This window comes from Chenopodium quinoa, unplaced genomic scaffold (genome assembly GCF_001683475.1).
Source record: "Chenopodium quinoa cultivar QQ74 unplaced genomic scaffold, ASM168347v1, whole genome shotgun sequence".
Lineage (NCBI taxonomy): Eukaryota > Viridiplantae > Streptophyta > Magnoliopsida > Caryophyllales > Amaranthaceae > Chenopodium > Chenopodium quinoa.
Genome location: NW_018743021.1, coordinates 100,669 through 222,391, shown reverse-complemented (window position 1 = coordinate 222,391; position 121,723 = coordinate 100,669). Strand labels below are relative to the sequence as shown.

Genomic DNA, 121,723 nt, shown 5'->3' with positions numbered 1-121,723 from the left:
TTTAGTATATAGTTATTGATGATTGATTATTAACTAGTTTTAATTAGGATAAACTTTTTGACTTGATGTTCATTAATACGGTCATGTGATCCCTTTTGATAATGCATGATATCTAGACATACTACATCTTATCACTTATTTATAGAATAACTAGCCTTCTATCCCGTGCAATGCACGGTATGTATATAGGTATATAAATTTTTATTTTATGGTATACTACATATTTTAATTGGAAAATGAATATTTTATATAAAAGAAGAAAGAGTGACAATTGGATGTTGTTGTATAAGATATTAAGTTAGAAGAAAGTGAATCAAATACTTGTCATACATATATTCAATTCAAGCTAATGTTTTTTTTTATTATTTTTTTTAAGAAAAAGGAGATTAATTAATGAAAAGGAGATGCAGCATGTAGCATTGGTCAAAAATAAAGTTTACATGTGACATTGGTTTGTGTTTTTAAATACCAAGTATAGATATAGAATTACTTTTTGTAGTTTTGTTTGTAAATAAATAAATAATATATCTCTTATTATTGATATATTGATATTGAACTTAAATTATTTAATTTGTACAAAATTAATTACCAAAACTTATTTTTACTAATTCTCTATTATTTTGTTAACAAAATTAGATATATTATAAACTAGGTTAAGTCCCGTGCCATACACGGTCATAATTAAATTTTACAACAAAAACTATAAAGAATGGTGTTAATTCATTTATCCAAAAAATATATTTGTATAACAAAATAACTTGAATTTTAATTTATACCAATACCAAATACATAATGGTTAATGAATTGATTTTTAATAGAATTTTAGAAGATATAAGTGTTTATATAAGAAAATGAAAACATTAGCTTAGGTTAGTTCATATATAAACTGATATATGTTTGTCCTTAAACTTTGTTGACACGCATTGACCGGCGCAATATGAAAATCTAGTTGATTTTATATTACTTTAGGATAGTTAGTATTCTGTAATCAACTTCTTTAAAATATAATTTAATTTTAGTGAGTAGTAGGGGTTTTTATGTTAATTTTAATAACCACATTGCATAAATGGTGTAGAGTAATTAGATTTATATTTTTCAATATATGATATGTACTCTTTTTGTTTTTTATAAGCAAGAGTTGAAATTTTACACTATTCATATGTTATTATTGACTTAATTTTATTTTTTTTTGTTTACCAATAAACAATATTAAAATATGAGTATATTATATGTTGTTGGATAATTGTCATAATCAGTTTGGGTTGAGCCAGGTCGGTTTGAAAATAGGTTTCGCCAATTTAAAGCAGGTTTCGGTTCAAAATAGTTTGGGTCCTAATCAGGTCGGGTTGTAATTGGATCGGACCATAATCAGTTTGAGTTAAGTTTTAAAATGGGTTTCGATTCAAAATAGATCGGGTGAAATTTGGTTCGGTCTTCCATGTACGCAAAAACTCCATAACATTTTAAACCCTTTGGCAGAATTTAGCAGAAAACAGAGAGGAATAATCAAAGGAGTAATTCGAAATTGATCAACAATTGTATTAGTTCAAAAGTAATGAAATTGGGAATTTAAGAAAAGGGTTATAAAAAAAATACCTTTGGCAGAAAACAAAGAGGAGAGATTGATGAATCCTTTAGGGTTCTACAAAACAACGAATTAATAATTCAGAATTGAAAACTTACAAACACGAAATAATAATTCAGAATTGAAAACTGAATTAGGGGGTTTAGATTAAATACAATTTATTCCAAATGCAGATTAAAGAAGGACTAATTAAAGGATCAATTTGAAACTGATCAACATTTGTATTGATAAATAAAAGTAATGAAATTGAGGATTTAAGAAATGGGAAATTTCCAAAAATAAAAAATAAATACCTGGGTGGTTGAAATGCAGAAAACAGAGAGAAGATTGTTGAAACTTTTCGATTGATTACTATAAGTTAGAGAGATTGGGATAAATTATGCCAAAAAATATGGGGGTTTAGGGTTCTACCAAACAACACCTCCAAAAACTCACTTTTATTTTATAATAAAAAATAATATCTTTTTTATGTCCATTACAATATCATGTCAATTACTACGTATTATATAAATATTTTTACACAAAATCCACTGTGTTTAGAATATTTACCAAATCATGATATGATTTTTATTTTTTGGTGAACGATATGATATTTTCAATGTCAATTACTCAATTACTATATAAAGATTATTACACCTGATTCATTGTATATAGAGTATTTACCAAATCATGATATGATTTAGAAAATTTAAATTTACCAAAGTATGGAAAGAATATTGAGCATTTTTTTGAATAAATACTATTGAATAAGTTTCATTTTGTAAAAAAAAATAAAAGTTGTGATTCAAACATTGTAATACATTGTAATGGCTACAAAATTGTTATAAATATCAATTATCATACATATATATTTATAGAAATCCAAGGCTGGTACTTGCCTTGGCCCCCCTCTATATCCAGATTTTGATATCATATGAATAAAAAATCTTGTACACAAATTAAAGTTTTATAGTAAATATAGTTGGTTAGTTATTTGTTGCATATATATTTAGAATGTCAAGGGTTCAATTCCCCTTGTATACATGCACATTTTATATATCCAGACAATTAAATTTTTTGAATTGCAACGGGTATTTTGTAACAGACATTTGTTGAACTCTCCAAACTTCAATACCTTTTGAGTACTATTATTGTGTCAGCAATTTTATTTTCCTTGTTTTTTTTTGGCAAATCTTTACCGATTGTAGAAGGTTAAAACTTGTTTCAGTTTTCTACTTGCTTCACTTAGATTTGTCAGTTTCTGACCCAAATTGTTAAACCCGATTGTTTCAAACCGATCTAAAAAGGAACTAAATCGTTAAAATTTCATATCGACCCAACCTAATTTTTTCCAACCGAAACTAAATTGAACTAAATTCATGCGAACTGTTACTAACCCAACCCATTATCAAGCCAAATCGTTACAACCCGAAACTAAAAACAACCCACACTGATTACGTCTGAACCCGATAGCTAGTAACCGACCCATTTTAAACCGAAAATTGTTTACACCCGGAAAAAATCCGATAAACCTGAGCTGTCCCAACCTATAACTCGTTGTGATCGAACCGTTTATAACACGTAACCTGTTGTGACCGAACCGTTTTCAACCCATAACCCGTTGAAACCAAACTGTTTACGACCCGTAACCCATTGAGACCGAACCGTTTACGACCCTAACTCGTTATGGCTGAATCTTTTACAACCCATAACTCAATAAGTTTATGATGTTATTAGTTTCAACCCATTACTCAATAAACCCAACTTATTTATGACTTAACTGTACTTGATTATAACATGACCCGTTCGTCTGTTCCTACCCATTATCTGATCAAGTTCAATCCTAACCGATTATAACCTGTACCGATAATGACCGAACCAAATTTCACCCGATCTATTTTGAATCGAAACCCATTTTAAAACTTAACTCAAACTGATTATGGTCCGATCCAATTACAACCCGACCTGATTAGGACCCAAACTATTTTGAACCGAAACCTGCTTTAAATTGGCTAAACCTATTTTCAAACCGACCTGGCTCAACCCAAACTGATTATGAACTGAACCGACTACAACCTGACCAGATTAGACCCAACCCGAATTGAAACCGCAATAAAAAAAGAAACCAAATCGTAGTAATCCGATAATTTTCAAAATTGACTCGCTAATCATTTCAACTCGGTAAAAATCAACCCGCTAATCATTTCAACCCGGTATAAATCAACCCGCTAATCATTTCAACCTGGTATAAACTAACTCTTTATAACCTGAATTGAAATTGATAAACCCAAGCCAAACCCGAATTGTTTATCCGAATCAACACCCATGCCTTCACTCCAAACAACACTACGTCATTTGCAACAAAATCCAAAGTTTGGTACGAGTATTTTTTATTTTACTTCACTCTAAAAGCATGCTAATACTTTACAAAAGAAAGTTAAAAAAAAAAAAAAAAAAAAAAAAAAAACTACAAAAGAATTCTTTGAGTTTTCATACTTTAAAAGCATGCTAATACATTACTACTTCAATAAATCTACTGTATAATTCTATTGCAAAAAATCAATATTACACATAAAACAGGCAAAAAAAATCAATATTACACATAAAACAAATATCCCAAAAGAAAAAATAAGGGTGGCAGGAATCGAATAAAGACCTACCAAAGTGCTAGACTTTCATATTTGATTATTTGCCTCACAAATCTTTTTTTTTTTTTTTTTAATTAAAAACCCTACGAGTACCAATTTCCTCAAAAAAAAAAAAAAAAAAAAATCCCATCAAAATTTGCCAAATTTTAACTCCGCAAGTAAGCTATGTCTATGTCGAAATTAGAGGAAATCAAAATTGCAGCAGATTCATCCAACCCCGTGAATGTTCCAGAACATCTCATTTTAGATCAAATTCTCCCAAGACTTCCGGTAAAAACCCTAATTCGCTTCAAATCAGTTTCCAAATTATGGCTTTCTACAATTTCTAATCGTCAATTTGCTAAATCCCATCTCAATTTATCTTCATCGTCTTCCTCCGGTCAATTCCTATTATTGATTGCAAATGAAATTAATCATGAATTATTGTTATTGCCTTATGATGAGCTCAACAATCTTAAAACCCCTTTAGATTTAGGTTATTCTCTATATTTTGATCGAAATGTGGAGGCAGTACAAATTGTGGGTAGTTCTAATGGTCTGGTTTGCTTGCATATACTTATGAGCGATGAATGCATTAAGTTTCGTTCCTTTTTCTGTGTGTGTAATCCTGCTACAAAAGAGTGTTGTGAGATTAAAAATCCTGGTAGGCAACAAGTCATGTCGCTTAGTTATTGGTTTGGCTACATACCGTCTATAGACGACTACAGTATTGTTTTCGCTTCATGTAGGCCTAATGGTCAAGGGTTTCTTTTCCATCGTTTTTATTTGTATTCTTTGAGGAATGGGAAGTGGAAAATTATTAATGATCTTGAAGGGAATTGTAATTGGTTGTATGATTGGTTGTTTGACTCGACAACGATCTTTGATGATGTTTTGTATTGGTCTCCTACAAAACCTCACTCTTTGGGGAGACCCAAGCGTATTATTGGGTTTGATTTAGTTAATGAGAAAGTGAAAGAAGTTCCATTCATGGATTGGTTGATACAGTATGATGCTGCAAACTTTTTTGTAATGAATGGGTGTTTGTCATTGCTTTGCTGTTCTTCTTGTCAAAAGCGTGATGTTTGGACGATGAGGAAACATGACGATTGGAGTTCTTGGGAGAAATCGTTTTCTTTTCCTGCTGAAGACGAGTTTATTAATACTGTCACCCCCACCGGAAAGTTCTTGTTGGTACGTCGTCATAGCCAGCAGTATAAGATAATTGGCTTTAATAAGGATACTCAAGAACTATCCCAGGGAGATGCTTACATTCCTAAGGAAAAAAAGTTACTTGCAAGTGCAGCATGTTATGTTGAGAGTCTCATTTCGCCTTTTGGAACAATGGAGTCAAACGAGGAGGAAGATCATAAGGTTTGATCGTGTGATATCAAGCATTTTGGGTGGAGATTTTTGCACAATGGTGTTCCTGTCAGAAGCAATCTTAAACGTCGTGGGATTGTTTCACTATCTTTTTCTTTTCCCTCATGCTAATGCAGTTTAGTATGCTTATCCCCTTCGATTGGTGCCGGAAATCCGGAATGTGGTAATCAACTGTCTTCTTTTGCCTTGGATTTTATCCCTTCACAGTTCCTATGATAATAATATTTTGTGGGATACTTTTTGGGCCCTCCTTTGGGGAATTTGGATTAGTAGAAATGCTTGGTTCTTTGATTAGAAAAGTGTGCCTGTGGAAGCCACTATTCAGAGGGCAGTCAGCATTGTTGGGGTATTTGAGAAAGCTAATGCTCTTTTCCCTTCTGTGCTGCTGGATAGACAGGTTACAATCCATAAGTGGGATGCTCCCCCTTCAGGCTTCTACAAGCTAAACTCGGATGCTTCTTGCTGTGGTGATGGTGTTACAGGTTTGGCCGTTTGGGTGGAGTTGTTCGTGACTGTGTGGACGTGCATGACTGTGCAAGGTGAGATGCGTGCTGATGTTGCAGAAGCTATGTCTGCTAGACATGCTTTGTCTATTGCTATCTAGTCGGGTATAACAAAAATCATCCTTGAGTCTGATTGTTTGAAGCTGATCCACTCATAAGTGTAAGAAAAGATAAAACTCTGATTTTGGCCGCATAACCAATGATATTCTCAATCTGTCTAATAGATGCACCTCCATTGATTATGCTCATGTTGGTAGAAAGGGCATTGGTGTCGCCCATAGGCTTGCTTTTATTAGCAGGAACTATAGTGAGATTTGGGGTGACCCATGGGTTCCGACTCTGCCTAACTTTAGGCCTCATCCTTTACAGCAGAGACCGGACAGCCACCCGGCTGTGGTCAGCGAGCTTATCAGCAATGAAGCGTGGGATATGGAGGCCCTTGTCACTCATTTTAGCAGTTGGGAAATTGAGGAAATCACCAAAATTCTCCTTGGCAGGTTCTGCACTTCTGATTTTTGGTCCTGGCACCACTTGAAGAATGGCCTTTTTTCTGTTAGAAGTGTGTATAATGTGGAATTAAATGCTATAAAATCTGATCATCCTTCTTCTATGAACTCTTGTTCTTCACATTGGGGCAGGTTGTGGAATGCGAAAATGTTGAGACTATTATGCATGCTCTTTTCCTGTGCTCAGATGCTAAATGTGTGTGGTGTGCTTACCCGCTCCGTTTTGATTCATCGTGTGGGGAGGCTATGGCTCTTTTTGGTGTATTTTGTGGGGGATATGGCTGAAACGCAACGCTTGGTTGTTTGAGAAAAAAAAAAAGCACTCTTGTTGAAGAGGTGTAACTGAAGGCGGTATCGATTGTGGGTGAGTACGCTAAAGCAAATGATCCTTCCCCTTCTGAGCTGAATACTACGGAGGCAAGCACTGCTGTTTGGACTCCCCCGCTTTCTGGTTTTGTCAAAATTAACTCAGATGCTGCCTGTTTCAATGATGGTGTGGTTGGTTGTGGTGGTTTTATGCGTGGCTAGGAAGGTGATTTATTGGCTGCAACTTGCTGTACTTTCAAGGGGCCTGTTGACGTCATTATTGCTGAGGCAATGGCAGCTAGACATGCTGTTACAATGGTCATGGAGGCAGGCTTCGCATTTGATACTTGAGGTGGACAACCTGAACCTCTATCATAAATTGAAGAAAGGCAAACGTGACAACTCGAGGCTCGGAATCATCGTGAATGACATTCTTTTTCTAGCTAATTTATGCTTGTCTTTTGATTTTGCTTTTGTGGGGAGAAGAGGGAATGGGATGGCTCATAAACTAGCCAACATTAGTAGAGAGTATGATGGTTTAAGGGTGTGGACCGAAGAGGTTCCCCCTAGCATTGTAGCTGCTGTTATTTTTGACACTCCCTAACTTTCTCTTAATATAGTTTGGTTCCTTTTTCTCGTTAAAAAAAAAAAAAAAAAAAAAAAGCAAATGTTTATTCAAAAAAGTTTGTTTTCTTTTTCAAATATCGTTGTTGATAAAATGTGGAACCACTCGAAAAGATTAGCAAATATACGCCATTTTTGGCGATGATGAGGAGCACTTTTGGACTTCTTTTTTAAAAAGATGATAATGAAAATGTTCTTGACAAAGTTGGTGGACCACATCGCTAATTCATTGCCCACTATAGCAATTTCAGTTTTTATTTTGAAAAACATTAGTAAAATATTGAATTTTTTGAAAGTATATTGAAGGCCAAAGATGTTGATATTGATCCACTTTTATGATTTTTATCAAATACTCCTTAAAATATTTTATGAGATGCAATTTTTTTTTATAGTTTTTTTTTAGAGTGTCATAAGAGCGAGTGATAAAAATCTATCCTTGAGTCAGTTGAATTCGAGAGAAAAGCTTTAACCACTTTAACTATCCCTTGGTCTCGGAAAAAAATAAACATAATAAAACAAAATAATTATCACTTTATCGGTACTTAAATGGGGATATTAGGCTATTGTGACACCCCAATCAGAAAAATATCAGAAAAATGGGTAATTAATTACTGTATTAAATAAATTGAAACATGATAAATGGTTACTCTCTTTGCAATCTAAAATTAATTCATCATTTCCCATTAATCCCTAGTTAAGTGAAAAAAAAAATGGAACAAATAATTATACCGTACTTGCCTACTTGGTATATGTTATTAAATTATTGGTTCATTATGAAATTAACAATGAGTAAAACAGGGTCTCTGATTGCTGTATAGCATGTGAGGGGCAATTAACCGAATTTTTTTGCAAGTGCACGTCAATTATGACAGTGAAAGAAAAGAACAACAAACAAATTGTGAAACAAAATGTAAAAATATTATGAATTGAAATTGGAATCCTAAAGAATCCCTTCCTTTTAGTACTTCCCCTTAATTACGCGTCCTTCTTTTTCTCTTCCTATTTTATCCTTCTTTGTAATATTTTATGGTAGTAATAGTCGTTTTGGACAATTTGGATCCCCCATTTTTGTCCTAGAAATAGTCGAAGTAAAAGACCGATAGTAAATGATGGTAATATTGAAAAAGACTTACAATTACTATCCGATCGATCGTGATTAATTATTCTATATGGATTAGAACTCCCACAAAAGATTATAATGTTTAGAAAATGAGCAGTTGATGTTTAGAAAATGTGACAACTTTTTTTTATTGCGAGCACATTCCATTTGTTTATTTATGTGGCTATACTGAACTTGAATTGCTCTATGGAGTAGAATATCATAGCATGTGATGAACAGGAAAGACACCAAGGACTAGGTAAGAAAGAGTGCAGTAAACATCTACAAAAAGGATGGGAATGTAAAATTGGATAATATATTCCCTCTTGTTTCTTCTGCCCATAATCTTGTCGCTTCTTTTGTCTTCCTTCTATGATGGTATTGGGATCCTCCAATTACGTCTTGCAAAGGACTAATAAGACCCCCTTTTAATTAGCTTCAAAAGTACCCCTTAAATGTTATTTTATGTTACATTTTTTTTTTAATTGCATTCACCTATATAGTATATACACTTATTTAGTAATACTAGCAAAATTGAGCCGTGTTTAATTAATTGGTCCAAATTATTGAGTCTCAAGCTAGTTCTCATTTATACTTTGAAAGTGACTAAGTTTTGAATAAAATATACGAAGTAAAATTTAGTCAAGTTCATTAGTTTACTCTTAATCTCCGTTGATACAAGGAATATATGTGTCAATTTGAGTGTCCAGATTAGGTTTGATGAAGTCAAATGGGGTGGAATTTGACACCTGGGGGCTGGAGTGTGGCCATTTGGATCATCTTTGGGTTGTTAAAAATAACCACCATACACAAAATTGAATTAGTTAGGGTTGAAATTGGATTCACAATCAACCGTAAAAAGTGTCCGTGCAACCTAGTATGAACAACCAATTTCATTATGCCCTTGATCTCTTGGTCACCCCAAGATAAAAGTTTACCTCTTTAATTCTTTATCGAATAAATAGTCACATTTTTTGTTAATCAAAATCAAACAACAATTTCATACAACCTCCATATATTATTAGTTGCAACTTTAAAAAATTTACTTCGAATATAGTAATACTAGTACAACGAAATACACATACGAGTAATATATAACACACTTATTTAGTCTCAGGGTCTGTTCTCATACATTGAAATTCAGTTCAGTTCAGTTCAGTTCAGCTCTTAATTCGTTTTCCTTATAAAATATTTATTTCATTTCAGTTCAATTCAGCTTTCAGTTCAGTTCAATTCAATTCAATTTAATTGAGTTCAATATATGAGAACAAACCCTCAGACATACTCCATAAGTCCGTAACTACATCCCTCTCACACGAGGTCTATCTATCAATCCTTCACGGGTTTCAATAGTGTTTTTGTCAATGGAAGGAGTAATAATGACTCCTCATCATATAAAAAATTGACAAAAAAAACCATATTCTTTCCCTTCTGTATCTGTTATACTCCCTCAACAGCTTGTCTCCATCTTTCCAAATTCCTGCGACTTCCAAAAAAAACACACCCAAAAATTAAAAGAAGCCTTCTTTTTTCACTTTCCTTTTCTCCAAATCTCTCTATCACTTTTCTTTCCTCTTTTTCAATCTCTTCTTCTTGTTCTGAAGCTTAATACAAACAACAATGGCTACACTTTCAGACATTTCAGTTTCAGCATTCATAAACATAATCACTGCTTTTGCTTTCTTGCTTGCATTTGCACTTCTCAGAATTCAACCCATAAATGACAGGGTTTACTTCCCTAAATGGTATTTTAAAGGCCAAAGAAAAGACCCTGCTTCTACTAATTTTGTGGGTAAATTTGTTAATCTTAATTTCAAAACTTATTTTACTTTTCTCAATTGGATGCCTGAGGCTCTCAGATTGTCTGAAACTGCGCTTATTCAACATGCTGGCCTTGATTCTGCTGTTTTTCTCCGGATTTATACTCTTGGGTACTATTTAATTTCTCTATTTTTGCACAATTTTACTTATTTATTTAATTATGATTTTATTTTATTTTATTTATTATTTAATTTTTTTTTTTTTTTGACTTAACTTAAGATTTATAGTAGTGGGTGTGATTCAATTTTGCTCAAAAAATTGGAATTTGACTACAGTGATTCATGGGTGTGTAATTTTCCCGAAATTGAATAATTGATGCTTGTTTCTGGGTTTTAATGTAATTCCAGTAGCAAGATTGAATTTTGTTTTTGCAATTAGTACTCGACTAATTTTCTGCTTGATAAATTTTGTATTTTTTTTTAAATTTTTGGTGGGGTGCGGTTTTTTTTTTTTTACTTGTTTATTAATGTTTATTTTATTTTTGTGGGATTGTAATTGACTACTGAGAAAGGGATTACATTTTTGATGAAATAAAGATTGATTACTGTATTGTTTTACCAAGAGTGACTTAAATATCCACCCAAAATAAAAAGTTAGATTAATTCAGACATTTTTTCCTGGTGTTTGGGCTTAAGTGTTAGTTTAGACTTTTGGGTATGTATAGCTTCAATTTGTTGCTTGTTTTGCATTGGAAAAGTGACAATGGCTGAATTTTGGATTGACTGGCATTTTATACTGTTGACTTGTTGAGAACTTTGGAAGTATGAAATTTGGTGTTTAGAGTATAATGTGTAAATTTCTGGTTTTGTTGGGATTGTAATGTTAGTTTTAGACCTTTTCAAATATCTAGGGAGTAAATGGTTATGTCTCCGAATAAAATATGATTTGTGTCAAACCAAGTAAATTAATTTATATTACAATGATCAACTCAGTTTTTAAATCCTTTGATTAGACTTTTTTCACGGTGCTGCCAACTATTCTGTGTTATAACGATTAACCAAGATTGTGTTTATCAAGCTAATATTGTTCCTGTTCTTTCCTCCGCAGCTTGAAAATTTTTCTGCCTATGATGATTTTAGCACTTGTGGTACTTGTACCAGTCAATGTATCGGGAGGAACATTGTTTTTTCTGCGGAAAGAATTGGTCACGAGTGATATTGACAAGCTTTCAATATCAAATGTGCCTCCTAGATCATATAGGTGAGTGTTCATTACTGTCAATTTGTTGCCTGATGTGAATCTTAGCCTTGCCCAAAATCAATTTAGTGGACTAACGACCTGTAAATCATGATTATAACTAAAAGATGATAATATGCTTCTGTTGATGCAATTGTTTAATACTTTAATGAGTAAAGTGAGCTGATCTACTGAAATGACGAGCTGTAATTTTGTAAATTCCAGGTTCTTTGTGCATATTGCAATGCAATATCTGTTTACATTTTGGACTTGCTTCATGCTTTACAAGGAATATGATACAGTTGCATCCATGAGATTACAATTTTTGGCTTCCCAGCAAAGGCGTGCAGAGCAATATACGGTATTATTTGCCTCATCCTTTGCTAGCATTTTAGTGACAAACACATCTTTTGTAACCCATTACTATGTGCTGCTTCCACTAAGTGTCTTTTTTAGATTCCTCTTGACTAAAGCTGCAATAGTTTGGATTTTTAAGTATTATTGTATACTGGTGATATATCTTCATTATTCATTATTTATGTATTCTGGTTAGCCCACCATTTTTCTCCTCCGAAAGAGAGAAAATTTATGAAATCATGCCAATACCTTGCATTATGCCGGTAAAATTCTTTGTATTATTGAATTGATGTCAATATCTCGCATTATGCCAATCTTATGAAATTTTGAGGCCTTGAGCAATATGTCACAAGTTTAGATTGTTAACATGTGAAAAAGATAGAAAAGTTGCTTGTTAATTTGTTTTAGGTTCATTGTGTAATTTACCAACCTAAATGGCTTATTATTTTTTATTAATTGAGTTTATGTAGGTAGTTGCTATGGAATTGAAGCAGTCTGTAAACTTTGCAGACACTTTATCTCCCTGCATGCAGCAAGTCAAATCACTTATTGCTAATTCTATTTTTGGATTTTTGTTTTTTGCATTATACTTCTATTTGGTCTGGACCTTTATTCTTTGATGAGTACTACTATTTTGTTCGTCAGTGTTGTATATTCTTTGTGTGGGTTACATCTTTTTTTCTTTTTTCTTTTAAAAAAAATAAATAAAAAAATAAAAAAAATTGAACAAACCCTGTATACCAAGCAGTTCTAGTATTAGTTCTTTTGATCGTTGCTTATGAAAAAGCTTGTTGAGAAACATAATTCAATTCAGTGGTCTTATGGTTACAATCTAATTGAATTGGTTTATTGTGTTCGTTCAGGTATTAGTCAGAAATGTGCCACGTGCTTCAGACCGTTCAATCTCAGATTCTGTTGATAGTTTTTTCAAGAAAAATCACCGAAATACCTACCTCTGCCACCAGGTTGAACTTATTGCCTTGCTCATTTGATGCTTCTCAATGAGTAACACACCTTTTCTTTGCTATATGACATATTGATGTATCACATATTTAAATTAACTTTTTTTTTTTTGCTGATTTGTGAAAAAATGCTATCAGTGCACTCTTATTTAACGGTTTCCATTGTTGTTAGGCTGTATACAATGCAAACAAATTTGCCAAACTTGTGAGGCAACGGGATAAACTCAAAAATTGGCTGGATTACAACCAGCTTAAGTTTGAAAGAAAGCCAGAAAAAAGGCCAACAACCAAGGTAAAAAGCGATTATGCCATATTAATTAAGAGTTGATATGCTGCCTGCATTACACATGTTTATGCCTTGAACCTAATAAAGTTGATTGTGCCTATACATTCAGACAGGATTTCTTGGTCTTTGGGGAGAAAAAGTTGATTACATTGACTATTACAAAGAGAAATTGAAGCAGTTAGAGAAAAAAGTGAGTCATTGCAACATTCATTGTGATTTACCTAACTCTTCTAATGCATGTATGGGAATGGCGATAGTTTTTTTAAAAATTTACGTTCGCAATGTGTCCTGACAAGTATGAAGTTGGAATATATATATGTGCCAGTTATTGACATATGTATAGGACCCTTGTAATGTTTAAAATTGATCTAAATGGCTATGAAATGCTTGAAATATATTCATATTTGTTCTAATAATTTTGTAGATGACAATGGAGCGTCAGAGAATTCTCGATCATCAAAAGTCTGTCTTGCCAGTTGCTTTTGTTTCTTTCAATTCACGGTGGGGTGCAGCTGTATGTGCACAGACAGAACAGAGTAAAAATCCTACATTGTGGTTGACTAGCTGGGCTCCTGAACCTCGTGATGTTTATTGGCGCAACCTAGCCATACCGTTTGTTTCTCTCACAATTCGTAAACTTGTGATTGGGATAGTTGTTTTTGCCTTGGTTTTTTTCTACATGATACCCATTGCTTTTGTGCAATCTCTTGCAAATCTTGAAGCTCTGGAAAGAGTTGTTCCTTTCCTGAAGCCTGTCATAGAAATGTAAGTATATGATATTGAGGTTTTTTTTTTAGCAACAAGTCTTGACATATACTTACCTCGTTCTGTATCTACGCATATCTATTTTTTGACAAGGTCATTCATATTCTTGTTCCATGAATCTATGCTTTCTGTCCCTAGTTCCCTACCCCTTTGAGAGCTTACTATATTAATTGTTTTTATTGTTTACTTGTTTGTAACCTTAGTCATTTTCATCAAATGCAGGAAAATCATAAAGTCTTTTCTACAGGGTTTCGTTCCTGGTCTAGCACTTAAGATCTTCTTGTACATTCTTCCAGCTCTTTTGATGCTTATGTCAAAGATAGAAGGACACGTGGCTTACTCTAAACTAGAGCGTAGAGCTGCAGCAAAGTACTACTATTTCATGTTGGTGAATGTATTTTTGGGAAGTATAGTGACTGGAACAGCTTTCGGGCAACTTGATGCTTTCATCCACCAACCACCTAGCCAGTAATACTTTCCTTCTCTGAATCCCCTTGGTTCATTCATTTTCTATTAGTCATTGTAGAGTTGACTGCTCACTTTCATCTATGCCTAGCAACATGACAAAAAAGATGTATATACATTTCGTATTTTGATGCTAAATATTTACACTTAGGTTGTTCACACCATATGTGTCTCATTCTTCAGGATTCCAAGAAATATTGGCGTATCAATACCAATGAAGGCTACCTTTTTCATTACATATATAATGGTGGATGGTTGGGCTGGCATTGCCAGTGAGATTCTCCGATTGAAGCCACTTGTCATTTTCCATTTGAAAAACATGTTTATAGTTAAAACTGAGCGAGATAAAGATAGGGCCATGGATCCTGGTAGTATCGATATTCCAGAGACTCTTCCGACCCTGCAGCTTTACTTCCTTCTTGGTGTTGTCTACGCTGTGGTTACTCCTATACTACTGCCATTTATAATCGTGTTCTTTCTCTTTGCTTTCCTCGTGTACCGTCATCAGGTAAATACACTTCCCTCTTTTTATGATATAATTCTCACAGATGGTTATTTTTGTCCATTAGTTGTGGGTTTAACATATCATTTATCATGTCTAATCTATTAAATTGTTATGACTAGTTGCACATATAATATCTAATGTTATGTCATTGTCCAGATAATCAATGTGTATAATCAACGATACGAAAGTGCTGGTGCATTTTGGCCACATGTTCACACCCGCATTATTGCTAGCCTTTTGATATCACAGTTGCTTTTGATGGGTCTTCTCAGCACAAAAAAGGCTGCGAATTCAACTCCATTTCTTATCATTCTACCTATAATGACCTTTGCATTCCACAGATATTGCAAGAGTCGTTTTGAGCCCGCATTTAACAAATACCCTCTTGAGGTAAGGTTATTTGATTGAGTTAAAGACGACAATTTACATAACTTTTTCGGACTGATTTACTATTCAGTGTTAGAGTAGCAGGGCCAATCCTTCATCTTTCTAAGGAAATTCGAAAATGGATTCATGTGTATAAAGGATGTAGACCAATTCCCGAAAATGATTAATTAATACTTCATTTTATTATGATTTACTGGGATAACTTGGTGTCTATAAAACTCTCTTTTGAGTTGATTGTCCTGTTTTAGTTTGATTATTAAGCATCCATTATCATTTACTCCACTCCATAAGAGTGTACTCATTATTTACTGTGCTTGATTTTGTGGGTTCCTTTGATTGATGATTAAAATGCCGACATGAATGATTTTTTTTTTTAATTTTTTTTTAATTAAATGTCTGTACAGGAAGCGACAGAAAAGGACGAGCAAGAGCACACTGAAGGAGCTGAACAAGCCCTAAAGCCCTACCTCGCCGATGCCTATTTGCATCCAATCTTCCATACCTTTGAGGAAGTTGAGTTTGATGAGGTCAAAGTTGATGAAGTTCGAGTTGACAAGCACCAAGCACACGTCTCAAGCCCCCCGACTCAAGTAGAAGAAATCTCTGCTTCCTCTCCTCCACAACCGCCTCAATATTACAGTTACGATCATGATTTTCATTCTTACAATTATTACCATCATCATGAGGTGCAGTCTTCCCAGTACGAGTATCACTATCAGGGTTAATCCCAGAAAGCTGCTTAACCAAGAGAGCACTGACAATTCAATTTTAGCTCTTAGTTTCAACTAAGGTTTTATTAATGTATTTTCGCCTTCCTCACTCGGCGTAGCTTTGTAGATTCTGATCTAGTTACCAACAGTGTACATACTTTTTAGTAATGGTCATTCACTAAGGCTTGAACCCTTTATGTATGACTTCAACCATTAATACGAGTGCTTATTTAGCAAGGTTTCAAATTTCCTATGCGGCTTTATTTGGTGTAAATTTGTTTCGAGTGAAAAGATGTGGTGGATCTAACTAATGACTTCTTCCGTCACTTTTTAATCGTTACATTTGATATATTCTATGATTTGAACTGCTGTAATGTAATACTTCGTATATGGGTATTGGGTAGGGACTAGCTCAAGCACAAGCTCAATAATTTGAATCCTCTTAAAATCAATCAAACGATTTTTCTGTTTTGTGGGCTCAGAAATTAATTACATTTCGTGGCTAATTGGAGTTATCAAATGTTAAAATATATCTTTTCATATCTGACAAATCTCATAAATTATGAGGTTGGTTAGATATGGAAAGCATTTTCCAATAAATTGCTCCATTATTCAAATACAAATAAATAAATAAATAAATTAATAAAAATATAGAGGTGTTTCTTATTAATTTAAAATCTTGACATGAGGCCTTAAAAACAAGAAACTTAAATGCATCAATAATGCAATACCATTATGGTATACATTTATAAATGTTGCTGAAGTAGGATTACTATTATGACAATTTTTTATTTTACAAAAACAATTGTGCATGTGTGTGAATTTCTAAATGAAGATGGGAGAGAGATAGATCCACCAATTGACCAAGGGAAGGAGGGAATTAAATGGTGGGTCCAATTTACGTTAGTGTCATTTAAATACAATTTTGACTATGTTTTATTATTCTCTTCATTTGAACTTAACTTATTAGATCTAAATAATCTCAATTTTCAACTCATACTGACACTTAATTAAACACATACTTCGTATTAGGGCTGACCCTTATCATGTGCAGCCTAAACATTGGTTATAAATGATTATATTCTTTTTAGTCTGCTAAAATTATTCATAAGATTGGTTAGCTCATTGGTTATGGACTTATCATTGTTGCTAAATATTGTAATTGTGTGATAAAGTATATTTAGTTAAAGTATTAAGGATAGAGATGTGGTATATAAGACGTGGGATGTTTTTTTTTTTTTTTTACGAGAAGAAAAATGATTTCATTAATGAAAGATAGCCAAACGGCACTTACAAACAATTCCAAGGAAATCTAAAATTCCAATACATTTGCATTATATATCATATTCTCTCGTAAATTTCCTACACCAACATTATCTATCTTTAATATTTTCATTTTAAAACAACGAATAAAAAGGAAGAACTAATGATATTTTAATTGCACAGGGCCTTTGTAATGATTGGAATGGCCCTGCTCCATATTAGACTAAGTCGTCTTCATACTATCATAATTGGGGTACGTTGGTGATATACTCCATACTAATTAGACTGACTCGTCTATCATAATATCATAATTGCAGCGTAAGTTGATGATCTTAATAAGGAGTAATCTGCTAGGCAACTATAAACTCGAGTTGCACGGGAGAATACTATATACAAGCTAACTAGCTAAGCATCACACAAGTACTAGTCTACTACTCGTAGTATCTAAAGACTTTAAAGAATGAACAAATTATATAATAGTGAGGTTTAGATCCTTGAATTTGGGGTTAGTGATTCATGTTGTTAGAAAAGTTTATTGCGCAATAGTTTTGACTTTTAAAGGGTCAACAACGTAACATATATATCATGGCATCATCATTCTTATTGAGTTCTTCACATGCCGCAAAGCCAGCTAAATTATGCACTTTAATTTATTAGTTTTTCTTTGCAAGACTTGGAGATGATGCTTCCACCTTCCGTCAACCTAAATTAATCCCATTTATTTCAGATTTTTAGATGCTTGAAGTGCGGTGCACTATTTCATTCTTGTTTCCAACCACCTATGCTTTGATACTCACTAGCTAGTTAGTTTGCACACCTTACTGTTTCCGATTAATTGCAATATTTATCTTTCTAATTATTTATGACTGTTTTTGTCCTTGATTTTTATACAAATCAAGTATGGAATTGTACGTGTGATGTTAGGATATACTAGTATGATATGTGATTTACAAAAAAAAAAAGAAAAAATAATAATAATGATTGTTGTTTTCTGCCAATATTTTGATGTAAGACAAATTTTCTTGTCAAACATGAGAAATTCTTGCAACGTAGACATACAGTAAAACAGAAATTGAGTGAGGATTTTGTCCTGTATTGTAATTCATCACCTGAATGTGATCGAACACACAAAAATTTTGACCCGTGCAAACCTTATAATAAAAACTATCCCAACTAACTCTATTCAATTTGGCCGAAAAAAATGATTAAGATTTTGGCTTATATGACACAATAATTTAACATGACTCAATATTGAAATAAATCCTACTGACATTACCAAATGCGACCTAAATATCCGAATAGACACCCATGAGGCGACTACTTGTACAATTGAAAGTTGGACGTATAAATTTATACAGTGACATGAATCACGTTTAATATGGCATAGCAGTCATACCCATCAATTTATTAGGAGTGCTTCCCAGAGTTCCAACATATTGAGAAGCTAGACTGGCAACACCCCATTTACACTTTATATTCCACTCTGATTTTACACAAATTTAATGCATTACTAGTACCATAAAAATAATTACATGAGTATGAATTATGGTGACCTTGCAAAAAATTCTCATTCTTAAATTATGGAGTATAACATTAGACATCTATGATTTAAATTTTTCAGTAATCGAATTTCGTTTGATGGTAGAACATCAAGATTTTTTTTTTTTTTTTTTTTTTTTTTTTTTAAAAAAAAAGCGATAAGTATTTATGATTCAAAATAGTAAATTGTTTGATGAAGCATTCCATATTAATCCCTTAAAATATTTTTTACCTGAAGATGCGAAATAATTATTGCTATAGATAATGATGTCGTATGACAATCTATTAACAATTAAAGATTAATCATTATCTCTCACCGATAAAAATTGCATAGGTATAATTAAGGACCTGTTCTCATACATTGAAATTCAGTTCAGTTCAGTTCAAAACCGTTCCTAATTTCCTTCTCTTATAAAAGTATTCAGTTCAGTTCAACTCAGCTGAGTTCAATCAATGAGAACAGGCCCTAAGTACTCCGTATTTTATATAAACTCGTTAAATGTATTCGTTGATATTGAAATAAATCGTGTCATTTTCTCACTATACACCAAAATCCAACAAAAATGTTTCAAAAAATAGTCATAAAAGTAATAAATTTTGCCGTTGAATTCAAAGGCAACATAGGCAGGGTTGAATCCCTCGCAACCTTGTTACTCATTTTAGTCAATAGTCAATACATCCACTTGGTACTAATTGTGCACCCCTCACATTCTTCAAGAAGGATTACAATTAACGTGAGTCTGCCAAATTATAAATGTGATGAGTATAAATGTCAACTGAACAAACATTTTTGGCTACTGAGTACTTTTTTTTTGTTTAATATCTCAAGGGTAATCACTAATAGTAGTTAATTAAAAATTAATCAGAGCCTATTAGACTAAACCTGATTCAACTAATCCGAATTCGATCCAAGTCAGGCTAAAATCGCGGGGGCGAAGGCATTTATTAGGCCTCACAACTCTTTAAAAACACTCAAAACATCCCACATTCCAAACATTGCATCCTCCCAACAAAATTTTAGTTTTTTTATTTTTCTGACAACAGAAAAAAAAAAAAAAAAAATGGCAGAAACCATCAGCACTCATCATCAAACCATCAAAAACCCAGAAATTCAATACTACAGTTCTTGGTTTTCCCCAGAAACAGGAATTTACAGCAGTAAACACCCCAAAATTAATCTCCCAAAAACCCCATTTCTTGACATTGCTTCTCACATTTTCTCTTACCATAAAAATGGCAGCAGCAACTCTGTTCTTGCTGATTCTTCATCTGGGTATTCAATCCCATATTCTCAACTTTTTCCTCTTGTTAAATCCATGGCATGTGGGCTCCACCAAATGGGGATTTCTAAGGGTGATGTTGTATTAATTTTCTTACCAAATTCAATTTATTTTCCAATAATTTTTCTGGGTATTGTTTATCTGGGTGCCATTGTTACACCCATGAATCCTCTGTCTTCTTTCTCTGAGGCAAAAAAACAAACACTTAGCAGTCATGCAAAATTAGCCTTTACTCTACCTGGAAATGCAGAAAAGTTATCATCTTTAGGCCTTAAAATCATTCAAGTTCCTACAAATATCCTTATTAGAGAAGAAACCCAGAATTTTCCTGAGTTTTCTAACCTCATTTTTGGTAAAAATCATGAAAAGACTCCATTTTTACCCCCTAAAATCAACCAAGATGATACAGCAGCAATACTGTATTCTTCCGGTACAAGTGGTGCAAGCAAAGGTGTTATGCTTACACACAGAAATCTGATTGCAACAGTGGAGTTATTTGTAAGATTTGAAGCATCACAATATAACGAAAATATGGATCATGAAAAAAATGTATATTTGGCTGTTATGCCAATGTTTCATATATATGGGCTTGCATTATTTGGAGTTGGTTTGATTTCTTTGGGAACTAATATAGTAGTGATGACACATTTTCCTCTTGTTCCACCAATTTTGGGAGCATTGACAGCAAAAGCTAAGAGTTTAGGTGGTGTTTTTGGGGTTAGTCAGTTGTGCAGTTTGAAGCAGGTTTCTTGTGGTGCTGCCCCTTTAACTACTAAAATTCTTGCTGATTTCTTGCACACTTTCCCTACTGTTGATTTTTATTCAGGTAAGTAAACTTTATTACTAGTACATATTTGATTCATATGGGCCACTATCACATTTATTTATACTACTAGTAGTATTCAACTATTGATTGTTCTACTCACTTTTCATTGCGTATTTTATTTCTTCTAGTTTTGTATGATGTGATGATAAAGCTATCTCTCTAGGACATGGCAATGAGAATTTTACTCCAAAGGGTACTTTTTTTTAAATAAAAAATATTGGTGCCATATATGAGGGCATTTTGGGGATTTTGTGATGTAATGAGGGTAACATTAGGTGTTCGTCTCTTATGGCTTGTTCTCATACGATTATTTTCGGTTCAGTTCAGCTCAGCTCAGCTCAGCTCTAATAAGTTCAGTTTAGTTCAGTTCAGCTCTTAATTTCATTCTCTTATAAAATACTCCGTATTTATTTCAATTTAGTTCAGTCAATGAGAACATGCCCTTAGATATGATTGGGGGTTGAGTAGGGGTGCTCTTGGATCATGAAAAGAAAAGTCCTCTTAATTCAAATTAGCTATAGCTAAAAGTACTTTAACTGTCATTTTTATAATCTACGACATTATCAAAAACAAACAAAGCATCTGAATTATAACGTATCTGCGCCTGATCCAGTGTTGCTGATGACAAAGCTGGGGAGATACCGGTGGCGTTTGTCGTGAAGAAGCCCGGGAGCTTACTGTCTAGGAACGACATTGTCAAATACGTTCCAGACATGGTTACACTCTTACCTGAAAAATCAATTTTGACGAATATATATAGGGGAACATTAAGGTGATGCTAATTGTGTTACATCGTTGCAGGTAGCGCCACACAAGAAAGTGAGGGAAGTGGTGTTTGTGAAGTCGATACCGAAATCAGTAGCAGGGAAAGTACTAAGGAGAAATTTGAAGAACTTGCTGCCTTCCAATAGTTCCAAACTCTAGCATTTCGATCTTAATTTATGTAAATTAGAATGATATGAAAGATACTGTGATCATTTTTGGTTTTGTGTCATATTGCTTGATTTAGCTCAAGTGTAATTTGATCCTCATTTTTCACAAAACAGTGCCTTGTATGATGTTCATATACAGAGTGTAATCAACATTTGATTACCAAATTGCGCTAAAAGTTGTACTCTCTCTGATTTTTTTAAGCCTACCAAGCCAACCGACACAATTGCTGATGCAAAATTTTGGTATGATATTTATACTCTGTATTATTCCCTCCATCCCTTAATACAATGCCTCTTTCTCTTTATTATGTGAGGAATAAATAATCAAAAGAGGCATTGTATTAAGGGAAGGAGGGAGTATTTCATAACCCCCATATTTGTAGGTGCGAAATTTCAACATAGGCATATTTCATTTTGTAAAAGTTGATATTAGAAAAAAAAATTATTAGGACTATTTTTATAAGTATTCAAATGACTATATTTTAATCTTTTATATAAATCGCAATCCCTTATCAAAGTAGTGTAGGACTAAGTTGGAGCATAGCTGAAAAAAAAAGGGCACTTAGCAAAAAAAAAAACATAAAATGAGTAGATAATTAAAGCTTTGTTAAGATATAATTGTGTTTTACCAAAACCATTATAATGTCAAAATACAATTTGTCTAATTTATTTTAATTCGCAAAAATTGAAGTAATTAAAAATACTTAATGGTGTAAGACAACCGACGTTGTTGATTACATTTCTCACAAGTCACAAGACTAAAAATTGGGGGTTAAATTTGTTGGGCAACCTTCCCAAAACATAGCAAAATTGTTTGCATACCTACACTGGGCCATCATGCATTGGGCCAGCCAGTCACATCTTAGTCACTTGCTTTTCTTACAACACTTCATAGTTCAGACACATGCAAATGAATCTTGTTTTGTCAGTATCTTGCATGTACTGTTACTTGCAAACTTACATTCCAATAATGGTCCCACAATCAATACTGCCGAGTAAAACGATCGAGAGCCTATTTTGTACATCCCAATCCAGAGTCATTTACTTATTTAATTAATAAATAAGTAAAAAATATTATGAATATTTGCTTATTTGTTAATTAAATGAGCAAATGATCTCGATGTATCCAGATGTATATATCCAGATATACGATATATGCATATAACATATTCTACTCTTTGTCTCTCATTTAGTTTCTCTATCTCACATTATAGTTCATGTTTATGATTGATTATGAGATGGTGAACTGGGGACTTGGGGCGAGACAGCTCCAAATTAAAGCAGATCCGAGAATTGCTGCATGGGCCTAAAATCACATCTTACATAGTAGCCTTACTGACCCAATAAGGCCCTTCTTGGATTAGCATAAGGTCCATTGGATCTCTAGTGGTCCAATGGGCTGACTTCATAGTAATAGAATAAAATTAGCTTGGGAGCAAAATAAAATTAGCTTAACAATCTTTCTCGACTATCTAATCTAATAGCCGCGTAAAATTTTGACTGCAAAGTAATACTCGATTCTACTCGTATGAAGTATGTTATCAGAGTAACATTCAATTAAATTATTTATTTTATATAAAATCCGGCTTTTTTCCATTATGTATTCATAGATATATAATATTCCGTAAGATAAGAGTAACACATTTTCTATAAGTGCTATACCTACTTCGTACGAGTATTTGATTACAAAGGATTTGCCATAAACCTAAAATGGTAGATATTATTTTATTACAAAGATTTTGCATTGATATACTTTTCTAAATCACTCTCATAAAGATCTATTCCTAAGAAAGTGGATATGACCACTTTTCTAGTTAAAATTCTATTTTGTCTAAGCTATAGGCAGAAATGTAGAATTCAAAGATAATTATAATTATAAATAAATTAAAAATTGTATATTTTCACACTAAAATTTCAAAGTTGTTGGAGTTTCATTATTTTTCAGCAATGCACTACTCTCCAGTCCTTTCTATCAATTTTTTGAGGTTGATGTTACATAGAGTAGCATGTCAAGCACAAATGAAGACAATGATTCCAAGATTCTTAATTGATAAGGTACAATTCTATACTTCTATTTATAATTTCTCAATTTTGATTTACCAATAATTGAATCATCATTCATATAATTTTCCAATAGGCAATATGTTTATGGGTGGCAATCTATATATTCCTAATAATATTCTCTTTATAGGGTTCATTATAATCTCTATTGATATAGAAAAGCCACTTAACCAAATCCCAAAAGTTTGTTTATATGTCCTCTTGTGGATGTACAATTAAGGCTCCTTTTATAAAGGCTAATAAGTTTAAAAAATATAATATAAAGGCTAATAAGTTTAGCTAAGATAATTCAGTATTGTTAAGTTTTAGAAAATGATAAAGATAATGTAAAGATTGATAATAACTAGTTAGGGTCTGTTCTCATTGACTGAACTGAACTGAGCTGAATTGAACTGAACTGAATTTCAACGTAAGAGAACAAACCCTTCGATTAAAGAAAAAAAAAGTTTACTAAACACTACCTTGCTTGCTTAATGTGACTATGTGAGTATGACGATAATAAGTTAGATCATTAGGATTTGGCCTCAGGTTGGTCACACAATGACGCAACACACAAGTAAAGTTTAGTTTTAATCAACTTTTATTTAATCCGAAACTATTAATATCCGATCAACATTTTATTACTGCCGAGAGTGACACCAAGGGGGAGTAGGGGACCCTTGCCCTTTATTCCCAAGATAAAAACAAGTGAGATAACCTCTTGAATGATCATCATTCACACATTCAACTAATCAAAGCCACACTCAGAAATTTCTCCGGGAGATTACCCCTTCTTAGCTCTTTGATAAGAACGGCCATTTTGTATCCATACAAACAGTTTAAAGGCCCCCACAAAACCAAAATAATTTGAGAATTTCAGCCAAAAAATATGCCACAAAAACCCCACCAAAATCACAATTTTCGTTACCCTCAAACTAACTCTCTCAATACTATCATCCTATACTACCATGGCTACTGCCATGGCAGTTGCAACAACTAATCTGTCTTTTAGCCCTTTGACTAATCGCAAAATGATGAACACAAAACTTGTTAGGGGAAAATCCCAGGTTTCCTTTAATGTAGGTGTTAATCCCATTAAATGTCAATCAAATAATGAAAAATCAGGGGCACCCATTAAATTTGTTGGTTCTGGGTATCGATTTTTGCAACTGGGTCCTCATAAAACTCATTCAAATCGATCAATTTTGGCAAAATCACTTGGTTCTAGTTCTAAAGATGGTGTTACTTCCTCAATCTTTCAAACTGTGAGTATCAACTTTCTTTTACCAATGTATTCATAATATCATAGTTGCATTGTGACAATTTAGCTATTGGGTGGATTATTGTTTACCAATGTATTCATAATATCGTGTTGTTTACAATACACCTGTTGTATACAAGTATATACGAGTTAGAACTATTGATCTGCTATACATATTATTGTTTATGTATTGATTTGATTGAAATTGAGGAGGGTTATTGTAAAAGCCCAAATTTTGATTGCCATTATGTGTTTTGTTGATGTAATTAGGTATTTTGTATAATTTTCATGTTGATTGAATGTTAGTTTTTGGCGGGTTGTTGTTAGAATGGCTTACTAGCTTAGAAAATGATGGTGATTTTGTGTTCATTGATATAATCAGGTGGTGGGTGTACTGCATTTGGTTGTTTCACTGGGGATTATATTGGCGATGGATAAGTTGCTGAAGCAGGCTTTTGTAGCTGCATCAATTCAATTCCCAAGTGCATTATTTGGAATGTTTTGTACATTTTCAGTTCTAACAATCCTTGATACTATAGTTCCGGCTGCTGCAGCGGGTTTGATGAGCTTTTTTGAGCCAGCCCTTTTGTTCATTCAAAGATGGCTTCCATTGTTCTATGTTCCTTCACTGGTAATTTTGCCTCTTGCTGTAAGAGATATACCCGCGGCTTCTGGATTGAAGATCGTTGGCATTCTAGGTATTCACGCTTATTGCACCCTTATATACGTATATATGGTATAACTGGGTTGCCAATACATGTCTTTGTTCCTTTGTTAAAGATAATTTATCTCACCAGAATTACTACTGAAGATATAGAAGATCATGTGACATAGATCATGTCAACTGTAATATATAGGTTCCCGCAGTATGGACTTAAAACCAGTACATAATAACCAAGTGTCATCAGCTATAATTAGAGGCATTGGACTTTCGTAAATAGTTAAATGGTTTTTTTGAGTGCAATGTACTTGGTGAAAACATCCCCAACACCATCACTACTAACCATATTGTTAAATAATTCATTCAAGTTGGATTGTGTGACATATCTTCTTTACTACATACAGGACACAATTATTTTTCCTGTAGCAAGTAGGCATATGGCTCTCATGCCTTATTAGAGCACTAATTTAATGTCTGTATTCCTATCATGTGTTCCTTGTAGCTGGTGGGTGGCTAGCTTCTCTTTGTGTTGCTGCATATACAGCTATAGCTGTGAGGAACCTCGTCAAGACAGAAATGATGCCTGCTGAGCCTATGGCAAAACCACCTCCCTTTTCTGCTACTGAAGTGTGGGCTTGGAGTGGCATTTTCATTGCATCATTTGCTGGCGCATACCTATACCCAACAATACTGGGAACTGCTGCTCGCACCTGCCTTCCATTCTTGCTTTCAGCGACAGTACTAGGCTACATGATTGGCTCTGGGTATGCTTTTGCTTTCACAGCTCTGAATTCTCTTTCTGAAAAATGACTAGAACCTTGTTAATTTTTTAAAAACTTATCCTTCTTTTCTTTTGCATTTAGGTTACCTTCTGCTCTAAAGATGCTGTTTCATCCAATTATCTGTTGTGCACTTTCAGCGGATTTGGCAGCCTTTGCCTTTGGGTACATCTCAAAATCTGGAATGGATCCTGTTTTAGGTTTGCAACTAACTTTGCTCAGAGTCTATAGTAATATAATGCTTTGGCTTTATTCATGCCAGGTGAAAAATCGGAGTGTATCTTTGTAACGGTGACTCAATGTGTGTTTATTTTGTAATTTTTTCTATCTAGGGTCTTCTTGGTTTAATCACATCTTCCCCCTTAAGCCTCTTTCGCATACATGAGGTTGTTAGAGTACAAGGAAATCTAATTGATAGCTCTTTTTGCAAAATAAGCAGGATAGGCTTTGCTTATCTCTTCCTAGGCTAAGGCTAATACACTATGACTGTGGTGTCTGTGAAGGATATTATTTAACCAAGGTGTCAACAAACCCTGGAGCTGGTGACATTTTGATGGGATTCTTGGGATCAGTTATCATTTCATTTGCCTTTTCGATGTTCAAACAGAGAAAGGTAATGAAATAAATTCCTCTCCCACCAGTTTTTATCATTGCTGCCAAAATTATTGTCTTAATATTAAGCTCTTGACCTGTAACCTCTGGTGTTTAATACTTCTCAGCTCGTGAAGAGGCATGCAGCAGAGATCTTCACTTCTATCATTGTCGCAACACTATTCTCTTTGTATTCAACTGCTCTTGTAGGGCGTCTTGTTGGGCTTGAACGATCTTTGACTATCTCGATTTTACCACGGTGTATCACTGTGGCTTTGGCCCTCAGCATTGTCTCTTTATTTGAAGGTAAAAACTCTATGCATTGTACTGTAAGCTTGACAAATAGGAACTAGTCTTTTTTGTTCCAAGCATTCCTTTAACTGGTGCTGGAAGTTGAAAGCTTGATAAACCTCTGCTTATTTAGGTACAAATTCGTCCCTTACTGCTGCTGTGGTGGTGCTGACTGGTCTTGTTGGGGCCAACTTTGTGCAATTTGTGCTTGATAAGCTACAGTTCCGTGATCCCATAGCTCGAGGAATAGCTACGGCATCTAGGTGAGAAACTTATACAAAACTCCCTTTGTTCCATATATTAGTCATTCTTGCTAATTTCTTTTGGTCAAATTATAAGCCTTACACTAAGCTTATGCATTATCAAATGTTGTTTTACAATACCAGAATAACTTGAAGCCTTATTTGCAATATCATTACAATAATAAATGTTATTTTACCAATACATATTAACGAACTTAACAAACTTCTTAATGTATGTGGTTCAAGGCCTTTACATGGTCAAGATTTATTGATTTCAGTGGTTCAGTTTTGCTTTTATTCTCTCAATATGGCTCATCCGAAGATCTAACACCACTGCGCTTTTGCTCATTTTACTAATTCTAAAAGTACATTTTTGGTGTTCAATATAGTGCTCATGGGTTAGGAACAGCAGCTTTGTCAGCAAAGGAACCGGAGGCACTCCCTTTCTGTGCAATTGCGTATGCACTCACTGGAATCTTTGGCTCCCTTCTATGCTCAGTTCCTGCTGTCCGCCAAAGTCTGCTTGCTGTGGTTGGTTGATTTTTTATTGCTTCATTCGTTGTAAATTTTTTCCAGATATTACGAAGTAACATAAACTTCCTATGTACATTGACGCATTGTACATATTGTGGCAAAGTATTTTCTTTTTCTTTGTAGATAATAAGAGTTTCAACCTATTTTTTGCACATTGTCTATTTTAAGTTGTCCTCAAATGTTTATCAAAGACTATCTTTGATGGACTCTTTCACAACCAGGCGACGAAATTGAAGGGAGAATGTAAACATTTGCTGAATGCCTGATATATACTTGTAACTCTCATTTGCATCAATAATGCATTGGTGGTCAGATACCGAGTCGGTTAACTTATTTTAAACCCGTCTATGCTGCCCTTTGATGCTGTAAGACCATCGTTCTGTACAATCATATACCTGATTGGATGTGATCAGAGAGATATGAGGAACTCAAGTAACCTTTTGTAAGATTGATAGTTCAACTGATTTTAGGTGAGATCAGGTTATGGCTTTACCTGATTTATCAGAGGGAGGGATAGCTGAAGTGGTTAGAGCTTCCCTTCCAAGAGATCTTGGGATCGATTCTCATCATCCGTCCTTGTGGCTCTCTAAATACCAAAATAAGAAAATTTTGCTATCACCCGTAGATCATGTTTATCTAGGAGATAAACTTAAATTTTCTTTAATAGTAAGGGGACTGATTGAGTGGATCGACAAATGAAGACACAGTGCATAGCCGCCATAGCATGATGTTGTACTTCTAGTGCACAAATTTTATTGGATAACCAATAATTGATATGATTACCATTACGGAGTGCTTGTAAAAACAAAAGGTCCTGACTTCAAAGGGAAAGATGTAATTTGGTATCCCATAAAACTAGTGCAATCAACCTTTTTTTTTTTTTTTTTTTTGGTAACTTAACATTTCAAAATTCAAACTATAAATAGTGGCTACTCTAGAAAAAGAAAAATTACTATTCACATTTACTTTATCTTAATCAATACTGTATTTAGGTTAACATTTAAAAATGAATAAAAATTGACCTTTTAGTATTATACTGGAAAGTAAGATGGATTACATTACATAACATAATGGAGTGTATCAAGTTACAACATACTACATTGCTACCCTTCTCGATCCTTTTTCTTCTTCCTGTTGGTGATTTAATGGAAGGTTTAAAAAGTCATTCCCAATTGAAATCTTGTAAATAAATTTACCTCAAATTTTATTTTGTGAATGTGCCAAATTTATGACCATTCTTTCATCTTTTATACTACGATCTTTCACTAATTGAATTTCTCAATGCGCGATTTCAATTTTTAAGTATCAACTTAATCTATCACTAATTAAATTAGGAGTTTCAATTGCTTCACTCTCGTCAAAATTCAATGAGCATAGATGATAAAAAAGGTAGGAAAGTAGGTATTAGTAATTTTTCGTTACGGTGTACATTTTTTGAAATGAAAAAACAATATTTTTTTTGCTAAGGAAGGTCAAAGTCAAAGGTAACTCATTGACTAAAAATGTTTATTCAAACCGTCTCACTTAAATTTAGGAGTGAAAATAAAAAACGTAATTTTAAAAAAATCACCCAAATAAACGAAAAAACAAATTTGTTGAATGTGGGTCCATAAACCCGTCAAAAGATGTCAGGCAGCAGCAACACCCACTACTCTCCTCTCGTCTCCCTTCTTCCCCTAAATTGTTTACTCTTTTGCTCTTAGATTCGTTCATTTCCCGAGTGAAGCCTAACATCTCCCTATTTTTTCACAAATTCATCCATATTATGCTTCTTTTCTACCATTTTTGCTGAAATCAGCTTGTAAAGTTCACATTTTTTGAGCTTGGAACCTTCAATTTCAACTTCTGGATAACTGGATTTGGGTAACTTTCATAATCCCTTCATTTTTTTTTTCCTAAAAAAAAAATTCAAATTTTAGCTTCTGGGTACCTCGGTTTTGTAGCTTCTGATTTGTTTTGAGTTGTTTCTTTTGAGTTTATGCTTAAAATGTGGCAATTTGCTGTTTCCATTTTCTGTGGATTTTGGGTTATTTCATATGTTTTGATTTAGTAGTTTTTTTATTAATATTTGCTGCTTTTTGTGGTTTTAATTTTGTGGGATTTCTATTATGTATATGCAAGTTTAAAGGGTTGTTTGAAAATTGTTCGTTGCATGTGTACCTCCCCCCTTTTCAATTAGTACAAATTGGTTCAGTTAGGTTTCATATTTATTTGTTGCTATGAACATGAATGATTCTTTGTATTGCTTAGGATTTGGGTGTTAGTTGACTTTTTTTAATTATCTTGGCTTTATTAGTTGTTGATTCCTGTAGGAATTCTATGATCTTGACATCCATTTTTAGCATATGGGGGCAATTTTAGTGGTACGGAGGGAGTAATTAGGCTAGTGTGTAGAGAATGTTAGTCCATTGTTGCTGGAAATGTTAGTTCTATCTATGAAGGGTGAATATAGTTGTAGTTGGAGGTATATTCTCGCAATCGGTTTCTGTATCCTAGACTGTTTCAACCAAGTTGATGTTAGTTTCCCATTGAAATCCTTCTTTCAAGGGTTTTCCTGAGATAAAGTTATGTAGAATGGGTAGGATGTTTTGTGTAGCTTCCTGACTGTGTTCAGTTGATCAATTGTGTTTCATTTCTGAAAAGAAGGTTGAACCTTGTTTGCTTTTTGTTTGCCCTGTTGCTAGGTGCTATAGTTTCCTGCCTGCAACATCGATGATTGATGTGTAGAACTCTGCTTTCAGCATACCTTCAAGTTTCGGATTTAGCTGTTTCCTCGTGTTAAGTAGTGGTTTGATAGATTGAAGATGGGGACATTTCGCTCAAACTACCCCATTATACCTGAAGGAAACAGAAGCAGATCTGTCCCACACTTTTCATGGTTTCACCCGGGAAATTATCTAGCTGCGACAAGAAATGGATTCAATCCATTCCAAGGAACTCAACACAACCCGGAAGGAGCATTGTCAGCTATGCCCATTCGATGCATGCCTATAAATGAGGCTGCCAATATTGTTGTGGATGATGAGCCTCAGCCCTCTAAGCCTGCTAAGAAGCCAAAGACATCAAAGAAAACCTCTGATGATGCTGCACCAAAGGAACGTAAACCGAAAATTAAAAAGTCAAAGGCTAAAAGTGGTTCTTCAGCAGCAAAGCGTGAGAGGAAAAGCCTGAATTCCCGCAGCAATGAGTCATCTACAGATGCTTCTGGAATCCCAGCACCAGTTTGCTCTTGTACAGGTGCTGCTCGGCAGTGCTACCGATGGGGTTCAGGGGGGTGGCAATCATCTTGTTGCACAACTAACATATCAGAGTATCCACTTCCTATGAGTGCCACAAGGCCTGGTTCACGCACTGCTGGAAGGAAAATGAGCCATGGGGCTTATGATAAACTTTTTCAAAGACTTGCTGCTGAGGGCTATGACTTCACTCTTCCGATTGACCTTAAGGATCATTGGGCTAAGCATGGTACCAATAAATTTGTGACAATCAAGTAAATGGCCTAGTTTCTCTATGGAGATGCTTCTGTTTCCTGTTTCTCCTTTACAGTATCTGCATCATTTTCCAAGTAGGCATAAAATCCTTATGTCTATCTAAGCAGTTCAATGTTTTAGGTACGGGTATGTAGAATTTCAAACTTGTTAAAGTTCTTTAGTGTATGGAAATATTTATTATCCCTTTATTAAGTCCGAAATTGGTTTGTTGCTCTTAATTTTTCCCAACTTCCCGTCTTTGTTCTTGAAGGCATAGACAATCATTAAAATTTATTGGTTTCTCTTTGCATCTTCTATGTTGGTTAAATAATATAGATCAAAGGTGAAGTGTTAGTGACCAGAAATTCTTGATGCGTGAAACCTGAATTAAGATATTTACACAACCTAGGAGTTTATTCCTAATCTTTTATATCCTTCAATACTTCAATTGCAATGAAGAACTTTTATCAAGAGAAATTTACAAGAAGTTTTTTCTGATGAAGCTATACGATGTGATTGACAGACAAGAAAAGAAACGTGTGAAGTATGTTTGATGCTTGAATCCTCTTGAACTGCATTTTTCATATCTTGCTTTAATTGATGTCTATTAACAGCAGAATATCAGAGTACTCTACAAAAACAACTTATACAAGAAGAATAGGTAGTGGAAATTACAAATGAAGAGAGGAGGAAAAATTTGAGATTCAGAGTGGCATATTCATATATTATCATCTATAAACTCAAGCTGTTTAGGCCTTAGCAGCTGCTGCTGGAGCTGCAGACCTGTTGGCAACGATCTGCTCGAACAGATCTCTGATCTTCAATCCAATGATAGTTTGGAAGAAACCAGTTCCATTGTTGCTTCCAGGGAAGTCTTGGTGCTTCAACATTTGTTGGGTGACTTCACCATAGAACTTGGTTGATAGGTTGCTCAAATGACTCTCGACATAGATTAGTTCGTCTAATCTGTCAAACTGCCCATCCATCTCTACCACAGTCACCTACAAAATCATACAGAATGTCATGATATGGCACAAACATCATTTCGAACCACTACCAATAAGGCTATGTATAATACAGATTGAAGAGGATGATACCTCATTGTCATAGAAGGTGTCGGGGCCGTAGGAAAACTTGATGCCAGGGTAAGAACATGTTAGTTTCCTGCCACAGGGAATCCAGGAAATAGTAGATCCTTCATCAAACAAGTAAACAGGGTTGAAGTACTTGACTCCTTCCTTTTGAATCATCTTAACTCTCAAGACTTTGCCTTCGTCATCATCAGGAATGAGTTGGGTTGGTAATACTTCAATCACCACATCAGCATACTGTTTTTGTGGATCTGCACTCATAATAGCACATCATCAGTTTTAATCCTTTCAAGCTTGGAAACAATTAGTGGCGCGAAAATAAAATTTTGAAAAATGTTTTATAGACTCTAAGAGTAATTACGCGACTAATAATTAGCCAAATGAGGAAAATTGTATAGTAAATTACCAATGTAAGCATCAAAATCTGGCTTTCTGGCTTCAATACTAGCTTTGATGCTTTCAAGACTGTGTCCTCTCTCTTTCATATCCCTCTGATACATTATTTACAATCAATTAATTAGTAAAAACAAGATATAATACTATGTACAAAATAATTCACATATGACTATAAGATCATAATATAATTGAAATTTTTAATTATTTTTTTTACCTGAATTTTCCAGGCAAATTTAACTTCATTGCTAATATCCAAGTAGATACTGAAGTCCAATAATTCCCTCACACGTGCATCATACCTTCATATAAATTTTACAAAATATTATTAGCAAAATAAGCGTTTGTAGTCCAACGGTTAGGATAATTGCCTTCCAAGCAATAGACCCGGGTTCGACTCCCGGCAAACGCATTTTTGTAATTTTTATTTTATTAATATTTACATAATACATGACAATATCTTCCTCCTAGTATATGACCACAAAGAAATTTATTTTTTTATTTTTTTTATTTAATTTTTTTTTTGACGGGATGACCACAAAGAATTTGCAAACATACCATTCAAATCACATATGGACCCGCATGCTTATACATTTTTATGAAATAAAATATCACTTTTTTTTCCAAATTAAAATAAATAAATACGGAGTAAATAAATGTAAGAAAATCAAAATAAAAATAAAGAGTGTTGGTTGATAAAGACAGTAGCTTAACCTCAGCCAACCGTTTTTAGGATTTTATCTCCTTATCAACATTTGGGGATACATCAGCCAACCATAATGTTCATATGATCCCTCTCTCAAATTTGTGCATAGTTATAAAAACCAAATATATAATACTATGTATTAATTTGAAAAAGATGGAATCAGCTACAAAAGTAGGTTATTTAATATTCATTTACAAGAAAGAATCAGTAAAATTAAACTTAATCATGAGTAAAAGGCTAAAAGCCACTAGTAAAAGAAAATTATATCATCAATAGTCACATGTTGTATGTAAGTAACACGTACAACTAGAAAAACAATATTGTACATAACAATATCAATTAATTATGAGCTAACTAGTATTTAAACCCGTGCAATGCATGAATCAGTTAGGGCGAGAAGGATGGATACTTACATGGGGTGTAACCCTTCAATGACCAAGATCTTAGGAGGTTGAATAAGCTCAGGAGGGTCCAACAAACCACTAACATGATTATAAATAGGCTTATCAACAGGTTTACCCTCTTTCAAAGCTTTAACTTGTTCATACATAAGATCAAAGTCATTAGCTCTAGGGTCTAAAGCAGTAACACCTTTCTCTTTTCTACCAGTTCTATCAAGTGAATGGAAATCATCCAAACAAATAACAGTAGTTGTGTCACTTATTAAGGTGTTGGAATCAGGGTTTCCTCCTTTTGGGGGTTCTGCTGCTCCTCCAAACACACTTGTTAATCTTCTCATGAAAGTACTCTTACCACACCCTGAGTCTGCTGCTAGACCAATCACAATTGTCTGTGACTCACCTGCTGAGCATGTTATCACATATGGTCTGCTCACACTTGTCAGTATGTTATTGGATGATGGAAATGATGATGATCTTTTGTAGTTGAAGAATACTTGTTTGTTTTGGTTGAATGATCCTCCTAAGTGGGTTGTTGTTGGAATTGTGTATACTGTGCACACTGCCATTTTTTGATTTTTTTTTTCTCTCTCTATAAAAAATTAAGAGAGAGAAGGAGGGAATGTATATGGTAGAAAATTGAAGTGGGTGTTTGAGATTTTTGATTATTTGGATTGAGGATGTTATGTCTTCAAATGGGTTTTTTTTTCTTTTGGTGGAAAAAGAATTGAATTTGGACCAGACTTTTGGATAATGGAAAATAAAAGGATTGATGATTTAAGACAAATGAAAGAAAGTTATGCAATTTTTGATGATTGGTAGGAAAAATTTTGTGATTTTTATTATCGAATTTCCAATATTGCCCCTTGCATCGATGAAATGTGGTAGCTGTTAAAAGGTCGAACTGAGGTTTAAAGAGGGGATATCGAGGGATATTAAGTTTTATGGGTGAGGATGTTATAGTCTTTTTAAGGAATTTCTATTTTTGTATATTGTATTATTCTTTTGTTTTTGAAGAAATAAAAAAGGGTGAGATCTTGTTGATGAGGCTCTGTAGGTGTATGTGATGGACAAAGTTTGCATGGAGGTAATCTAATGCAGTTTGGATATTTGCATTGCCACATGGCATTCAGAAATTGGCTGGTTGAAGATGAGGGTTTAAGGGTGTGGAGTGGAAGAAGGGTTAATTCTATATCATTCATTTTAAGTTTTTGGACTTCCTGTCCTAACTCCTAAGTATTTCCTTTGGCTTTGTGTTCAGGGTAATTTTCATGGTTTTTTAGAAAGGATAATGCTGATAATTTCATACCATCATTTTTACTTATGTACAGAATACAATATGCTTTACTTGCTTAGAAAATACCTAAGTACTTACTATGTAGTCCAACTATGTACTCTGTATAACTCTCTTATCATAAGTATTTGTACATTATTTTGAGCATTATGCTAGAATCAGTTCACAGTATCACTCTCAAGAAATTGTTTCACTTCAATGAGGCTTAAAACTGATCAAATTTGCTTCTACCTATATCGATTGGTTATAATACAGTAGGACGTAGCATGTTGGCAGTACAACACACAGAAATTGAGAGTTTGGACTGCATACATCTAATCAGATTTATATACAGTAGCAAACATAAAGTTTCACATATGAATATGTGCTATTGGTATCAATTTTGGCTTAAAACAGTACTAAATTTGTCAAAGTGATACAAAAGGCAAGTGTTTTACCAGAAAAGGCAACATAAAGTATTTAGAACTCTAAATGATGAATTACAATGTTCAACATTCAGTAGTTCAACCATTTATTTGAACAGAGTTTACACAATAACATAGTTTACTCTTGTCAAATTTCTGGTCTCGAGCTCTGCCAAATAAATATGAGGCTACACCGTAATCTTTGGAGAACACTAGCTCCAGCACCAAATCAAAATAAACACAACCCAACCTCGAAACATACTTGACCATATCCCCCTATATATAAGAACAAAAAACTCCTAGGCATTTCCCAGGCATAGAAAGACCAGAGTTCTAAAGATATTCTGAATTAGCACGCCAATTAATCAGCTGCCATAAATGGATCTAATTCTCCTAAATCCACAGTTATAGGTTCTAATGAATCTTCATCTTCGTCTTCTGGTGAAAAGTAAGTCGGGAAAGGAAGCGTTGAGACATCAGGTTTCTCATAAAAGGCATCTTTTACAAACACAAAATTTCCTTCAGCACCAGGGACCTAGAAACATAGCCAACGAGTTAAACAACCATCTCATAGAAACGAAAAAGAGAGTTCTGGATATTCCAAGTGTCCAAGTTTGTTAAGAGTTCGGAATGTCTGAATTAATGATGTAAGCAGAACAAATGGCTCTTTAAAAAGAGTCAAAAGAGAAAGAAGATAGTTGAAAAGGGGTACATACTTGGCCTCTAACCCACATTAAGTTCCTCTTGGGGTCTATTTTATAAACCCAAACATTTTTCACTGTCCGCTGTTTGCCACCCATGCGCCCAGCCATCTTTCTGCCTTTGAAAACCTACCAGGATACAAAGCATACAATCACAACTTAGAAGAACAGAAGAAAGCATAGATAATTTCCAAGCTGTATTTAACCATGTAATGACTAATGCTTAAGCATAACATATTAACATAAAGATGGTTCAGCAATTTTGATATTCAACCATGAAATGACTAATGTTGAAGCACAGCTTAAAAAGCAACAGATTCTGAAACAACAAAGGCACTATCTCAGTCAGCAGTCATAATACTGTAGACAGACATTAGAGGTGTTACTTCCCAGAGAGAAAGAATAGTTCAAACTTCAAGGTACTATTGGATATACGCCCTCTATCCGATGTTAGTTCACACATATGGTTAAGGACACGAGTATATGACGCAGTGTCAATAATAAATTGAACCAATTTTCATCCCCTTCCCCCCTCCCCCCCCCCCCTCCTCTCACTTGATTTTAGCAATGGCATATTTGGAAGTGGAAAATTCTAATTATACATTAGTATTACACAGTACTACATTTGGAAATGCGACGGATTCCAAAAAGATGATATTGCCAGCCCAAGGACTGAGCTATAATAGCCCCAAAAATTGGGGATTAGTGAACAACATGATTCCTGCATCAAAATCTTCATCTGCCCCTTCACCACTCGTAATGAAGCTGGAAAAGGCTCAGATAAACCCCTATAAATTTGATTAAAGATAATTAAAGGAAAGGGGATAATAAAATGAAGCATACAAAATTGCTCCAGTATCAGAACGCTGAAGTCATGAAAAGAGGCATGTAAAGATATCATGAGGATGAGCATCTGGCTAACCAATAATGGAAAAGAATACAGCCTGACTACTATGTACAAAGGGGATTTCATTCATGTGTATGCATTAGGGGAGAAAAAACTATTGGATGATTCATAACTAGACTTTTTAAACAATGCATATCAAAAAGAAACAGTAAAGATCATAGAAAAGATGAAGAAAGGAATTAAAATACATTTGATGGGTCCCCTTTCTTCCAAAGACAACTCCTCCCCCTCTTCCCATTTTCCCTATATTTTCCCTATTGCAAGGGAACTGGTGGAACTTTACAAGAAATACTTCTGAGGTGACATTTTCACATGCAATGGACAAGAGGAAAAATAAACACTAATTGGCAATCATAGAAAATGATATTCTATATCAATTTCAGTAAAAATAAACAATAGAATAAAAAAGCAAGCAGTCATCACTTTGCACATGAACTTACTTTTCCAGGAGCATCCCTTTGACCTGTGGAACCACCACTCCGATGGGCCTTTGACACACCATGTGATGCAGGCAACCCCGGAAAATGATGCCTTTTCATTACACCCTGTACACATGAAGTAATTTGGTCAGCAAACAGGGTTATTTTGGCATCTACTGAACACATGTCAGCCCTTTGACATAATTCTTGCTATGTTTCAGTGTCCATGTGCATATAAAACTACAACCAAGCAAAACTATAATTAAGCATAGTTTTGATGAGAAAAATAAATTTAATCCCATAAGATATCAACTCAAATAGAGAACAGCATAACAATCCGTAGCATAATATTATCATTTCCTTAATCTAATTACAAGAACAAATGAGACAGAGGATCTCTTATATTCAATTTTATGACGATCCAGGTTCCAAGGAAGTAATTTGAGTGAATTATAAATATTAATGATATTCTAGTTTCTTTAGTAGCTTAGTTGAGAATATATAGGTGTGGAATAGTACATGGTGCATTTGAAGGCTAGGTTATGAATTAGAGGACAGTTGGACGCGTAAGAATCTCACAATGTACATAAGACTATAATTAATCAAAGCCTTAATCCCATAAGTGGGGTCGGCTACATGAACCAAAAGTGATTATTCCATATAGTCATCCACAAAAATCTTCCTCCTCCATCCGTACATTAGGCTATAAGATTTGTGAAAATTAGATTGTATATACAAAACCACAAGGGTCAACTACACAGAGGCATTGAAATGAGCTATAATTACTCGACAAATCTTTTGAAAAAGAAACTGCTTGAGATGAAATTAGAGTCTATGTTTTACAACACAAGATCATTTGCCAAAAAAATAGACAGGTATTGAAGAAGTTGATCTGAGGGAGCTTAACAAGCTCACATCCATGAAGGCTGATGCTGCTGCAATTATTAACACAAGCTCCTAGTGTCTGGCCCTTTGGCAGCCATGAGATCAGGCCTGAACAAAAGATTGAATTCTACAGTCCATTTGTTTTTTAAACAACCAAGCCATCCAATTTGTAAATCAACGACAGACTTTTAGAGGGGTCACTAGGGTTTAGTTATCGAAATGTAGTCAGCTTATATATATGTATCTAGTTTCTACTATTTTAGAACTTTCATTAGCTTATGTCGATAAACAGAAACTGACTGTGGCTCCTCTTCGTAACTTCGTGTCAAAAATTGTAAGAGAATCACTTCAATTTGTATACCAAGGGCCAATACTAAGTAGCTTTGTTAATATATAAAGTGTGTACTTATGTCAACAGCTTCAATAGCTTGTGTGCATAAATAGAATGAGTGAGAAACTGAGATATCTCCTCTTTAAAACTTAACATCAAGACTCTCTTTTGTGAATCAATCTCATTTAATAAGCTTAGTGTCTACACTTAGCTTCATTAATCCTAATACGGGGTTGATATTTTTCGTTTGTTCTTCGATTAGCAGCGCATTGTACTCAACAACCCTGACCTAAGCCCAAATCTCATTAATTTACCTACAAATGACCCTCAAACATTCATCTTTATGATGAGATACAAACAGACATCACTAAAAATAGGCCAAGTATAATTTCTGGGAGAGAAAGATGAAATCTCTTGTCAAGCGCATGGTAGGAGCCTATTAGAAAACTAGGAACATTGTAGATAAAGAATCCAAGGTACTTAAAAATTTACACCACTGGGGCACTGGATCTGCCAACAGTGCAATCAGTCAATAATTATTCGCCATTAAAAGAAAGAAACTTAGGTAAAGGACAAGTATGACAAGGTGGAGAGGCTAGATGAACAGAGTTCTAGTATCATCAGCATGGAATTCAGTACAGCACAGATAAATCAATTGCATATGCCTCAAATTCAAGTTGCAGCATTGCCTTGCACACCTCATTCAAATGTGATTTTCCTACCCTATTAGTTTATAAGGAATTTAGGATAGTTTCTTTATTTTCAAACAGAGAAATATCTAAGATAGTTTACATAATATAAGTATCAATATCAAAGTTTTGCAAGGATATAACACCATAAGATAAAGAAATTCACCTGAAATCCCTTCCCTTTTGTGATCCCAGTGATATCCACGTGTTGTCCAGGAACGAAATGCCGTACATTAATTGATGTACCAACAGGAAGAAGAGCATCTTCTGTCACCGGAAACTCCTTCAACTTTCTCATCATAGGAACCCCTTGCGCTCTAAAGTGACCTACTTCAGGTTTTGTCAAATGTTTCTCCTTCTTATGCGAGCAACCAACCTAACTAACACCACATCCAACGAGATCCCCAAACAATTAACTTCAGAAACAACAAAACTCTTCAACATCTTAATTTTGCAACAATTACAAATCCCTACTAAAATATAAAATCAACCAAAAAAAGGGGGGGGGGGGAGATAGGTGCAATTAAGATTTAAGAATCCACTTCAAAATCAAACTCAGCAAGATAAATGCAAAGCCTTAAGCAACCAACTTAACTATCACCACATTCAAATCATACCCAAAAAATTACATTGCAAATAATGAAACCCTCAACCTAAAATTGTAAAATCTCAAACTTCTGGACATTGAAACATTTACAATATGCAGCACCAACTAACACATAACCCCAATTTAAAAAGAGAAATGGGCAATTATGAAAGTACTTTGATACTTCGACATCAAACTCAATAAGATAAATGCATAGCATTAAGCAACCTACCTAGCATCACATTTTAATCATCCCCAAACAACTACATTTCAAACAATGAAACCCTTCAATCCTAATTTCTAACATTTCACCATTCTCAACAACCCACCAAAAACATCTAAACATTCCATATTCAATGCTAAACCCAATCACATAAAAGCACAATCACAAGCAAATCAAACACACCCACTTCAAAATATCTACCAAAAATGAGATCTAAACATGAAATAATAATAACAAAAATGTAGTTAAGCATGAAACAGTACCTGTAGAGCAAAGAAGCCTTCTTTCTCAACAGTTTTAACTTGGGAAACAATATTATCATCAAACCAAAGAACAGAAATAGGAACACGAGCACCCCATTTATCCCAGAGCGCAGTCATCCCACATTTAATAGCAATCGCTCCAGTTCTTTTAGATTGTTTGGTCATAACACCAGGTTTTGGTTCAATGATTCTGGGTCGAAGAACTTCATTATGAGGTGTTAGAATCTCAGAGCTAAAATTTCTGAACTGGGTCAATGTTCTTTGTGGGATTAACACCGTTTTTAGACGAGAAATGAGGCCTCTTGATGCGGCAGACATGATGAAAATTAATCAAAACTTCAATCAACAAGATGAAGAAGATGGGGGTTATGTGATTTAGGGTTCTTTTAATTTGGGGGTTACGATTGAGATGAAGACATATTGTTAACAATGAGTGCAGAAAATCGAGTGATTTGAGGATTGCTGGGGGAAGAAATGGAAGAAGGGTTTTAGGGTCGAAGGGGTTTTGCGGCTGTGTGATTTGTGAAGTGGGGTTAATTTTACTTTTTTTTTTTTTTTTAATTTATTTATTTTTTACAAACCCAACCCAAAGGTTCAAACCATGAAATGTTAATGATTTAGGGGTCGAACCATTAAGATCACACTTGATTTTTAGTCGGTTACTCGGTTAGCCCTTCCCGAGTCAAAGACAATCGAATATTGTAGTTGAATTTGGCTCAAATCTTAGGTCTACAATAAAAAATAAATCCTTGTTAAATACGTTTTATAAAAATCAACTTTATCCCTTTATATACATTCTTTAACCTCTAAAGTATTGACTTTTTAGATATCAACTTTATCTCCTCAAATGCTTTTTCACAACCCTTGTCTTTTATAATACTTTACCCCCCCTCCCCCAATATAGTTTTATAAAAATCAACTTTACCCTCTCAAATATAAATTCCTAACCCTTAAACTCCCTAACTTTATAGAAATCAACTTTACCTCCTCAAATATGTTTCCACAATATCTATCTGCTGCACTACTTTACCCTGTTAAAAATGTTGTATAAAAATCAACTTTACCCCCTCAAATACATGTTTCTAAGCCTTAAAGTCCCCTAGCATAAAAGAAATTAACTTTACCCCCTCAAATACATTTCTACCATCCCTATCTCATATACTGTAATAATCAACTTTACCCCCTCAAAGACATTCTATAATAATCAACTTTACCCCCTTCTAAAACATTTCCCTAACCCCTAAAGCCCCCTGGTTTTATAGTAATCAACTTTATTCCCTCAAATGCGTTTCCACAACCCCTATCTCTTATATTACTTTATGACCTCGAAGACGTTTTATGAAAACAACTTTCCCCTCAAATATGCTTCCCTACACCCTAACCCCTTAATGGCGTTGCTTTATTATTATTATGCACCCGTTAATCCATATCTCTTATCTTTCAATAAGTATATAACTTCAATAATATACAAAAATAGGTCTCTCTATGATTTCTCCTGGGAGGGTTTTCATTTAGCTCTTGCTAGCTAGTTCTTCTTCTACTTCAAAGTTAACTCTTGATCCTTTTTTTCTTTGCACATTTCGATGGCTACCAAAGAGATTGATAATTTCGAAAAAGAATTAGATGTTCTCAATAAACCATATGCAAAAGGGAAAGAAAATCGATTGTAAGGAGGATGGGAGCAGATGCTCAGCTTTAACTGGCAATTTGTTGGTAAAATCCATAATACTTGCAAAATGCAATGTTAACCATAATGCATTAATTTTGCCCTTGAAGAAAATCTTCAACCCTAAGCATAGATGTGAGGCAAATGTAATCTCGACATATATTTTGAAATATAGGGAGCATATATTCCAAGCCTATTCTAAGCTCAAAACTTGAAAGTAAGAAGTCATAAGGAATTTTGTTTAACCCATTAACTCGGATCGAGTTAACCCTTCATCTTACCTCTAACAAATATATATATATATATATATATATATATATATATATATATTTCCAATCTCTAACCAGTTATTAATCTAAACCAAACCGACTCGACTACCCAATCTGAAATAACGTAATTTTTTTTTTTTTTTGAAGGGGACCTGACATAACATAATTAATGTCTATTTAAAGTAGCTATTGACCCGAACCAGTCCGACTCGACTGCCAACCGGCTGATTGTAACCCACCACCGATTCATGCTATTCGACATCCCGCGTATGCGTATCTGATTTGCATTGACAGATATTTATACCTTAAAATATTTTTCTATTTCCGTATTTTCCCTCGTTCTCATTTTCTCTCTCTTCACACTCTCCTCTTCTCTTCACTCTCACTCATAATTTGCTGCATTTTTCATTTTCAAACCCTCTACTTCTTCCCAATCTTTTTCGCTTCAATTTCAATCAAATTACCAACTGATCAATGAGTTCTCAGCCGGAAAACGTCAATCCATTCGCTGTAATTTTTCCCTAAATTCTCTCGATTTTTTTTTAAATTTGTTTTTTCTGCTCAATTCTCTATATTTAGATCTATTTCTCCGTTTTTTTCGCATTTAATTTCATAGTTTTTTCGTTGTAATCTGTATAAATAATGTTGATATTTATTTGATTAGGTCGGTTTGTTAATCGTGTTTGATTTTGGTTGCTATTGCTTGATCTGGATCTGAAACCCTAACTTAATATACGTACATTTCAGAATTCAGCTTTAAATTTAAAATGTATTGATTTCGTTTCAGTTTCAATTTTGATTTTTTGTTTTTAATGTAGTTAATTATTTCCGGAATTTATAACCACCGACAACCTGATGCTTAGGAAGAAGACTGATTGCCACCAATAATCTTCCTAAAATGAACGCAACACTTTGAAGATTTCAGGACGTAATCTAATACTAATGCGTAGTAAAATATATTCTACTTTTGTCCAAAATTAGCTAGTTGCGTTCGAGTTTAGTTGTGAAAGAACCCTTGGATTGATCATTTATGGGTGAAAGTTTTAGCTTTCTTCTACATTTAGTTTAGGAAATGTTTGCATAAAATTACAATTTTAGTATATGTATTAAATAATAATAGATAGTATTCCGTATTAATCATCAAGGTTGGCTAGGTTGACGTCTGAAATCATGTATTACCTATTTTATTGAATGGAGTTTCAGTGTAGAGTTTTAGACATTCTAGACAATATAGGCCGTGTGGCAAAGTAAGGAAAAAAGGATTAAAGGTAGTATGGGAATATCAAGATTGACACTGTTGTAGCCATGTACAGGTATGGCCTAAATGAAATTGTGACATATATACAACACCAACAGCACAAAGTTTCATATGTGGCTGGCCACACCGTACGGCCAACCACAATTTTTTTATTTTTATTTTCTCTCTCATCGTCTCTATCTCCTCTCTAGTCTCTTCTAGTCCTCTCCTCTCAATTTCTCCAGAAACTAACGATCAAACAAAATCAGCAACAATTTCTTCAAAATAAACAACAAATCTGCAACCATCATTCACCATCATCGATTTCGCCGTCATTTCAATTGAAGACAAAATTGCAGGAGGGTTACGGTTTTCGATTTCAATCGCCGATAGTCATGGAGGTTTGTTCGTCGGTGGTGTTGGTTTTTGGTGGTTTCAAGGGTGGTATTTTGTTTGTTGTTCCAGATCACATGGTGTTTCGTTCGTCGTTAGATCTAGTATGGTGGTTTTTTCGTTGGGTGGGTAGTGGTGGTTTGATGGTGGGTTCGTTGTGGGTACGTACAAGTAGTTCGTTGATGGTGGTCGATGGGTGTGTAGTGGTGGTTTGTTGGTGGTTTCGTTGTTGGTAGAAGTGGTTTGTTGGTGATGGTTCTGCGTTCTAGATCTAGGTTTGTTGGTGGTTTAGGTTGGTGGTGGTTTTGGGTTCGTTGGTGGTTTAGGTTGGTAGTGGCTCTTTGGTGGGGTTACTAGGTCCGGTCAGGGGTTACTTACTAGGTCGGTCAGGGGTTACTTACTAGGTCCGGTCAGGGGTTACTTACTAGGTCCGGTCAGGGGTTACTTACTAGGTCCGGTCAGGGGTTACTTACTAGGTCCGGTCAGGGGTTACTTATTAGGTCGGTCAGGGGTTACTTATTAGGTCGGTCAGGGGTTACTTATTAGGTCGGTCAGGGTTACTTGGTCCTCTCAGGGGTTACTTATTAGATTGATGAGGTGTTACTATGTTGGAGGGGTTACTTTTGTCATGTGTTAACTGGCCACACGGTGTGGCCAGCCACACACAAAACGTGCTGGTGGAGTGGTGGTTCTCTTAAATAACCATATGCTATAGAGATCAAGGTTTAGACCCACTTTATGTTTTCCTAGTGCTTCTTTTATTGATTACGAGGCGTTTTCTAATTCCAAGCTCAAGGTTGCTATAAAACCAAATGTATAAAGGATTCTGTTGGCCTAGGATACTTCAGGATTTTTGGCACTTAGCTATCTATTTCTGCCCGCTTCAGAGATATATATCTACTGCTGATTGTTTATGCAAGATTTTAATCTAAGTCACTCAAAGGTAGTTAACTTGCTTACTCAGCAGAGTCCCTCTAGATATAATGCAAGCCAAATTCCATGACTGTACTTTGAATGCTCAAATTTTGTAATAAACATAAAGCACTCAAGCTTGGAGTTATCGTGTATATATTTTGTTCAAGAGATTTGAACTTCAAAGTAATTTTGAACTGAAGAAAATAATCCTAAATACTATGTATGTAGTGTTAATGTTCAATGATTTTTTATGGTTGGGGCTTGTGTATTTGACTAACTTTTCACAAATCTTGATTTAGAGTATAGTTCATACAATACATGTTGTGTACTCCTTGTTTTGGCTAGAATTTTTCATGTTCAAAGACGAGCCACAGTGAGTGCTGTCATTAATGAACTCAACCTTGTTAAGATTTCAAAGGGATAGAAATTTTGTTACCTTGTTACTGAATTGCTATATGTTACAGTGTATTTTTAAGGGCAATTGGAACATAGACTATACTGGCAAAGCTGATCTGTTACCTTATTTTTCCTGTTTTGTGCATGTCCAAATTTAAGTTCCTTTGACTTTGAAGTTATACTTGCTTTGTTAGTGATGACGTATTCCCCTTGTTGCTAATGCTTGTGTCATATTTCACAGAATGGTTCAGGTGATACTGGCTCAAAGTTTCGCCTCCCTAACTTTGGTTTTGGTCAGAAGCATGATGCCACTGATGATGTACCATTGGAGACCAGGAATGTATGAAAACTTTAACACTTAACTGCTTGCCTTTGATTATTGTGCTTAAAAAGGTATTTATCTATGATTTTATGCAGGATCCTAACAAACAGAAAGAACTTTCTGATTGGGAGGCAGATCTCAGAAGAAGAGAGCTGGTTAGTTTTACCATTGTTTAAGTGGAGATGGAATGATTCCTAATTATTTTGAACTTGATACTGTAAACTATGATCCTATATTAATGGATCAAAATATTGTTATTCTCATCTTAGGTCTTTATTTTATTTTTAATATTTTTTGTTGAATCATTTGCAACATCCCTGTCGCAGGACATAAAGCGGAGAGAAGATGCTGTTGCTGGAGGTTCGGTGAATTGGAGCTTGATCTCGAATGCTTAATTTTCCCGTTTTGGGACTTTGGCCATGACTGTTATTCTCTATGATGCTCTAATTAATTGTTTGTTCCAATGTTTTCTCCAATCCATTGCTAATTGCTTACTAACCAGTATTTTAATGCAGCTGGTGTTGTTGAAGATGATAGGAACTGGCCACCTTTCTTCCCAATCATACACCATGATATTGCCAATGAAATTCCTGTTCATGCTCAGAAGTTACAGTATATGGCATTTGCAAGTTGGCTAGGTAAGAGTTTTTCTCCTTCAAAGTTCTCTATTGAGGTTCAATCATGAGATGAAATGTATGGAGCCATGGGATAGAAGCCATTATATTATTATTGTTGTTTTGATATCTATGTTTTTTATTTACATGGGAAATGACTTGATGTTGGTGAAACCATGGAATATTATCACGTACCTGCAAAAAATTTATTGTTAAATTAAGCTAGGCAGTTCATCTTGTGAAGTTATGAAATATTCCATTGCAGTGTAGCTGGGCATTTCAATTACATCATGTCTCTTATCTAGATTTGCTCAAAGTTTAATTTCTGAACGTAATTTCATCATTAGATCCTAAGCATCATTGTAACATATGCGTTGCATGTCATGTTGATCTTTGTTTTTAAATGGAAATGAAGGAAGTTGAGTAAATATTATAATATTCACTTGTAGTTTTTGCTTCATATTACTCTCTTTGGAAACTGGGTCTTAAGCATGTCATCTATTTAATTTTAATGTTTGACCTTATTTAGGTTGGTTTTTGTTGATTGAAGTCAATGCCCTCTATCTTGGTCTAATTGCTCAACTTTGTTATTTTATCTAAACAGGTATAGTTCTTTGTCTCGTATACAACATAGTTGCAATAATTGTCTGTTGGATTAAGGGAGGAGGTAAGCACTTTGTTCCATTTTCCGAATTAACAGTCTTCTGCTATGTCTTTCATACAAAAATCTGATCTCAATTTGTATTTCAGGTGCCAAAATTTTTTTCCTTGCATCAATTTATGCTTTACTGGGTGTTCCACTGTCATATGTACTGTGGTATCGACCACTTTATCGTGCGATGAGGTAGTTGAATGTGCCTTGTCTCTTCCCTCTCCCTCTGATTTGCGCTGAAGGAGATATTCGACATTGACGTTTGCCTTATTTTTCTCTTTCAGGACAGATAGTGCCTTCAAGTTCGGCTGGTTTTTCTTGCTCTACCTGGTGAGTTTACACTCAATATACCTGTAGTACCTCTATTTGTGTGTGTATGTTGGCGCGTTGGGGGGTTGGGGGGGGGGGTGGGGTGAGGATCTGGTGTAATATCTTACCCTCTTTTCTCAACTTTCTGTGTCCTGATTAAATATTATTATCCTCATGCAGATCCATATTCTTTTTTGTGTGTTTGCTGCAATTGCTCCTCCAATTGTTTTTCATGGGCAGTCTCTTACGTAAGTTTCTTGCTCCTGTTTCACATTGACTACTATCTCAGCCAGACAGCCAATATATTTTTTGAGATAATATAAGCTTTGATTGGGTGTCATCCGTTTTTACAAATTCACTGAGGTTCATCAGGGAAAGAAAAACCAGAGGAATAATTTATTTAATTATAGTCGTGATGACTGTTGGTGGTGATGTGAACTGTGTGTATATGGTTATACAAAAACATTTTGAAGGTTTAAACAAAGTTTGGAACTATTATTTAAATGGTGCCAAAGGGCCCAAAATTAATGATTTATTGTTGTTTTTTAAGAGGTGAAATGAATACTCTGCCTTTTCTGCATAGATAAGAACATAAATTACAATGTAGAATTGTAATATCTTAGTATCTGTTGGTGATGCTGAATGAGTGAATGATACTCTTGAAATTTGGTCAACTAACATGAGGAGTATTTTGTTAAGACATTAAGTTGTGGGACTCTTAACGCTGATTTCTAAATTAATTGCTCACTAGATATGAGTCACAATTCATTAATTTTTCTTGTTCCATTAACATGCATGGTGAATCATAAAGTCTACCTGGTCATATTGAACTCATCCTACATCTTCATCTGCATCTATTACATATTGCTTTCAGATTTACAGTCTTGTTAATTTGGTTTTTGGCATCAGTTATTTCTGTTTTAGGACAACTTGTGCCAAAGTCATGGTAAGGCACACCTGTCAATGATATGTCATTACCCCGGTGGAAGGTCCACATGGCGTAGTTTTTGGATAATATATGTCAATATGTCATTTCTGATAATTATTCCTATATATGTGTGGTTTACTTAGTAATTTATATCTTGCTACTAACTGTTATTGACACCTAAATTTCTGAATATCCAGGGGCATCCTTGCAGCAATTGATGTATTTCCTCACAGTGTTCTTGTTGGGGTAAGTTCGTTAGATATTAATGTCATGTCTTGGCCAGGAAATTATTTTTCAGTATTTCTGAAGTTAAAAAATAACACATTGCATCACATCAATGGAAAAAGATCACATCAATGGAAAAAGATGTCTTGTTCTAATCATTTGATCCCATTCAGTGAATTTTATCAGAAATGTCATTTAGTCATAGATGTAGTTCTGTAATATGTTTTCCTGAATTATTGAGTAGTGAATCAGTGTCAAGTTTTCCATAACCTGAACATTATCGTTCCTGTTGTTTATTATGGTAATCCATTTGTAAGTCAAATATTTTTGACATCGTGTTTATAGTGTCAAGTTGGATCCAATTATTTTCTGATCTAACACAGTAAGTGATGGAACTTTAGTGTGTGTAGTATGTTTCTTGAGAGTTTATTATATCCATTCAGCTCATGTATTTGTCTTTTGTTTTTATTTTCATCCTTCATCCTTGTATTTTAGGAAAAAAACTCCTGACTTTGTTTGTGTATGCTCTCTATGCAGGTTTTTTACCTAGTTGGGTTTGGGTTGTTTTGCCTGGAAGCACTCCTGAGCTTGTGGGTTCTTCAGGTGAGAATGATATCACTTTCATATATTTTTCCATCACTATTGCGTGCCAACGCTAGGAAGGACATCTCAGTTTTGTACTCCCTCCCTTTTTGTTGACTCTTGTTCTGTAAGAGTTTGAAAAGGATGAGTGGTTGTAGGTGTTAGTAAAAGGTGAATAAAATAATATAGATAGAATCAAACGTCAAACAAAGTGCTTTTGGAGACTAATTTATGGCTAAATGACATTTCTAATCCATTTTGTTTGCTATTCTGCAGAAAATTTACATGTATTTCAGGGGGCACAAGTAGTATTCTCTAAGTATACAAGTGCTTCATTTGGTTTGTATAACCTTCCGTACCTTCCAACCCTGCAAAGAGTTCAGAATTTTTTCTCGGGTCTGCGTGCTATTCTAGTAGACAAACCTTAGTTTTAGTTTGTGCATACCTTGTAAAAATGTTAAGGGCAGTCCATATCCCTTATTCATTTTATAATTTCATCTTTAAAGTTCTTTTTAATTGTGATTCCTATAGTCAATCTTGTACGATTTCTTGTCACTCTGACATTCTAGGCTTGTAGCAGATGTTAAATGAGTTATGAATATTTCATGATGTTGTTGGCCTTGTGGCCGTGCACTAGATGTTTCGAAGTGCTACGATTAAATTGAGTTTTTTAGCGTTTACTTATTACTGTTCTGTTAATCTGTGAGGGCTTGATGATTTTCTGCTTGACATCATATTTCAGGAGAAAAGCTCAATAACGGAGCTGATGATGAGGTATTTCCTCTCTTGTTCCTTTTCGATTTACTACCCTCAACCGGAAAATCTTTCACCTTCAGATAAAAATGTTTTCCTTCACTCATTCATTCCATCGATTATGAGTTCAATTGTAAAAAAAGAAACAAATATTGATTCATTGGTGTTGAATAACAAAAACACCATCAATACAGCATATTAGTACATAAGTATGTACTACCTATGATTCTAAATGTTCTTGTTTTGACTTTGCATGTTTGTCAATGCAATACTTTGACTATAAATATCTTAAATGCAGTCCATATCCCTTAGTATATCCTTCTATTTTGGACATTATTTTTACTTTTCCGAACCTCGAAAAGAGGACAAATGAAGAGGCCATTTGGGTGATTGGCACAATCCATTTTGAATTTAAACATTCAATATTTGTTGTTTACGCACACGCCTCCTTTCATTGTCTCAAGGCAAGCCCCATGTTACTGTGGTCGTATATAGGTTCAAACAACATATATGATCTTTGGATGAATTCTCTACCATCATGAGAGTTTTTGACATTAGGTTTTTAAACCTCTAAAATTTTGTATGATTTGTGAATTAAAACTTTTATTTTTTGGATTTTTTTTTTTATTTTTTTTTTTATTTTTTTTATAACTTTTCTGGACTCATAAAAAAAGAGATTAGGATTTTTCCCATGAACTTCATAAAAACCCCGAGAGTCCATTTGAGTGATTGAAGTAGTCCAGTTTGACTTTATATTGTAAAGTTTAGTTGTTACGTATGTGCCTCCTTTCATTAACTCAAGATTATCATGAGCCTTTGTGTTAATATTATATGACCCCAGGATACATCTTTTGCCCTCCCGAAAGTTAAAGTTTCGAAATTGGTGTCATTTTGTGTATTATAACCTTTAGTTTTAGAAAAAAAAAAATGACACTTCTGATCTTATAAAGAAAATAGATTGGAGTGCTTCCCATGTGCGCAGGACATTTTGAAAGACCATTTGGGTGGTTGGAACCGTCCACTTTGATTTTAAAATATCAATTAAGCTATTTACATTTATGCCTCCATTAACCCACCCCACCCACACTCCAGAGACCATTTGAGTGGTTAGAGTTGTTCCGTTTTGCTTTTTAAAGGTCGGAAAAAAAAAAAGTAATAAATAAATAAATAAAAAATCTCGCGGAAATATCTGCGAAGCATTTAACTACCGAAACCTAACTGAAAAGTTCTTTTTGACGAAAACTGAAAGTGTAGTCGCCCCCAAACACGATATCCCCCTCTTAAACCCTAAACTCTGCCTCTTTTTCTTTCTCTTTCAATTTTTCCTGAATCTCCTTTTAATTTTGCAATCATCTTCATCAATTCTCTAACATGGGTAAAAAAATCAAGGATCTCACGAGTTCAGGCGGCGATGAAGATCGAAAAATCAAGCGAAAGAGAAAGCTTGAAGAAGAAGCTCAAATTAATGGCGAAGTGATAGAAACCCCAGAAATTTCAGCTTCTAAAAAGTCCGATAAGAAGAAGAAAAAGAAGGAGAAGAAAAATGGGAAGGAAGCGGAAAATACCCAGTTGGAAAACGGGTCTAAATTGAGTGAAGGGTTTAATGGGGAAAGTGGGAAGAAGAAGAAGAAGAAAGAGGAGAAGAGAGATGGTGAAGTGGGTGAAGAAGAGAAGAAGAGTTATGGTGTTGTGGTGGTTTCTGGGAAGAATTCGGGTGATTCAAAGTATGCACCTTTGAGTTCATTTGCTGATTCAAAGCTTCCTGATAATGTGCTTGAATGCTGCAAAGGTTTTGCTAAACCTTCTCCAATTCAAGCTCATGCTTGGCCTTTCCTTTTGGATAACCGCGATTTGATTGGGATTGCTCAAACTGGGTCAGGTATTTGTTATTCTATTGGATTTTGAATTGGTGCATTTGATTTTATATGTAGTTGGGTATCTTTAGTGTGTAGGTAATGTATGGCATGAGAATGTTTGAGAATAGTTTGATTTGTGATGTATGAAATTCTAACTTTTTGTAGTGAATTAGTGTAAGTTTGTCTGAGGCAATCTTATTCGAGGACTCGGATCGGTTTGTAATGAAATTTGATGTTAATGTTGTGATCAGGTAAGACCTTGGCATTTGGAATTCCAGCAATTATGCATGTTTTGGGCAAAAGAAAAGATGAGAAGTCTAGAAGGGTGAACCCACTTTGCCTTTTTTTGTCACCTACAAGGGAGCTTGCACAACAAGTATGTATTCTTCATTTGGTTTTGTGTAGTGTGTTTTTGAGCAAGGAATTGTGTTATTAAGGGTATATGTACTTGTTTGTCTTGTGTTGGTAGATTGCGGATGTCCTTTGCGATGCTGGGAAGTCTTGTGGCATAAAAACTGCTTGCTTTTATGGAGGAACCTCAAAAGGACCTCAATTATCTGCTCTGAAGTCTGGTATTGTAAGTTTGTTACTTAATACTCATTGCTTCACCTAATTCCCATGGGTGCTAACTAGATTAATAGAAATGAAGAATAAAAAAAGAAAAGTAGAACAAACTTAGCCAGGGACTGAAAATGGTTATCAAAACTTTCTTGAAAGCTTGAACTTGAGTTGCGATTTTATGGCGACTCCTCTTTCTTTCTGTTCCAAAATTATAATATATAATATTTATATGTGACCGGCTGCTTTTGAAGCTGTAAGACTAAACTGTCTCAGACTATTGGATATACCAGTATACCACACAAGTTTTACTTGAGTGCAAAGAACCATAAAGAGCTACCATTTTTATGGGAAAGTACCATTGGCCTGTCACGCTTCAATCATTCTAGTGTTGGATTCAGTTGTTGCTACTTGCCTGCATTCCTTGCTATTGCTTTTCTTTCGTTACTCGAGTTGTCAATATATGTGCTCTTCTTATCCATAACAAGAAAACATTAGATCTTTTAAGTTATCCTCTATATCTTTCTATTATCTTGCCTTAGGGCTGTCCCTATCTGTTTGTGTAGCTCTCAGCATCTCGTATGAATCGTGAGGATATATATGCATTTCCTTGTATTGAACATCCTTAATTTTTTTGTGACTTCAGGACATAGCCATTGGGACTCCAGGACGTTTGAAGGATTTGATTGAAATGGGTGCATGCCGTCTGCAAGATGTATCATTTGTGGTAAGCATGAAGTAAAGTACATCTCTTGTCAAGTGTGGCACCTTTAACCTTTTAGTGAACATCTTTAGATCTTTTCATGTATTCTGGCATATGAGGGTCGCAGCCTAGCCTTGCAGGTAGTCATCATTATTCACAAGAAGACAGATCATCTTAATGCTATCTCCTAGAGTCATGCTTTTTGTCCGCAACAATTTAGGGAACAGAAAATGACACAGCTGACAGGCTGAGTAACAGTTTGATTTATCTGCCAACCAAGACTACCCTTCCTTTGCTTTGCTAAGCATCAGAGCTTTGATCCAGCTCTATTATGGCCGAGAGCACAAAAAGCGATACAAGTATCTGCTCTTGAGTAGTGTCGATTGTTACGATAAAAATAGTATTGATTGAAATTTGAAAATTCTTTGGGGTTGAGAAAAACAGTGTAGTATCTGAAGTTGATGCCTGAAACAGTTCTCATTGTTTTGTGTCCTGTCTTCAGAGGTTGTTTTGGATTGAGAAAGAGAGGAGACCAATAGAGATATTAAATTGAATTAATTTTACATCCTCTTCCTCGGCTTAAATTTTCCTTGTTAATGTTGATAAGTTTCTCAACATCAGTACCTTCACTTTTCTTGTTGCATGCTTTGTGTGTCCTTTATGTTAAATTGATTCTTCTAATCTTTATTATGGAATACGACAGAATAGAAGCATTGCCAGGTGTTATTTACACATTATTTTTACTTTAACCATGATGGATCATTTCTTGTATTAGCAATAGAAGAAAATGCGTGTTTCCTTCCCCTGTTTAGTATGCATCTTGTACTGCATTTTTCCGTTCTTACATTCATCTCCAATATTGTTTTCTGAATTTGGCCCAAGAATTTATGGATTCTGGCAGGCTTAACTAAATATTACTCCATTTTTAAATAATATGCTGTGGTAGATTCTTGTAGTTCTGATCTTAATTGCTGCTTGATTTATGTCTACTCTGCAGGTTTTGGATGAAGCGGATCGTATGCTTGACATGGGGTTTGAACAAGATGTTCGTTCTATATTGAGCAAAACAAACTCTGGTATGTTAAGATTTCTTCTATGCTTAAAACTCTATGCTTCTTGTTTACAAGTCCGTAATATTCTTTTTCTAGAGCCCTGCAAATATGATGGAAAAAAGAATTAGAGGAAAATAGAAGCATCAAGTTTAATAGAACCAAACATGTCCTTTGTTTATAGGTATTAATAATTCAGTGTATAGCAATTTGCTTCTGATATCATAAATTTGGATGTCATTCAACTTTACATGTCTAGAACAGTATTGTAGAAATGTAAAATTGGGTATGGAAGTAACTTACTATGCAATTTTCTTTTTGTTTTCCCTTCATTCTTTTTGCCCAGACTTAAGTTTGGTTGGGGAAAGCACAAGGTAAAAAGATCAATGACTATAATTAAGAGTCCTTGACAAAATTAGCAGCATTTAGTAATGACTCTGCTGGCACTATTGTTAATAAAAATTGCTTATGTGTAATCATTGACTTGAAGTTAGAAGGCCATTATGAGCTCAACCCCCTCCCCCCCCCCCCTCCTTTTTTTTTATTAATTTTTTATATCTTTTATTTAATAATTAACTTTTTAATCTGGTCTAAACTTTGACCTATATTCCTTTGATGTCAGGATCTTTTCTTACCATCTCTTTGTTCTTTCTTTGTGGTTTATCTAACCTTTGAATTTATATGCTATTTTATAGGCTTTAACATTTTCATAGCTGACTTGATAATTAGAGATTGGATGGGCAGTCTTTCTTGAAGTTTCTTTAGTCCTCCTACCTCTTTGTCATAGTTGAATTACTTTATTGATTGAAGGTGGTCTTCATTGTTTTATGAATTGTGATTGTCTTATCTTCTTACAATTATATTGCTTTCAGCTCGGCAAATGGTGATGTTTAGTGCTACTTGGCCTATGGAGGTTCATCAACTGGCCCAAGAATTTATGGATCCAAACCCTATAAAGGTAAGAACAAATTGATATTATTGGCTCGTTGCTATGTAATTGGTATTATGGTCATATTCCTAAGTTGTTTCTGTTTTTAGGTAGTGGTCGGTTCAGAAGATTTGGCTGCCAATCACGACGTTATGCAGATAGTAGAGGTCTGGCTTGTTTTGTTAGATAATGTTAATGTAGGTTCTGGTGTATACAGCTCTTGATTTTGGTCTCTTCTGTAGGTCTTGGAAGAGAATACACGGGATAGACGCCTTGTGGCTCTGCTCGACAAATACCATGAGTCTCAGAAGTATGTTCTTCATGTTAGGACTGAACAGTTTGCCTCTCAATCATTCTTTTATCTGCTTAGCTGTTAAATAGATAGGCAAAGTTGAAATAAAACAAAACGAGTAATTAATGGAATCAGCACTTTTGATATCACCGTTGATATCAAGACAGAAAAAAACAGTTTGCCTCTTAATCAGCTTTGATATCACCTTCAAGACTTCAAGCCTTTGATTAGGCTTTATAATCAGCATGGACAAGGAGGCTTTTTTAAAAGTGCAAAGAAGCTATTTCTGATACCCTGGGTTCAGACGCCACCTGATGCCTCTACTACCTCACCGCATATAAGGGCAACTCAATAAGACATTTTGATTTAGTACATTGTAGTCCTACGTTTAAGCTTTGACTGTCACTCTTTCAGATACTCTTTTATCTCTGTTGAAAATAGGCACGGTAGAAGTACGTTATCATTAAGAAAATGACATGTTTAATATTGTCAAAATGTGAAGCTTCTTATGTGGGGTCCAGAAAACATGGTAAATAACTAAATATATTATGATAAGGGGTGTCAGACTGTGTCGAAGACACTATATGCACAAAGTGCTCTATTAGCGTTCAACAAATCATTTGGGTGGGACATTGGCTATCTGCTTGACATCTATTAATGTTTTAAATTTAGGCGAGACACTGTTTATGTACTTCTATCTCTGATTGTTTATAGGTGTAGATTCCTCACTTTCAGTGTGAATGTGTGGATCTATGTCCTGTTTGTCCTCTGGTGTTGATGCATTGTTCTGAACTCTTTTTATTCTCTTGTACAGGAATAGAGTTATAGTCTTTGTCCTGTATCAGAAGGAAGGAGACCGAGTAGAGAGGATGCTGCAAGGAAGGTAGCTTTATAATCTCGTTTTTTCCTGTATATTTTTGTCCTTCTCCTAGACATTATTGAAGTTGTTTCCAATATTTTGTGCTTTTTAGGGGTTGGAATGTTGTTGCTATACATGCTGGTAAACCACAATCTACACGGACAAAATCACTGGCCTTGTTCAAGAGTGGAACTTGTCCATTATTGGTACGTAATTTGTGCATTAGTGTTTATAGCAAGCAATTTTAGCTTGCTGAGAATTTGTACTCTTTTAAAAAGTGTTGTTTTGCAAGATGAAATTATGAATTTAGTTACAATTTAGCTAAGATGATTCTGTATCAAATTTTAAATTAGTTATCGTTATACTTAAACTAGCTATTAAACGGTTTTTCATCAATGTTTTTTTTTTTTTAAAAAATTTATTTATTTATTTTTATAAATATTTTTTAAATAGGGTCCTTTAGGGCCATTTACTATATTTAGCTAGTAAATCTAGTAATTTTCCATTTCAAGGCACCTTTTTTTTTTGTTAGGTTGTAGTGCAACTATATCTGAGGTAGCTGTGTCATTGGACGGTACTATAACTATGAGCTTAGTGTATGAGTCTTTAATTTAGTTTGGAGTTAAATTTGGAACAACTGCTTTTACAGATAGCAACTGATGTAGCCGCGCGAGGTTTGGATATCCCAGATGTTGAAGTAGTTATCAACTACAGTTTTCCGCTTACTACAGAAGATTATGTCCACAGGATAGGGAGAACCGGACGAGCTGGTAAAAAGGGAGTTGCTCACACATTTTTTACGAAAGAGAACAAGGTAAGACTTCATCTAGTCAACTATATTATTATTATTATTCCATTTTAGAATTGCCTTACTAATAAAGTTTACACCATTCCGCAGGGTCTTGCTGGGGAACTGGTGAATGTTCTCCGAGAAGCTAACCAGCATATACCTCCAGATCTTGTAAAATTTGGTACTCATGTAAAGAAAAAAGTAAGCATCTTGAATTGCTCCTTGTCGACTTGTTTTAATCCACCCCTACTCCCTCTTATGTAAATTTCTTTTTGGGGAAATTAGTTCTGGTTGTAAAATTTGTGATGCTTTTCCCTTGCTCAAGCTTATGTGATCTTTCACTTGTAGGAGTCCAAGCTCTATGGTGCTCATTTCAGAGAGATCACAGCGGATGCTCCCAAAGCTACAAAGATAACATTTGCCGACTCTGATGATGAATGATTTCGAAGGTAATTGCAATTGTTAATCTGGGTGTGTGTCTCAGCGAATGCGAGATTATGAAATTGAAAAAAGGATCTTGATTGAAGCTCAGTATTGAGCTCTGGCAGTGCTATTTGATCCTTAAGTCATATTGTAAATGTCGTCCTACTGAAGCTCTTGGTTGAAGCTCCATGGCACTTCTCCTCACGATGCCATTTGCATGGAACTTGAAGATATTCAGGAAGTAGTCAGAAGAGATATGTACACTTGAAGTTTTGAAAGCGCGTATTTAGTTGGGGACTTGGGGGTTACTAAAATTATGTCTAGTATTATGCATTTTGGTAGAGTTTAATTAGGATATTATAGTTATTCTTCCTATCTTGTTTTATATTCAAGTCCCAGTTTTGTGTTTCCTTCGCTATAACAAGATGAGTTGAATAAATGAATTATCAGATTTATTTGAATTATATTTCTGGTGGTTGATGATGTCTACTTCTTGTCCGAGGGAATTAAAATAATTTAAATAAACATCGTGAAAACTCAAAATTACAATGCAGATGAACCCTAATGCTAATGATGCTTTTGCTCCCTATTCATTTGACGATGATGATGAACTTAACACCGTAGTAGTACCACAAGATGTGATGCTTTTGCGCTCTATTCATTTGACGATGATGATGAACTTAATGATGATTCTCCATTAATCGAAGAATCTTGGTTGGTTTGAATTATGATGAGTGTAGTGTTAAACAAATCAGCAAATGCTGCCAATGATAACAATCAGTTTGATTAGTAAGTAAAGTACTCCCTCCATTTCAACATTATTGAGGGAAATCGCTCGTGATAAAATTAGTAACTTTTATGAATTATTTTACTATCAATTTACGGAGTAGGAGCTTGTCCCAATTTATCAATAGATAATTTGTTTATCGAATGCTATGTTTAACTATAATTAAAAAAAATATATATATTGATTTATTTACAAAAATTGTCCTATATTATACAAAATTTGTTTATATTTTTGGTGTTTAAAGAGCCACAAACCTTCAAAATTTCTAAAAAAGTGTGGATATTAGCCTTTAATTTTGAAATTTTTTGACTTTTTACCCGAAAATAAAAATTGCTGAAATGTTTACCATGGTCCCTAATATCCTCCGGGAGTCCAATCGGCTTGGTGGAACCATCCAATTTGCCTTTAAACGATCAATTTACCGGTTTACAACTTGCACCGATTTCATTAATTCAAGCTTACCACGAACATTTATGACAACATATAATGATCATATATGGATCTAGACGACATTATATGACCCCGAGATGTATCCCTTAAAATCTTAATGCTTTTCGACACCGGGCCCCGAAATATTCAAAATTTCTCAAAAAGCGTGGATATTAAGCCTTCAATTTTGGAATTATTTGACTTTTTTTCGCCCTAATATAGAAATTGCCGAAATGTTTACCATGGTCTCAAATACCCTCCGGGAAACCAATTGGCCTGGGTGGGTGGAACCATCCAATTTGCCTTTAAACGACCAATTTACCGGTTTACAACTTGCGTCGATTTCATTAATTAAAGTCTACCACGAACATTTATGACACCAAATAATGATCGTATATGGTTCCACACGGCATTAAATGTCCCCGAGATGTATCCGCTAAAATCTCATTTCTTTTCGACACCGGCCCCAAAACCTTCAAAATTTCTCAAAAATCATGGATATTAGCCTTCAATTTTTTTATTTTATTTTATTTTATTTTATTTTTACTTTTTTTCGACCGGAATTAAAAAATGCTGAAATGTTTACCATAGTCCCTAATACTCTCTGGGAGACCAATTGGATGGTTGGAACCATCCTATTTGCCTTTAAACGGCCAATTTACCGGTTTACAACATGCACCAGTTTCATTAACTCAAGCCTACTGCGAACATTTATGACAACATATAATGATCATAAATGGTTCCAAACGGCATTATAAGAGCCCGACATGTATCCCCTAAAATCTCAAAACTTTTAGACACCGGGCCTCGATACATCCCAAATTTCTCAAAAAGGCGTGGATTTCAATTATGGAATTTTTTTTACATTTATTTTGCCCGAAAATAAAAATTGCCAAAATGTTTAAAATGAACCTAATACCATCTGAGAGTCCAATTGGGTGGGTAGAACCATCCAATTTTCCTTTAAACAGCCTATTTACCGATTTACAACTTGCACCGATTTCATTAATTCAAGCCTACCACGAACATTTATGACAACATTAATGATCATATATGGTTCCAAACGAAATTATAAAACCCCCGAGATGTATCCGCTAAAACCACAAGTCTTTTCGACACCGGGTCCCGAAACCTCCAAAATTTCTCAAAAAGTGTGGATATTAGCCTTCAAATTTGGAATTTTTTGACTTTTTTTCGCCCAGAAATAAAAATTGCCGAAGTGTTTACCATGGTCCCTTATACCCTCTAGGTGTCCAATTGGGTGGGTGGAACTATCCAATTTGCCTTTAATTGGCCAATTTACTGATTTAAAACTTGCACCGATTTCATTAATTCAAGCCTACCATGAACATTTATGACAATATATAATGATCATATATAGTTCCAAACGATATTATGACCCCGAGATGTATCCCCTTAAATCTCAGCCTTTTCGACACGGGGCCCCGAAAACTCAAAAAGTTCTCAAAAAACATGGATATTAGCCTTCAATTTTGGAATTTTTTGACTTTTTTTCGCCTAAAAATAAAAAATATCGAAATATTTACCATGGTCCCTAATACTCTCCGAGAGTCCAATTGGTTAGGTGGAACCATCCAATTTTTCTTTAAACGACCAATTTACCGGTTTACAACTTGCACCGATTTCATTAACTCAAGCATACCATGAACATTTATGACAACTTATAATGAATATTTATGGTTTCAGACGACATTATATGACCCCGAGATGTATCCCCTAAAATCTCAAGCCTTTTCGACACCGGGCCCCGAAACCTAAATTTTTTCTTAAAAAGCATGGATATTAGCCTTTAATTTTGGAATTTTTAAACTTTTTTTCGCCTGAAAATAAAAATTGCCGAAATTTTTACCATGGTCCCTAATACCCTCCGAGAGTCCAATTGGGTAGGTGGAACCATCCAATTTGTCTTTAAACGGCCAATTTACCGGTTTACAACTTGCACCGATTTCATTAACTCAAGTATACCACGAACATTTATGACAAATTATAATGAATATTTATGGTTCCAGACGACATTATATGACCCGAGATGTATTCCCTAAAATCTCAATCCTTTTCGACACCAGGCCCCGAAAACTCCAAAATTTCTCAAAAGTGTGGATATTAGCCTTCAATTTTGGAATTTTTTGTCATTTTTTCGTACAGAAATAAAAATTGCTGAAATATTTACCATGTTCCCTAATACCCCCCGGGAGTCCAATTGGGTGGGTGGAACCATCCAATTTGCCTTTGAACGACCAATTTACCGATTTACAACTTGCACCGATTTCATTAATTCAAGCCTACCACGAACATTTATGACAACATTAATGATCATATATGGTTTCAAACGGCATTATAAGACCCCCGAGATGTGTCTGCTAAAATAACAAGTCCTTTCGACACGGGCCCCAAAACCTCCAAAATTTCTCAAAAAGTGTGGATATTAGCCTTCAAATTTGGAATTTTTTGACTTTTTTTCGCCCAAAAATAAAAATTGCCGAAGTGTTTACCATGGTCCCTTATACCCTCTAGGTTTCCAATTGGGTGGGTGGAACCATCCAATTTGTTGGGGTTTGGTGAGTCCGACTCATTGCGGAAACAAACCCAAAAAAAGACCGCACTCGCAATAAATAAAACCATAAATATAATTAAATTAATCACAAGATTAAGATAAGCTAATTACCTTTGACGCGTTCTTTGCTCCAAAATGAGCTCTTACTTGAAAGCTTCAAGTCCCGCTCACACGGAGACCTCCAACGAAGTCCACCCGCACCAACAAAACCGACTAGGTCCAATGTCTTGGGGTTAGCAAGACCCGACCAATAAAACCCGAGTAATTATATTGAGTTCAAAGGTTTTCACTAATTGTTATGCCTTTTTCAACTCTTACTCAAGCAACATTCCCAATGCCCATACTTGGGTATTTATAGGAAATGATGGGAGTATCATTTACTCTCCCATCAATGTGGGATAGTATGATTTTTCCATTTTATTTTAAAGCTAAAATAAAATTAATAATCAAGCTAGTAATAAATCAACAAGTGGCAAGCTCATGTGAGTGGTTAGGTGAGGACCACTTGGAGAAGGGGGGGACCAAACTTGCACCCCACTCCCTCTCCCATAACCGGCCACCTCACTCCACACACACTCAAGGACCACTAGCCATATGGCACCCACCCTTGGGCACCAAGGCAGCCAAGGTGGGCTGCCATGTGCTGTTGTCCGTGGCAGCCACGCCCAGCAAGCCCAGCAGGCCCAGCACTCGCATGCAGGCTCACTACTAGAAATGGGCCAATTTCCGACCGAATTATGCCGAAGGACATGATTTTCCGTCGCAAATCCTATAATCAACGACGGATTTAATTTTGACGCTAATTTCGGTCGGAAAACATAGTTAACGATGGAAATTTCCTCGCAAAGTTTCCGACCGAATTTAATTCGGTCGGAAAATATAGTTTCCGACAGAATATTCCGTCGGAAACTATATTTTCCGACCGAATTAATTCCGTCGGAAAATTAATTAGACAAAAGTCAAGGGTTTTGATGTTGGGTCCATTTGCTACGAATTCGAAAGAAAGAGAGAGGAAGAAACAGAGAGGAACGAAAGAAAGAAGAAAGAAAGATCCGCCGCCGTCCTTCCGTTCGCCGCAGCCGGAGATCCGTCTTCCGTTGGTCGACCCGCCCTTCCGTTGGTCGGCCGCCGGTAAGTGTAGGTTTTGTTTTTTTTTTTTTAAAAAAAAAAAATATATAAACACGCCTCCACTCCACTACAATTAACCACCGTCTGCAACAGCCACCACCCTGCGCCGGTCAGAGGTCCCGCGTCGCCCAACCACCGCCGGCGCCTTTACAAGCAGCCACCACCGCCGGTCAGTGTAGGTTGTGTTTTGTTTTGTTTTTTTTTTTTTTTACTTTTATTTTTAAATTTTAGTCTGAAAATCCTTCGAACAGCCACCACCGCCGGCGCCTTTACAAGCAGCCACCACCGCCGGTTCCTCCTCCATTATTGTCCTCGCTCCGACCACCACCATCTTCACCACCCGCCGTTCAGGTTGCAATGGTGGGAGGGAAAAAAGGAGAAACGTCGAAGAGTAGAAAAGGAAAGGAGAAAAGACAGGTTTTGATATATGATGATGATGAGGAAATGGAGGATGCGGAGGAGGCGGAAGATTTGGGTGACGACGAGGATCCTCAAACACAGATGCAGATTGAGCATCATGAGCAACAGCTTCAGGCGCAACAGCTTCAGGGGCAACATGCCTCGCAGTCTTCTCAGAGGGTGGTACTAGACCCTGCCACGTGCTGGTATATATTTAGTTGTTATTTCAATCCCTTTGTATCCATATTTTATATCATGACCTATGGAATACTCTAACATGAACTACTTATTTTCTTTTTGATCTTGATGTACGTTAAAATAGGTTTGATGATAAAGCCGTGGTAAAGGCCATCTCCGGTACCCTAACAGGCTACTATCGAAAGCCTTGGAGGAATTACGGAGAAGTTGATGCTAAAACAAAGGAGCATTGGTGGAACTTGTTTTGTGTATGTCATTTTATACTTACAACTATGTATTACTAATTGCGAAGTTTGAGTTTTGGTTGTTAACTTTAAATGTTTGTCAGAAGCAATGCACATGGGCACCCGAGTTGGAGGACCATGTGAAGACAACCTTTGAATCCAAGTTCTCATATCGGTTGAAGGACATGTTTCACACAATCACACACAAGATGAAAGGTCAGAAGCCGGGCTGGCTTATTGATGATGTCCACCGGAAGATGATGAACATTGTTTCCAATGATGATACGTACAAGAAACGGTCTGAACAAAATAAGAAGAATAGAAGAGGCGGATCATTGGACAATATGGTTGAACCAACCCACTACCAGGGTTCAATTTCAGCTGTACAACATGCAAAAAGGATGGTTAGTTTCTTTATAAGGCATGTAAATAGGTAACAATTGTGGTTCACATTGGAATGACAAGTTTTATTTGTTTTTGTGCATGTACATTCAAAGGCGGCGAAAAACAAAGGGCAGTTACCTACTGCACATGAGCTTTTCATGAAGACGCACTTCAAGGAGGTCCCTGGGAAAGGAATGGTGCCTGCCAATGTCAAATCCAAAAACATAGCGGTAACAATTTTAATATAATTTTGTATGGTTTACTTATTATGTTGGCTTAAACTTAGAAATATGCTTCTTTATTGTGATTTAAACCCATAATATGTTATAAGTATGTAAATATGAGATGGTTTGACAAAAAATGAGTTAAAAAGTAAAGAAATGTTGGAAATAGGCATGTAAGAAGCCATAAAGGCTTGAAATGGCTTCATTTTGAGGATAAAGACCCTTAAACTTAGAAATATGGTTCTTTTATGTGATTTAAACCCATAATATGTTATAATTATGTAAATATGAGGTGGTTTGACAAAGAATGAGTTAAAAAGTAAAGAAATGTTGGAAATAGGAATGTAAGAAGCCATAAAGGCTTGAAATGGCTTCATTTTGAGGATAAAGACCCTTAAACTTAGAAATATGGTTCTTTTATGTGATTTAAACCCATAATATATTATAAGTATGTAAATATGAGATGGTTTGACAAAGAATGAGTTAAAAATTAAAGAAATATTGGAAATAGGCATGTAAGAAGCCATAAAGGCTTGAAATGGCTTCATTTTGAGTATATAAACCCTTAAACTTAGAAATATGGTTCTTTTATTGTTTATTGATTCCATTTTCACTTATATGTTGCTTTACTTGTAACTGATGTTGTTGCTAAATTATTAAAACCATATATAATTGTATAATGTATTTCTTGTAGGAGTCCTACCAGAAGAAGGTTGAAGAAGCCACCACCCAAGGGATTAAAAAGAGTCCCAATGAGTTGTATTGGGAGACTGTGGGTGGTCGCAACAAGAAGGGTCGAGTGGGGACTTGGCGAAAGCGCATCGTTGTACTATGGCGAACGGATGGGTCGGGTGTCTAGGTCTTCACAACAGTACACACCATCCGTTGTTTCTCAGATGCAGAATCAGATGGAGCATAGGGTCGAGGCACTTCGTAGTGAGATCTGCAGTGAACTCCGAAGTGAAATACGGAATGAACTTCAGAGTGAAATGGAAGTTGAGATGCAAACTCAAATTCGAGCTGAAGTGGCCCAAATGGAGAGGAGAGCCGAGGAGAGGTGGAATGACTTCATAAGTCGATTCGGCAACAACACCGACGGATGTTCCACCATGCAGCCTCAACGTCGAGACCCTAGGGATGATTCGGGTAGTGGAGGAGCAAGCCAGGGTACCCCTGCAGTTTTTTAGCTTAGCTTAGGTTTGTGTAGTATGGACAAGAACTTAATTTGATCGATTTTATGTAGCGTTTGATTATGTTCCCGCTTTTGTAGAACTTACTATATATTATATAGCTTTTGGATATATATATAGCTTTTGAGAAAATAATATTTATTAATATTTTCGCAATTTGATAATAGTTTTAATTATCACAGGTATTTGGTGCAAGAACATACACAATTATAATAATATTTGTTAATATTTTTGTTAGAAAGGAAAATCAGTTTGCGACGGAATTATATTGGTCGCAAGTACTTCACCAGCGACGGAAAACTGGAGTTAAATCCGTCGGAACTCACCTCCCTTTTCGACGGATTATTCGGTCGTAAACCAGCGACGGAATAAATTTCGTCGCAAAATACACTACCAGCGACGGAAATATTCGGTCAGAAAATCTGCGACGAAATATTTCGGTCGGAAATTACTTCTTCCGACGGAAATATCCGTCGTTGTAAACAGCACAGCGACGGAAATTTCGTCGCAAATTAGCGACGGACTAAACTAAATAGTCAATATGTTACGCGACGGATTAAAATCGGTCGTAAAATCCGTCGGAAAACACCTTTCCGACGGAATATTCCTCGAAAATTCAAGAATTTCCTACCAAAGGTTTTACGACGGAATTCCGTCGCAAACATGATTTGCGACAGATTTAGGGCCTTCAGCGAGGGAAAATTTCGGTCGGAAACAGGCCATTTTCTTGTTGTGGATGCCAGGCGCTGCTGGCCAGCAAGCCCAGCATGCTTGTGCGGGCTGCTGCTGGCCTTGTGCCTTGGCCAGCGCTGCTAGGCAGCAAGCAATGGCCTAGCCATGCTGCTGTTAGCTGTGGCGAGCTGGCACACCTAGCGTGCTAGCTGCTGCAGCTTGTTGCGGCATGGCTTGCTAGCCATTGCGCGCACAAGGCTGCGCCTAGCATGCTAGCACGCACTAGGCAGCGCCTAGCCTTGCGATGCTAGCATGGGTGCGCTAGCACGCACCAGCCAGCCTAGGCTCGGCTTGGTGCGCATGCTAGCCACCATGCTAGGCTATACGCCCTTAGCACTCGGTTTGCTTGGGCATTCCGATGCTAGGGGTATTTTGGTCTTTTGTTGATTTATTACTATTTCTCGTCTCGTCTTTCACTATTTTTCGACTCGACTTCCGACGCTCGGTTTCGACGCTCTAAGCTCGAATTTCCGACGTCTAAATAAATATTACTCGGTCGACTCATTAATTCCTTCTGAATTAATTCGTCGGTTCGGTTTGTTGAATGCTTGGGTGTGACCCGAAGGGTTCAGTCAAGATTAAGCTGTAATATTAATTATTCATTAATATTACTGATCGGAAGCGGCCTCCACCCAGGCATTCCGATCACTTGACCTCACTGAATATATTAGCTTTCTAATAATTCTGAACCCACTAACGAAATAGTACACTTGTTCGAAGGACACCATTCCTTTCACAATTTGCCTTTAATTGGCGAATTTAATGATTTAAAACTTGCACCGATTTCATTAATTCAAGCCTACCACGAACATTTATGACAACATAAAATGATCATATATGGTTCCAAACGGTATTATATGAACCAAAGATGTATCCCCTAAAATCTCAAGCATTTTCGACACTGGGCCCCGAAACCTCAAAAAATTCTCAAAAAGCATGGATATTAGCCTTTAATTTTGGAATTTTTTAACTTTTTATCGCCCGGAAATAAAAATTGCCGAAATATTTATAATGAAACTAATACCCTGTGCGAGTCCAATTGGGTGGGTGGAACCATCCAATTTGTCTTTCTATAGCCCATTTACCGATTTACAACTTGCACCGATTTCATTAATTCAAGCCTACCACGAACATTTATGACAACATTAATGATCATATATGGTTCCAAACGGCATTATAAGACCCCCGAGATGTATCCGCTAAAACCACAAGTCTTTTCGACACCGGGTCCTGAAACCTCCAAAATTTCTCAAAAACTTGTGATATACATGGCCCGATCAATTCGATCAGGCACTCGCCATCCAATCCATTTTCATTGTTCAATTCTTTGACAACATGAAAAAACCATTGGTCAATTCTTTGACAACATGAAAAAACCAAAAACCCTGCCCTCCCTCTCTATCTATCTCTATCCAAGAGATGGAAGGACAGAGGACTTTGGTGTTCCCTCCAGTTAAGAATTGGGGCCTCACAATCACTAGCTAATATGCCTTTCTCTCATGCCTTTCTTAGTTCGTGATTCGATATTCTGGTGCCCTAGGCATAGAGGAACCACACCAATCCATCCCGAACTCGGTGGTTAAACTCTACTGCGGTGACGATACTGTAGGGGAGGTCATGCAGAAAAATAGCTCGACGCTAGGAAGATAAAAAGCTTAACACCTCTCATTCTTATTACTTTTTCAATATGAAAAAGTAATAAGAATGAAAAGGTCGTCTTATTCAAAAACCCAATTATGACATCCCTTCTCTCCCACTTCACACCTCGGGATGCACCGTTCTTATTCTTATAGAGAGAAACGAGCTTTCACATCTTCTTAACCCGAAATGGCTGGGGAGAGGAAAGGTTCCTTTTTTTTAGGATACTCTTGGAGCCTTCAATTTTGGAATTTTTTTGACTTTTTTCGCCCAGAAATAAAAATTGTCAAAGTGTCTACAATGGTCCCTTATACCCTCTAAGTGTCCAATTGGGTAGGTGGAACTATCTAATTTGTCTTTAATTGGCCAATTTACTGATTTAAAACTTGCACCGATTTCATTAATTCAAGCCTACCACGAGCATTTATGACAATATATAATGATCATATATGGTTCCAAACGACATTATATGACCCCGAGATGTATCCCCTTAAATTTCAAGCCTTTTCGACACCGGGCCCCGAAACCTCAAAAATTTCTCAAAAAGCATGGATATTAGCCTTCAATTTTGCAATTTTTTGACTTTTTTTTCGCTTGAAAATAAAAATTGCCGAAAATTTTACCATGGTCCCAAATACCCTCCGAGAGTCCAATTGAGTAGGTGGAACCATCCAATTTGTCTTTAAACGACCAATTTACCGGTTTACAAATTGCATCGATTTCATTAACTCAAGCATACCACGAACATTTATGACAACTTATAATGAACATTTATAATTCCAGACGACATTATATGACCCCGAGATGTATTCCCTAAAATCTCAATCCTTTTCGACACCGGGCCCCGAAACCTCCAAAATTTCTCAAAAAGCGTGGATATTAGCCTTCAATTTCGGAATTTTTTGACTTTTTTCGGCCGAAAATAAAAATTTCCGAAATGTTTACCATGGTCCCTAATACCCTTCGAGAGTCTAATGGGGTAGGTTGAACAATCTTATTTGTCTTTAAACGGCCAATTTACCGGTTTACAACTTGCACCAATTTCATTAACTCAAGCCTACCACGAACATTTATGACGACATATAATGATCATTTATAGTTCCAAACGGCATTATATGACTATGTTAAGTATCCCCTAAAATCTCATTTCTTTTCGACATCGGTCCCTGAAATCTTCGAAATTTCTTAAAAAGCATGGATATTAGCATTCAATTTTGAATTATTTTTTTACTTTTTTCGCATGGAAATAAAAATTGCTGAAATGTTTACCATGTTACCTAATACCCCTTGGGAGTCCAATTGGGTGGGTGGAACCATCCAATTTGCCTTTGAACGACCAATTTACCGATTTACAACTTGCACCGATTTCATTAATTCAAGCCTACCACGAACACTTATGACAACATAAAATGATCATATATGGTTCCAAACGGCATTATATGACTCCGAGATGTATCCCCTAAAATCTCAAGCATTTTCGACACCGGGCCCCGAAACCTCAAATTTTTCTCAAAAAGCATGGATATTAGCCTTCAATTTTGGAATTTTTTAACTTTTTTTCGCCTGAAAATAAAAATTGCCGAAATGTTTACCATTGTCCCTAATACTCTCTGAGATTCCAATTGTTTAGGTGGAACCATCCAATTTGTCTTTAATTGGCCAATTTACTAATTTAAATCTTGCACCGATTTCAATGATTCAAGCCTACCACGAACATTTATGACAACTTATAATGAATATTTATGGTTCTAGACGACATTATATGACCCCGAGATGTATTCCCTAAATTCTCAATCCTTTTCGACACCAGGCCCCGAAAACTCCAAAATTTATCAAAAAACGTGGATAATTAGCCTTAAATTTTGGAATTTTTTGACATTTTTTCGCCCAAAAATAAAAATTGCCGAAATTTTTGCTATGGTCTCTAATACCCTCCGAGAGTCAAATGGGGTAGGTGGAAATATCAAATTTGTCTTTAATCGACCAATTTACCGGTTTACAACTTGGACTAATATCATTAACTCAAGCCTACCACGAAAATTTATGACAACATATAATGATAATTTATGGTTCCAAACGGCATTATATGACTCTGTGAAGTATCCCCTAAAATCTCATTTCTTTTCGACATCGGTCCCTGAAATCTTTGAAATTTTTTTAAAAACCATGGATAATTAGCATTCAATTTTGAATTTTTTATATTTTTTCGCACGGAAATAAAAATTGCTGAAATGTTTACCATGTTTCCTAATACCTCTTGGGAGTCCAATAGAGTGGGTGGAAGTGTGGAACCATCCTATTTGCCTTTGAACGACCAATTTACCGATTCACAACTTGCACGGATTTCATTAATTCAAGCCTACCACGAACATTTATGACAACATTAACGATCATATATGGTTCCAAACGGAATTATAAGACCCCCGAGATGTATCCGCTAAAATCACAAGTCTTTTCGACACCGGGCCCCGAAACCTCAAAAATTTCTCAAAAAGCATGGATATTAGCCTTCAATTTTGATTTTTTTTTTTTACTTTTTTTCGCCTAAAAATAAAAATTTCCAAAATGTTTACCATGGTCGCTAATACCCTCCGAAAGTCCAATTGGGTAGGTGGAACCATCCAATTTGTCTTTAAACGGCCAATTTACTAATTTACAACTTGCACCGATTTCATTAACTCAAGCCTACCACGATTATTTATGACAACATATAATTATAATTTAAGGTTCCAAATGGCATTAAATGACCTTGAGATGTTCCCCCTAAAATCTCATTTCTTTTCGACACCGATCCCCGAAATTTTCGAAATTTCTTAAAAAGCATGGATATTAGCCTTCAATTTTGGAGTTTTTGACTTTTTTTAACACGGAAATAAAAATTGCCGAAATTTTGACCATGTGCCCTAATACCCCACGGGAGTCCAATTGGGTGGGTGGAACCATCTAATTTGCTTTTAAACGACCAATTTACCGATTTACAACGTAACTTGCACAGATTTCATTAATTCAAGCCTACCACGAACATTTATAACAATGTATAATGATCATATATGGTTCCAAACGGCATTATATGACTCCGAGATGTATCCTCAAAAATTTTAAGGCTTTTCGACAGCTAGCCCTGAAACCTACAAAATTTCTCAAAAAGTGTGGATATTAGACTCTAATTTTGGAATTTTTTTACTTTTTTCGCACGGAAATAATAATTGCTGAAATGTTTACCATGTTCCCTAATACCCCCCGGGAGTCCAATTGGTTGTGTGGAACCATTCAATTTGCTTTTAAACATCCAATTTATCGGTTTACAACTTGCACCGATTGCCGGTTTACCACGGCCAATTTAATTAACTTGCACCGAACCCGACTTGAACCGAAATTGACTAATACCCGTTTTTACCCGTCAAAACCAGAATTTAACCCGACTTGTTACTAACCTGACGTGAATTCAATCCGACCCGTTCTTAACCAGACCCGAATTATACCGAACCTGTTACAAACCCAACGCGAAATCAACCCGATTTGTTATTGACCTAACCCAAATTCAACCCGAATTGTTATTGGCCTGACCCGAATTTTACCACACCTATTACTTACCCAACCCAAAAATTCAACCTGATTTGTTACTAACCCGACTCGAAATTAACACGACTTGTTATTGACCCGACCTAAATTCAACCCTAATTGTTCCTGACCCGATTTCAAATCACCTTAAATGCAATTTAGACCACCTTATTATTGTTAATCAATGTCTTTGGAGACCAAGTCGGTCCAGGCCAGCAAAACAAAGGAGCATCATCCTCAAATTTAAGTGTTAAATATAGTATATATTTGTTGTATGGTCAAAGGAGTTAATTATGTTCCTAAATTATAGACTATATAGTTCCCTAATATATTGCCATATATATTATAGTCAAAGGAAATATTTAGATTGATTAAAATGATAATTATCTATTTATAGTTAGTTGAACCCGAATATGACTTGACTTGGAAATGATCCGACCTGATTGTAACATGCAAATTATTGACTTGAACATAACCCGACTTGAATCCGAGAATGACCCGACTTGGAAATGACCCAATCTGATTATAACACGCAAATTATTGACTTGAACCGAACCCGACTTGAACCCGAGAATGACCCGACTTGAAAATGACCCAACCTGATTATAATCTGCAATTTATTGACTTGAACCGAACCCGACTCAAACCCGAGAATGACCCGGCTTTATTCTAACCCGCAAATTATTGACTTGAACCGAACCCGACTCGAACCTGAGAATTTCCCTAACCTGTTTTAACCCGTGAAAACCTGAATTAAACCCGACCTATTGTTCACCCGACCTGTTATTAACCCGACCCAAACCCGATAAGAAGTATGACCCGACGTGACCCGACTCAAGCATGACACAACCCAAATCCGACCCGCATAGGTTATGGAATTAATCTAAATTGACCCGACCCGAGTTGACCCGACCCACTCTTACCAGACCCTTTTACCCGAATTGACAGCTCTAGCCACAAGGGCGGGATGAGAATCAATTCCAGAATCTCTTGAAATCGGGAGAGAAGCTCTAACCACTTGTGCTATCCCTTACAAAATTTGTTTATTGCTATAATAGAAAGTGTGGTTTATTTAAGTGTTGTTTCAAAGCAGAGTATCTCAATATAATTATATAAAGTACAACATTTTATTTGGAAAAACATAATTAAACTTGTTTATAAATTGAAATAACAATCATAGTACATAATGAATTGACCATTGAAACCCTCAGTTTTTTATATTTCAGCTGACAGTTATAAGCTTACTCGAACTTGAAACCCTCAATTGAAGATGGAGCAATCCATCTTTAAGAATTTGGTGTCTCCTTTTAGTCCCTTTCGCATCAAAGGTACAACAAGAACAATCAAATATCATAGAAATCAAGTATTTCCTTTCACTCTTCAAAAAATTACTCTTATCTTCCTCTTCCTCTTCCGCGCCACGTATGATGCAAGTTTTATGGTTAATGTCAAACGTAAAATCCTCCATTCCTGGAGTGTCTACTAGAATGTGTAAAACATTGATTGAACCACCATCCGTATTCACAAATTTCTTAATAATACAAGATCTTGTCGAACCAATCATTAGTGGATTTATTTCACAATTTGATGGAGTCAAAGGGGCTGAAAGAAATACAAATATCATATTAGAAATATAATATAATATTATATATATATATATATATATATATATATATATATATATCAAATTAAAAAATCATGGTAATTTTACTTACTTTCATGAACACTTGTGGAATCCAAGTTACCTAAAATGAAAATATGGATTAATAAACATTTATTTTTAAATAATTACTCTAACGACCTGTTCACAATTACTAAACTGAATTAAAATGAATATTTTATGAGAGAAGCAAATTAGGAGCTGAAATGAACTGATTGTAGCTAAACTAAATTAAGCTGAAATAAATAGGCCCTAATTTGAAGAAAAAAAAATTATGTATGTATTCTATTTTCTTACCAAAAATTAGATGATCATCAGATTGATCAACAGCTTTCCCACCTTATAATTAAAAAAAAAAGTTAAATTAAATTTAGAGTTTATATATGTTGTAAATAGAATGAAATAAAGCACAATAATACCTCTATATTTGAGGATTTGAAGACTCCCTTGTGTCTTAGGAAAGACAAACCTCAAAGAGCCATTAACAAGAGAATGGTTCATTTGAATATCACCCAAATTTGTATCAAGATTTATAACACTTGCATATGCTCTTATGCGTTCAGGAAACTCTTTTATTGATGGAACTTTACCACAAAAACGAATTTGATTTTTCTCCAAATCTTGAGTTATTGTTAACCCATTTTTCGAAACACCGGGCATATCAATTCGAACATGATAATCTGTATCGATTTGTTTCTCTTCGTAGGCGCCTTTAGGTGAATCATCGTTCACTACTTGGAATGGATGGTTTGGCACTTTAAAACAAAAATAAAACTCATGAATTTAGGACAAAGAAAAAATGACAATGAAAATGGAGAAAAAACCTAAAAAAAAGTATTAAAATGTACTCATACTATTAATTTTAAGTCAATATCAAGTATATTTACATACACATTAGCGCAGTTAGTTTAATTTATTTATTTCTTAAAATTAAGTCATAATTTTAAAAGTATATATGCCATTTTAAAAAGATAGAGCTTTGGCTTTGTTTCAAAAATAAAATTAAAAAATAAATAAATAGAGCTTTGACTTTTTTTACAAAATAAAATAAATAGATCTTTGACTGATCAGTATCTAACTAATTGATAGATTGAGTTAACAAATTAGCTACAATTTATAACTAACATAAAACAAAGAGGTATATATATCTATATCCTTAAGAATAGGGAGGGAAACCATTTACAAGGAAATCAACAAAAATGTAATTAGTTACATACATATGACGAACTTCATATATGAAAATTTATTTTATTCCAATTTTTATATAGTACACTCGTAAGTATGATATGCATTACAATAAACCAATGTTCGTTCTCATTATTATATTGCATCGTACACTCAAGTTTAATTTTTACCAAATATGGAGTAGTAACGTACATTTCTTTTCTTATGAAATATACACCATTAATTTTTAGAAACTCAAGCACCTGGAAATCAGTTGCAAAGTACTACTAACATATTCATGGAAAATAGTCAAAGATCATATCAACACATCAAAGCATAAACCAATTGAAAGAATAATCCACCAAATTAAAACCTATTAATTCATCACAAATTCAGAATAATTAATTGTAAATAAAAATAGTTGAGCAAAATGAATGAATTATTACCTTGATTATCTGAAGGAGGAATTAGAGTCTTGTTAGTGTTACTGTCATGAGACATGTTGAATCACTGAATTTCTTTTTTAGGGTTTTGACTCTTTATACGGTTATATGTTAGGCTTTTTATAGATTACAGATACTCTGAATAATAAAAGATATACACAATATTTATTTTATTTTTAATTTTTTTAATAGCGATATACGCCAATTTTAAAATGCACAATTTTTTGTTGTTGTTTTTAAATTGAAAACGTAACAATATAATCGATATCAAATTCGAAATTTCCTATAATTTAGGGTTAGTTGTTCATTAATTATTAAAAATTATAGAATATTTTACTAGTGATATTAGGGTAATACAACAAATTTATATATTTGGTTTGAGTTCGAACCGATAGATGTTGGGTTTAATAATTTTGGGTGGGATTCGTATTAGGTAAGTTGTTGTATCAGTCGGATTTTAGAAATACTCAAATATTTAACACGGCTATATATTTTTCTTACTATAGTATAAACTTTATCAAAATTCTAAACGTAAATATTAATTCAAATAATCAATTGTTTAATACTTTGTTGATAATAACCTTTTGATTAACTTAGAATAACCCCACTTTTTTTCTATTTTTTTTCACATTATTCTTATTAACAACGATGTAAAATCCCATGTATCTTAGTTTACTCCAACAATATATTTGATTATTTCTTACAGCTTAATTAATTTTATTGGGCACTTATTAATTTTTTAGCATTTAAAAAAATTCCTCTCTTCTACAAACATCTCCCCACTTTCCTATCTCTTCATCACAATTGCACGAGGATAAAAGATTACTATTTTATCTTTTTTACGGTTGTGGAAAAAGATTTTTATATATATAAAAAAAAAATCAAATAAATGTCCTAATATCCTTCAATTTATGAAATAATTCTTAAACTAATCACAACTTACACTTTCCTAATTAACCCACTTTAAATTTACAAATTACACCCTAATTACACTCCTTAATACAATACAGTTTCAATAGCTCTATACTTCTCATGCAAATAATAATCAAACTCCTATACATAAACGGATAAACCATATTGTACATATGTATATATAGACTTTCACCTTTATTTACTTTCGTTCTTACAATTTCATTAAAAAATAATAAAAATTGTTTTTGCAAATTCAAACTCAAAGAATGGAGAATAATAATGATGAGTTGTTAACCGAAGAAGAATATAGAGATATAAGGAAAATGGAGAATAATTTAAGTCCATTGGATTTGTTAGCATTGGTTGCTGAGAAAGCTTCTCAAAAATTAGAAAGAAAAGAAAAAAAGGATTGTATTTGTGAAACTTGTATTAGAAAACACCAGCAACCCCTTAGCGACTCCGTCAACGTTGCCTCCTCTTCCTATGTCCATACTAAACAAGAACACGAAGCGGGTGGTCCTTCAAAGTGGACAACAAGATTAACTATTCGATGTTCACTACCACCAACACGCGATGAATAATTTTATTTGATGATGTAGTAGGGGTGGCTATGCCACGTTTTATTCCCCTTAGTTTTTATTTGCTTGTTTTATTTTTGTTTCTCGGTGCTTCGATGAATAATACGGATAGTTTTTTTAGATTACGTGAGGTACAAGTTCCTTTGTACTAACCAAAGACATTCGTATTACTTTTAGGGTTACAGGTTTTTTTTTTCCTTTAAAAGGTGTGTTTACTTATTTCTTTTCTATTTGTTTTGTCGTTGGTTCATAAATTAACATTAAATTATTTATAAAAAAAAAATATTTTTGATTTCATTATACCTCTTATACGTCATTAGAGCTTGCAATATCTGACATGATATGACAACACGATCGAAACCAACACGACACGACAACACGGTCGAAACCAACACGACACGAACACGAAATTATTAAGAGAAAGCACGAATTGAAGTCGATACGACACGATAAGAAACCAACCCGAATACGACCCGTTTAGATAAATTGGTCAAATTATGATTCAATACTTATCCTACGTTTTACATTTTTTTTGATAGCTTTTGTGAACAAAATGAAATTGACATATTGACATGAGACCAAACACGAACACCACACGACTTTTTGCCAGCTCTATACGCCATATTGCCATATAACACCATCATCATATCATATAGCTAATATATAAAATCTAAATTTTTTAGATTTAAATAGATTTTATAAGATAAAAAATTAGCTTAGGATTCTATTTGGATAGAATTTTAGTATAAAATTGTTTAGTTTAGAGTTTTATTTTCGATATAATACCAATATTTCATAGGTACAAATTGAATTATAAATTTATACAGTAAAAATTACTCCCCTCGTTTTTAAATACTTGCTTCACTTTCCTTTTCCGGCCGTTTTTATACTTGCTCCATTTTCTTTTTCGGAAAGCTTTTACAATATTTAATTCATTTCTCACACTTAGTGGACCCAACATAATACTCTCTCCTATTCTTCCACTATTTTTGCTTTTTACAATTTTTTATTTTCTCAACTACCCCACTACCTCAATATTTTATTACTTTCTCCAATTTCTCCTAAAACTCCGCGCATGAAGAAATTGAGCAAGTATTTAAAAATGGAGGGAGTATTAGATTATAATAGTAAAAAATTATCGTATAAATTTATTTTTTATATTATAATATTTTTTTGGAGGGAATGAAGTAGTTCAGAGCGTAAAACATCTATTTATAATATATACTAATCGGTTAAAATAATATACTTCACAATTTAACATAGTTTTATTACGGAGTACTATGTAAATCTGTCAATTAGAATCGGGTCATGAGTCATCTCGGATGGAGTCACTTCAGGTTACAGGTCAAGAAATGTTCAACTTTTGCCCAAAGTTTTTGGTTTGGGTCAATCCAAGGAGCTTTGCACACCTACTAGATAGTTAATCATCACAAAAGCATTACATACCTACTAGTTAGTTAATCATCACAAAAGCACATCAATTTTAATATATTTTTTTCTTCTAATTTTTTATTTTTTAATGTATTAAATCAATCATTTTCACGAATATTATTATTAGTCATTACATACCTACTAGATAGTTAATCATCACAAACGCACATCAATTCCTTATTAATTTGTATGAATAATATTTTTTAAAATTTGATACACAGATTAGAAATTTATCTTAAAATTGAGTAAAAAAACCTGGATATCGCACGGGGCACAAAACTAGAATATATATAAGAAGAATATCATACAAAGCATGCAACCCTGCAAATTGAAACAACGCATGTCATAAACTCATAACCCAGTACGTAAAAGTACTACTTCGTATTATAATACTACATAACAAATAAACAAATAAAAACACAAAATCTTTTCGGAAACAAAGTTTAATGATATGCAATTTCCAAAAGTTAAACAGCCTTTTATTTATACAGATCGGAATAATATCTAAATTTAGTACATCAGTACATGTGTTACAGAAAGCCACACCAAAGCAAGTTTTACTGTACTCTTGCTTTGTGCATGAAATACGAGTGACTCGGTACAAGATCAGGCGGCTTGATTTATACTTGTATTACGCTAAATATATAATACAGAGTACATTGACATTGTCTTGCGCGAAGCACTTGTTCATGATCATGCAATAATGTGATGATTCCAACAAGGCAATTTTCGATCTATAAATCTGTCTTCAATGCCAAAATTGCTGGACTGAGCCTCCGCAGGGAATCCAGCCCTTTAAATATGCGCTGTTGAATGTTAGTAGTCTATAAAGAGTTCAGGGAGACCAAGCCTTTTACCATACTGGATTGCTAACCAGCTGACAATTGAAAAGTATGCCATGAGGAAAAATATCCGAGAAAAAATCACCCGATGTATCAGTGAGGTTACCATTGCTACTGCAGCTCTAGGAATCAAACATAACAATCTACTACAGAGAGTAAACAAGGCAAAGGAAATCATGGCACTGAGAAAACCACTAATGACACCTAGTATCACTCCCCATCTCATAAGCTTAGTTTTTAGTTGACCAGATAACCAGGACTGCATCATCTTTGTCAGCCTGTGGTGACAATAAACGTAGAAGATAAATCAGTATCCACAATGAAAACAACTAAACAAGTCCACGACTGAAAACAAGTCCCAAAAACAAAATAATGTCACGTTATTGTCAGTGGTATACTGGTATGTTGAGAAACCATATAGATTTAATGGTAGTTCGTAAATAGGTTCATGAAATTGGAATGTCACATCCAAAATCAACTATAGTCAACCAACATATTACTGGTGGAATCATAGGATAGCAGAATCATTGTTATACTGAGAGTAGTACAGATGAAACTAAAAGAAATCAAAGTTTAAATTTAGAAAATCAAGGAATATACTCACAGTATGGAGTATCTTCTCATCATCTCAAACAAAGATGGATCCTTTGCTTGGCAACCAAAGTGACTGTCTTGAAATATCTCAACTTTTGATCGCCCGGAGGTATACCAGCAGTCATAGGTTTTATTCACCTAATCCACCACGTAAGAATAGAAATTTATTACAAATCAATGTGCAATATGGATAGTTATTGTTTCCAGTACTCACTCAGCCTAATGTAAAACATTTGGCCTTTAGGTCTATAGGAACTGGCATAAACATCCATATAACCTCAAATGAGGCTATATCTTAAAATTGCTTCAGACCATATATTCAAGCAAGTTCATCTGCTTCACATTTTTATTCCACTGTTTTCCAATGCTCATTCTTTGTCTTGCTACTCATTTACATTTCCGAAGTGATAAGCAATCAGAGCGTAGAATTCTTGCAAATAACCAAGGAGTCAATCTAGGAACCTTCCACTTTAGGACTCCAAGTCTCCAACAGTACAGTCTCCAAAGTTGAGGCCATTTTTCCAAATGTAGTAATAAAGAAGTGCTCAGAATATTTTGTCATGACACCTTTTCATCTTCATAATATAAGAAAATAATGCCAAATTTCTCCTTAGTCCCTTTCATCTAGATGATCATTTGCTAATAAATATCAAGTCATTTCCTACATTTTTAATCCACACATAATAAAAAGGGCCATTGCTTTATAGGAACGGGTTAATCTAAACTTGATGACAAACCATAAAAATCAAGATTATTCCAGTAAAACCAATAATGAATTATGTAGGATTGTAGGTAGATACAAATTCAAGCATTGAAAAAATGGTTGTAGGAGAGAACCAACTATCATATAGGCTTATAAAAGACAGCTGAACCAGAAACCAATAGCAATTACCTTCAGCATATGCTTAGTCAGCCAAGCAGTAGAAAAATTAGGCCGACAATCACTAGGGAGAGCTTCCTGCGGAGCTTCTGCCAGACCAAGTAACGTCTGACCTGAGAACTGGTCTTTGTATTCCACCTATTATAATGAAGCCGGATTATTGATAGAGAAATACAAATAACTGAATTGGTGAAACACAACTGATCAGTTAAACAATGAAAGTGAAGTATACAATAACTTTCCCGCTATCTCAAGTTCTAAATGGAGTAGCTGTTCTGACAGTTAAATGATTGTCAGAAGATCTACAAGTAAGTTCCATCAAATCAGTTAGCCATGTAGTATCAGCAAATTTACTTACTATACTATTTCAATTCTCCGCCATTTTCCAAGGGATAAAATAAGGTGACATCACACAGCCAGACAATAAAGCATCAGCGTTTAAAAGTAACTACAAAGCATAATCATCATATTCAAACGGCCAAAATTTCAAGTTTTTAACCCACAGCACCAGCTAGAAGTCCTGTTCTAGTGATAATTATAAATCTGCAAGAGATCCCTATGCAATTATCTATTCTATCCAACCAACTATGATTAATGCAGCATTGCTACTAATCATACCGCTTTCAAGTACAATTTCAAAATTTCCTTCCTCGGTATAGTTGCATCTCATATTGTCACCTTATATTGCTATTGCATAAACCTTTTCTTTATTCTCCTTTTCTCAACCCCAATGAATATATATGGCCTTCTCTCATCCCAAAAAAGGCAGTAAACAGGATTACAGGAAGCATAAAACAGAAAGGCCCTTATTCTATATTTATCATCCTCTTTCTCTGGAATCTGCGTGGTTGGAAAAGATAGGCAGAACAGATACAACTGCAACCATACAGACTACTTCAGGGAACAACATAGAGGTGGTCTCACAATTCACAAGCTCATCAGGTATGACAACCACGGAAGATAGTGCTTCCCCCGATCATTTAGATATGTAAAGGTGAATGATGATCTACTACTACTAGTAGTCATCATAGGACCTAGATGTCAAAGCTCACACAGCACACTAGCATAAGCACAGAGCAGTTTGGCGAAAGTACCAGTTTAATAATTTATGGAGATTCACCTTAGGAATTAGAAGAAAAGGCAAGCAAGCAGTTGGTTAAAGATTCATTCCAAAACTTGAAGAGTCAACTCTGGAACTGCTGCAAAAACCAAGCAAGCAGTGATTTTAAAGTCAATGTGGGATATCGTCTGAATACCTCATATTAATAGTCACAGACTCACAGGTTATGTCCACGCGGTAGTAAGAACCTTGTTAGAATGCAAGAACCGACTCATACACAGAAGAGCTATGTTAGTTTGACTCACAAAGACTGTCAGACTGGTACTCCATTTAACATGGTTAAGGCAAGGACACAACAAGTTAGGAGAAAATTCCAAGATATATAGCTAACAAGTTACAAGACCATCTCAATTTATTTGGTTTGAGAAGTCACTGATGACTAACAGAACAATGATTTGGATAATAATAAGGACACAGAAGGTTCAACACAAATTGCGAAATGTTTCAGAAAGTAACAAGTAAAGACCTTAAAAATAGAAGCCCAGTAGTAATCATAACGGCAACGAAATTTCCTTCTTTCAGATGGGTAAAATACTCGCTTGGCCTTATAATTTAGTAGCCCAAGTTCACATATTTTTGATGATCTCAAGTCAACACCTGCAAAAATAACTTAACACATCAATCTGCTCACACATTCAAAGATAACTGCAAACACATAGTACATCAGATTTATTTATTTAATTAATCACCTCAACCACGTCTTAACAAAGCATTTCACTTTCCAGCGATTTTATTAACATAGTTAACAGCCGTACAGCTCAGACACAACATTTCCGCTAACAAATTCTGTTCCTCCATCTCTATTGTTACTAGTTTACTTTTAGTTCCATTTCACTTTATTTTCTCAAAGCATATATATTATGAAAGATGGGTTCCCTTGAGCGGCCCTGAAGATTTGCTAAAGAGGATTATCGACAAGTTGTAGAATGGCCATTTAGCAATGCACTTTGAGCCTAGGTATCTCTCTCTTCCTCTCTAAAAAGCAATCCACCTCAAAATACTTACAATTCACATCAAACATAAAAGTTACTTTTACTACCGGTACAATGTAAGTTCAAACCTTAGACTGACTCTACTATTAAGTATGAAATTTTCCAATAGCTAATCAATTATCATGAGAGAAACCTCAAGACAATCATCAATTACATTCCATATTCTTTACAGGTGTAAAGCACACACTAGTACATTACAACCAGGACAATGGCACCACATCAAGCAACGCAATAATCCACAGTAGCAATTGACTTGAGTTAGGTCTAACTTGCTAATATAAAAGCATGTAAACACTCCCGAATCCCAACTCACCCTCCAATAAATCATCATACAAAAACCAACAAGGAACGATCACAGAGAGCAATATCCAGTATGGTCCTTATTCCACCTCATCAACCTTTAACTTCACACAAATAATCTTTAGATTTTCAGTAATGCAAAAGTTACTCAACCTAATATTTTTTTTTTTAAAACAGAAAACTCTTGAGCTTATATTGACTAGTTAGCCTTGAATTGGACTTTTTCAGAACAAACTTGTCCAATAATTAACTTATCTACTCGTATATATCTTCAACTGAACTTATTAAAATCCGAACTTATCGGCCCTGAAATGAACTCTGTTACCTTATTAAGCCCGAAACTCCATTTACAATGTGAACAAATATGGCCTTAACTTCTATTAAGCACCAACACGATCCCAATCCAAGAAATCCGGGCAATTCGAAACTCCACAACAGATAGAATCCTCAAAATCATAATTTCAAAAAAAATAGTCAAGCCTAATTCAGCAATTTCACCAACAATCCATAATTCTGACTAGTAGTATACATCTATATTACAGAAATTTCAAACATGAAAATAAATTATACGCATAATTAGTATACTACTTCAAGCTAAAATCACTGAAATTTGAGATTTCAGCAAATCAGCAGCAATCAAAAGATATACACTAACCTAACTTAACCTATATCACAGAAATTAATAATTGCACAAATTCATACACAAATTAAAGCTAAAATCACAGAAACAAACATGATGAAAACCCTAAATTACTGGTGGGAAGTTTGAACTTACTGGTGGAAACGATTTTGCATTGAGAAGGAACAGAAATAGGAGGAGGAATTGAGAAATTGGAGAAGAGTAAAGCGAAGAAGCCGAAAGTATAGGAGAGAGAAAATATGCAGATGAACAGAAACCCTAATGCTATTGAACACCGTACTAGTACCATATGATGTGATGCTTTTGCTCTGGATTCATTTGATGATGTTGATTGTGATTCAGATGATGGTATTGTTGTTGATGATGATGTTAATGGTGAATCGGATGATGTTGATGATGATGATGATGGTGAATCAGAGGATGATGAAGGTGAATCCATTAATGGAGAATCTTGGTTGGTCTGAATTACGATGAGTGGTGTTTAAAGGAACAACATTCAACAAATGCTGCAGATTATAGTACTGCTAACTTACACTAGTACAGTACGAGTTGCTTTTTGGGGGTAAACTAGCTTTTTGGGAAAAATTAAGTTACAAATGATTTTGGCGCACCAATAAATGATTTCGGGCCTTTTCGGCACACTTAGAGTTTGTTCTGATTGATTGAATTTAACTTATTAGAGCTGAATTGAACTAAACCGAACTAAATATTTTATGAAAGAAGGAAATTAAGATAAGAACTGAACAGAAATGAACTTATTGGAACTGAAGTGAACTTAAAATAAGTTGAAGAGATGCCCTTATAACTTGTTCTCTTCAGCTGAAACAAGTAGATCTGGTATGATTTTATTAAGGTCTGGTTTGTATTGGTCTGAAATTTTATTATCTAATCTGATATGAACTGATTTAAGAATTTGACTAAACTTTAACTTTATTTTAATACTAATCTGTAAATATGAACTAATTTTTTAAATATGGAAATTTCATAATATTTTTTTAGTACGCAATTAACGTATTTAATAATAAGTAAATGATAATTAAATGTTCTGATAATGTTTTTGGTCTGTTTAATCTGATATGAATTTACTAAAGAATAAGTAATAAGTATTTTTAATAAACTGAAGAGAACAAATCTTTATTGTAAAAAAGCACGATTTTATATGCACTCTGGATCACATGAAGGTGTGATCCGTGTATGCTCTGAGGGGTCCTTTTGATTCTACTCCATAATTAACAATTTTAGGGAATTTTTTTTTTTTTTTCTCAAAAATGGTCTTGATTGGCTTATAGTGTAACATGTCTTGTTTTTGGTTAATTATAACTAAAAAATTTAATCATCCACCACTCTAAACAACCACCCCGCCTGATCACTCTAGACTCCATTCTCTTTATTTTACAACAATAATTCATTTGACTTAAAATAATTGATATAGTCAAACTAAACACCCATAAATTTACTGTATGATTTCTATCGTTATTAATTGGTTATTAAAATAAGCCTCACTTTTGACTTTTTATTATTCAAGCCTAGATTTTACTTTCGAACAAGTTTTGAATCAATCAAACAATTATAATATACAGGACTAAAGCAACTTATAATGAAGAGATGATGTCAACTACTTTTTAATTAAAGTTAATTAGTTGAATTTGGATAGTTGATTGATATAGCAGAGATGCTAACAATAGTATAATAATATGATTAGATTACAATTAGTAGTGAAGCCCACGTATAATGTACTATAATCTCGCTGACTAGTTAAATAAGGAGATCCTTAATTATATAATTGTACGTGTTGATATAATTTAAATGTCTAATAACTTGCATTAGTGTTATCACTACAAGAGAGATCGTGAAGAAGGAAGACATTTAGAGAGAAATGGGACGTGAAATGATTATTATGAGATCATCAAGCTTCAATTGTCTTTTGGTGGTGGTTTTAACGATGACAATTGCGATGAGTTTAACGTTTGTGGATGGATACTACGGATACAACGACTACAATGCGCTGCCAAGTGCACCGCCGGGTGCACCAGTCTACAAGCCATCGACGGATTGGAATTACGCTCATGCTACGTTTTATGGGGATGAATCTGTCTCTGAGACAATGGGTTAGCTTTGCTTCTATATACTACAATATACTATTTTCCGTATCATACTCTGTGTTAATTAAAATTAACTGTGGATAATTCTCCTTTAGTATTAAATTTTACGTAGCTTAATTAGTTTCATCATCATCAAATCCATATTACTACATACCGAAACAAACTAAACAAAATCCCAATTCTTATAAATTATTCTTGTTAATTTCAATTCGTGGAGGTTAAAGTAAGTAGATAAGCACCTTCTTCGATATTTTTATTCTATTTACAAATCACATTAAGTAGTGTCATATTTATGTTTTTGAAGAACTTATATATGGTCCATATTTATACATGTATGTAATTTCACATTTGAAATTAAAGCAAATTATTGTTGAAGGAATGAATTGTCATGATCAATACCATCAAGAAAAAAGGCAATGAAATAATACTACTCCGTAAATTAATGTTGTTATTAGATTAGTGATTACATATGCATAGTTAACATTTTAGGTCATTGATGATAAATTAAGACCATTATTTATGTAACATATCAATTAACCATTTTTTTTCATAGGAAAATATAGCTAGTGATCGATCTTTTTCTTTTTTACTTTTGAATGAAGAATTAATTTAAACTGTTAAATTTATAAAAATAGGAGGGGCTTGTGGTTACGGAAACTTGTATGATAACGGATATGGAATAGCAACAGCAGCAGTTAGCTCAGTGATGTTCAATAATGGAGAAATTTGTGGAGCTTGTTATGAGATAAAGTGTATCGAGTCAAAGTGGTGCTACAAAGATGGACCTATCATTAAGATTACGGCCACCAACCTCTGCCCTCCAAACTGGTACCAATCCGCCGATGATGGTGGGTGGTGCAACCCGCCTCGCTCCCATTTCGATCTGTCTAAGCTTATGTTCATGAAGATTGCTGAATGGACTGCCGGCATTGTTCCTGTCCAATATAGAAGGTACAACCAGTTTCTCTGTTCTTTTCACCTTAAATTATTTTGTTGAACTACACTGCTAAAGTGAAACTTTTTACGGAATTTTATTATCATTATTTTAAAGTGAAGAAAACAAGACCTAAGTGCGATTAAACTCTAACGACCTAATTAAGCTATTCCTCACTTCAAATACGTACAGTCTTTCCGTTTTTTATTAGTTGACACATTTTGACTTTAGCACTATTCACACACCTCCCTTTGACTATGTTTTGTGATTTCTATGTAAGGAAAAATATAGTCAAGTGAGATCTTGTTAGATTCGTCACAATGTACATTTTCATAATATCAACTTTTTATAATTTTTGCTTATCGGTAATTAAAGATGTTAATAATTTAATTTGTGCATTGACAAACGTGACTAAAGAAACGCGTCAACTAAAAAGAAACGGAGGAAGTATATGTTATTGGTTTATTAATTATTGGTTCATTTAACGTTTTTGTAGGGTGCCATGTGTTAGGCAAGGAGGTATTAGATATCAATTCCAAGGGAACCCATATTGGCTACTAGTGTACGTTATGAACGTTGGAGGAAGTGGAGATGTAGAGAAAATGTGGGTAAAAGGGTCAAAAAGCACTGATTGGATTTGTATGACTCGTAACTGGGGAGCTTCTTTCCAAGTATTCTCCGAATTAGGAGGTCAATCTCTCTCTTTCAAGGTTAAGAATGGAGCTGGCCATACTCTTGTGGATTACGATGTTGCACCCGCTTATTGGTCTACGAGCCAAACTTACGAGGGAAAAATCAACTTTTATTAACAGAACGTACGACTACTACATGATTTGGGATCGCCAAGTTATTTAAATTTTCAAATGGTTATAAATTACTTACATAACGATATATGTAGTGTTATTGATTGCATGTTTTCTTTCCTCAAAATGCAATCAAAATTATATGTAATACTAAGTGTTATAAGAGGAGAATCCATCATGAATTTGCAATTATATTCATGATGAATGAAATTGAGAAACGAAATTGTAAATGATGTGTTTCCTTATTACTTCAAAAGTTATCAAGGATGAGTTTGATTCATACTATTTTGACTTAATTGAAAATTTTTGAATTTATCATATCAACTCTGAACTAATTTTAACATTGCTTATCTAAACTTATTGAATTATTTGAAAATTAATGTAGCGTTAATAGTTTAACTAATTACTTAGAGAACTTGTTTAACTACCCCGTAACCTGGACTTGTCAAACTTGTTTTAACTAACCTGAGTTTGTCAACAATTTTTGCTCATATTATTACATATTATCACTTATCCAACTTTTCCAAAATGCCTCATTTAAATTAATTTAAATGATCGATTACATTTAATCTATCAGAAGTTAAGCTGCTAACAATTCCAAAACGATTCAAATATTATTATGAGCATTTTGATGTAAAATCATTATTCACTTAATTGCCGCAAGGCACATCTATCTCTTTTGTACGTCACACATTTGGTCGAGTAATTAAATTGAGTTAATAATGCACTCATTTTTAATTGGTGTCCGTGTGCTACAATGATATTGATATACAAAGTATTTCCTTTGTCGCCTAATATTTTTTTAGTAATCAAAGAAAAAATAAAGAATGAAATTCAAAAGTAATTATCGGTTCCTTCTAGACTCTTCATAACTGGAATTTGATGTCCCGTTTTGAGAACCACCTTTTAAGATTTTAACCACGGTAATTCAAGCAAGTTGATCAATATCACCTTAATTATTACTTGTACATAATACTTAATTGTATAATTAGTTGACTTAGCAATTTGTATACGTTTTCAAACAGTTAAGTATACATGACATCCCAGCACGACGCAAAGAGTTAAGGTCGCTATCCATAGGACTGTCACCGGCCGATTGATTCAAAATTTCCACAAAATCCACATTTTAGACGGCTAAATTATACCTTCTCAATCAAGTGCATTGATAATTGATATCAACAATCAATCAAATTTAGTGGGGTTCATATTTCTTACAAAAATTATTATTATTATTAGGAAATTTTGACAATTATCACCTTCTGTTATGTCCATTTTAGCAAGTACCACCTTCTATTTTCAAAAACATCAAAAGTTACCACCTTCTTGCTTTCCAACTACCACATGACGTCATTTTGGGCTCATTCTTTCCCTTTCCTCCCTATTTCCCTCATATTTCTCATTCCTAACTCGATTCTTATCCCCCCTTTCACTTTTTTCCCCTTAACAATCAAAAACACTTCAATTCACTCCTCCAAATCAAAATTGACGAACAATTATTGGTGGTTTGGGGGAAAAAAGTGAAAGGGGAGATGAGAATCCACATAGGAATGAGAAATGTGAGGGAAATAGGGAGGGAAGAGAAATAATGGGCCCAAAATGACGTCACGTGATAGTTGGAGGGCAAGAAGGTGGTAACTTTTGATATTTTTGAAAATAGAAGGTGGTAATTTTCAAAAAAAAAAAAAAATAGAAGGTGGTAATTGTCAAAATTTCCTTATTATTATTATTTTTTGAGGAAACAAAAATTATTATCTAGTTGCTTCTATACTACGTAGGTTTTTTTAAAAAATTTAATTTTATTTTTTATGAAGTCATCATTAGCCTTTTGTCTAATTTGTTGTTGTAATTAAAAATAACTCTAAATGCAACCTGGCAGTTTTATTTCAAATTGCTGGCAGTTTTGCTGTGGAAATAGTCGAGGCTATGGCTCTGAGGCACTCTCTGGTGATTGCTATGGAGTCCGGTTTCTTGAAGGTGTGTTTAGAAACTGACAACCTCAAGTTGTATTACAATTTGAAGAAGAGAAGGGTGGATCAGACGACTTTTGGCTTGATAATCAAGGATATTCTGCTGCTTGCTAGCTCCTGTCATGAATGCACCTTTGCTTTTGTAAAGAGGGATGGAAATCGGGTAGCTCATAGTTTAGCCAAGCTTAGTTGCAATTTTAATTCTCTTAGAGTTTGGTTAGAGGAGTATCCTAGTGAGATACATGATCTTGTTTTGGCTGATTTAAGCCATCCTACTCCTTAATAATATTGCTTGGATTTTCGTCAAAAAAAAAAAAAATAACTCTAAATGTATCATTAATTAATAACCATATTATATTGATGAAGTAGAATAATAAAGGTACTTTTAACAGTTTAAGCCTTTATAAGTTCTAAATAAATAGATTTATCATTTATATGACATGTTCTGTTCACGTTATTTTCACTTATTTTAGGTCAGTTAAGTTCAGTTTATTAGGAAGAAAAATTAGTTCTGATGATAAGGTTACTCACTTACCCTAATTCAAATTACAAGTAAAATAAGTCTTTAATAAGGTTTAATAAGTTTAGATAAGTTCAAGTAAATTCAGATAAATAAAAAATCGTGTGAAAAGTACACACCCTAATTATTGCAAGATGTTACCTAATAATACTGTCATAAGACTACAGAGTTCACACGAAGTATTACTTATAAAAATGAATATAAAGATACGTGTTGTTTTCATTTGTTTGGGTCCAATTTAGTCCAATTGGGCCTGGTCACTGAATGATCCAATTAAAAGCCCAAGGTTAAGGTTCAACTCTCCAAATGTGCTAAAGTCAAAAATCAACATCCTCAAAGCCATGTCAAGGTCAGTCAACGGCCCAATCAGCTTGGCCCAGCCCAACTGACTTCCGGGCCCAATCCGCCTCCTTCATTAGCCAAGGTATAAAAGCCAACAATTTGGTCAATTCTTGGTAAGACAATAAAGCCTCAAGCAACTAAACTCTTGCACAGCTTTCTCTCTCTAATATACTGACTTAAGCATCGGAGGGGCCTTCCTCGGCGTCCCCCCCGAGGCTAGTTTACGTGTATTTGTTGTGCAGGAAACCCTCGGCTCCTGCGTCGTTCGGACCGAGACCAAGTTCCCTCAAGATAAAAGGATCTTCCGAGATTCGATTGTTTTCATCCGAAACAATTTGGCGCCGTCTGTGGGGAACGCTACTAAATTTCGCGTCAGTCATCAAACACTCCGGCAGTCGCCATGACTAAGAGTGGAAAGAGTTCCAAGAAGGCTAAGAAGGGAGGAGGCCGGATTACGGTGAGGGAACGCCAGCCGGTTTATCCCTCCCCGGAGCAAGCCTCTTCCGAATCGGAGGCCCCCATTTCTCCGGAAAGGGAAGCCTCAAGAGGTCCTAGCCTCCAGGAGGAGAACACCTCGCACCACACTCGGCAGCCGGGGCCATCCCCGAGACCGAGTGGCTCAGGTGCGAGGAACTCCCCGCCGCGCCATAGCGTGCAATCCAGGTCACATCCGCGGGAGACTCCTCCCTCCGGACCCTCCACCGAGGAAGTGGCCAGAGCAGTGGCCATCTGCATGGAGTTCCTTAAAGCTCAAGGGGCTCCAATCCAGATGCCTGATGATCACCAGCCGAGAAACCTGAAAAGGAGGATCGGTCAGGATGATGGTGGACAAGTTCCACCACATAGAGAGCTCGGCCAGAGGTGGCGAGGGGACACCCGAAACTCCAGTAAGGAGAGGAGGAGGAACCCTCAACCCTCTGACCACTCCGAAGCTCAGAATTCCATGGGGCCCTCCAAGGACCCGGAATTCGCCCGCCAAAGCGTTCACGAACGCTTGGGTTCGAGGGAGGTGAGTGTGCATAGCCGCCTCACCTTCCCAGAGGATACCGGACCCCACCCAACCTTGTCTCAGCCGGGGACGAAAACCACTTCCACCTCTGAGAGAGGAGGGAGCGAGGTCCCTGAGGCTGGGTACAAGGGGAAGGCGGTCATGGTTCCATCGAACTCGCCCTTCCAGAAGTGGATTCTGGAAGAGCATGTGCCAACGGTCAAAATCCCGGCACATATTACTTACGATGGTACCTCAGATCCTAAGGATCACATTGCCTCTTACGAGGGGCACATGTATCTGAACCCGAGGTCTGAGGCTACCTGGTGTAAATACTTTCCTACGACCCTCAAAGGTGTTGCCCAATCCTGGATCACCAAAGGGCTCAAGGAAGGCTCCATAACCGGTTGGAACGACCTCTCCAACAAGTTCAAGAGCAAATTCTCTACGGCCAACCGCCGAGAGAAGACCACTGCAGAGCTAATGAGTCTGCAGCAGGCGGAGGACGAGAGCCTCCGCGACTATCTGACTCGCTTCAGCAACGAGTCATCCGGAATCACAAGCCTGGATCAAGGCCTGGCCGTGTTCGCGCTACGGAACGGCCTCCAAGCTGGAAAGTTCCTGGACTTCATGGTCATGCATCCCCCGCAGACCCTGGAGGAAGCCTTGGAAGCATCGGATAGGTTCATCCGAGCCGAGGAGTGGAACAGATCCAGGTCTCAGTCTCGTCCGAGAATTGAGAAGCCGAAAGGGCAGCAGCCCGAAGTCTCGGCGCAGAGGAAAGGGAAGGCTAAGGCCTCAGAACCGTCCTCTGCTGCCGAGCCGAAGAAGGAAAGACACTTTCCCTACACGGGAAGGTACGATTCATACACTCCACTCTCCCTTCCCCGTGCTAAGATTTTCAGCACGACGAAGGACGAGGGGAGATTCAAAAAACCTCGTCCGTTGCCTCCCTGGCATCAGACGAGGGGAAAGGACCAGTGGTGCGAGTTCCATGACTCACCCGGACATCGCACCGAGGACTGCGTCCAGCTGAAGGACCAGATTGAGGATCTGGTCCGCAAGGGGTACCTGAGCCAATACCTCGCGGACAGGCGCGAGGAGAAAAAAGCTGAAAAAGGTTTTCGGCAGGACCTCAACTTCGCTCGGAAGAAGGATAAGGGACCTCAGGGCAAGGAGTCCCTCGACATCCTAGTTATTTCCGGGGGAATCTCGCGAGGCACAGCCAAACGCCAACTGAGGGGTCTAACCCATCAGATTCATCAGGCTGAGCTTCGGCAGTCCCAGTCACCGGCGCCGAACATCCTGTTCACAGCCGAAGACTGTGAGGGGGTGGTATACCCCCACGATGACCCACTAGTAATCATTCTGGGCATCGCCAACCGCAACGTCTGGCGGACCCTCGTCGACGGCGGTAGCGGGGCGAACATCCTCTTCCGAGGAGCGTTCGACCAGCTGAGGATGGGAGCCGAGCACCTGGCCCCCGCACCCTACCCGGTGTCTGGATTCAACGGCTCTTCCTCGTATCCTGACGGGAAGATTACACTTCCTGTCACCATCGGCGAAGGCCGAGCAGCTAGGAATATCATGGCCGAATTTTTGGTCGTAGATGCTCCATCTGCATACAACGTGATCATGGGGAGACCCCTCATTCACGGCATTCAAGGAGTCGTCTCCACGTATCATCAAATCATGATATACGTTTCAGACGAGGGACGCTCCGAGAAAATAAAGGGCAGTCAAAAAGAAGCCCGCCGATGCAATCACCTCAAGCCATCCACGTCTCGCCGAGGCGACCGTGGCGATGGGGAGGAAAAGCACCGGGACCGAAACGCCAAAAAGCCGAGAGGCTCAGACGTTTCGGCTAATGAAGCCCCAGACAACGAGAAATCTGATGGGGGCCAAAAGGCTGACTCCGCCTCAGAGCCGAACGACTCTGATGGCCAGCCGCGGTCAGGAAAGTCTGCTAATATTGATAGCAGGCCGGAATTCGAGGAATCCAACTCTAAGAGCATGGAGACGGATGACCTGACCGAGTCAATAGAACTGACCGTAGGAGATCCGAACAGATGTGTTAGCATCGGGTCGTCACTGGAGCCAAACACCCGTGCGGCACTCGTCCAACTCCTACGGGCCAGTGGAGACGTGTTCGCCTTCTCAGCCGCAGAAATGCCCGGGATTGATCCGGACTTCGTCTCCCATAGGCTTAATGTCGACCCCTCCAGTCGACCCATTAAGCAGAAAAAGCGGAACTACTCCGCCGAAAAGAACCAGAACATCGCAGCTGAGGTCGATAAGCTCCTAGATGCTGGGTTCATTGAACCCTGTCAGTATCCGGAGTGGCTGGCCAATGTTGTAATGGTTCAGAAGGCAAATGGTAACTGGAGGATGTGCGTTGACTTCACGGACCTGAATAGGGCATGTCCCAAGGACTCCTATCCGCTGCCGAGGATCGACCAACTGGTCGACTCGACAAGCGGGCATGCTCTGCTCAGTTTCATGGACGCATTCTCGGGATACCATCAGATCTTCATGCACCCCGAGGACCGAGCTAAAACAGCGTTCATAACAAGTTCCGGGTTGTACAATTACAGAATGATGCCCTTCGGATTGAAAAATGCGGGGGCAACATATCAGAGGTTGGTTGATCAGGTTTTCGCCGAGCAAAAAGGCCGAAACATGGAGGTTTATGTTGACGACTCAATCGTCAAAAGCATAAAAGAAAAAGATCATGTCACGGACCTAGCCGAAACCTTCGCCACCCTCAGAAAATACAAAATGAAGCTGAATCCGAAGAAATGTGTCTTCGGCGTGAAGTCAGGCAAGTTCCTCGGCTTCATGGTCAGCAAGAGGGGGATTGATGCAAACCCCGCCAAAGTACAAGCTGCTTTATACCTCCCCGAGCCGAAGACAAAAAGGGATATTCAGCGTCTAGCCGGGAGAATGGCTGCCTTGTCCAGGTTCATCTCACGAGCCTCAGACAAAGGGCTCCCTTTCTTCAAGGCGCTGAAGCTCCAAAATTCAAAAGGCATTGAATGGGGAGACGAACAAAAGTCAGCCTTTCAGCAGCTCCGTGAACACCTGGCTCAACTCCCAACACTGGCAAGGCCAGTCGTAGGAGACATCCTATACTTATACGTGGCGGTCAGTCCAGCCACGGTAAGCGCGGTGCTGCTAAGGGAAGAAGAAAAAGTTCAACAGCCGATCTATTTCGTCAGCCACACCCTGACGGATGCCGAGACGCGCTACCCATTGTTAGAAAAAGTGGCCTATGCAGTGGTGGTGGCTGCTCGGAAGTTGCGACCCTATTTTGATTCTCATCAAATAGCGGTTCTAACTGATCAGCCGTTAGAGAAAGTCCTCGGCAAGGTTGAAAAATCCGGTAGACTAGCAAAGTGGGCTTTCGAGCTCACCGAGTTCAGTATCGGTTATCAGCCGAGAACAGCCATCAAGGCGCAAGCCTTGGCAGACTTCTTGGCCGAGTGCTCCTATCAGGAGACTCTGGATGCAAGGAGGAAAATCTGGACCGTCTTCACGGATGGGTCCTCCACCGTGAACGGTTCGGGGGCAGGGGTCGTCATCACCTCTCCCGAAGGCAAAACCTTCGAGTATGCACTAAAATTTTCATTCAAAGCCTCTAACAACGAGGCCGAATATGAAGCAGCCATTGCTGGCTTAGACCTGTGCATATCGTTGGAAGCCGAGCATGTCTACCTCAAGACAGATTCTCAGCTGGTCGCCAATCAGATCCGGGGGGAGTGTTTCGGATGAAAACAATCGAATCTCGGAAGATCCTTTTATCTTGAGGGAACTTGGTCTCGGTCCGAACGACGCAGGAGCCGAGGGTTTCCTGCACAACAAATACACGTAAACTAGCCTCGGGGGGGACGCCGAGGAAGGCCCCTCCGATGCTTAAGTCAGTATATTAGAGAGAGAAAGCTGTGCAAGAGTTTAGTTGCTTGAGGCTTTATTGTCTTACCAAGAATTGACCAAATTGTTGGCTTTTATACCTTGGCTAATGAAGGAGGCGGATTGGGCCCGGAAGTCAGTTGGGCTGGGCCAAGCTGATTGGGCCGTTGACTGACCTTGACATGGCTTTGAGGATGTTGATTTTTGACTTTAGCACATTTGGAGAGTTGAACCTTAACCTTGGGCTTTTAATTGGATCATTCAGTGACCAGGCCCAATTGGACTAAATTGGACCCAAACAACTTGCCCCCCAGACCCGATTTGGAAGGATGACGGGTCGGGTTTGATTTAATCAGAAAAGGAGGGAAGTGAATGATTTGTTAATCCAAAAATGTGAATTTAAACCGTAATTAACCCATGATTAATGAGATAACAACAGTTAATGTGGATAATTGCGGAAGTTGGACGGGTAGTGGGCGATTTAACTGCAAGGTCGTGTGTTTAACGGTTACTTAGTGGGGTGCTTGAGAGAAATTGAAACGCAGACTCCTTGAATTCCCATTTCTGGAGATATAAATAGAGGCGCGTCTTCTCTCCCCACTCATTCATCAACACAAACCCAGAATTCTCAAGAACGCTCAAGAGCCCGCATCAAAACTTCGCAAATTCCCCGAGCATTAAGCTTAGAAGCTGAGACTTGTCACTACCAATTCGTAAATCGGCGACTTTTGCTTCAGATCAAGGTAAATTCCTTTGATTTTATTTCATTTTTCTTCGACTTTGCACTCTTTCCCCTTTTTCGACTTTTTCCTTCGAAATTCGTCAATGGTGAGGGGAGTTAGAGGTGGAGCCCGTGCTCCAAGAAGAGCAAGGCTAATCCCCGATCCCAGGGACAGGATTGGGACCTGGAATGGACGAAGGACAGAGTCTGACCCTGCTGAAGGGGTTAGGGCGACTCCCATTTCTTCGGCTCCTCCTCAGAGGGCTGAGGGGGTGAGCGCTTCAGGACGGGATGATGAAGTTCCCGCTGTCCTTTGGGATATCCTCCCAGGGTTTTCAGAGTGGGAGGATGCCGAAGTAGCTTCGGCCATGATAAAGAACCGCCCCTACTCATGGTGGGTGGAGAATGCTGATCAGTACCGGTTTGCCGAGCAAATTGAGTTGCATTACGGCATCCTTGAAGCCGATGGGTATTGGTGCCGAATGCCCACGGCCTCCGATAGAATCCACCGTCCACCCCCGGGGTATGTGGGGGTGTACACAAGGCAACTCCAGTACGGGCTGAGGTTCCCTTTGGACGTATTCGTCCGAGACTTGCTGATCCATTACAACATTTCCCTGTGCCAGCTGACCCCCACCAGCATCCGAAGGGTAATGACGTACTTATGGGTCTGCAAATTCTTCAGGTACGTGCCGAACCTGCATTGCTTCAAAAGGCTCCATCGGCTAGTGCCAAACATTCAAAGTGGGCACGGATGCCATGGCTCTGGGTGGTATCGGATTGAGTCTCGGCCCCCGTTCCTAACCATGTGGCCGAACGACTCTTCAGACAAGGACTGGAGAGGTCAATGGATTTGGGTTAGGGCACCCACGGAGCCGAGCCACCCTTACGTTTTCAGCGCTCCCCGGTATCTTGCCGAGCCGGATCCTGATATGGGAAGTTTAGGTCCTCCCGAAGATAGCGGGCCAGACCCGAACCTTAATCAGCAGAACATCTTCGGCAAGCTGCCGAACCGGGGAGGCAGCGGCCGAATGCAGCATATCCCGGAGACTTGGCTCCCCGATACGCACTATGTTTTCCAAGAGAATATGCTGGCAGCTGTCGGCCTCAGCCGAAAGTTTAGGGATGGTAATCTTCTTCGGCTGGGGCCGAGGCCTTTTAATTATCTCTTTTCTTCTTTCATTTTGCTTTCTTGTGATGTGCCGAACTAACTGAATTGACTTCTCCCCTTTTCTTTTTCAGAACGGGACGAGACCAACGTCGGCATTGATTACGCTCGCCTTGGCGTCAACCGAGAACGAGTCGTAACTGATCGGGCTCCCCCTATCACTGAACCAAGGCGCCGAGAGGTTCACCTAGACTCTTCCCACTTCCAAATTGAGGCTGTTGCTCTGTATCAGAGGCAGAAGCCTTGGTGGAAGAAGAGAGATCCCTTGTTTCAGCTGCTGGAAGAAGAAGCTGAAGCTGCCCGTACAGCCGAAGAGGTTGCACGGGTTATTGAAGCTTGTGAAGGTGGAGAAGGGTCCTCCAGAGTTGCTGAAGAAGCTGCGGCTAGGGCAGCTGAAGAAGACGAGGCTTTGCTGAAGACCTCGGTGAGCCTTTAGACTTAACTTTGTCTTTCTTCTTTTTTTTTTTTTACTCACATTCTTCCCCCTGCCTGCCCTTTACAGTCTGAAGAGAGCAGCAGACACAGGGAAGGGAAAGCCCCTGTTCGTCCCGAAGACCAAGTACAAGAAGAGTCTTCAGACTCGGGTATGGACGAGCAGCCGCTTCAGAAGAGGCGCCGAAGAATGGCCATCATCGGCCCGCATGACTTTCAGCGGAGGCCGATGACCATCGGCGTTGAAATAAGGGAACCCGAGGAAGGCAATGGATCGCCGAGGGTTCCCCGGCCACCGCCTCAATCACCCCCAAGGGCCTCTCCGCCACCCCCCGAGATGGAGGTGGATCAGAGAACTCCCAAACCTAAGGGAGAGGTTCTGGAAGAAGCTCGAGAGAGTGCCGCCGAGGACAAGGATGGAGACGCCGTGATGCCCAGTGCTGAGGGTTTCACGGCGGACATTGCCAGAGAGGTTGGGGCCTTCGTCCTCACACCTGAAGAAGAAGAGGTCACAATAATTGACTCTTCTGAGAAGGAGGAGGACGTTGAGCCACCCAAAGCTAAAGAGGCTCCATCGTCATCCTTCCCTTCCTTCCAGACGCTGCAGTCTGGAGAAATGGGTTTCTCGGCCCCCCGAATTCCAGTCCCAGACCACATCTGGGACCTCATATGGGGTCAGAACCGAGAAGGTGCTGCAGCCTACTTCGGCGATTTTGCTGGCCTGTCCGAAGTAGATAGGGCAAGGATTTGGTCGCTGAAGGCCACTGCTGGGATGGGCGAATCCAGCAGATCAGTTCCTGACCCTGCCAGGTCCAACCAACTGCTGATGATGCAGGTAATTCTCCTTGCCTTGATTTCTTTCTGAACTCAACCTTTCAGCTATTATTTTTTACTTTTTTAACTTGTGCCCCTGTTTTCAGTTCGTGCACAATCAGACTCTCACTGTAGAGCTGATAGATTCCCTACAAGATAGGGTGGACGCTGCCGAGCACGATCAAAGGGTAGCCGAGGAAGAGCTAAAGCTTGCTAAGCTGAAGCAGGCAGCAGCTGAAGAGAAGCAGCAGAAGGCTGAGGAGTACGAGAAAAAGGCTGCTGAAGCCCTCCAGACCTTCTGCGACGCTATGGAGAAGGAAGTTTTTCCCCCACTGATGGAAGGGGAAAAATTCCTCCAAGAGCACCTGGGGGTGGACATCTCCAAGTTCAAGGCTGCTATCGAGAGCCGAATCCAAGGAGCTGCTGCACAGGCTGAAGTGCAGCATCAGCTAGAATCTCTTGAAGCCAGCAGAATGGCTGCTGAAGAGATGCTCCAAGCTAGGGATGTCCAACTCTCAAGGGCTGCTGCTGCTGCTGAAGCTCAAAGAGCTAAGCTACAAGAGGCTGAGGGTCAGCTCACTGCCAAGAAGGAAGAAATGGTCCAAGTTCAGGCCGAGGCTTCCCAGGTTCAGCAAGAGTTTACCGAGCTGAAAGGCTCCTCCTCCAAGCTCGTCGATGAGCTGAAGAGATCCGAGGAAGACTTGGAGGAGACGAAGAAGAAGTTGGCCGATGCTGAGGCTCTACTCAAAGTCCGTATCTATACCCAAGAAGAGTATGAAATGGGTTTTAGAAACGGGTTCAGAGTGTGCCGAAGGGTCTGCCTTCATGCTGAGCCGAAGCTGGACTGGTCCAAATGTGCTGAATGGGTCCAAGATCCCGAAGACCCTCACATGAAGTATGCCACTCCAATCGAAGCTGAAATCCTTAAGGCTGAGGAAGCCGAGGAAGAAGCTGAGAGGATGGAGTTGGAGGCTGAGCAGAGGGAAAGGGAGGCTCGGCAAAGTGCAAAGCCTGCTTCTTCTGCTGCTGGAGCTGAGACCACCATTGGGCCCAATGAAGCTGATCAGTCTGATCCTCAGGCTGAAGCATAGGAACTCGGGCAGTCGTCTTCAGAATCTTGCGGTTCATCATGCGCTCAACTTTAGACTTGCCGCTTTCTGAATTTTTGCCTTTTGTTTTTTTTTGCTTCAGCTTGCCTTATCGTACAACAGCTTATTATATTTTTATTTTGCCTGTACGTATTTCGGCAGCTGTTACTTTCCGCTTGTGGGCGGCTGCCGACTATTTTTGTAATTCAACATTTTTATTTCAAAGAAGTTCACTTTCTCAGCTTTCTTGTGTATTTTTTTTTCTTCGCTTTACCAGTCTTCGCACTTTACTGCTTTCTTTGAATGATCTTTCAAATATTTGCTAAGTGCAGAACTTCGGCTAGCGAGAATCATTTCTGCTGAGACTTCTTTTTGCCGTTTGTACTCGGATGTTTTCAACTTGTGAAAAAACTGACATAAGTATCAAACTTCGGCTGAGCTGAAGGGTATTAGATCAGTTGTGCCATTTCTCTATTTCCCTCTGCCCCCCCAGAAATCTGAAGATGAGGTCTTCTGAATTCTGGAATGGCTGATAATTTTTCTCGGCTAAGCCGAGGATCTTTGAACACTTTGCTTTATTTTCTACATCTGTTTTTAAAGTACTGATTTCCCACCTGAGAGTTTTCACTCTAGAGATGGTACTCTTGTGACACTTTCTTCAATTCATCCAAGGGAACAACTATCCGAAACACCATGCCGGGGCAGCAGTTTATCTGAAGTACGAGGCATCATCATGCAATACTTCAGAGTTGCAACTACCACCCGGAACTGATTCATCCGAAGTACAAGGCATCACTATGCAATACTTCGGGGCTTTATCAGTTCCTATTTTTTAGGCTATGTTTCGGATAAGTCTATGGCCTTTTTGCCCAAAGGAACAGATTCTCCGAAGTACAAGGCATCACTATGCAATACTTCGGGCTTGTATCTTTTTTTGGCAGGTTTTACGGCTTGCCGAGGTACAAGGCATCATTATGCAATACCCCGGACAGCGCCGAATGAAACCTTGAATTTTTGAAAAACCGTAGAAAGCATAAAGACTTAAAGAATACACGCAATCTGAATGAATACTGGCTCGATGGCCTTTTTATAAACAAAATCAGTGTACTTACATAGATTGTACTATCCGAAGGATTTACACATAGTATTTTTTGAGCACATCGGCATTCCAATGGTTTTTCAGCTCGGTGCCATCCATTTGTTTGAGTCTGAAGGTACCGGGCTGAAGCTCTTGATAAATTTCATAAGGTCCCTCCCAAGATGCTGAGAGTTTGCCATGAATGCGACTTTTTTGAACAGCTGCAGCATTCCTCAAAACTAAATCCCCAACTCTGAGAGGTCGTTGATAGACTCTTCGGTTGTAGGACTTGCTCATTCTGAGCTTGTGTGCAGCCATCCTTTCTCGGGCTAGATCTCTAATCTCGTCAAGGAAGTCGAGGGACTCTTTCATGAGCTGCTCATTTTCCTCGGCTGAGAAGAGATTCACTCGTAGGCTTTCTGAGCCCACCTCCACTGGAAGCACTGCTTCGGATCCATACACCAGCTGAAAAGGTGAATGCCCCGTTGCCTCCTTCTCGGTTGTCCGGAGTGACCAGAGGGTTCCCGGAAGTTCCTCTACCCACTTGGACTTTTGATCCTCTACTCTTTTTCTGAGAGCGTTAAGGATCTGTTTATTTGCGGCTTCGGCTTGGCCATTACTCTGAGGGTGGCAAACCGCGGAGTAAGCCAATTTTATCCCGAATTGATCAGTGTATCGGCGCAAGGGCAGGTTGTCAAACTGTCTGCCGTGGTCGAACACAAAAACTTTTGGGATGCCGAACCGAGTTATTATGTTCTGCCAGATGAACTGTCTGACAGTTTGCTCAGATATGCTTGAAGCAGCTTCCGCTTCAATCCATTTGCTGAAATAGTCGATTCCGACTATCAGCCACTTTCTTTTGTATGGGGCCTCGGGAAAGGGTCCCAGAATATCCAACCCCCATTGTGCAAATGGAAGAGGATTAAGAATTGGCTGGAGATCTAGGCATGGCCGATGGATTACCGGTGCAAATTTTTGGCATTTCTCGCATTTTCTGACCATGTTCTTTGCATCCGAGATCATTGTAGGCCAAAAATACCCTTCCCTGAGAGCTTTGTGGGCTAAGGTTCTCCCTCCTATGTGGTTTCCGCAGATGCCGAGGTGAATCTCTCGGAGAATATAGTCGGCATCCGTTGGACCCACGCATTTCAATAATGGAGCGGAGAAGGATTTTCTGAGGAGTTGGCCGCCGAAGACGAGGAATCGTGAACTGATCCGCTTTATCTTGGAGGCCGAATTCCTATCCTCGGGGAGCTCGTCCCTGAGTTTATAAGCCAGGATGTCATCCATCCAGCTCGGCTCGAGTGCAGCGCAGCAGATTGATATTGCTTCGGCTACACTCTTTTCTCGGCGCACCTCCACATAGACAGAACGGCTTAACTCAGTCAGAGTTGAGCTTGCAAGTTTGGAGAGTGCGTCCGCTTGAGCATTTTGACCCCTTGGGATCAGCTCTACTTCGAAAGATCTCAGCTTCGCAATTGTCGATTTGATCCTTGTGAGGTAAGCTGCCATTGAAGGCTCTTTAGCCTCATACCCACAGACGGCGCCAAATTGTTTCGGATGAAAACAATCGAATCTCGGAAGATCCTTTTATCTTGAGGGAACTTGGTCTCGGTCCGAACGACGCAGGAGCCGAGGGTTTCCTGCACAACAAATACACGTAAACTAGCCTCGGGGGGGACGCCGAGGAAGGCCCCTCCGATGCTTAAGTCAGTATATTAGAGAGAGAAAGCTGTGCAAGAGTTTAGTTGCTTGAGGCTTTATTGTCTTACCAAGAATTGACCAAATTGTTGGCTTTTATACCTTGGCTAATGAAGGAGGCGGATTGGGCCCGGAAGTCAGTTGGGCTGGGCCAAGCTGATTGGGCCGTTGACTGACCTTGACATGGCTTTGAGGATGTTGATTTTTGACTTTAGCACATTTGGAGAGTTGAACCTTAACCTTGGGCTTTTAATTGGATCATTCAGTGACCAGGCCCAATTGGACTAAATTGGACCCAAACAACTTGCCCCCCAGACCCGATTTGGAAGGATGACAGGTCGGGTTTGATTTAATCAGAAAAGGAGGGAAGTGAATGATTTGTTAATCCAAAAATGTGAATTTAAACCGTAATTAACCCATGATTAATGAGATAACAACAGTTAATGTGGATAATTGCGGAAGTTGGACGGGTAGTGGGCGATTTAACTGCAAGGTCGTGTGTTTAACGGTTACTTAGTGGGGTGCTTGAGAGAAATTGAAACGCAGACTCCTTGAGTTCCCATTTCTGGAGATATAAATAGAGGCGCGTCTTCTCTCCCCACTCATTCGTCAACACAAACCCAGAATTCTCAAGAACGCTCAAGAGCCCGCATCAAAACTTCGCAAATTCCCCGAGCATTAAGCTTAGAAGCTGAGACTTGTCACTACCAATTCGTAAATCGGCGACTTTTGCTTCAGATCAAGGTAAATTCCTTTGATTTTATTTCATTTTTCTTCGACTTTGCACTCTTTCCCCTTTTTCGACTTTTTCCTTCGAAATTCGTCAATGGTGAGGGGAGTTAGAGGTGGAGCCCGTGCTCCAAGAAGAGCAAGGCTAATCCCCGATCCCAGGGACAGGATTGGGACCTGGAATGGACGAAGGACAGAGTCTGACCCTGCTGAAGGGGTTAGGGCGACTCCCATTTCTTCGGCTCCTCCTCAGAGGGCTGAGGGGGTGAGCGCTTCAGGACGGGATGATGAAATTCCCGCTGTCCTTTGGGATATCCTCCCAGGGTTTTCAGAGTGGGAGGATGCCGAAGTAGCTTCGGCCATGATAAAGAACCGCCCCTACTCATGGTGGGTGGAGAATGCTGATCAGTACCGGTTTGCCGAGCAAATTGAGTTGCATTACGGCATCCTTGAAGCCGATGGGTATTGGTGCCGAATGCCCACGGCCTCCGATAGAATCCACCGTCCACCCCCGGGGTATGTGGGGGTGTACACAAGACAACTCCAGTACGGGCTGAGGTTCCCTTTGGACGTATTCGTCCGAGACTTGCTGATCCATTACAACATTTCCCTGTGCCAGCTGACCCCCACCAGCATCCGAAGGGTAATGACGTACTTATGGGTCTGCAAATTCTTCAGGTACGTGCCGAACCTGCATTGCTTCAAAAGGCTCCATCGGCTAGTGCCAAACATTCAAAGTGGGCACGGATGCCATGGCTCTGGGTGGTATCGGATTGAGTCTCGGCCCCCGTTCCTAACCATGTGGCCGAACGACTCTTCAGACAAGGACTGGAGAGGTCAATGGATTTGGGTTAGGGCACCCACGGAGCCGAGCCACCCTTACGTTTTCAGCGCTCCCCGGTATCTTGCCGAGCCGGATCCTGATATGGGAAGTTTAGGTCCTCCCGAAGATAGCGGGCCAGACCCGAACCTTAATCAGCAGAACATCTTCGGCAAGCTGCCGAACCGGGGAGGCAGCGGCCGAATGCAGCATATCCCGGAGACTTGGCTCCCCGATACGCACTATGTTTTCCAAGAGAATATGCTGGCAGCTGTCGGCCTCAGCCGAAAGTTTAGGGATGGTAATCTTCTTCGGCTGGGGCCGAGGCCTTTTAATTATCTCTTTTCTTCTTTCATTTTGCTTTCTTGTGATGTGCCGAACTAACTGAATTGACTTCTCCCCTTTTCTTTTTCAGAACGGGACGAGACCAACGTCGGCATTGATTACGCTCGCCTTGGCGTCAACCGAGAACGAGTCGTAACTGATCGGGCTCCCCCTATCACTGAACCAAGGCGCCGAGAGGTTCACCTAGACTCTTCCCACTTCCAAATTGAGGCTGTTGCTCTGTATCAGAGGCAGAAGCCTTGGTGGAAGAAGAGAGATCCCTTGTTTCAGCTGCTGGAAGAAGAAGCTGAAGCTGCCCGTACAGCCGAAGAGGTTGCACGGGTTATTGAAGCTTGTGAAGGTGGAGAAGGGTCCTCCAGAGTTGCTGAAGAAGCTGCGGCTAGGGCAGCTGAAGAAGACGAGGCTTTGCTGAAGACCTCGGTGAGCCTTTAGACTTAACTTTGTCTTTCTTCTTCTTTTTTTTTTTACTCACATTCTTCCCCCTGCCTGCCCTTTACAGTCTGAAGAGAGCAGCAGACACAGGGAAGGGAAAGCCCCTGTTCGTCCCGAAGACCAAGTACAAGAAGAGTCTTCAGACTCGGGTATGGACGAGCAGCCGCTTCAGAAGAGGCGCCGAAGAATGGCCATCATCGGCCCGCATGACTTTCAGCGGAGGCCGATGACCATCGGCGTTGAAATAAGGGAACCCGAGGAAGGCAATGGATCGCCGAGGGTTCCCCGGCCACCGCCTCAATCACCCCCAAGGGCCTCTCCGCCACCCCCCGAGATGGAGGTGGATCAGAGAACTCCCAAACCTAAGGGAGAGGTTCTGGAAGAAGCTCGAGAGAGTGCCGCCGAGGACAAGGATGGAGACGCCGTGATGCCCAGTGCTGAGGGTTTCACGGCGGACATTGCCAGAGAGGTTGGGGCCTTCGTCCTCACACCTGAAGAAGAAGAGGTCACAATAATTGACTCTTCTGAGAAGGAGGAGGACGTTGAGCCACCCAAAGCTAAAGAGGCTCCATCGTCATCCTTCCCTTCCTTCCAGACGCTGCAGTCTGGAGAAATGGGTTTCTCGGCCCCCGAATTCCAGTCCCAGACCACATCTGGGACCTCATATGGGGTCAGAACCGAGAAGGTGCTGCAGCCTACTTCGGCGATTTTGCTGGCCTGTCCGAAGTAGATAGGGCAAGGATTTGGTCGCTGAAGGCCACTGCTGGGATGGGCGAATCCAGCAGATCAGTTCCTGACCCTGCCAGGTCCAACCAACTGCTGATGATGCAGGTAATTCTCCTTGCCTTGATTTCTTTCTGAACTCAACCTTTCAGCTATTATTTTTTACTTTTTTAACTTGTGCCCCTGTTTTCAGTTCGTGCACAATCAGACTCTCACTGTAGAGCTGATAGATTCCCTACAAGATAGGGTGGACGCTGCCGAGCACGATCAAAGGGTAGCCGAGGAAGAGCTAAAGCTTGCTAAGCTGAAGCAGGCAGCAGCTGAAGAGAAGCAGCAGAAGGCTGAGGAGTACGAGAAAAAGGCTGCTGAAGCCCTCCAGACCTTCTGCGACGCTATGGAGAAGGAAGTTTTTCCCCCACTGATGGAAGGGGAAAAATTCCTCCAAGAGCACCTGGGGGTGGACATCTCCAAGTTCAAGGCTGCTATCGAGAGCCGAATCCAAGGAGCTGCTGCACAGGCTGAAGTGCAGCATCAGCTAGAATCTCTTGAAGCCAGCAGAATGGCTGCTGAAGAGATGCTCCAAGCTAGGAATGTCCAACTCTCAAGGGCTGCTGCTGCTGCTGAAGCTCAAAGAGCTAAGCTACAAGAGGCTGAGGATCAGCTCACTGCCAAGAAGGAAGAAATGGTCCAAGTTCAGGCCGAGGCTTCCCAGGTTCAGCAAGAGTTTACCGAGCTGAAAGGCTCCTCCTCCAAGCTCGTCGATGAGCTGAAGAGATCCGAGGAAGACTTGGAGGAGACGAAGAAGAAGTTGGCCGATGCTGAGGCTCTACTCAAAGTCCGTATCTATACCCAAGAAGAGTATGAAATGGGTTTTAGAAACGGGTTCAGAGTGTGCCGAAGGGTCTGCCTTCATGCTGAGCCGAAGCTGGACTGGTCCAAATGTGCTGAATGGGTCCAAGATCCCGAAGACCCTCACATGAAGTATGCCACTCCAATCGAAGCTGAAATCCTTAAGGCTGAGGAAGCCGAGGAAGAAGCTGAGAGGATGGAGTTGGAGGCTGAGCAGAGGGAAAGGGAGGCTCGGCAAAGTGCAAAGCCTGCTTCTTCTGCTGCTGGAGCTGAGACCACCATTGGGCCCAATGAAGCTGATCAGTCTGATCCTCAGGCTGAAGCATAGGAACTCGGGCAGTCGTCTTCAGAATCTTGCGGTTCATGCGCTCAACTTTAGACTTGCCGCTTTCTGAATTTTTGCCTTTTGTTTTTTTTTTTGCTTCAGCTTGCCTTATCGTACAACAGCTTATTATATTTTTATTTTGCCTATACGTATTTCGGCAGCTGTTACTTTCCGCTTGTGGGCGGCTGCCGACTATTTTTGTAATTCAACATTTTTATTTCAAAGAAGTTCACTTTCTCAGCTTTCTTGTGTATTTTTTTTTTCTTCGCTTTACCAGTCTTCGCACTTTACTGCTTTCTTTGAATGATCTTTCAAATATTTGCTAAGTGCAGAACTTCGGCTAGCGAGAATCATTTCTGCTGAGACTTCTTTTTGCCGTTTGTACTCGGATGTTTTCAACTTGTGAAAAAACTGACATAAGTATCAAACTTCGGCTGAGCTGAAGGGTATTAGATCAGTTGTGCCATTTCTCTATTTCCCTCTGCCCCCCCAGAAATCTGAAGATGAGGTCTTCTGAATTCTGGAATGGCTGATAATTTTTCTCGGCTAAGCCGAGGATCTTTGAACACTTTGCTTTATTTTCTACATCTGTTTTTAAAGTACTGATTTCCCACCTGAGAGTTTTCACTCTAGAGATGGTACTCTTGTGACACTTTCTTCAATTCATCCAAGGGAACAACTATCCGAAACACCATGCCGGGGCAGCAGTTTATCTGAAGTACGAGGCATCATCATGCAATACTTCAGAGTTGCAACTACCACCCGGAATTGATTCATCCGAAGTACAAGGCATCACTATGCAATACTTCGGGGCTTTATCAGTTCCTATTTTTTAGGCTATGTTTCGGATAAGTCTATGGCCTTTTTGCCCAAAGGAACAGATTCTCCGAAGTACAAGGCATCACTATGCAATACTTCGGGCTTGTATCTTTTTTTGGCAGGTTTTACGGCTTGCCGAGGTACAAGGCATCATTATGCAATACCCCGGACAGCGCCGAATGAAACCTTGAATTTTTGAAAAACCGTAGAAAGCATAAAGACTTAAAGAATACACGCAATCTGAATGAATACTGGCTCGATGGCCTTTTTATAAACAAAATCAGTGTACTTACATAGATTGTACTATCCGAAGGATTTACACATAGTATTTTTTGAGCACATCGGCATTCCAATGGTTTTTCAGCTCGGTGCCATCCATTTGTTTGAGTCTGAAGGTACCGGGCTGAAGCTCTTGATAAATTTCATAAGGTCCCTCCCAAGATGCTGAGAGTTTGCCATGAATGCGACTTTTTTGAACAGCTGCAGCATTCCTCAAAACTAAATCCCCAACTCTGAGAGGTCGTTGATAGACTCTTCGGTTGTAGGACTTGCTCATTCTGAGCTTGTGTGCAGCCATCCTTTCTCGGGCTAGATCTCTAATCTCGTCAAGGAAGTCGAGGGACTCTTTCATGAGCTGCTCATTTTCCTCGGCTGAGAAGAGATTCACTCGTAGGCTTTCTGAGCCCACTTCCACTGGAAGCACTGCTTCGGATCCATACACCAGCTGAAAAGGTGAATGCCCCGTTGCCTCCTTCTCGGTTGTCCGGAGTGACCAGAGGGTTCCCGGAAGTTCCTCTACCCACTTGGACTTTTGATCCTCTACTCTTTTTCTGAGAGCGTTAAGGATCTGTTTATTTGCGGCTTCGGCTTGGCCATTACTCTGAGGGTGGCAAACCGCGGAGTAAGCCAATTTTATCCCGAATTGATCAGTGTATCGGCGCAAGGGCAGGTTGTCAAACTGTCTGCCGTGGTCGAACACAAAAACTTTTGGGATGCCGAACCGAGTTATTATGTTCTGCCAGATGAACTGTCTGACAGTTTGCTCAGATATGCTTGAAGCAGCTTCCGCTTCGATCCATTTGCTGAAATAGTCGATTCCGACTATCAGCCACTTTCTTTTGTATGGGGCCTCGGGAAAGGGTCCCAGAATATCCAACCCCCATTGTGCAAATGGAAGAGGATTAAGAATTGGCTGGAGATCTAGGCATGGCCGATGGATTACCGGTGCAAATTTTTGGCATTTCTCGCATTTTCTGACCATGTTCTTTGCATCCGAGATCATTGTAGGCCAAAAATACCCTGCCCTGAGAGCTTTGTGGGCTAAGGTTCTCCCTCCTATGTGGTTTCCGCAGATGCCGAGGTGAATCTCTCGGAGAATATAGTCGGCATCCGTTGGACCCACGCATTTCAATAATGGAGCGGAGAAGGATTTTCTGAGGAGTTGGCCGCCGAAGACGAGGAATCGTGAACTGATCCGCTTTATCTTGGAGGCCGAATTCCTATCCTCGGGGAGCTCGTCCCTGAGTTTATAAGCCAGGATGTCATCCATCCAGCTCGGCTCGAGTGCAGCGCAGCAGATTGATATTGCTTCGGCTACACTCTTTTCTCGGCGCACCTCCACATAGACAGAACGGCTTAACTCAGTCAGAGTTGAGCTTGCAAGTTTGGAGAGTGCGTCCGCTTGAGCATTTTGACCCCTTGGGATCAGCTCTACTTCGAAAGATCTCAGCTTCGCAATTGTTGATTTGATCCTTGTGAGGTAAGCTGCCATTGAAGGCTCTTTAGCCTCATACTCCCCCCGGATCTGATTGGCGACCAGCTGAGAATCTGTCTTGAGGTAGACATGCTCGGCTTCCAACGATACGCACAGGTCTAAGCCAGCAATGGCTGCTTCATATTCGGCCTCGTTGTTAGAGGCTTTGAATGAAAATTTTAGTGCATACTCGAAGGTTTTGCCTTCGGGAGAGGTGATGACGACCCCTGCCCCCGAACCGTTCACGGTGGAGGACCCATCCGTGAAGACGGTCCAGATTTTCCTCCTTGCATCCAGAGTCTCCTGATAGGAGCACTCGGCCAAGAAGTCTGCCAAGGCTTGCGCCTTGATGGCTGTTCTCGGCTGATAACCGATACTGAACTCGGTGAGCTCGAAAGCCCACTTTGCTAGTCTACCGGATTTTTCAACCTTGCCGAGGACTTTCTCTAACGGCTGATCAGTTAGAACCGCTATTTGATGAGAATCAAAATAGGGTCGCAACTTCCGAGCAGCCACCACCACTGCATAAGCCACTTTTTCTAACAATGGGTAGCGCGTCTCGGCATCCGTCAGGGTGTGGCTGACGAAATAGATCGGCTGTTGAACTTTTTCTTCTTCCCTTAGCAGCACCGCGCTTACCGTGGCTGGACTGACCGCCACGTATAAGTATAGGATGTCTCCTACGACTGGCCTTGCCAGTGTTGGGAGTTGAGCCAGGTGTTCACGGAGCTGCTGAAAGGCTGACTTTTGTTCGTCTCCCCATTCAATGCCTTTTGAATTTTGGAGCTTCAGCGCCTTGAAGAAAGGGAGCCCTTTGTCTGAGGCTCGTGAGATGAACCTGGACAAGGCAGCCATTCTCCCGGCTAGACGCTGAATATCCCTTTTTGTCTTCGGCTCGGGGAGGTCTAAAGCAGCTTGTACTTTGGCGGGGTTTGCATCAATCCCCCTCTTGCTGACCATGAAGCCGAGGAACTTGCCTGACTTCACGCCGAAGACACATTTCTTCGGATTCAGCTTCATTTTGTATTTTCTGAGGGTGGCGAAGGTTTCGGCTAGGTCCGTGACATGATCTTTTTCTTTTATGCTTTTGACGATTGAGTCGTCAACATAAACCTCCATGTTTCGGCCTTTTTGCTCGGCGAAAACCTGATCAACCAACCTCTGATATGTTGCCCCCGCATTTTTCAATCCGAAGGGCATCATTCTGTAATTGTACAACCCGGAACTTGTTATGAACGCTGTTTTAGCTCGGTCCTCGGGGTGCATGAAGATCTGATGGTATCCCGAGAATGCGTCCATGAAACTGAGCAGAGCATGCCCGCTTGTCGAGTCGACCAGTTGGTCGATCCTCGGCAGCGGATAGGAGTCCTTGGGACATGCCCTATTCAGGTCCGTGAAGTCAACGCACATCCTCCAGTTACCATTTGCCTTCTGAACCATTACAACATTGGCCAGCCACTCCGGATACTGACAGGGTTCAATGAACCCAGCATCTAGGAGCTTATCGACCTCAGCTGCGATGTTCTGGTTCTTTTCGGCGGAGTAGTTCCGCTTTTTCTGCTTAATGGGTCGACTGGAGGGGTCGACATTAAGCCTATGGGAGACGAAGTCCGGATCAATCCCGGGCATTTCTGCGGCTGAGAAGGCGAACACGTCTCCACTGGCCCGTAGGAGTTGGACGAGTGCCGCACGGGTGTTTGGCTCCAGTGACGACCCGATGCTAACACATCTGTTCGGATCTCCTACGGTCAGTTCTATTGACTCGGTCAGGTCATCCGTCTCCATGCTCTTAGAGTTGGATTCCTCGAATTCCGGCCTGCTATCAATATTAGCAGACTTTCCTGACCGCGGCTGGCCATCAGAGTCGTTCGGCTCTGAGGCGGAGTCAGCCTTTTGGCCCCCATCAGATTTCTCGTTGTCTGGGGCTTCATTAGCCGAAACGTCTGAGCCTCTCGGCTTTTTGGCGTTTCGGTCCCGGTGCTTTTCCTCCCCATCGCCACGGTCGCCTCGGCGAGACGTGGATGGCTTGAGGTGATTGCATCGGCGGGCTTCTTTTTGACTGCCCTTTATTTTCTCGGAGCGTCCCTCGTCTGAAACGTATATCATGATTTGATGATACGTGGAGACGACTCCTTGAATGCCGTGAATGAGGGGTCTCCCCATGATCACGTTGTATGCAGATGGAGCATCTACGACCAAAAATTCGGCCATGATATTCCTAGCTGCTCGGCCTTCGCCGATGGTGACAGGAAGTGTAATCTTCCCGTCAGGATACGAGGAAGAGCCGTTGAATCCAGACACCGGGTAGGGTGCGGGGGCCAGGTGCTCGGCTCCCATCCTCAGCTGGTCGAACGCTCCTCGGAAGAGGATGTTCGCCCCGCTACCGCCGTCGACGAGGGTCCGCCAGACGTTGCGGTTGGCGATGCCCAGAATGATTACTAGTGGGTCATCGTGGGGGTATACCACCCCCTCACAGTCTTCGGCTGTGAACAGGATGTTCGGCGCCGGTGACTGGGACTGCCGAAGCTCAGCCTGATGAATCTGATGGGTTAGACCCCTCAGTTGGCGTTTGGCTGTGCCTCGCGAGATTCCCCCGGAAATAACTAGGATGTCGAGGGACTCCTTGCCCTGAGGTCCCTTATCCTTCTTCCGAGCGAAGTTGAGGTCCTGCCGAGAATCTTTTTCAGCTTTTTTCTCCTCGCGCCTGTCCGCGAGGTATTGGCTCAGGTACCCCTTGCGGACCAGATCCTCAATCTGGTCCTTCAGCTGGACGCAGTCCTCGGTGCGATGTCCGGGTGAGTCATGGAACTCGCACCACTGGTCCTTTCCCCTCGTCTGATGCCAGGGAGGCAACGGACGAGGTTTTTTGAATCTCCCCTCGTCCTTCGTCGTGCTGAAAATCTTAGCACGGGGAAGGGAGAGTGGAGTGTATGAATCGTACCTTCCCGTGTAGGGAAAGTGTCTTTCCCTCTTCGGCTCGGCAGCAGAGGACGGTTCTGAGGCCTTAGCCTTCCCTTTCCTCTGCGCCGAGACTTCGGGCTGCTGCCCTTTCGGCTTCTCAATTCTCGGACGAGACTGAGACCTGGATCTGTTCCACTCCTCGGCTCGGATGAACCTATCCGATGCTTCCAAGGCTTCCTCCAGGGTCTGCGGGGGATGCATGACCATGAAGTCCAGGAACTTTCCAGCTTGGAGGCCGTTCCGTAGCGCGAACACGGCCAGGCCTTGATCCAGGCTTGTGATTCCGGATGACTCGTTGCTGAAGCGAGTCAGATAGTCGCGGAGGCTCTCGTCCTCCGCCTGCTGCAGACTCATTAGCTCTGCAGTGGTCTTCTCTCGGCGGTTGGCCGTAGAGAATTTGCTCTTGAACTTGTTGGAGAGGTCGTTCCAACCGGTTATGGAGCCTTCCTTGAGCCCTTTGGTGATCCAGGATTGGGCAACACCTTTGAGGGTCGTAGGAAAGTATTTACACCAGGTAGCCTCAGACCTCGGGTTCAGATACATGTGCCCCTCGTAAGAGGCAATGTGATCCTTAGGATCTGAGGTACCATCGTAAGTAATATGTGCCGGGATTTTGACCGTTGGCACATGCTCTTCCAGAATCCACTTCTGGAAGGGCGAGTTCGATGGAACCATGACCGCCTTCCCCTTGTACCCGGCCTCAGGGACCTCGCTCCCTCCTCTCTCAGAGGTGGAAGTGGTTTTCGTCCCCGGCTGAGACAAGGTTGGGTGGGGTCCGGTATCCTCTGGGAAGGTGAGGCGGCTATGCACACTCACCTCCCTCGAACCCAAGCGTTCGTGAACGCTTTGGCGGGCGAATTCCGGGTCCTTGGAGGGCCCCATGGAATTCTGAGCTTCAGAGTGGTCAGAGGGTTGAGGGTTCCTCCTCCTCTCCTTACTGGAGTTTCGGGTGTCCCCTCGCCACCTCTGGCCGAGCTGTCTATGTGGTGGAACTTGTCCACCATCATCCTGACCGATCCTCCTTTTCAGGTTTCTCGGCTGGTGATCATCAGGCATCTGGATTGGAGCCCCTTGAGCTTTAAGGAACTCCATGCAGATGGCCACTGCTCTGGCCACTTCCTCGGTGGAGGGTCCGGAGGGAGGAGTCTCCCGCGGATGTGACCTGGATTGCACGCTATGGCGCGGCGGGGAGTTCCTCGCACCTGAGCCACTCGGTCTCGGGGATGGCCCCGGCTGCCGAGTGTGGTGCGAGGTGTTCTCCTCCTGGAGGCTAGGACCTCTTGAGGCTTCCCTTTCCGGAGAAATGGGGGCCTCCGATTCGGAAGAGGCTTGCTCCGGGGAGGGATAAACCGGCTGGTCACTGAATGATCCAATTAAAAGCCCAAGGTTAAGGTTCAACTCTCCAAATGTGCTAAAGTCAAAAATCAACATCCTCAAAGCCATGTCAAGGTCAGTCAACGGCCCAATCAGCTTGGCCCAGCCCAACTGACTTCCGGGCCCAATCCGCCTCCTTCATTAGCCAAGGTATAAAAGCCAACAATTTGGTCAATTCTTGGTAAGACAATAAAGCCTCAAGCAACTAAACTCTTGCACAGCTTTCTCTCTCTAATATACTGACTTAAGCATCGGAGGGGCCTTCCTCGGCGTCCCCCCCGAGGCTAGTTTACGTGTATTTGTTGTGCAGGAAACCCTCGGCTCCTGCGTCGTTCGGACCGAGACCAAGTTCCCTCAAGATAAAAGGATCTTCCGAGATTCGATTGTTTTCATCCGAAACAATTTGGCGCCGTCTGTGGGGAACGCTACTAAATTTCGCGTCAGTCATCAAACACTCCGGCAGTCGCCATGACTAAGAGTGGAAAGAGTTCCAAGAAGGCTAAGAAGGGAGGAGGCCGGATTACGGTGAGGGAACGCCAGCCGGTTTATCCCTCCCCGGAGCAAGCCTCTTCCGAATCGGAGGCCCCCATTTCTCCGGAAAGGGAAGCCTCAAGAGGTCCTAGCCTCCAGGAGGAGAACACCTCGCACCACACTCGGCAGCCGGGGCCATCCCCGAGACCGAGTGGCTCAGGTGCGAGGAACTCCCCGCCGCGCCATAGCGTGCAATCCAGGTCACATCCGCGGGAGACTCCTCCCTCCGGACCCTCCACCGAGGAAGTGGCCAGAGCAGTGGCCATCTGCATGGAGTTCCTTAAAGCTCAAGGGGCTCCAATCCAGATGCCTGATGATCACCAGCCGAGAAACCTGAAAAGGAGGATCGGTCAGGATGATGGTGGACAAGTTCCACCACATAGAGAGCTCGGCCAGAGGTGGCGAGGGGACACCCGAAACTCCAGTAAGGAGAGGAGGAGGAACCCTCAACCCTCTGACCACTCCGAAGCTCAGAATTCCATGGGGCCCTCCAAGGACCCGGAATTCGCCCGCCAAAGCGTTCACGAACGCTTGGGTTCGAGGGAGGTGAGTGTGCATAGCCGCCTCACCTTCCCAGAGGATACCGGACCCCACCCAACCTTGTCTCAGCCGGGGACGAAAACCACTTCCACCTCTGAGAGAGGAGGGAGCGAGGTCCCTGAGGCTGGGTACAAGGGGAAGGCGGTCATGGTTCCATCGAACTCGCCCTTCCAGAAGTGGATTCTGGAAGAGCATGTGCCAACGGTCAAAATCCCGGCACATATTACTTACGATGGTACCTCAGATCCTAAGGATCACATTGCCTCTTACGAGGGGCACATGTATCTGAACCCGAGGTCTGAGGCTACCTGGTGTAAATACTTTCCTACGACCCTCAAAGGTGTTGCCCAATCCTGGATCACCAAAGGGCTCAAGGAAGGCTCCATAACCGGTTGGAACGACCTCTCCAACAAGTTCAAGAGCAAATTCTCTACGGCCAACCGCCGAGAGAAGACCACTGCAGAGCTAATGAGTCTGCAGCAGGCGGAGGACGAGAGCCTCCGCGACTATCTGACTCGCTTCAGCAACGAGTCATCCGGAATCACAAGCCTGGATCAAGGCCTGGCCGTGTTCGCGCTACGGAACGGCCTCCAAGCTGGAAAGTTCCTGGACTTCATGGTCATGCATCCCCCGCAGACCCTGGAGGAAGCCTTGGAAGCATCGGATAGGTTCATCCGAGCCGAGGAGTGGAACAGATCCAGGTCTCAGTCTCGTCCGAGAATTGAGAAGCCGAAAGGGCAGCAGCCCGAAGTCTCGGCGCAGAGGAAAGGGAAGGCTAAGGCCTCAGAACCGTCCTCTGCTGCCGAGCCGAAGAAGGAAAGACACTTTCCCTACACGGGAAGGTACGATTCATACACTCCACTCTCCCTTCCCCGTGCTAAGATTTTCAGCACGACGAAGGACGAGGGGAGATTCAAAAAACCTCGTCCGTTGCCTCCCTGGCATCAGACGAGGGGAAAGGACCAGTGGTGCGAGTTCCATGACTCACCCGGACATCGCACCGAGGACTGCGTCCAGCTGAAGGACCAGATTGAGGATCTGGTCCGCAAGGGGTACCTGAGCCAATACCTCGCGGACAGGCGCGAGGAGAAAAAAGCTGAAAAAGATTCTCGGCAGGACCTCAACTTCGCTCGGAAGAAGGATAAGGGACCTCAGGGCAAGGAGTCCCTCGACATCCTAGTTATTTCCGGGGGAATCTCGCGAGGCACAGCCAAACGCCAACTGAGGGGTCTAACCCATCAGATTCATCAGGCTGAGCTTCGGCAGTCCCAGTCACCGGCGCCGAACATCCTGTTCACAGCCGAAGACTGTGAGGGGGTGGTATACCCCCACGATGACCCACTAGTAATCATTCTGGGCATCGCCAACCGCAACGTCTGGCGGACCCTCGTCGACGGCGGTAGCGGGGCGAACATCCTCTTCCGAGGAGCGTTCGACCAGCTGAGGATGGGAGCCGAGCACCTGGCCCCCGCACCCTACCCGGTGTCTGGATTCAACGGCTCTTCCTCGTATCCTGACGGGAAGATTACACTTCCTGTCACCATCGGCGAAGGCCGAGCAGCTAGGAATATCATGGCCGAATTTTTGGTCGTAGATGCTCCATCTGCATACAACGTGATCATGGGGAGACCCCTCATTCACGGCATTCAAGGAGTCGTCTCCACGTATCATCAAATCATGATATACGTTTCAGACGAGGGACGCTCCGAGAAAATAAAGGGCAGTCAAAAAGAAGCCCGCCGATGCAATCACCTCAAGCCATCCACGTCTCGCCGAGGCGACCGTGGCGATGGGGAGGAAAAGCACCGGGACCGAAACGCCAAAAAGCCGAGAGGCTCAGACGTTTCGGCTAATGAAGCCCCAGACAACGAGAAATCTGATGGGGGCCAAAAGGCTGACTCCGCCTCAGAGCCGAACGACTCTGATGGCCAGCCGCGGTCAGGAAAGTCTGCTAATATTGATAGCAGGCCGGAATTCGAGGAATCCAACTCTAAGAGCATGGAGACGGATGACCTGACCGAGTCAATAGAACTGACCGTAGGAGATCCGAACAGATGTGTTAGCATCGGGTCGTCACTGGAGCCAAACACCCGTGCGGCACTCGTCCAACTCCTACGGGCCAGTGGAGACGTGTTCGCCTTCTCAGCCGCAGAAATGCCCGGGATTGATCCGGACTTCGTCTCCCATAGGCTTAATGTCGACCCCTCCAGTCGACCCATTAAGCAGAAAAAGCGGAACTACTCCGCCGAAAAGAACCAGAACATCGCAGCTGAGGTCGATAAGCTCCTAGATGCTGGGTTCATTGAACCCTGTCAGTATCCGGAGTGGCTGGCCAATGTTGTAATGGTTCAGAAGGCAAATGGTAACTGGAGGATGTGCGTTGACTTCACGGACCTGAATAGGGCATGTCCCAAGGACTCCTATCCGCTGCCGAGGATCGACCAACTGGTCGACTCGACAAGCGGGCATGCTCTGCTCAGTTTCATGGACGCATTCTCGGGATACCATCAGATCTTCATGCACCCCGAGGACCGAGCTAAAACAGCGTTCATAACAAGTTCCGGGTTGTACAATTACAGAATGATGCCCTTCGGATTGAAAAATGCGGGGGCAACATATCAGAGGTTGGTTGATCAGGTTTTCGCCGAGCAAAAAGGCCGAAACATGGAGGTTTATGTTGACGACTCAATCGTCAAAAGCATAAAAGAAAAAGATCATGTCACGGACCTAGCCGAAACCTTCGCCACCCTCAGAAAATACAAAATGAAGCTGAATCCGAAGAAATGTGTCTTCGGCGTGAAGTCAGGCAAGTTCCTCGGCTTCATGGTCAGCAAGAGGGGGATTGATGCAAACCCCGCCAAAGTACAAGCTGCTTTATACCTCCCCGAGCCGAAGACAAAAAGGGATATTCAGCGTCTAGCCGGGAGAATGGCTGCCTTGTCCAGGTTCATCTCACGAGCCTCAGACAAAGGGCTCCCTTTCTTCAAGGCGCTGAAGCTCCAAAATTCAAAAGGCATTGAATGGGGAGACGAACAAAAGTCAGCCTTTCAGCAGCTCCGTGAACACCTGGCTCAACTCCCAACACTGGCAAGGCCAGTCGTAGGAGACATCCTATACTTATACGTGGCGGTCAGTCCAGCCACGGTAAGCGCGGTGCTGCTAAGGGAAGAAGAAAAAGTTCAACAGCCGATCTATTTCGTCAGCCACACCCTGACGGATGCCGAGACGCGCTACCCATTGTTAGAAAAAGTGGCCTATGCAGTGGTGGTGGCTGCTCGGAAGTTGCGACCCTATTTTGATTCTCATCAAATAGCGGTTCTAACTGATCAGCCGTTAGAGAAAGTCCTCGGCAAGGTTGAAAAATCCGGTAGACTAGCAAAGTGGGCTTTCGAGCTCACCGAGTTCAGTATCGGTTATCAGCCGAGAACAGCCATCAAGGCGCAAGCCTTGGCAGACTTCTTGGCCGAGTGCTCCTATCAGGAGACTCTGGATGCAAGGAGGAAAATCTGGACCGTCTTCACGGATGGGTCCTCCACCGTGAACGGTTCGGGGGCAGGGGTCGTCATCACCTCTCCCGATGTCAAAACCTTCGAGTATGCACTAAAATTTTCATTCAAAGCCTCTAACAACGAGGCCGAATATGAAGCAGCCATTGCTGGCTTAGACCTGTGCATATCGTTGGAAGCATCTACGACCAAAAATTCGGCCATGATATTCCTAGCTGCTCGGCCTTCGCCGATGGTGACAGGAAGTGTAATCTCCCCGTCAGGATACGAGGAAGAGCCGTTGAATCCAGACACCGGGTAGGGTGCGGGGGCCAGGTGTCGGCTCCCATCCTCAGCTGGTCGAACGCTCCTCGGAAGAGGATGTTCGCCCCGCTACCGCCGTCGACGAGGGTCCGCCAGACGTTGCGGTTGGCGATGCCCAGAATGATTACTAGTGGGTCATCGTGGGGGTATACCACCCCCTCACAGTCTTCGGCTGTGAACAGGATGTTCGGCGCCGGTGACTGGGACTGCCGAAGCTCAGCCTGATGAATCTGATGGGTTAGACCCCTCAGTTGGCGTTTGGCTGTGCCTCGCGAGATTCCCCGGAAATAACTAGGATGTCGAGGGACTCCTTGCCCTAAGGTCCCTTATCCTTCTTCCGAGCGAAGTTGAGGTCCTGCCGAGAATCTTTTTCAGCTTTTTTCTCCTCGCGCCTGTCCGCGAGGTATTGGCTCAGGTACCCCTTGCGGACCAGATCCTCAATCTGGTCCTTCAGCTGGACGCAGTCCTCGGTGCGATGTCCGGGTGAGTCATGGAACTCGCACCACTGGTCCTTTCCCCTCGTCTGATGCCAGGGAGGCAACGGACGAGGTTTTTTGAATCTCCCCTCGTCCTTCGTCGTGCTGAAAATCTTAGCACGGGGAAGGGAGAGTGGAGTGTATGAATCGTACCTTCCCGTGTAGGGAAAGTGTCTTTCCTTCTTCGGCTCGGCAGCAGAGGACGGTTCTGAGGCCTTAGCCTTCCCTTTCCTCTGCGCCGAGACTTCGGGCTGCTGCCCTTTCGGCTTCTCAATTCTCGGACGAGACTGAGACCTGGATCTGTTCCACTCCTCGGCTCAGATGAACCTATCCGATGCTTCCAAGGCTTCCTCCAGGGTCTGCGGGGGATGCATGACCATGAAGTCCAGGAACTTTCCAGCTTGGAGGCCGTTCCGTAGCGCGAACACGGCCAGGCCTTGATCCAGGCTTGTGATTCCGGATGACTCGTTGCTGAAGCGAGTCAGATAGTCGCGGAGGCTCTCGTCCTCCGCCTGCTGCAGACTCATTAGCTCTGCAGTGGTCTTCTCTCGGCGGTTGGCCGTAGAGAATTTGCTCTTGAACTTGTTGGAGAGGTCGTTCCAACCGGTTATGGAGCCTTCCTTGAGCCCTTTGGTGATCCAGGATTGGGCAACACCTTTGAGGGTCGTAGGAAAGTATTTACACCAGGTAGCCTCAGACCTCGGGTTCAGATACATGTGCCCCTCGTAAGAGGCAATGTGATCCTTAGGATCTGAGGTACCATCGTAAGTAATATGTGCCGGGATTTTGACCGTTGGCACATGCTCTTCCAGAATCCACTTCTGGAAGGGCGAGTTCGATGGAACCATGACCGCCTTCCCCTTGTACCCAGCCTCAGGGACCTCGCTCCCTCCTCTCTCAGAGGTGGAAGTGGTTTTCGTCCCCGGCTGAGACAAGGTTGGGTGGGGTCCGGTATCCTCTGGGAAGGTGAGGCGGCTATGCACACTCACCTCCCTCGAACCCAAGCGTTCGTGAACGCTTTGGCGGGCGAATTCCGGGTCCTTGGAGGGCCCCATGGAATTCTGAGCTTCGGAGTGGTCAGAGGGTTGAGGGTTCCTCCTCCTCTCCTTACTGGAGTTTCGGGTGTCCCCTCGCCACCTCTGGCCGAGCTCTCTATGTGGTGGAACTTGTCCACCATCATCCTGACCGATCCTCCTTTTCAGGTTTCTCGGCTGGTGATCATCAGGCATCTGGATTGGAGCCCCTTGAGCTTTAAGGAACTCCATGCAGATGGCCACTGCTCTGGCCACTTCCTCGGTGGAGGGTCCGGAGGGAGGAGTCTCCCGCGGATGTGACCTGGATTGCACGCTATGGCGCGGCGGGGAGTTCCTCGCACCTGAGCCACTCGGTCTCGGGGATGGCCCCGGCTGCCGAGTGTGGTGCGAGGTGTTCTCCTCCTGGAGGCTAGGACCTCTTGAGGCTTCCCTTTCCGGAGAAATGGGGGCCTCCGATTCGGAAGAGGCTTGCTCCGGGGAGGGATAAACCGGCTGGCGTTCCCTCACCGTAATCCGGCCTCCTCCCTTCTTAGCCTTCTTGGAACTCTTTCCACTCTTAGTCATGGCGACTGCCGGAGTGTTTGATGACTGACGCGAAATTTAGTAGCGTTCCCCACAGACGGCGCCAAATTGTTTCGGATGAAAACAATCGAATCTCGGAAGATCCTTTTATCTTGAGGGAACTTGGTCTCGGTCCGAACGACGCAGGAGCCGAGGGTTTCCTGCACAACAAATACACGTAAACTAGCCTCGGGGGGGACGCCGAGGAAGGCCCCTCCGATGCTTAAGTCAGTATATTAGAGAGAGAAAGCTGTGCAAGAGTTTAGTTGCTTGAGGCTTTATTGTCTTACCAAGAATTGACCAAATTGTTGGCTTTTATACCTTGGCTAATGAAGGAGGCGGATTGGGCCCGGAAGTCAGTTGGGCTGGGCCAAGCTGATTGGGCCGTTGACTGACCTTGACATGGCTTTGAGGATGTTGATTTTTGACTTTAGCACATTTGGAGAGTTGAACCTTAACCTTGGGCTTTTAATTGGATCATTCAGTGACCAGGCCCAATTGGACTAAATTGGACCCAAACAACTTGCCCCCCAGACCCGATTTGGAAGGATGACGGGTCGGGTTTGATTTAATCAGAAAAGGAGGGAAGTGAATGATTTGTTAATCCAAAAATGTGAATTTAAACCGTAATTAACCCATGATTAATGAGATAACAACAGTTAATGTGGATAATTGCGGAAGTTGGACGGGTAGTGGGCGATTTAACTGCAAGGTCGTGTGTTTAACGGTTACTTAGTGGGGTGCTTGAGAGAAATTGAAACGCAGACTCCTTGAATTCCCATTTCTGGAGATATAAATAGAGGCGCGTCTTCTCTCCCCACTCATTCATCAACACAAACCCAGAATTCTCAAGAACGCTCAAGAGCCCGCATCAAAACTTCGCAAATTCCCCGAGCATTAAGCTTAGAAGCTGAGACTTGTCACTACCAATTCGTAAATCGGCGACTTTTGCTTCAGATCAAGGTAAATTCCTTTGATTTTATTTCATTTTTCTTCGACTTTGCACTCTTTCCCCTTTTTCGACTTTTTCCTTCGAAATTCGTCAATGGTGAGGGGAGTTAGAGGTGGAGCCCGTGCTCCAAGAAGAGCAAGGCTAATCCCCGATCCCAGGGACAGGATTGGGACCTGGAATGGACGAAGGACAGAGTCTGACCCTGCTGAAGGGGTTAGGGCGACTCCCATTTCTTCGGCTCCTCCTCAGAGGGCTGAGGGGGTGAGCGCTTCAGGACGGGATGATGAAGTTCCCGCTGTCCTTTGGGATATCCTCCCAGGGTTTTCAGAGTGGGAGGATGCCGAAGTAGCTTCGGCCATGATAAAGAACCGCCCCTACTCATGGTGGGTGGAGAATGCTGATCAGTACCGGTTTGCCGAGCAAATTGAGTTGCATTACGGCATCCTTGAAGCCGATGGGTATTGGTGCCGAATGCCCACGGCCTCCGATAGAATCCACCGTCCACCCCCGGGGTATGTGGGGGTGTACACAAGGCAACTCCAGTACGGGCTGAGGTTCCCTTTGGACGTATTCGTCCGAGACTTGCTGATCCATTACAACATTTCCCTGTGCCAGCTGACCCCCACCAGCATCCGAAGGGTAATGACGTACTTATGGGTCTGCAAATTCTTCAGGTACGTGCCGAACCTGCATTGCTTCAAAAGGCTCCATCGGCTAGTGCCAAACATTCAAAGTGGGCACGGATGCCATGGCTCTGGGTGGTATCGGATTGAGTCTCGGCCCCCGTTCCTAACCATGTGGCCGAACGACTCTTCAGACAAGGACTGGAGAGGTCAATGGATTTGGGTTAGGGCACCCACGGAGCCGAGCCTAAAATGCGGGGGCAACATATCAGAGGTTGGTTGATCAGGTTTTCGCCGAGCAAAAAGGCCGAAACATGGAGGTTTATGTTGACGACTCAATCGTCAAAAGCATAAAAGAAAAAGATCATGTCACGGACCTAGCCGAAACCTTCGCCACCCTCAGAAAATACAAAATGAAGCTGAATCCGAAGAAATGTGTCTTCGGCGTGAAGTCAGGCAAGTTCCTCGGCTTCATGGTCAGCAAGAGGGGGATTGATGCAAACCCCGCCAAAGTACAAGCTGCTTTAGACCTCCCCGAGCCGAAGACAAAAAGGGATATTCAGCGTCTAGCCGGGAGAATGGCTGCCTTGTCCAGGTTCATCTCACGAGCCTCAGACAAAGGGCTCCCTTTCTTCAAGGCGCTGAAGCTCCAAAATTCAAAAGGCATTGAATGGGGAGACGAACAAAAGTCAGCCTTTCAGCAGCTCCGTGA

The 121,723-nt window shown here is 39.3% G+C and overlaps 11 protein-coding genes and 1 non-coding gene across 13 annotated transcripts; 9 read left to right on the top strand and 3 right to left on the bottom strand.

The window, feature by feature from the left end:
• The first annotated feature begins 10,232 nt into the window (after positions 1-10,232).
• Positions 10,233-16,297, top strand: LOC110730084 (CSC1-like protein At1g32090). Its single transcript, XM_021909853.1, has 11 exons — positions 10,233-10,543; positions 11,481-11,633; positions 11,835-11,970; positions 12,830-12,931; positions 13,101-13,220; positions 13,324-13,404; positions 13,639-13,979; positions 14,202-14,447; positions 14,628-14,952; positions 15,106-15,339; positions 15,741-16,297. The coding sequence occupies exons 1-11, from the start codon at positions 10,233-10,235 to the stop codon at positions 16,059-16,061; spliced, it is 2,370 nt and encodes a 789-aa protein (XP_021765545.1). The 3' UTR covers positions 16,062-16,297.
• Positions 16,298-19,684: 3,387 nt separating this feature from the next.
• LOC110730085 (4-coumarate--CoA ligase-like 6) lies at positions 19,685-22,457 on the top strand. Its single transcript, XM_021909854.1, has 3 exons — positions 19,685-20,954; positions 21,568-21,670; positions 21,756-22,457. The coding sequence occupies exons 1-2, from the start codon at positions 19,910-19,912 to the stop codon at positions 21,612-21,614; spliced, it is 1,092 nt and encodes a 363-aa protein (XP_021765546.1). The 5' UTR covers positions 19,685-19,909; the 3' UTR covers positions 21,615-21,670; positions 21,756-22,457.
• A 2,204-nt stretch (positions 22,458-24,661) lies between these two features.
• On the top strand, positions 24,662-28,544 carry LOC110730083 (plastidal glycolate/glycerate translocator 1, chloroplastic-like). Its single transcript, XM_021909852.1, has 8 exons — positions 24,662-25,191; positions 25,570-25,885; positions 26,351-26,612; positions 26,712-26,827; positions 27,131-27,240; positions 27,347-27,524; positions 27,643-27,772; positions 28,141-28,544. Exons 1-8 carry the CDS (start codon positions 24,895-24,897, stop codon positions 28,289-28,291), a joined length of 1,560 nt encoding a protein of 519 aa, XP_021765544.1. The 5' UTR covers positions 24,662-24,894; the 3' UTR covers positions 28,292-28,544.
• A 1,258-nt stretch (positions 28,545-29,802) lies between these two features.
• LOC110730082 (protein BASIC PENTACYSTEINE7-like) lies at positions 29,803-31,994 on the top strand. 2 transcript variants are annotated; one of them, XM_021909851.1, is made up of 2 exons: positions 29,803-30,148; positions 31,027-31,994. In XM_021909851.1, the coding sequence occupies exon 2, from the start codon at positions 31,090-31,092 to the stop codon at positions 31,777-31,779; it is 690 nt and encodes a 229-aa protein (XP_021765543.1). In that variant the 5' UTR covers positions 29,803-30,148; positions 31,027-31,089; the 3' UTR covers positions 31,780-31,994. The 2 variants fall into 2 exon arrangements, with proteins under 2 accessions (XP_021765543.1, XP_021765541.1); XM_021909849.1 differs by having other exon boundaries at positions 29,805-30,148; positions 30,970-31,994.
• Positions 31,995-32,304: 310 nt separating this feature from the next.
• Positions 32,305-35,323, bottom strand: LOC110730081 (phosphoribulokinase, chloroplastic). Its single transcript, XM_021909848.1, has 5 exons — positions 34,359-35,323; positions 33,457-33,541; positions 33,253-33,337; positions 32,853-33,097; positions 32,305-32,756 (listed from the first exon to the last, which is right to left on the bottom strand). Exons 1-5 carry the CDS (start codon positions 34,910-34,912, stop codon positions 32,505-32,507), a joined length of 1,221 nt encoding a protein of 406 aa, XP_021765540.1. The 5' UTR covers positions 34,913-35,323; the 3' UTR covers positions 32,305-32,504.
• Positions 33,580-33,651, top strand: TRNAG-UCC. The gene has a single exon. It is a non-coding gene; the product is annotated as a tRNA-Gly (tRNA).
• Positions 35,324-36,068: 745 nt separating the features above from the next.
• LOC110730080 (50S ribosomal protein L3-2, chloroplastic-like) lies at positions 36,069-41,604 on the bottom strand. Its single transcript, XM_021909847.1, has 5 exons — positions 41,046-41,604; positions 40,140-40,349; positions 38,090-38,194; positions 36,758-36,871; positions 36,069-36,576 (listed from the first exon to the last, which is right to left on the bottom strand). Exons 1-5 carry the CDS (start codon positions 41,361-41,363, stop codon positions 36,403-36,405), a joined length of 921 nt encoding a protein of 306 aa, XP_021765539.1. The 5' UTR covers positions 41,364-41,604; the 3' UTR covers positions 36,069-36,402.
• A 1,693-nt stretch (positions 41,605-43,297) lies between these two features.
• LOC110730078 (secretory carrier-associated membrane protein 4-like) lies at positions 43,298-50,233 on the top strand. The gene is made up of 12 exons (XM_021909846.1): positions 43,298-43,490; positions 46,163-46,261; positions 46,339-46,398; positions 46,570-46,603; positions 46,759-46,881; positions 47,462-47,524; positions 47,608-47,701; positions 47,794-47,839; positions 47,999-48,066; positions 48,944-48,992; positions 49,509-49,574; positions 49,830-50,233. Exons 1-12 carry the CDS (start codon positions 43,455-43,457, stop codon positions 49,860-49,862), a joined length of 771 nt encoding a protein of 256 aa, XP_021765538.1. The 5' UTR covers positions 43,298-43,454; the 3' UTR covers positions 49,863-50,233.
• Positions 50,234-51,417: 1,184 nt separating this feature from the next.
• On the top strand, positions 51,418-58,247 carry LOC110730077 (DEAD-box ATP-dependent RNA helicase 5-like). The gene is made up of 13 exons (XM_021909845.1): positions 51,418-52,185; positions 52,414-52,538; positions 52,632-52,739; positions 53,367-53,447; positions 54,421-54,499; positions 55,345-55,430; positions 55,511-55,567; positions 55,643-55,710; positions 56,507-56,575; positions 56,664-56,757; positions 57,201-57,365; positions 57,450-57,542; positions 57,690-58,247. The coding sequence occupies exons 1-13, from the start codon at positions 51,678-51,680 to the stop codon at positions 57,780-57,782; spliced, it is 1,626 nt and encodes a 541-aa protein (XP_021765537.1). The 5' UTR covers positions 51,418-51,677; the 3' UTR covers positions 57,783-58,247.
• Positions 58,248-62,528: 4,281 nt separating this feature from the next.
• LOC110729982 lies at positions 62,529-63,564 on the top strand. The gene is made up of 2 exons (XM_021909769.1): positions 62,529-63,288; positions 63,405-63,564. Exons 1-2 carry the CDS (start codon positions 63,041-63,043, stop codon positions 63,562-63,564), a joined length of 408 nt encoding a protein of 135 aa, XP_021765461.1. The 5' UTR covers positions 62,529-63,040.
• Positions 63,565-77,878: 14,314 nt separating this feature from the next.
• On the bottom strand, positions 77,879-83,337 carry LOC110730076. Its single transcript, XM_021909844.1, has 5 exons — positions 82,925-83,337; positions 81,324-81,454; positions 79,750-79,875; positions 78,868-78,995; positions 77,879-78,541 (listed from the first exon to the last, which is right to left on the bottom strand). Exons 1-5 carry the CDS (start codon positions 83,226-83,228, stop codon positions 78,238-78,240), a joined length of 993 nt encoding a protein of 330 aa, XP_021765536.1. The 5' UTR covers positions 83,229-83,337; the 3' UTR covers positions 77,879-78,237.
• A 1,311-nt stretch (positions 83,338-84,648) lies between these two features.
• On the top strand, positions 84,649-86,883 carry LOC110729981 (expansin-A7-like). The gene is made up of 3 exons (XM_021909768.1): positions 84,649-84,897; positions 85,527-85,842; positions 86,322-86,883. Exons 1-3 carry the CDS (start codon positions 84,666-84,668, stop codon positions 86,632-86,634), a joined length of 861 nt encoding a protein of 286 aa, XP_021765460.1. The 5' UTR covers positions 84,649-84,665; the 3' UTR covers positions 86,635-86,883.
• Positions 86,884-121,723: the final 34,840 nt, after the last annotated feature.

Excerpts from the sequence above, each read along its gene's own strand:
- LOC110730084 (XM_021909853.1), top strand. The coding sequence starts at position 10,233 with ATGGCTACACTTTCAGACATTTCAGTTTCAGCATTCATAAACATAATC. Across the intron at positions 11,971-12,829 it reads GGCGTGCAGAGCAATATACG|GTATTAGTCAGAAATGTGCC; the intron begins GTATTATTTGCC and ends GTGTTCGTTCAG. Across the intron at positions 15,340-15,740 it reads TTAACAAATACCCTCTTGAG|GAAGCGACAGAAAAGGACGA; the intron begins GTAAGGTTATTT and ends ATGTCTGTACAG.
- LOC110730085 (XM_021909854.1), top strand. The coding sequence starts at position 19,910 with ATGGCAGAAACCATCAGCACTCATCATCAAACCATCAAAAACCCAGAA. Across the intron at positions 20,955-21,567 it reads TACTGTTGATTTTTATTCAG|TGTTGCTGATGACAAAGCTG; the intron begins GTAAGTAAACTT and ends CGCCTGATCCAG.
- LOC110730083 (XM_021909852.1), top strand. The coding sequence starts at position 24,895 with ATGGCTACTGCCATGGCAGTTGCAACAACTAATCTGTCTTTTAGCCCT. Across the intron at positions 27,525-27,642 it reads CATTGTCTCTTTATTTGAAG|GTACAAATTCGTCCCTTACT; the intron begins GTAAAAACTCTA and ends CTGCTTATTTAG. Across the intron at positions 27,773-28,140 it reads GGAATAGCTACGGCATCTAG|TGCTCATGGGTTAGGAACAG; the intron begins GTGAGAAACTTA and ends TGTTCAATATAG.
- LOC110730082 (XM_021909851.1), top strand. The coding sequence starts at position 31,090 with ATGGGGACATTTCGCTCAAACTACCCCATTATACCTGAAGGAAACAGA.
- LOC110730081 (XM_021909848.1), bottom strand. The coding sequence starts at position 34,912 with ATGGCAGTGTGCACAGTATACACAATTCCAACAACAACCCACTTAGGA. Across the intron at positions 33,338-33,456 it reads AATTTGCCTGGAAAATTCAG|AGGGATATGAAAGAGAGAGG; the intron begins GTAAAAAAAATA and ends ATAATGTATCAG. Across the intron at positions 33,098-33,252 it reads AGATTTTGATGCTTACATTG|ATCCACAAAAACAGTATGCT; the intron begins GTAATTTACTAT and ends TTATGAGTGCAG.
- LOC110730080 (XM_021909847.1), bottom strand. The coding sequence starts at position 41,363 with ATGTCTGCCGCATCAAGAGGCCTCATTTCTCGTCTAAAAACGGTGTTA. Across the intron at positions 36,872-38,089 it reads AAAGGGATGCTCCTGGAAAA|GTTTTCAAAGGCAGAAAGAT; the intron begins GTAAGTTCATGT and ends GTATCCTGGTAG. Across the intron at positions 36,577-36,757 it reads TAATGTGGGTTAGAGGCCAA|GTCCCTGGTGCTGAAGGAAA; the intron begins GTATGTACCCCT and ends CTATGTTTCTAG.
- LOC110730078 (XM_021909846.1), top strand. The coding sequence starts at position 43,455 with ATGAGTTCTCAGCCGGAAAACGTCAATCCATTCGCT. Across the intron at positions 47,702-47,793 it reads CCACTTTATCGTGCGATGAG|GACAGATAGTGCCTTCAAGT; the intron begins GTAGTTGAATGT and ends TTTCTCTTTCAG. Across the intron at positions 48,067-48,943 it reads TTTCATGGGCAGTCTCTTAC|GGGCATCCTTGCAGCAATTG; the intron begins GTAAGTTTCTTG and ends CTGAATATCCAG.
- LOC110730077 (XM_021909845.1), top strand. The coding sequence starts at position 51,678 with ATGGGTAAAAAAATCAAGGATCTCACGAGTTCAGGCGGCGATGAAGAT. Across the intron at positions 52,539-52,631 it reads CAAGGGAGCTTGCACAACAA|ATTGCGGATGTCCTTTGCGA; the intron begins GTATGTATTCTT and ends TTGTGTTGGTAG. Across the intron at positions 57,543-57,689 it reads GTACTCATGTAAAGAAAAAA|GAGTCCAAGCTCTATGGTGC; the intron begins GTAAGCATCTTG and ends TTTCACTTGTAG.
- LOC110729982 (XM_021909769.1), top strand. The coding sequence starts at position 63,041 with ATGGTGGGAGGGAAAAAAGGAGAAACGTCGAAGAGTAGAAAAGGAAAG. Across the intron at positions 63,289-63,404 it reads CTAGACCCTGCCACGTGCTG|GTTTGATGATAAAGCCGTGG; the intron begins GTATATATTTAG and ends ACGTTAAAATAG.
- LOC110730076 (XM_021909844.1), bottom strand. The coding sequence starts at position 83,228 with ATGGATTCACCTTCATCATCCTCTGATTCACCATCATCATCATCATCA. Across the intron at positions 78,996-79,749 it reads TGACTAAGCATATGCTGAAG|GTGAATAAAACCTATGACTG; the intron begins GTAATTGCTATT and ends GTGGTGGATTAG. Across the intron at positions 78,542-78,867 it reads ATGAGAAGATACTCCATACT|GCTGACAAAGATGATGCAGT; the intron begins GTGAGTATATTC and ends TTGTCACCACAG.
- LOC110729981 (XM_021909768.1), top strand. The coding sequence starts at position 84,666 with ATGGGACGTGAAATGATTATTATGAGATCATCAAGCTTCAATTGTCTT. Across the intron at positions 84,898-85,526 it reads ATCTGTCTCTGAGACAATGG|GAGGGGCTTGTGGTTACGGA; the intron begins GTTAGCTTTGCT and ends TTATAAAAATAG. Across the intron at positions 85,843-86,321 it reads GTTCCTGTCCAATATAGAAG|GGTGCCATGTGTTAGGCAAG; the intron begins GTACAACCAGTT and ends ACGTTTTTGTAG.